Genomic DNA, 144,179 nt, shown 5'->3' with positions numbered 1-144,179 from the left:
ATGGGACCGTCCAATCTGGGATGACATGAAGCACCGCCACCAACTGAGCCTCCGGATCAGGAACAGCCAAATCCTCTTCTGTTGGGAGTTTGACCGACGGATTATGTAGCTCATCCAGAAAGACGTTGGGTGGAACCGGTTTACGTTGGGAACCCAAGCGACTCAAAGCGTCCCCCACTTCGTTCTTCCGCCGGTCCACATGATCGACCTGATAACCTTTGAAGTGACCTGCAACAATATCCACCTCTCGACGATATGCTGCCATGAGTGGGTCTTTGGAATCCCAAGTACCAGACACTTGTTGAGCCACCAGGTCTGAGTCACCGAAGCACTTAACTCGGCTTAGGTTCATCTCCTTAGCCATCCGAAGACCATGGAGTAAAGCCTCATATTCAGATGCATTGTTAGTGCAAGGGAACATTAAACGGAGAACATAACAAAACTTATCACCTTGTGGGGAAGTTAATACGACTCCAGCCCCCGAGCCCTCCAATTGCCTGGACCCATCAAAGTGAATAGTCCAATAAGTATGATCCGGCTTCTCTTCTGGTGCCTGTAACTCTGTCCAGTCATTGATGAAACCCACCAATGCTTGGGACTTGATCACCGTCCGAGGCATATACTTTAATCCGTGAGGCCCAAGCTCAATAGCCCACTTGGCAATCCGGTCAGTCGCTTCCCTGTTCTGGATTATATCCCCCAAAGGAGCAGAGCTGACCACAGTGATTGGATGACCCTGGAAATATTGCTTAAGCTTCCGGCTCTCCATAAAAACTCCATACACCAGCTTCTGCCAATGCGGGTACCTTTGCTTGGACTCAATAAGTACCTCACTGGTATAATAAACTGGCCGTTGAACCGGATACTCTTTTCCAGCCTCCTTTCGCTCCACCACAATAGCCACGCTAACAGCCCGGGCATTAGCGGCCACATATAACAACAGGGGCTCTTTATCAACAGGAGCAGCAAGGACCGGCGGATTAGCAAGCTGCCGCTTTAAGTCCTCAAATGCTTCATTGGCGGCGTCACTCCAGATGAAGTCATCCGTCTTCTTCAGCATCTGATATAAAGGGATGGCCTTCTCACCAAGGCGACTGATAAACCGGCTCAAGGCGGCAATCCGGCCTGCTAGGCGTTGAACATCATTGATACACTTCGGTTTAGCCAAAGAAGTTATAGCCTTTATTTTCTCCGGATTAGCTCTAATGCCCCTGTTAGACACAAGGAAGCCCAAGAGCTTGCCTGCCGGTACACCAAAGACACACTTGGCCGGATTAAGCATCATTTTATAAACCCGGAGGTTATCAAAGGTCTCCTTTAAGTCATCAATCAACGTCTCCTCCTTTCTGGATTTCACCACAATATCATCCACATAGGCATGAACATTGCGGCCGATCTGATCATGAAGACAATTCTGCACACAACGCTGATAAGTCGCCTGGGCACTTTTGAGTCCAAAAGGCATAGATACATAGCAGAAGGCTCCAAAGGGAGTTATGAAAGCTGTCTTCTCCTGGTCCTTAACTGCCATTTTGATCTGATGGTAACCAGAATAAGCATCCAGAAAACTCAAACGCTCGCAACTCGCCGTAGCATCAATGATTTGATCAATATGAGGGAGGGCAAAAGGATCTGCTGGACAAGCCTTGTTCAAATCTGTGTAGTCCACACACATACGCCAAGTGCCGTTCTTCTTGAGTACCAGCACTGGATTAGCCAACCACTCAGGATGAAACACTTCAATGATAAACCCAGCCGCCAAGAGCCTGGCTACCTCCTCAGCAATAGCCTTGCGTCTTTCTTCATTGAACCGGTGAAGAAACTACTTGACCGGTTTAAACTTGGGATCAACATTAAGTGTGTGCTCAGCGAGTTCCGTCGGTACACCTGGCATGTCAGAAGGCTTCCACGCAAAGATGTCCCGGTTCTCACGGATGAACTCGATGAGCGCGCTTTCCTATTTTGGATCCAAGTTAGCGCTGGTGCTAAACTGCTTGGATGAATCGCCAGGAACAAAATCAACAAGCTTAGTCTCATCAGCCGATTTAAACTTCAAGGCCGGATCATGCTCTGTAGTTGGTTTCTTCAACGAAGTCATATCTGCCGGATCAACATTGTCCTTGTAGAACTTCAACTCTTCTGTTGCACAAACCGACTCAGCATAAGCCGCATCACCTTCTTCACATTCCTAAGCGATCTTGCGGCTTCCGTGTACTGTGATGGTTCCCTTGTGACCCGGCATCTTGAGCTGTAGATAAACATAACAGGGCCTTGCCATGAATTTGGCATAAGCCGGTCGTCCAAATAGGGCATGATACGGGCTCTTAATCTTTACCACTTCAAAGGTTAGTGTTTCTGACCTCGAGTCATGCTCATCTCCAAAAGCCACCTCCAGAGCTATCTTACCAACAGGATATGCCGATTTACCAAGCACCACACCATGGAAGACCGTGTTGGACGGTTTAAGATTTTTATCTGTTAACCCCATGCGACGGAAGGTTTCATACTAAAGGATATTGATACTACTCCCCCCATCCATGAGTACCCAACCTGAGGCGCCACCACCAATGCCAGATGACCCGGATTATCAACCCGAGATGGATGATCTTCTCGGCTCCACACAATAGGTTGTTCAGACCAGCGTAAGTAACGGGGTACCGCCGGTTCAACGGAGTTCACTGCCCTTTTGTGCAACTTCTGGTCGCGTTTGCACAGGCTCGTGGTGAAGACATGGTACTGTCCACTGTTCAACTGCTTCGGGTTGCTCTGGTAACCCGACTGCTGCTGCTGCTGCTGCTGCTGATTCCCCTGATGATTATAACCACCTTGGTTGCCTTGACTGCCTTGATTTCCATGTCCACCTTGATTACCGTGAAATCCTAAACCGGAACTGCCTCCACCGTAACCCGGCCCATGAGATCCGGGGCCTGAACCGCCGCCCGGTCCATGATCATATCGAAAAAAATCTGAATTTTTGAACTCTTGCATAATATAACAATCCTTCCAGAGGTGTGTGGCCGGCTTATCCCGCCACCCGTGCTTCGGGCAAGGCTGATTTAACAGGTGAGACAGGCGCTCCGGATTGGGACTTGGTACTCCACCACGCGGGGGCGGTTTACCCTTACGACGCTGGCCTTTGTCCTGCGCGTTGGTATTAGCCACAAAATCTAAACTGTTATCCGCTTTACGCTTACCGTTGTTTCCATGACCCGCCGGGTTATGCTGCTGCCCTTTGGTGCTACCGCTCTTCTTTCCCTTTCATGTCTTGTCATCGTCAGATTCAGGGTCCTTGGTACTATCAGAGTCAGCATACTTCACCAAGGCTGCCATAAGAGTCCCCATGTCATTGCAGTGACGTTTGAGCCATCCCAACTTCAACTTCAAAGGTGTAAACCGGCAATTGCCCTCCAACGTTAAAACTGTTGTATCAGCGTTGATGCGGTCTGATGGATGCAAAATTTCCGAAACCCGGCACACCCAATGGGTTGTTGACTCTCCTTCTTCCTGGACACAGGCAGCTAAGTCCATAATTGACATGGGCTGCTTGCACGTATCCTTGAAATTCTGGATAAACCGAGCTCTCAACTCGGCCCACGACCCAATGGAGTTAGCCGGCAGGTTTGTCAACCAAGTACGGGCCATTCCTTCCAACATCATGGTGAAGTACTTAGCGCACGCCGCATCATCCACATCCAGCATCTCCATTGCCATCTCATAGCTTTCGACCCATGACTCGGGGGATAAATTGGCAATGTAATTCGGCACCTTACGTGGGCCCTTGAAATCCTTGGGCAGCCGTACATTGTGCAGAACCGGAACAAGACACTGCACTCCCAAAGAACTGGAGGTAACACCTGGCTCCACTGAAGTTGTTGGACGAACCGGGGTGAGCTGGAGGGCCGCGTACTGAGCCGCCAACTCGGCTTCTCGACGCGCTCTTCCTTGGTCCACCACGTTCTGAGCATCAGCGCCACCACCCGCTGGGTTATGGCCACGGGGCGGATTACGGTCTCGCGCACTACTTGATACGGCCGGTTCATCAAGGCGCCTGCTGTAACTCCGGCTTGGGCAGGGAGTGGAATGAATCCTCTCACGGCTGTATGAATAAGCCTGCTGCTGGGTCAAGGCCGTTTGAAGGAGCTCCCTAGCCCGTCGTGTCTCAACTGCTACTGGAGACTCACCTTCAATCGGGAGAGCTGCCAATCGTGAAGTGGCGGCAACAATGTTATCCAACGGGTTAGAGTAATGACCCGGTGGTGTTGGGATGTGCTGTGACAAGACATTGTTCTGACGAGGTGGGTCGGTCGGGCGTGGCTGAACCGGCGCTCCCGTGCCTGGTGCCTCCGCCCGGTTTACCGCTGGCAGATTACTGGTTCCTGCTCCTGGGGTATTAAAGAGGTTCCTAGCCTCATAAACCGTAGGCAGGTGAGACTGGTACCTTCTCCTGATGACATCGTTTGACGCGCTCTGATCCAACATAAGCCGGTAAGCCTGTGCCTCCAACTCGGCTCGCTCTGCGGTCATCCTGGTATTCTTAGCTGCCAGATCTGCCTTGGCCTGAGTTATTTGATCCTTCACCTTGGCGATTTCCGCATTATGCTCCTCCTGATTTGCCAGATTAACTTTTGCTAGCAACGCTGCCAAAGCATCAAACAAGTCGGACAACACTTGAGCGGGCGGTCGCACAGGGCCTCCTGCCCCGGCTACTGTTGCCGCTACTGATCCGGAAATCATCGCTGCTGCTGTCGAAGAGTGCAGCGCAGGCTGTGTACCGGCCATGAAGATCGCCACCCGACTCGGCGGATCAAAGGGGTCCGGAATACTGTCGCCATCGGAACAGCCCCCAATCCGGCCATCTTGTAACTGGTACAATGGCTCGGTCTCTCCGGTCGATGACTCGTCACCAGAATAAACGACGGTCTCATCACCAGATGCCGGCCTAACCTCAGATTCCGCTCCATGGATGACTCCCATGAAGGCACGCTTCATGGCAGGCCGAATCCGGGCGGGTCTCGCATGCTGAGCCGTTTCAATGATGTCGGTGCAGGTGTCCGGCTGAGGGCCCGGTTCGCCGATCTTGCCAATGAAAACGTGGATGCCGCCGAAGGGGACCCGGTACCCGTACACGATTGAGCCGGCCTCGGGGCCCCAGCCTGCGTCGTCGATGTAGAGCTTGCCACGACGACTCTTAGTCATCCAACCCATAGCGTATCCCTTGAGCCCTTCGTAGCTGCCCTCTAAGAACTTGAAACCATCGTGCAATAGCCCCACGGTGGGCGCCAACTGTCGTGGTTTCGTCACGGCAGATGTCCTAGTGAAAGGACTTAGTCGTGGAGCCATCGCAACGGGTTAGCTTAAAGGGGTTAAAGCGGACAAAGGACGCAGAGAATTTATACTGGTTCGGCCCCTTGCGGTGAAGGTAAAGGCCTAATCCAGTTGTTGTGGAATTGCTAGGGTTTCGATGACCAGGGAGCGAATTCGCTATGCCTGGCTCTCGAGTTGTTGTTTGTCGTCCTTGAACCGCCGCCGGGTCGTCCCCTTATATACATGGGTTGACACCCGTCGGTTTACAGGATCCCGAAGCCGGCTCATAAACGTGTCCGGCCCGGTCTCTACTCTTCCTATCTTACAACACAAGTTACATATCACTGTCGGTTTATGTCTACAGGCCTTAATCCGCCTTTGGGCCCTGGGCCTTCATAAAGCGCCACCGTCTTCGTCTTCATGGGCGTCAAATATAGATAACTTGTTATGGGGATAACCCGGCCTCTCCTGGCCGGTTTATACCCAGTAGTAATATCTCCAACAATGAGTCTATGTATAATTATGTTGGAACTCTATTTTATTCGCCGTATTTTCTTCGTTATTTCGTTCTCTTTCGGGTTTTGTTGCTGGCTTTTCCCCAATTTATTTTTGGATGTTTCTCATCTCGGTTGCGTTGTCTTGGGGAAAATCCACAATAGGATGCCGCGGGGAGGCAGCAGTAGCGACGTTCGTGAGGGAACTCCTGTTCGTCGTTCCACACGACAGGCAGGACACTCTCCCGAGCCGTACGTTCCGCCACCGCCTCCACCACCAAATCCGCCCTCCACCGAGCAAATTCTGTGTATGTTTGAGGAAAGACGGAACAATGATCTGATCGAAATATTAAGAAGTGTGCAAGCTATGGTTGGACAGAATGGAAATCAGAACGGTCATTACTCCAAGCTGTCAGGTTTTCAGAGGACCAAGCCCCCCAGTTCCAGTCAGGTTGTTGATCCCTTGGATGCAGACGATTGGTTGCGTACCATTGAGAAAAAGCTTGAGATTGCTCGTACTCAAGAAAATGATAAAGTTCCATTTGCAACTCATTATCTTGAAGGCGCTGCTGCCATATGGTGGGAAAATGCAAAAGCCATGTGGCCTGCTGATGAAGAAATCACCTGGTCAAAATTCAAGGATCAGTTTCGGAAATATCATATCCCTACTGGAATTATGAAGACTAAGCAACGAGAATTTCTCGCACTCATCCAAGGAAATCAGTCTGTGGGTGAATATTTGCAAAAATTCAATCATCTGGCCCGTTACTCCCTTTATGACGTGGCCACTGAAGAAAGAAAGATTGACAGATTTCTTGGTGGATTAAATCCGCAACTCCGGTGTACTCTCAGTATGTTTGATTTCCCAAATTTCCAAACTCTGGTAAACAAGGCTTTCATTGCTGAAAGGGAGCACAAGCTTGTATCAGATAATAGGCATGTTAACAACGACCACAAGCGCAACTTTGAGGTAAAGAAGGATGGACAACCAGTGCAAAAGGCTCGTACCTGGCAGCAGACTCAGGTGGAATACAAGCCCAATTGGCAACAGAATGTTAACAGGACCACCACTCAAGTCAAGAATGTCGTGACCAACCCAGTGCACGAGGAGCGCCAGCGCAACAATTCTTTCTTTAGTTGTGGGCAAAACGGACATTATGCCAGACAGTGCCCCAAGAACAGCAAGGCGAATGCCCTATTCAGGCCACAAGTCAACTTTATGGAGTCATGCCCGAACCAGCAAAACTTTACTGGGCACGTGCATCACCTCTCCGCTGATGAAGCCCAAGAGAACCCCGAAGTCGTCATTGGTATGTTTTCTGTTAATAACATACCTGCAGTAATTTTATTTGACTCTAGGGCTTCCCACTCTTTTATTTCTCAGAGTTTTGTTGCCCAAAACAAATTTCCTTGTTCGCTTTTGGGCAAAAATATGCTTGTACAAACCCTGGGATCCTTAATCAAGAGCAATCTGGTCTGACGTAATCTAGAAATCAATATCAACGGAGTCGGTTTTCCAACTTCTTTGATAATTATTGAGTCCGCCAAGTTGGATGTTATATTGGGTATGAATTGGTTGACCCAATATCAAGTTTGCATAAAGTGCGCGACCCAAGAAGTCACTTTGACCAGTCAGAACGAGCAGACTACAAAATTCTATGCTCGCAAAAGTATACCCAAGAAAGAAATGGTCTTCACCGCGGTGACTGGTGAATTGGAATTAATTCCTGTGGTCAGTGAGTTTCTGGATGTATTTCTAGAAGAGTTGCCAGGCATGCCACCAGATCGAGAGCTTGAGTTTGCAATAGATCTTGTGCCCGGAACCGCACCGTTCTACAAGAAGTATTACCGGATGCCCTCATCAGAATTAGTGGAGCTAAAGAAACAGCTTGATGAACTGCTCCAGAAAGGATATATCCGTCCCATCTCTTCACCATGGGGATCACCTATTATTTTCGTGGACAAAAAGGATGGTAGCCTCCGCATGTGTGTGGATTACCGTCAGCTGAATGAGGTCACCATCAAAAATAAATATCCGCTACCAAGGATTGATGATCTGTTTGATCAGCTCAGTGGGGCCAAGGTATTCTCTAAGATTGATTTACGGACGGGATATCATCAACTCAAGATTAAAAAGGAAGATATTCCTAAGACCGCATTCACTACTCGGTACGGTCTTTATGAATATACAATTATGTCCTTTGGTCTCACCAATGCCCCTTCCTTTTTCATGAATATGATGAACAAAGTATTCATGGACTTCCTCGATAAGTTCGTGGTAGTCTTCATCGATGACATACTCATTTACTCCAATAGTGAAGAAGATCACAAGGATCACCTCCAAGCAGTGCTACAACGACTCCGCGACCATCCGCTGTACGCCAAATTCAGTAAATGCGAGTTTTGGCTCAAGCAAGTTGGGTTTCTCGGACATGTACTATCCGCCGAAGGTATAGTCGTGGACCCGAGCAAAGTAAAGGATATGCTCGATTGGTTGCCACCCACGACAGTAACACAGATCCGTAGTTTCCTTGGATTAGCCGGATATTATCTTCGTTTCATTGAAGGATTTTCCAAGATTGCTAAGCCCATGACGGAGCTGCTCAAAAAGGATAAGAAGTTTGAATGGACTGAGGACTGTGAGAAAAGTTTCAATGAGCTAAAGATACGGCTGACGACCGCACCTGTATTGACTCTTCCAGATATCTACTGCAGTTTTGATGTGTACTGTGACGCCTCCAAACAAGGACTTGGATGCATACTTATGCAAGACGGCAAGGTAGTAGCATATGCATCGCGACGGCTACGACCGCACGAGGGAAATTATCCTACTCATGATTTGGAATTGGCCACGGTGGTTCATGCTCTAAAAATTTGGAGGCATTACCTCATCGGGAAGAGGTGCCAAATTTTTACCGATCATAAAAGTCTCAAGTATATATTTACTCAGCCGGATTTAAAATCTCCGTCAACGAAGATGGCTTGAGTTGGTCAAGGATTATGATCTTGGAATAAATTACCACCCGGGTAAGGCCAACGTGGTTGCCGATGCACTCAGTCGAAAGCCTGTCAGCCTAAATGTCATATTGAAATCCTTGCCTCCTGAACTTCAAGAGGAGATCGCTCAGCTCAACCTGGTCATAGTCGATGCTGGCCTCGCTAATATTTTGGAAGTTACCCCCACACTTGAGGAAGAAATCCGCAAGGCCCAGCCAGCTGACATCGATCTACAGAAACGTGTCAAGAGCACGATGGCAGGACAGACTCCAGATTTCTCAAAGGATAAATTCGGTACCCTCCGGTTCCGTGGAAGGATTTGTGTACCCAATCAGTCAGACTTCAAGAAGAAAATCCTGTCGGAAGCACACGAATCCTCATATTCTATCCACCCTGGAGGTACGAAAATGTTTGAAGACCTTTGACAAATATTCTGGTGGGATGGAATGAAGAAAGAGATTGCCTATTTTGTGGCCTGTTGCGACATATGCAACAAGGTGAAGGCAGAGCATCAGAAGCCAGCCGGACTTCTCCAACCACTGCCAGTTTCGCAATGGAAATGGGATGACATCCGCATGGATTTCATCACCGGACTACCTAAGACTCAGCGAGGCAATGATGCAATATGGGTCATAGTGGACACCTTAACCAAGGTTGCTCACTTTATCCCGATCAGAACCACATATCGAGCGGATCAACTTGCACAGCTGTATGTATCCAGAATAGTCAGTCTGCATGGAGTACCCCGAACCATCACTTCCGACCGAGGTTCACTCTTTACCTCCGCTTTTTGGTCACATCTCCATCAAGCCTTGGGGACAGCACTGAAATACAGTACCGCTTATCATCCTCAGACAGATGGACAGACAGAGCGGGTAAACCAAATACTCAAAGATATGCTACGAGCCTGCGTCTTGGCCGAAGGGCCTAAATGGGAAGACTGCTTGCCGTATGCCGAGTTTTCTTATAACAACAGTTTCCAGACCAGTCTAAAAATGTCACCATATGAAGCCTTGTATGGCCGTAAGTGCCGCACTCCTTTAAATTGGTCTCAAACTGGAGATAGCCGTATCTTCGGAATAGATCTCATGATGGAAGCTGAGAAACAAGTTAAGGAGATCAGAGACAGATTGCAATTGGCCAAATCTCGACAGAAGAGTTATTATGATGCAAAGCACCGACAAATCAGTTTTGAACCCAGAGAACACGTATACCTCCGAGTCACTCCTATGAAAGGAGTCAAGAGATTCCAGATTCGTGGAAAGCTGGCACCCAGATTTATTGGCCTATTTCTAGTTATGTCTCGGGTGGGTACTGTTGCATATCAGTTGGAACTACCCCCTGAATTGTTGGACGTGCACAACGTGTTTCATGTTTCACAGTTGAGGCAATGCATATCGCCGCCTGAGAAAAAGACTGCTATGACTGAGATAAAGTTGGCAAGGGATTTAACATATGAAGAGAGACCGGTTAGAATTTTGGATCAGATGGAAAGAGTCACTCGCAGTAAAGTAAGGAAGTTTTACAAAGTTCAGTGGGAGCATCACACGGAGTCAGAATCAACGTGGGAACGGGAAGAATTTCTAAGGGCACATTATCCAGAATGGTTTTCCCAAGCAACCGAATCTTGAGGACGAGATTCATTCTAAGTGGGGGAGGTTTGTGACAGCCTGGTTTTTGCCCTTTTCTTTTTGCTTGATTTTCATTTGGATTTATTTTGAAATTTGGAGTTTTTGAATCTTTTCATATGGACTTAAACACTTGGGTACCCTTGGCTTTCACCCAAGTGCCTCATTTCCCTCTCTAATCATCATTCCTTCTCTGGTTCACCCCAAAATAATATTTGGAATAATTTTCTTTAATGAAAAATATTCATTTTCCTCTCCAAAACCCTAACTAGCTCAATGTGCTCCAAAGCAACCCCAATTTTTCTTGCCCACAAAAATCTGACAAAATTCACAAATATTCTTTGAACCCTAGGGCACCTTCCTGAGCAAAAAATATTGCACCACTTTTTGGAATATTTTTGCTACAGAAAATATTTTCTGTTCTGGACAGAAATGGTGGTTTCTACAGCAACTACCATTTTACTTGCTCCAATGAGGCTGATCTTTCTTGTGCATCATCACCTTAGTAGATGATTGCTAGCCTCCAAAGCCCAGCTCCCAACTCCCAGCCATTTGACCTCAGTAACCTCTCAAAGTTACTGATTAGAAACTTACTTGGCTTGTGAAATCTTTTCTACTGCATCTGGATCCAAACCAAAGCGTGGTAATCTTCAAAACTACCACGAACAACAAGCCAGACATGAACTTTGGACGTAGGTCGACCTGAGGGCAGAGTTCACGCGGTGACCACGCATGTACACGATGCCAGCCTGCGTGTCGACGCGCTCTGAGTGCCGCCGAGCGCTCTATTTCGCACGTGCTCGCTTCCCCGACTACCATAGCGCGCCAAACCTCGCCACCATCTTCGTCCCAACCCCCTTAACTCCCCCTGGCACTCGCCGACGCCGGAGCTCGCCGTAGCAAGCACGGGCGCGGTTCGGCCAACGTAACAGTGCGGTGCGCACTGTGCTCGTCGCCACCCCAGTGCCCCTGTGCTCGTCCCCGTTCGCCCACAGTCCCCGCATGAGTTGCGTCGCCTTCTCCCCTCTCACTGACGCCGCTCGTCGCCGCGCGCCGTGTCCAGGTGTCCACCGGCGGAGCCCGAACCCCCCTCGATGCTCGCCTATAAATGGAGCCCTCCCCAGCCTCCTCGAGCATCATCCTCCACTCCCACACACTCCACAAACTTGTAGATAGCCGTAGCCCGGCCGGGCAGGCCGCGGGCCACCGTCCCCGAGATCGATCTCGCCGGCGATCCCCTCGGGTTGTCGCGGTAGCTCCAGCCCCTCCCTGGCCTGGGCGACCCTTCCAAAGCCTCCGCCACTCTTCGGTGAAGCCGTTCCGTCCACTTGGAGCCCCCGGAGTTGCCTCTGTTCGCCGTCGTCTTCGTCTCCGGCGACCTCCGCTCTCTGCCTCCGCTTGCGAGGTCGATTCCGACGCCGTCCAACCACCCTAGCTACGCTACGGGTACGGCCAGGTGCGCCTCCATCCCCTCTCTCGATCCCTCCCTCTTGTTTTGGCCAAGGAGCCCTCGCCGCCTGCGTGAGCTCCGGCGAAGCCGCGACCCCCTCTGTTTCCTCCTCCCTCTCCCCCTCGCCTAACTAGCGGGGCCCTCTAGCCAGCCACTCAGTACGCGCGCGAAGCGGTACGAGTGGTGGCGCCCCGAGGCTTTACGCCTTCGACGTCACCCCCTAGTTTGTTTTATTTAAATTCAAATATATATATATTTTCCAGAGAGCTTCAAACAGCTATAACTCTTTAACCATAAGTCCAAATGAATTGATTCTTTTTGCATTGTGTTCTTTGCAAAGAAATCTAACAGCTCACCAAAAATGAGATTTTTCTGTGCTGTCTAGATTTTCTGGTGATTTTCAGAAGGGTTCTTGATATTTTCTTCTTGTGTTTAAAATTATTTTCAGATGGTGAGGCTTGTCTTGAGGATCACCAAAAGGCTTGTGAACCTCATCTGCACTAAGGCAAGCCACATCAACATTTTCATGGTGCCATTTCAATATTTATGATTTTCTTACTTGAATGAAAGATTTAATTCATGCATTTAAATAACTATTATGTTATTTATTCTGTTAAGTGATTGTTTTAGTAAATATGCTTGATTTATAGAATGTTTGAAACTAACTTAGTTGGTAAAGAAACTAGGATTCATTTGTGGTGATGAAAGAATAATATTGGTATGCATATGAGTAATTACTTGAAGTTATTTTCTTACATGAGTAAAATAATAAAATTTGCTAGAAGATATTCTGTTTAATGTGAGGTTTATCCTAACCAGAAAAGTGGCATGGGTTGTTGATGTTTATGCTTAGTGTGAATATAGTTGACTCAGTCATTTCCGTTAATATGTGATGCATATGTAGTGTTGCATTTTCATGGCATGCGATGACACCGGTCATTTTTACCTTAAGTTGAACCTGAATATAACTCAACTTGAATATATCGTTGGCCGGGTCATGGTGCCGCTGAATCGAGTTTTTCCCAGTGCAACCACATTTGCCTTTATGGGAAGGCCTTGATTCGGTCCGTTGTCATGCCTCTGGTCGGTGCCTCCAACTAGGGAAGGTTATGGGCATGCTTACCCTGGCCCGGTAAGCAGACATAACTTTGTGTGCCCATTGTTGAGATTATGGTACCTGGTCCCCTTGTGGGATCGTTTTGGCCGCGACGGTGGTCGTTGTGTCTTTGGTAGACACGGGGCAACCCAGGACTAGCCCGTTGGGGATTGAGTCGGAGTGGCCGGGAGAGTGTCATGGAAATGGAGGGGTTTCGTCGGAATGCCGTTGGTCCACCCGAATGGGAGTGCGAGGCCATGGGTTCCGTGGTGTGGGTACAGTGCGCTACCTCTGCAGAGTGTAATAATCTATCGATAGCCGAGTCCACGGTTACGGACACGCTCGTAGTAGGTCACACCATGGGTCAACGTTTAAAAAATTTTGCACACTAAGTTATGAACTTTGCACTGTTGTGATGGTGGGAAAGCCATCGAGATGTTCGAGACCAAGTATTGGTCGTGGTTGTGATCGCCGTAAGGATCACGAGATGCCCCTAGTCAAGACCACGATGGTGGTACGTTTGTGATCCAAGAACAATCAAGGTTGGTGAGCCAGTCCCGAGGGACTTTTATCACAAGAGCACGATCACAGCATGTTGAAACATTATTGCATTATTAATTGGTTAATTATCATGATATTATTTGTCATTATGATTATGCCTGTTGTGATCTTGCAAGTACATTCCATGTACTGACCTGGCATGTCATGCCAGATTTCAGGGAAGTCTCGTTGGAAAGGAGTGCTGCTCGAGTCTAGATCGTGTCCACATCGGTGTCCCTGTGCTATGGAGTTTCCGCTACGACGTTGTTGCGCTGCCGCGTAGTTGTTATGATCGAGGCCCCTTTATGTTCACTAAATAATGTACATATTGTTCAGCCGCACCGTGTGTGCCGCTTGGCCTCGACACCTGTTGTAATATAAACTATGATCCGCTAGCATCAATAAAGCGGTTATTTTCTGTACCAAGATGTTGTGTGTTTCCAGAAGACATGGTCTCTGGGCTGGCAATGCATGGTAAACCGGTCGCTCTGAGACGGGGTGCCACAATCAAAGGCATCATCATAATAGTTGTGGAGAGAAAGTCTTTACTTTTTCTTCGCTTGTGTCCTTTGCTTATTGCACCGTAACCATGGATAATCTTCATCGTTTAACAGGGTGCTTGGGTCAGCCTTGACTTTGAAGGGAGGAATTTCATGAAACTTTTCATAATCTTCAGACATGTCTGTCTTGCCCTCCACTCCCACGATGTCCCTTTTTCCTGAAAGAACTATGTGGCGCTTTGGCTCATCGTATAATGTATTCGCTTCCTTATCTTTTCTTTTTCTCGGTTTGGTAGACATGTTCTTCACATAGAAAACCTGCGCCACATCATTGGCTAGGACGAACGGTTCGTCTGTGTACCCAAGGTTGTTCAGATCCACTGTTGTCATTCCGTACTGTGGGTCTACCTGTACCCCGCCTCCTGACAGATTGACCCATTTGCACTTAAACAAAGGGACCTTAAAATCATGTCCGTAGTCAAGTTCCCATATGTCCACTATGTAACCATAATATGTGTCCTTTCCCCTCTTGGTTGCTGCATCAAAGCAGACACCGCTGTTTTGGTTGGTGCTCTTTTGATCTTGGGCGATCGTGTAAAATGTATTCCCATTTATCTCGTATCCTTTGTAAGTCAATACAATCGAAGTTGGTCCCCTGGACAACGAGTACAGCTCATCATAAACAGTGTTATCACCTCTGAGACGTGTTTCCAACCAACTGCTGAAAGTCCTGATGTGTTCACATGTAATCCAGTCGTCACACTGCTCCGGGTGTTTGGAGCCCAGACTATTCTTGTGTTCATCGACATACGGGGTCACCAAGGTAGAGTTCTGTAGAACTGTGTAGTGTGCTTGAGACCAAGAATGCCCGTTCCTGCATATTATTGAGTCCCCTCCAAGCATGCCTTTTCCAGCCAGTCTCCCCTCATACCGCGATATAGGGAGACCTATCTTCTTAAGGCCAGGAATGAAGTCAACACAAAACCTAATGACATCCTCTGTTTGATGGCCCATGGAGATGCTTCCTTCTGGCCTAGCGCGGTTACAGACATATTTATTTAGGACTCCCATGAACCTCTCAAAGGGGAACATATTGTGTAGAAATACGGGGCCCGCAATGACAATCTCGTCGACTAGATGAACTAGGACGTGCGTCATGATATTGAAGAAGGATGGTGGGAACACCAGCTCGAAACTGACAAGACATTGCGCCACATCACTCCTTAGCCTTGGTATGATTTCTGGATCGATCACCTTCTGAGAGATTGCATTGAGGAATGCACATAGCTTCACAATGGCTAATCGGATGTTTTCCGGTAGAATCCCCCTCAATGCAACCGGAAGCAGTTGCGTCATAATCACGTGGCAGTCATGAGACTTTAGGTTCTGGAACTTTTTCTCTGGCATATTTATTATTCCCTTTATATTCGACGAGAAGCCAGACGGGACCTTCATACTGAGCAGGCATTCAAAGAAGATTTCCTTCTCTTCTTTGGTAAGAGCGTAGCTGGCAGGGCCTTCATACTGCTTTGGAGGCATGCCGTCTTTTTCGTGCAAACGTTGCAGGTCCTCCCATGCCTCCGGTGTATCTTTTGTCTTCCCATACACGTCCAAGAAGCCTAGCAGGTTCACGCAAAGGTTCTTCGTCACGTGCATCACATCGATTGAAGAGCGGACCTCTAGGTCTTTCCAGTAGGGTAGGTCCCAAAATATAGATTTTTTCTTCCACATGGGTGCGCGTCCCTCAGCGTCATTCGGAACAGATAGTCCGCCGGGACCCTTTCCAAAGATTACGTGTAAATCATTGACCATAGCAAGTACGTGATCACCGGTACGCATGGCGGGCTTCTTCCGGTGATCTACCTCGCCTTTGAAATGCTTACCTTTCTTTCGACATTGATGGTTGGTCCGAAGAAATCGACGATGGACCAGGTACACATTCTTCCTGCATTTGTCCAGGTATATACTTTCGGTGTCAGCTGAACAGTGCGTGCATGCGTGGTATTCCTTGTTTGTCTGTCCTGAAAGGTTACTGAGAGCGGGCCAATCGTTGATGGTTACAAACATCAACGCGTGCAGGTTAAATTCCTCCTATTTGTGCTCATCCCACACACGTACACCATTTCCATTCCACAGCTGTAAAAGTCTTCAACTAATGGCCTTAGGTACACATCAATGTCGTTGCCGGGTTGCTTAGGGCCTTGGATGAGAACTGGCATCATAATGAACTTCCGCTTCATGCACATCCAAGGAGGAAGGTTATACATACATAGAGTCATGGGCCAGGTGCTGTGATTGCTGCTCTGATCCCCGAAAGGATTAATGCCATCCACGCTTAAACCAAACCATACGTTCCTCGGGTCACCTGCAAACTCAGCCCAGTACTTTCTCTCGATTTTTCTCCACTGCGACCCGCTAGCGGGTGCTCTCAACTTCCCGTCTTTCTTACGGTCCTCTCTGTGCCATCACATCAACTTGGCATGCTCTTCGTTTCTGAACAGACGTTTCAACCATGGTATTATAGGAGCATACCACATCACCTTCGCAGGAACCCTCTTCCCGGGGAGTTCGCCGTCAACATCACCAGGGTCATCTCGTCTGATCTTATACCGCAATGCACTGCATACCGGGCATGCATTCAAATCCTCGTATGCACCGCGGTAGAGGATGCAGTCATTAGGGCATGCATGTATCTTCTGCACCTCTAATCCTAGAGGGCATACGGCCTTCTTTGCTGCGTACGTACTGTCGGGCAATTCATTATCGTTTGGAAGCTTCTTCTTCAATATTTTCAGTAGCTTTTCAAATCCTTTGTCAGGCACAACATTCTCTGCCTTCCACTGCATCAATTCCAGTACGGTACCGAGCTTTGTGTTGCCATCTTCGCAATTGGGGTACAACCCTTTTTTGTGATCCTCTAACATGCGATCGAACTTCAGCTTCTCTTTTTGACTTTCGCATTGTGTCCTTGCATCAACAATGACCCGGCGGAGATCATCATCATCGGGCACATCGTCTGGTTCCTCTTGATCTTCAGCAACTTCCCCCGTTGTAGCATCACCGTATTCAGGGGGCACATAGTTTTCATCGTTCTCTTCTTCTTCGCTGTCTTCCATCATAACCCCTATTTCTCCGTACTTCGTCCAAACATTATAGTGTGGCATGAAACCCTTATAAAGCAGGTGGGTGTGAAGGATTTTCCGGTCAGAGTAAGACTTCGTATTCCCACAATTAGGGCATGGACAACACATAAAACCATTCTGCTTGTTTGCCTCAGCCACTTCGAGAAAATTATGCAGGCCCTTAATGTACTCGGAGGTGTGTCTGTCACCGGACATCCATTGCCGGTTCATCTGCGTGCATTATATATAATTATGTGTGTCAAAAGTAAGAAAATTAGACAAGTATCTATCTAAAGTAAGAATTTTTTCTTTCAGAAAGAAGATAAGAACAAGAGGCTCACCACGGTGGTGAAGACGGGGACGGGACGTGACGGACCGCTAAACCTAGACAAATCTGGGGGAAAATGGAGCTCGGAGGTCGAGTTTTGAGAGGAGAAAGCTTAACTAGTGTGGCTCGGGCATTTCATCGAACACCTCATGTGCATAGGAGGTGAGCTAGAGCACCACAAAGCTCTTCCCTCGTCGGCTAGAAAAAACAGAGCAGTGTGGAGTGCTCTGCTCGCCGGCGAGGGGGTATATATAGCCACCTCATTGGTCCCGGTTCTAGGCACGAACCGGGACCAATGGCTGTGGGCCAAGAGCGAGGACCATTGGTCCCGGTTTGTGCCTAGAACCGGGACAAATGGGTCCACACGAACCGGGAGAAATGCCTCCCGAGGCCCGGCCGGCCTCCTGGGCGCACGAACCGGGACGTATGCCCCATGGGTCCCGGTTCGTGACAGAACCGGGACTAATGGGCTGGCCAGGCCCCAACCAAAGCCCTGTTTTCTACTAGTATTAATATAACTCTAGCAAAATATTTTAAAAGCCCGTGATAACGCACGTGCATTCTACTAGTATACACATATTATGACACACACAGAAATATAAATTTTTTTGTCTCCAGACGATATTGATCTCAGTAGTCAATATCAAAACACAGCGCATGGGTATGTAGTTTTTTTTCTTTCGTTGCAACGAACGGGCAGTTTTCCTAGTTTTTTCATCATCAGATCCTTTCGTAGGTCAGCTAATATTTCGTCCGTCAACTGCACCAGATTCTTGCCCGTCGTTTGGGCGTAGAGTGTGAAAAAAGAAAAGAGTCGAACTCCAGAGCTCCCGCTTTGTCACTATGACCATAACCAGTTGAGCTAGCTCTCAATTGTGATGAAAATAAGAGTTAGCAACTACTTAATGCAGACAAACTTATGGAGCCTCTATCCCGCACATGAGCCGATGTTGGGCCTGGTCTGCAGCAAAAATTAATTATTCCCGCGGGAACGACAAAGCCAACTGAGTTGGCTTACGATTGTGCTAGAAAAATAGGCAAGTTTCCAAATTAATTAGTCCCGCATCTCTTTTTTACATCAAATCCCACCAATTTATATACATAGTGAGTTGTACCAGAATCAGCAAGCAGCAATCAGAGGATCATATATGTATTCAGATTTAAGGAAGAGGAACACGCATGGCCTGCGCACATACACACAAGCAAAAAAGAGTTCAGGCTGGGGACGCGTGCGTATGAGGAGCAATTGAATTGTGGAGCTTATAAAATGAACAAGCATGGAATTATAAGCACACAAGTTTGCTGCTGAATATGATTTTCAATTATTAAAAATCTGTACAACATCAGAACACTTCTTACCTACAGATTTGGCTAATTATTGTGATTTTATATTATCATATGAAATGTTATTTTATCTGATGAACAGTAATAGCATTCCTTGCCTAAAATCATAGTTCGGGAATCTATCTATTTGCTATCTCATTTTCCCTTAGTTGAAGAGACAATCGATCACCCCCTCTCTATTATATATATTTTTTCATGCATGTCATTACATGAATGTTTCAGTTATATATTTGATAATTTACGTACAAACCTATTTTTATATATATATGAACTTTGCATATTCTACATCAGGTATGAGGGAATATTTGACCCGCAAAAAAAAGTATGAGGAAATATTTACATTTCTAAAGGGTCGGTTCATTGTTGTAAAATTTCCAATAAAGTGATTGTCAAATTTTATTTTGTATTCAGTAGTGGCTTAAGCTATCTTTTTTTTTTTGGCATGGGTGGCTTAAACTATCTCATAAAGCTATTGTAGATGTGCCTTGGTACTCCTACAATACTCAGACATTTTTTCGAGATTGCTACCCAGTAGACACATTTACGAACCACCCTCGGACAAAAAGAAAACTGAAATAATAGAAATTTAAACATTTCTTACAACATGAGGCAACCTCCATCGTTCAATATCCAATCAAGATGAGCAACACCAGCTAACATGAACTTCTTTAGAGAGTCATCGAAAGATCGCGCGGTAGAGAAATAGAATCGTTCTAAGATGATACATAACACAAAGAGACATATATGTAGGGTGGAGGAAGGAGTAATTCAACAGTAAAAAAGGTCGGCAATGTCGCCTGATGTACGTGATAGTCAAAAATATATGTGATACACACAATTGATATCGAACCATAGAATATGTATCCTAAAGATATGTCATACAAAATTGGTATTGTGCAATAAAATATGCATGTCTCATTGCAACGCACGGGCATTTGTGCTAGTTAAAACTAATGAATTAAAGCTAGCTAGCGGACGTGCCAATGGGCCGGCCCATTCCTAGCGATGCGAGGGTCCAGTCGCGCTCCCACCTCGTCGGATCCCTCCCTATTGGGTTCGTACAAATATTGGGTTCGTACAAAAAGAGTAAAACCTCTCCCGGATTATTTATATTTGTCTCAAACACAAAGAAGATCGGAACAAAGATTAAGAAAACATGATCTTGGCAAATTCTTGCCGCCGCATCCTCAGCATCGGAGCCCGTGGCCGTCCCGGCTACTTGCTACCGCAACCACTCCACCTAGGAATAGGATCCTTGCTCCGCCGCATCACCAAACCCGCTGCCGTTTGTCGATCGCCCGCGCTCCGTCGATGCTACTGCACCTCCCAGCCCGTCGACCCCCGGCCCCGTTCGTACCACAGTCCGCTCAAGATCGCCTCCGCGGCAGTTCTACTCTCCGGCGTCACGGGCCTCACGGCATTAGCCTACTACCGCCCGTACCTCGACATCGAGGTCGTGCCCTACACTAATCGGACTCATGTGGTCGTCCTCTCCCCCCAGTCGGAGCGCGAGCTCTGTGTTCGCCGCTTCGACGAGGACATGAACAAGTACGCCGCCGAGACCCGGATCGTTGACCCGCTCCACCCCGACACTGTCCGCGTCCGACGCATCCTCGAGAAACTCATCCGCGCCGCTCACCGCAACCTCGGCATAGACAACAACCACGACACTGTGATGCTCTCCTCTCAGAAGGATGCGCAGGATCTGGATGACGAGACCCGAAGAAAGCAGCAGGGTAAGAAATCAGGCCGTCCGCAGCCGCACGCCGGACATCTCCGTGGGCTCAAGTGGGAGGTCATCCTTGTCAAAGATAATCAGGCCAATGCAGGCTGCGTGCCCGGCAAGATAATGGTCACCACCGGATTGCTCGATGTTCTCAAGACTGACGCTGAGATTGCCGTTGTTCTTGGCCACGAGGTGAGGTAGCTAGGTTTAATACTGGATTAATGAGTTCATGTCAGGCAATTCAAACTCTGATCGATCCCTCATTCTTTTTTTCCAGGTTGGGCACATCATTGCAAGGCACAGTGCGGACATCCACGAGTGGTTTCCCAATCTCTTATGCGGGCCTTTCTTTTCAATGTATGTTCACCTTTTGCATTTTCACGTGTTCTGATTTACTCTCTCCGTTCCTAAATATTTGTTTTTTTAGAGATTTCAAATGGACTACCACATATGGATGTATATAAACATATTTTAGAGTGTAGATTCACTCATTTTGCTTCGTATGTAGTCACTTGATGAAATTCATAGAAAGACAAATATTTAGAAACGGAGGGAGTAATTAATTACCTATATTCTGCCTTCCTATGATACATAATGAATAATATATTAATAGAGAAAATTTATACATGACACTTGTAAGGAGGCTTATTCTACATGTTATATGATACACATTAATTATTTCTAAGTCGATCTGATAAAATGTCATTTGTCAGTCCACAAAGTTGCACATCATGAAATCTAATTCAGCAAGGGGAAAAAAGGTGCGTCGGAGTTTAAACCCTAGCAGTGTGTTTAATTGCATATTTCTAGATGTAAAGTTGCATATAATTTTTATATATTGCGCAGCTATCTATTTTATGTTAAATGTAGAATCAACGTCATGTTCCCATCGACAAAGGTAATTTTAGAAAGACTTGGAATTCTCGGTCGACAAGATCCCTCCGCTCACAAGAAGTTACCGGAATGACACAAAGATCAAACTAAAATAAAATATCCAATGTTGACGGAGACTAGACTAATTGATAGCAGTACATTTAAAATATGCATTTTTAGCACCGTGTGCCATGCCGGAGGAGCTTGCTTCTCATGCTATCAATATTATAAAGGGCCTCCTGCACTAGCTTTGACGTTAAACTCTTGCTAGTGTATTATGTTATCTCTTCAGTTATTAATATTATTAAGTTGGTTCCATCCTTGTGAGTTGGTTTAATTCAGCAAGTCATAGATTTGGTTCGTCTTTGACAATTTTGCTTACGTCTCTAGGATCGAGATAGAGGCAGATCATATTGGAATCATGCTGCTCGGTGCTGCAGGTTTCCATCCATCCATAGCCCTTGTGGTCCTCTGGAAGCTAGCAAAGATGCTTGCTTTAACAAAAGAGGAATCTTTAGTGTCTTCATATCCTTCACATTTTAAAAGATCACAATATTTGTCGCGACACAACGTCATGCAAAAGGCAATGGAATTATACAAAGACACTACTTGTGATCAAGGCAATGCCAAGCAAGCGGACGACAATGAATGTCTTTCTTTTCGGGAATCTTTGAGAAACCAGTGCAACATTGTATCAACAAGATTGGTACGAGCTTTTGGAGGGAGATCGACAAATTAGAATGCATGGTTAGACCGAAGCAAATCAGGAAATGTTATCTGAAGTCCTGCAAGCTGGTTGTAGTTGCTTGCGAAGTATGAATATCGCTCTCACGAAGAGCTGAAGCAACAGTCGTTTGCCTATTTTAGAAGTTTATAGTGTTGTTTTTGCAAGTTATTCTTCGATTCCAAGCAAGAGTGCAATGACGATGAAATGGTGTGGAGTGTTTGTGAGCAAAATACTAGAGTGCGCAATAATTGAAGTAAAGAATAAGAGAGCAAGAGAGTATTAAGGAAGCTACAATAAGGATAAAGGCATTCTAGAGAGTTCGCCGATATTTCTTTACGTGAGGGCCAAGCCAATAATAAACCCCTCCATTCACAAATATAAGATGTTCTAACTTTTTTTATTCAGATGTATATAGAGAAATTTTAGTGTGCTATTGACTCATTTGAGTCTGTATGTAGTTCATATTAAAATATCCAAACCATCTTATATTTATGAATAGAGGGAGTATATGCTAATTGCATAGTTATGTGTCGCACACAACCACCATCACTCCTGCATACACTGGTAGAAAAAAGCCCTTTAGTCCCGGTTCGCAACAGCCTTTAGTCCCGGCTGTGCAACCGGGACTAAATATGCGCGACTAAAGACCCCCCCCTTTAGTCGCGCCTCTTACGGACCGCGACTAAAGGCTTTAGTCCCGGTTCTTGTGGCTGACCGGGACTAAAGGCCCGTCCACGTGGGCGCCAGTGGTCCGTCGGGGCGGAGGACCTTTAGTCCCGGTTCTCGTGGCCAACCGGGACTAAAGGCCTCCTCCGCAGGTTTAGGGTTTTAGCCCCCCTAAACCTGGTTTCTTTTTAGTTTGGAGTGTTTTATTTCTTTTATATTTTATTTTGTGTTTTATTTTAATTTTGATAAAGTTTCAGTACACATATTCTACGCTACTATATATATGCATATGAAATTTCAAACAAGAAGAATTCAAGAGGAATATATAATATATATTCAATCTCGGGTGACCATATACAACTTCGAACAAGTTTCCATACACAATTAGGATGGATGACCATATACAACTTTGAACAAGTTTCAATCTCGGGTATGCATATAAATTTCTTCGTCCTCGGTATAGTGTTCTCCTTTAGGATTGATGACTTCCCTCATGAAAAATCCTGCTAATTCTTCTTGAATTGGTCGGAAGCGAGCTTCTGGACTAAGCCTCCTCCGCAAGTTATCCGTCGCGTTCCGCACGCTATCCGATGCCTTCCGCTCAGAGGTGTGTCTCCGGATGTTCTCACAAACATAGTATCCACATAGATTGGTCCCCGGTGGCTGCTTATCCACATTAACTAACCTTCTGAAATCTAGCTCATGTTTGAATTCACCGACAATTTCTTCTGAGAACCGTCTCCAAACTCTACAGGGCAAAGAAAATTAAATGAACAAGGGAGTTATTAGTTACTTGATATTAGGAAATGAACGAAAGAGACCGATCGATATAGAGCTCAAATGATTGAAAATAATTACTTTTGCAGCATTTTTCTCATGTCGGCCCAACGCTTTGGATCCGAATCCATAGAGTCCATGATTAGAACTCTGGAGGTGTGAAGTTCAATATTTAGCAGAATCTAGTGGAACCTGCGGACACGTTACATGCACAGTCATGCATAACTCATCGATTAGACATACCATGCATGGAGTAAACAAAAGAGAATGGGCACAAGAGAGAAACACTCACCCAAAATGGTAAGGAAATAGAATATGACTTTTGAGTTGATGCTTTCTAAGAAACTTGTACAAGTCTTTCTCCACGTCTTCGGGGTGATGTTGTAACACATGTCCATTAACGATATGTGGGTCAATGAACCCAACATCATGGATGTTTCTTATTTTGCATTCCCAAATCTTCAATCTGCATAATAGCGTACGCAACAATATAGTTAGGACAATATATATATAGTGCAGGCAATGAAGAACGAGATGAGGTAGAAATAAATCACTTACAGAACGTAGCAACTCAGCATAGATTTGTCGAGGTCGCGCAGATTGAACAGCTGGAACAATTCACTCATATGAACTTCTACAGAGTACCGTTTGGTGTGATGCTCATCTGTAACATCCGCATAAACATATTCTTTGTCGGCCCATGTTATGAATTGCTTGTACCAACGTAGCAGATTTCGCATTTGTGGTGGTAGACACTTTTCCCGCGCAGGCTCGACGAGAGGCCCATTCCGCACATATTGTAATGCTATCTCACATACTGGCGCATCCTCAAGGCCTAAGAAGGCACGAAGAGTCAAACCCATCTCGGACGCTTGTTTCATGGCACTCGCTACAGTCAATCCAAGTGCTGCCACAGCTGCTATGATCTCGGGGTCCTCTTCCGGACCGGCTTTCACTATGAGCGGGGGGATCGATTGTTTCTTCTACATCCCGAGCTGGTCAACTTGTTTCCCGCTTTTTTTACTTTCTTCTTTCTCCTCCTTCAATATTTTTGCTTGCCTACAAAGTTCATGTCCATAGTCGTCAGGCATATTCAGCTCGGCTTGGGACGGTGTCGTCAAAAAATCCTTAGCCCACTTCTTTTGCTTCTCAGTGAATACTTGCTTGGGCTCAGGCTCTTTTTTCGCCTTCATATCCGCCTTCCATTTCTCATAATCAGCAGACGCGGCCAATTTGGTTTCAGCTTCACTAAGTTCCCCAGGCCTTGGGAGGAGAGGCTTCAGTGATGGCTCCGGTACCCTTGTGGTCTTAGGTACATAAGGGTTCGGGTTAATAGTCCAGGAGCGGGTTTCCTTGCTGTCCGCCTGCTTCTGCTTCTTCGCCGGAGGTGGATTGGGGGGCGTCGTACCCGCCGGAGGAGGATTGGGGGGCGTCGTACCCGCCGGAGGTTATGGATCGGGGGAAGGCGTCGAATGGCGTGAAGGAGGTGTAGGTGAACCACCACGACCACCACCACCGCCACCACCGCCACCACCACCACCACCATCGGAGGGGGGTGGACTTGCTAGCCTTGGCGCCTCGCCTGGAAACACTATGTACTTCTTTTTCCATAGAATGAACTGGCGCTTGACATCTCCAAGTCTTCTCTCCCCTTCGGGTGTAGGTTTGTCAATCTCCAGGTCCTCAAACCCTTGGACTATGTCTTCCACCGTGACACGAGCATAGCCATATGCAATGGGGTTGTTGTGGTGGAGTGCTCCAGGTGTACAGGGTAAAGCACTGCCGCTAGCTACCTTCGTGGAAACGTTCCCCACGGGATAATGCAGATCACATTCTTTCATCTCCTTTACATCATCCACGGGGTAGTGAGGCTCTGGTGCACGAATCTCGATCATCGGTGCACTAGCACCAGGCGGGGCATCCGTGGAAGCCACGCTGCTTCTCCGCTGCTGGCTTCCGCGATCCGCTTCATGATCTTCATGCGGCCCTGCAGCCGAGTTTTCTTTTACTAGTTCATGCACGGTCTGCTTCAACTCATGGAGTTCCGATGCAAACTTCGTCATAAGATCTGCATCCCGGTCCGTCTTTCTCTTACGGCTTCTGTAACAGTATGGGTCATTGTCCTGAGAAAACCCTACTTTCCACGGAACTTTGCCTTTGCCTCGTACACGTCCTCCGTGTTCATCATTCCCGAGGGCTGTTGTCAGTGCGTCTTTCTCTCTGTTGAACTTGATCAAGCCCTCTTGAGCTTGGGTCATTGCGTCAATAAGGGCTTGGGTGGGAGCAAACTGTCTCTGCCGGTGAACACACACCCCTGTCTCCGGGTCTAGCGATCCCCCATGCCCGTACCACCAGCTTTTGGCCCTTGGGTCCCATCCCTCTGTACCTAGAGGGATTCCTCGCACCCTCAGGTCCTCCTCCATCTTCTGCCACCTAGGCTCCGAAAGGCGGTATCCTCCTAGCCCCATAATATGATGGAACTTTTTCTTACTCGCATTATCCTTACTTTTTTTCGATATTTCCTTGAAATGCTCCGATTGCTTTTGCCTCACAAATTCTGGCCAATCATCTTTCAGTTTCTCATGTTGTCCATTGAAATCCGGAGTCTTGCCCTTGTTGACATAGTCACGGGTTAAATTTTTCTTGAAGTTCCGGAATGCTTCGCCCATCTTCTGAAGAGCGAACTCTTTAACTAGCCTCCTCCTCTGACGTCCACCCGGAACCTCGTTACCGAATTCATCGACTTTGTTGTATTCCGGAGGTAGAATGAAATGTTCCATAAGCTTTCTCCAGCAATCCTTTTTCGTTCTCTTGTCGACAAAACTGAAACCAGGACGTGCCTTCTTTGGCTCCTTCCATTCCTGGACGGTGATCGGGACGTTGTCTCTAACAACGACTCCGCATTGGTTGATAAACTTTGAGGTGTGCTGTAGGGGCTTGCCGGTTTCACTGACAAACTCAATGGCATATGTTTCTCCTGTTTTCATCGCCTTGGATTTGCCACGCTTTGTCGTACTCGATCCGGAGGGCTAAAAAAAGAAAGAGAGTCGCGCGCGTTAATACATATGTATTCACATTTCAGTAAGTTTGTATCACGAGAGGCTCAATGTATATATATACCTCGCCGGAGGTGGTTGCTACTTGCAATTCGAGATCGTCGTTTGTTGACGGTTGACCTCCGTCGACAATGTCCGTTCCTTCACCTTCTTGATCATCGACAATCTCTGTTCCACCGTCAAGGTTCAGAAAAGAAGAGACTACATCCTCTTGTTGCTCATATTCTGAGCCCGGCACATAAGGAATCTCGTTGTTGATGATGCCCATTAAATAACGTTCAGCCTCCGGATCCCTAAGCGGCTCGGCTCTATCGTCCGCCATATGTCACTCCTGCATGTAGTAAAAATTCTTTAAGTATAAAGAAATTAAAAAATAAGATTAAGGGGACATAGAGGAGGAGGAATTAAAAAATAAGATTATTGAGCACTGCCAAGTATTTTGTTTTGTTTTCTTTGTTTTTCTTTTTGGTTTTCATTTGGTTTCTTTCTTCTTCCTTTTTTCTTCTTTTTTTCATCTTCTTCCTTTCTTCTTCCTCTTTCTTCTTTGTTTCTTCTTCTTCCTTTTTCTTTTTTCTTTCTTTCTTCTTCTTCCTTTCTTCTTCTTTTTTCTTCTTCCTTTTTCTTTCTTCTTTCTTTTGGTTTTCATTTGGTTTTCATTTGGTTTTCATTTTTTTCTTCTTCCTTTTTCTTTCTTCTTTTTTTCTTCTTCCTTTTTCTTCCTCTTTCTTTCTTCTTCCTTTTTCTTTCTTCTTTTTTTCTTCTTCCTTTTTCTTTCTTCTTTTTTTCTTCTTCCTTTTTCTTTCTTCTTTCTTTCTTCTTTCTTTTTTTCTTCTTCCTTTTTTTCTTCTTCCTTTTTCTTCTTTCTTTCTTCTTCCTTTTTTTCTTCTTCCTTTTTTTCTTCTTTCTTTTGGTTTTCATTTGGTTTTCTTTCTTCTTTCTATTTGGTTTTCATTTGGTTTCTTTTGTTTTGTTTTCTTTTTTTTTCTTCTTCCTTTTTCTTTCTTCTTCCTTTTTTCTTCTTCCTTTTTCTTTCTTCTTTCTTTTCTTCTTTTTTCATTTGGTTTCTTTCCTTTTTCTTTCTTCTTTCTTTTGGTTTTCATTTGGTTTTCATTTTTTTCTTCTTCCTTTTTCTTTCTTCTTTTTTTCTTCTTCCTTTTTCTTCTGTTTTCTTTTGTTTTCTTTTGTTTTTCTTCTGTTTTTTTCTTCTTTTTTCCTTTTTCCTTTTTTCTTCTGTTTTTTTCTTCTGTTTGTTTTTCTTGTGTTTTCTTTTGTTTTCTTTTTTCTTTCTTCTTCCTTTTTCTTTTGTTTTCTTTTTTTCTTCCTTTTTCTTTTTTTCTTCCTTTTTCTTGTTTTTCTTCTGTTTTTCTTTTGTTTTCTTCTTCCTTCTTTCTTCTTCTTCCTTTTTCCTTTTTCTTTCTTCTTCTTCTTCCTTTTTCTTCTTCGTTCTTCTTCTTCTGCCGGCGCGCGGAGGACGGCAGGCAGGGGCAGCGGGCGGCGGGCGGCGGGCAAGGGCAGGGGCTGCGGCGGGCAAGGGCAGGGCACGGGCGGCGGCGGCGCTCACTGGGGACGGGGGCGGCGGCGTGCAGGGCTTCGGCGTCGGCGTCGGCGTCGGGGCAGGGCTTCGGCGTCGGCGTCGGCGTCGGGGCAGGGCTTCGGCGTCGAGAGAGGAGAATGGGAAGTGGCGGAAACTGCTAAGTGCAGTATATATAGACGTACCTTTAGTCCCGGTTGGGGAGGCGGACCGCGACTAAAGGTACCCTTTAGTCGCGGTTGGCCACACCAACCTGGCGCCGCTTTCGTTCCCGCGCAGAAAGACCCTTTAGTCGCGGTTGGGGACAACAACCGCGACTAAAGGGTACCCTTTAGTCGCGGTCCGCCTCCCCAACCGGGACTAAAGGCATTGTGCTGCTACCACTGCCGCTCCCCTCGCTAGTTTAGTCCCACCTCGCTAGTTGAGAGGGGCGCGCAGTGGTTTATAAGCCCCACTGCCGCTCCCCTCTTGAGCTCCTCTCCATTGCAGGCTTACGGGCCTAATTGTCACTGCTATGCCTGATGGGTCTACTGGGCCTTCTGCGGGCCTGAATCCTGGCCCATCGATGGGTTTCTAGTCGTATTCAGGCCGTGGTGGCCCAGTAGGTGGCATATTTTTTATTTTTTGCCTGTTTTTTGTTTTCTTTTTTGCTTTATTTATTTTGTTTTGTTTCTACTTACAACAAAAAACTTATTTATTTTATTTTATTTTGTTTCTAATTACTTATTTATTTTACTTTATGATAATTATTTTTGCTATTAAAGTTTCTAACAAAAAAAAGTTCTTTATGAAAATTCTTTTAGCTTTCAATGATTTTGAACAGAAAATACTTCGATAATTTTAGTTGAATCAATTTTATTTATGTTATTAATTTTTTTTATTTTGTTTGTACTTATATATTTTATTAAAGTTTATATTATGTTGTTTCTAATTCATTTTAAAATCTTGAAAATACAATTATATATCAGAAAAATCAGAAAATAAAACTAATTCATTTTAAATTCTTAAAAATACAAATAATATATAAAAAAATCAGAAAAATAAAACTAATTCATTTTAAAATCTTAAAAATACAAATTATATATCAAAAAAATCAGAAAAATAAAACTAATTCATTTTAAAATCTTAAAAATACTATTATATATCAAAAAAATTAGAAAAATAAAACTAATTCATTTTAAAATCCCTTGAAGGTTTGACAAAAGGTTTGATACATCATTCAGTTCATCGACCAAATACAAAGTTTGGTACAATAAATTATTACACATCAATTCTTCCCTTGTGTCCCTGCTTGCTTACGATTGTGCCGTATCCATGGAGCATCCTCATCATTTAACTTAATGCTTGGGTCAGTGTTCACTTTGAAGGGCGGAATTTCACCAAACATATTATAATCTTCTGACATGTTTGTCTTGTCCTCCACTCCCACGATGTTTCTTTTCCCTGAAAGAACAATGTGGCGCTTTGGATCATCGCATGATGTACTGATCGTTTTCTTATCTTTCCGTTTCCTCGGTTTGCTACTCATGTCCTTCAAATAAAAAACCTGAGCGACATCTTTGGCAAGGACGAATGGTTCGTCAAGGTAACCAAGATTGTTGAAATCCACCATTGTCATTCCGTATTGCTCGTCCACCTTTACCCCACCTCCTGTTAGCTTGAACCATTTGCACCGGAACAAAGGGACCTTAAAGGAGGGTCCATAGTCAAGTTCCCATATCTCCTCTATGTAACCATAATATGTGACCTTTCGCCCATTCTCGGTTGCTGCATCAAAGCGGACACCACTGTTTTGGTTGGTGCTCTTTTTATCTTGGGCGATGGTGTAAAATGTATTCCCATTTATCTCGTACCCTTGGAAAATCGTTATAGTCGAAGATGGTTTCTTGGCCAACATGTACAGCTGATCTCCAACATCATTGTCATTCATTAAATGTTTTCGCAACCAACTGCCGAAAGTCTCCATGTGGGCCTTTCTAATCCAGGATTCAGGCTTCCCCGGGTTGTCCGAGCGTAAAATATTCTTGTGTTGCTCGAAGTACGGAGCCACAAAGCTGGAATTTTGCAGAACTGTGTGGTGTGCTTCAGTCATAGAATGACCGTCCATACATATCGTGGATTTCCTTCCGATCTTGCCTTTTCCACTTAGTCTCCCCTCGTGCCGCGATTGAGGAATACCAATCGGCTTAAGGTCAGGAACATAGTCAATACAGAACTCAATTACCTCCTCATTTCCATAGCCCTTGACGATGCTTCCTTCTGGACTAGCACGGTTACAAACATATTTCTTTAATACTCCCATGAACCTCTCAAAGGGGAACATATTGTGTAGAAATACCGGACCGAGAATGGAAATCTCTTCGACTAGGTGGAGCAGGAGGTGCGTCATAATATCGAAGAAGGATGGTGGGAACACCAACTCGAAACTGACAAGGCATTGGACCACATCGTTCTGTAACCGTGGTAGATCTTCTGGATTGATTACCTTCTGAGAGATTGCATTGAGGAACGCACATAGCTTCACAATGGCTACTCGAACATTTTCCGGTAGGAGCCCCCTCAAAGCAATCGGAAGCAATTGCGTCATAATCATGTGGCAGTCGTGAGACTTCAGGTTTTGGAACTTTTTCTCCGCCATGTTTATTATTCCCTTTATATTCGACGAGAAGCCAGACGGGACCTTCATACTGCTCAGGCATTCAAAAAAATGACCTTCTCTTCTTTGGTAAGAGCGTAGCTGGCACGACCTTGAAACCATTCCGGATGCCGGTCATCTGGGTCTTTCAAAAGTTGCTGGTCCTGCCGTGCTTCCTTTGTATCATTTGTCTTCCCATACACGCCCAAGAAGCTTAGCAGGTTCACGCAAATATTCTTCGTAACATGCATCACGTCGATTGCAGAGCGGACATCTAGGACTTTCCAATATTCTAGCTCCCAAAATATAGATTTCTTCTTCCACATGGGTGCGTGCCCGTCAACTCCCCGCGGAACTGATTGTCCGCCAGGACCCTTTCCAAAGATGACTTTCAAATCCTTGACCATATCAAATATCTCAGCACCAGTACGTTCCGCAGGCTTCGGCCGGTGATCTGCCTTGCCGTTGAAATGCTTGCCTTTCTTTCTTACGTTATGATTTCGGGGAAGAAATCGACGATGACCCAGGTACACGTTCTTCTTACAATTAACCAAACGTACACTTTCAGTCTCATGTAAGCAGTGCGTGCATGCATTGTATCCCTTATTTGTCTGTCCCGAAAGGTTACTGAGAGCAGGCCAATCATTGATGGTTACAAAAAGCAACGCTCGTAGGTCAAATTCCTCTCCTTTGTGCTCATCCCAGACACGTACACCAGGTCTGGCCCACAACTGTAAAAGTTCATCAACTAATGGCCTTAGGTACACATCGATGTCGTTCCCGGGTTGCTTTGGACCTTGGATGAGCACTGGCATCATAATGAACTTCCGCTTCATGCACAACCAAGGAGGAAGGTTGTAGATGCATAGAGTCACGGGCCAGGTGCTATGGCTGGAGCTCTGCTCGCCAAAAGGATTCATGCCATCAGTACTTAGACCAAATCTTATGTTCCTTGCGTCAGCTGCAAAATCTTTGAACACTCTGTCGATCTTTCTCCATTGCGTTCCATCAGCGGGGTGTCTCAACTCCCCGTCGGACTTACGGTCCTCTTTGTGCCATCGCAACGACTTGGCATGCTTTTTGTTCATGAACAGACGTTTCACCGTGGTATTATAGGAGCATACCACATCACCTTGGCGGGAACCCTCTTCCTGGGTTTCTCGCCCTCAACATCGTCACCAGGGTCATCGCCTCTGATCTTATAACGCAATGCAGTGCATACAGGGCATTCATTCAAATTCTCGTATTCACCACGGTAGAGGATGCAGTCGTTAATGCATGCATGTATCTTCAGAACCTCTAAACCTAGAGGGCAGACAACCTTCTTTGCTTCATACGTACTGGCGGGCAACTCGTTATTCTTCGGAAACATATTCTTCAACATTTTCAGCAAATTTTCAAATGATGAGTCACCTACACCTTCCTGTGCCTTCCATTTTAGCAAATCCAGTGTGCAGCCCAGCTTTTTCAGACTATTATCGCATCCTGGATACAACGACTTTTTGTGATCCTCTAACATGCGATCCAAATTCTCCCTATCCTTGTCAGTTTCGCAGCGTCTCCGTGCATCAGCAATGGTCCGACCAAGATCATCAGCGGGCTCATCATGTGCCTCTTCTTCACCTTCACCTAACCCTTCTCCACCTTCAGCATCATCCTCCATGAAAGTATCACCGAAATGATCATGATAGTTGTCATCGATATCATCCCCTTCTTCATCTTCTTCCATTCTAACCCCTCTTTCTCCATGCTTGGTCCAACAATTATAGCTTGGCATGAAACCGTGCCGAAGCAGGTGCATGTGAACGTCTCTTGAGGAGGAGTAACCCTTCTGATTCTTACAGACAGCACATGGACAGATAATAAAACCTTGCTGCTTGTTCGCATTTGCCACTATGAGGAAATCTTTCAAACCCGTAGTGAACTCGTCGGAGAGTCGGGGACCGTACATCCATTGCCGATTCATCTGCATTATTATTATATAAAGTATATAATTAACCATCATGCATTTGTTAAACTAACTAGCTAGAAATAATACAAATTAAACAATGAACTACACACATGCATATTTTATCAATGACACATGAAAGGTTCAAGTTGCTAACCGCGATCGCGGAGGAAAAATAAATGAGAAAGCTCAAGTGTGGCTCGGACACTTCATATCATGTTTGTTTCAGGCTCTCGGGCATTTCATCGAACACCTTGTGTGCATTGGAGGAGCCAAAAGCAAACCCACCACCCCCTTCTGAAAATTGTGAAGTGAGCTGAGTGAAGTGAAGTGAGCTGAGTCCTATATATAGGGATGGGCCTTTAGTCCCGGTTGGCCTGGCCAACCGTGACTAAAGGCCTTTGGGGACCTTTAGTCCCGGTTGGCCAGGCCAACCGAGACTAAAGCCCCTCCCGTCCGCCAGCTGGATGGGCCTTTAGTCCCGGTTGGCCTGGCCAACCGCGACTAAAGGCCTTCGGGGACCTTTAGTCCCGGTTGGCCAGGCCAACCGGGACTAAAGCCCCTCCCGTCCGCCAGCTGTCGACCGAGCGCGCTGGGCCCAGATAGTTGGTCGCGGGTCTCCTCCCGAACCACGACTAAAGGCCCCTTTTGTCGCGGTTCGATTGTTTTGGGGACTAATGGGGGCGTATGGAAGCCTCTTTTTCTACTAGTGATAGTTGTCGCCAGAGTAGAATAATAATTAAGAGTCTCCTATGTGGATGTGACATAAAGCTTATGTCACCTTCTCATACCTCTAACCTTACTTTACGGCGGCAGGGCATGTACAATGGTGGCATATGGATACATATGCCCCATGACAAAAAGTAGGTTAAGGTATTTATACTGATATTTTCTTTCCAATGCAAGCTACTACTAGTGGGCATCATCAAATAATTAAAAGTAGACTCTCATTAAACATGCATCCACACTCTTCAATTCAACTTTTTCAGCTTTATGCATCGGATCATACTTTTTCTCCCCAAGCACCCGCCTCCTGTAGAGGATCCCGTTGCTCCATCCAAACCTACATTTCCTGACATCCGATCCTACATGGCATATGTGGCATCACCCTGGGGCTATGCATTGTACATGCCCTTAACATCCTTCACATATGATTGGGATAAATACTATGCAATCGACGTTTGCAAAACATAGCAAGAAAATCATCACAACAATACCACATAGATCAAATATTTTCAACATTCCAATCATATAATAAACTAGGGTTCTCCCATATCACTGAAAACTAGGAAAAGATGAATGATTCAGATATTCGCTTTGGCACATGGGAGCGCGCGCTCTTGCCACCGGAAAAAAATATTTCAAAGTGTGAAAAAATTCCAAACAAAAATTTGGCGCATACATCTCGACATTATATGTGTGCACGTCAAGTTTCAGAGAAAACCAACATTTTTTGTGGCTTGTGTAAAAAGACAAAAGATGTCTTGTGAAAAGCACTTTTTGACACCGGATTTTGTCTTTTTCACACGTGACACATAACTTGTCGGTTTTCGCAAAACGACTTTCTGAGCATGTACAATATCGAGATGTATGCGCCAAATTTTGGTTTGCAATATTTTGACATTTTAAAATACATTTTAAACACATTTTAAAAACCAGGAGCGCGCGCTCCCGTGTGCCAAAACGCCACTCTTGATTTGTGCTCACTAATAAATTATAAATCATTTTAAATTAGAATGAGCTTTTATATACCTTGGGATCCGGGTGGAACCCCGGAAGTGCTGCCTAATTTAATGGCTTTAAAGAAAGTGTTGCCTAGGAGACAACCTCAGAAGTTTTAGAGTGTCATTTACTTCTGTTGTGTGTGCTTTCAAAAAGTTTAAAAACAAAAAAATATAGATGGGAACCTAATTTTTTTTCAACAAGAGAAGCGATTGGAAAGGTATGCATTGGACAAGTGAGGGTCGACCTTGAACACTTGTGTTCATCATCACAGAAACAATGTAGATTTTTTCATGGAAGTTTCTCACAAAATAAATATCCCTTTGTAAAAATCCATTGTATTATAAAAATAATGTGCCAAGATTTACCTTTCCGATGTTTAAATCGCATGTTTGGTGTGTGCAGTCCAAAAATAGAAACTTTGGTTGTAGTGTTTGAATTTACATATTTTAATGGAACGTAAAAAATTCTATTTTTTTACAAAGTACTTATATACTAATTTTTTATTACTTCCTAATTTTTCAGAATTTTTGGGGTTACAGAATTATATTTACAATCCGCATCTTTATAGATTGTCCTATTTTCACAGATTGCTGTTATAGTTTCTTTATCTGCTTATGTTTGAAGTCTTGTTGAGCCCCATTGATTTGGGATCCATAGAATTGTTATAGCATACAATGGGTAATGTTTGATAATAATTATAAATAATGTTACAGCAAGACATGATGGGATTTGATGTTATATGTACTAACCCCGCTAATAAAAAGTTCGGTTAAGTTTTATGTCAACGAAGTGTTCAAAGAACGAGGAGGTACCGATATGAGAAGAGTAAGGAGAGGAAAGAGTGCAATCTTGGGGATGCCCAAGGCATCCCATCTTTCTTCCTCGCCAATTATTGGTATGTATCGGTTTTTGTTTTATTGACATAATATGCGTAAATTCTTGGAGCGTTTTCTTTTAGTGATGCACCATGTCGGTATGGGATAGTCCTTGGTTGATTTATAGAATGCTCATTGCACTTCACATATATCTTTTGAGTACTACTTTATAGAATGCTTCATGTGCTTCACTTATATCATTTGAAGTTTGGATGCTTGTTTCTCTACATTTGGAAAACCGTTATTTGTAGAGTGCTGTCTTCCTTCACTTATATTTGTTAGAGCTTGTACAAGTATTTCTTAGAAAAAAAATTAAACTATCATGATTCACTTATATCTATTTAGAGAGTTAACATGAATTGGTCATTCACATGGTTAGTCATAAAATACTGCATGAAATTTGTAGATCACTAATATGATATGTGTTGATTCTCTGCAATCATTTTGCAATATTGAGGTGGTAATATGGGGGCATGCTAGTAAAATAATTAAAGTTGAGTATTAATGATGGTGACTATGGGAAGTATGTCTTTACGCAAGTAAATCCTCATGCACGTAAAGTGGTGGCCGCTAACATTAGCAGTGAGGTCGGAGCATATTTTATCATTGATTGATCCTTTGTTTTGTTCGGATCAGGGGCAAGGACGCTTAACTAGCTCCCAGACATTGTTGACTCAAATTGTTGAAGCTCTTCTTGCATAGCTTGAATCCATTCTGGTTCCATGAAGGCTTCATCAACTTCCTTGGGTTCGGATATAGAGACGAATGCAAAGTGCCCACAGAAGTTGGCTAGTTTCATAGCTCTTGATTGAGTCAGTAGACTAGGTGCATTGATGATATCAATTATCTTCTCAATCTGAACTACGTTAGCCACACGAGGATGAACACGGCAAATACTTTGCTGTTGCGGATCTGCCTTCATCTTCAGCATTGTCTTCAGGCTCAGCATTGTTGAGTAGGAGCAGGAATGACGAATTCCTCTTCTGCTTGTTCCTCGAAGGGTATGATTTCTCTAGTACCCATTAGCTTAATAGAATCACTAGGAGAAGCTTCATCTAAAACATTTGGCAGGTGCTCTCTTTGTGAGCCGTTAGTCTCATCGAACCGCACATTTACAATTTCAACCACTTTATAGTGAAAGAGGTTGAAGACTTTGTAGGTGTGCGAGTCCTTTCCGTAACCAAGCATAAAACCTTCATGTGCTTTCGGTGCAAATTTGGAAGTGTGATGTGGATCCTTGATCCAGCACCTAGCACCGAAGACTTTGAAATAACTTACGTTTGGCTTCTTACCAGTGAGTAGTTCATAAGATGTATTCTTGAATAATTTATGAAGATAAACTCTGTTGATGATATGGCATGCAGTATCAATGGCTTCAGGCCAGAATTTTCGTGGAGTCTTGTACTCATCAAGCATCGTACGAGCCATCTCAATAAGAGTCATGTTCTTGCGCTCGACGACACCATTCTGCTGAGGAGTGTATGGAACAGAGAGCTCATAAGTGATGCCCAGTGTATCAAGAAAAGTGCCGAGGCCTGTGTTCTTGAATTCTATGCCATTGTCACTCCTGATGTGTTTGATCTTGATGCCATAGTTAGTCATGGCTTGATTTTCAAATCGTCTGAAGACATCCTACACTCCAGTCTTGTAGAGAATTATGTGCACCCAAGTATATCTAGAATAAGGGAAAAGTATACTTTTGTCCCTCAATTCTTTTGAAAGTGAAGAATTGGTCCCTCAACTCCAAAACCAGCAAAACTTGGTCCCTGAACTTCTCAAACCGGATAAGTTTAGTCCCTAATACCGCTTTGGATGGTTTCTGTCACAGTTTTGTGTGGGACCCACTTGTCAGCTGTTGGAAAAAGAAATAAGAGGAGCACTAAAACTATATTGCGGGTGTGGGGATCAAACCAGTGTTTCCACGCTGACCCTAGCCAGCTAAACCCACACCAATATATACTTAGGGAGTGGATTGACACTTTATTAGTACATAGTATTAGCATGTAGTATTTTACTGGCATGCCGGTGTGCATCAGTGCATGCATGCATGGTGAGCTTGTGTTGTATGTGGTGTGCCTGCGAAGTCCGTGCGCGTGCCATGGACCGCTGTCAGCGCTCACCGCCAACTACAACGGCTTCCGTTCAGCCAGTCGGCACGAGGCAGCTAACAGCAACCGTCGGCCAGGCACACGGCAGGAGGGCCTCGTTCTTTGTCCAACCAACACGAGATCGCCAGGGTGCACTTTGAGCTCCTGGCTCACTTTCAGTAGCGTTGCACTTGCATCACCTTCGGCGCCGGGTGCAGCATGGACACATCATCCACGGTGTCCATCGCTACTGCACGCGGGTCGGAGGTCACACACATGCACCTCGTGCTGACGCAGAAGCTCAAACTGGACCGGTTGGCGTCATTCTTGGAGCGGCTGGAACTCGTGGACGAGCACTGCGACCAGGCCTGGATGTTCCTCTACGGATGGTGTAGAAGGGCTACTCCATGACCTAAGGTATATATTGTGCGGATCTCCAAATAAAACAATTAGTTATCTGTAAGATTTTAAGATTAGCTTGAGGGTGCAGTTAATGTGAGGTCTGCAGCTCGAATATTCTTTGATCTTTTTGTTTATTTTATATATTGTACGTTCTTATTTACTCAACTCTCTCAAATTTTGGCCAAAACCCAGGCGACATGTCAAGTTTTGGTCAAAAACCGTGTCCACGTCAGACAAGAATCATAAAAAGTGGTATGGGGGATGAAAGTTATCCGGTTTGAGAAGTTGAGGGACCATGATTTGCCGGTTTTGAAGTTGAGGGACCATTTCTATACTTTCAAGAGAATTGAGGGACGCAAAATATACTTTTCCCATAGAATAATCATCAACAATTACGAAGCCATAAAGATGTGCAGTGGTAGTAAGAGTAGAGTAGTGAGTAGGGCCAAATAAGTCCATGTGTAGCAGCTCGAAGGGACGCGAAGTCATCATGATTGTCTTTGAGGGATGGTTTGCCCTAGTCATCTTCCCGGCTTCGCAAGCACCACATAGATGGTCCTTCTTGAACTTGACGCCCTCGATGCAATGATATGCTTCTTCTTCTTCACAAGAGTGTTCAAGTTCCTCATGCCCGCATGTCCTAGCCTTCGATGCCAAATTCAGCACTCTGAAGCTTTTGCTAGAAGACATACGACAAGCTGTGGTCCTGCGGAGAAATCTACCATATACAGATCACCTCTTCGATAACCTTCAAAGACTAGAGATTTGTCAGAAGCCATTAGAACAAGACATCAATATTTTCCAAATATCACAATCATGTCAAGATCACAAAGCATTGAGACAAACATTAAGTTGTATCCAAGGGATTCAACAAGCATCACTTTATCCATGTGTTGATCCTTTGAGATAGAAACTCTACCTAGGCCCAGTACCTTGCTTTTACCAGTGTCAGCAAATGTGATATGGCTTTTTCTAGATGGTCGAAGAGTAGAATCCATGAGAAGACTTCGATCACTAGTCATGTGGTTAGTGCATCCACTGTCCATGATCCATTCAGTAGCTTTCGGAGTGGTACCCTACAGTGCAGTTAGCAGGATAGGCTTCACAAAGAGTATTGTGAAGGAGAAACATTGGACGGCATAAGCTATTATGAAATGTAAGATTCTTTGATGGTAAGATAGGTTGTTCATCAAGAAATCCATGGATGAAGTAAATGGCAAGGCCATTTTGGCATTTTATCTTGCATCCAACAAGATGTTTTAGGTCCCCAGCATTGTCTTCAGAAGTCAATGATTTTCAGCTGGAGAAGTCAATGATTTTCACCCTGCAAGAGAAGTTAATTCTTCTTAACCACCCACATCTGATGGGGTGGCATAGAAGCAATGATTCTAAGTGCAGCATTAGAGAACTTTGGCTTTGAAGCCCTAGCAAATATTTTTGCAGGAGGTGTACAATACTAAAAAGAATATGCAGAAAAGTTCTTAGATTTGTGAGCATAGAGATTTGAGGAGACACGGTCAAATTCATGAGTCTAAGTATAGTTTCCCTGCAAAACATTGGCGTTAGAGTGACCATATGAGGTCCTCTATCTATATGAAGCCTTTGGGCCATATGAAGCCTTTGGTCTAGGGTTTGTATTCTTCCCTGGTGGTGTCATGAATACATTCACGGGAAGCTTCTCAAGACGACTTTTAGGAACCCATACCTTCTTCATAGGTGACCCATTCCTGCAGTTAGTTCCAATAAACCAGGCAAACACTTCTTCGTTATGATTCTTGAATAGTTTATAGTTTCAGTCAAATGACTCATCAATGATAACAGGGTTAGCACAAGTGAAGCCAGATAAGGTGGATGGGTCCACTGAAGGGCCCTGTGCAGCAACCCATGTAGTTTTGGGGTACTACTCAGGCTTCCAGTAAGAGCCATCAACATTCATTTTCCTCTCGAACCCAAAACCCTATTTCCTAGGGTTTCGCTTCAGAACCTGCCTCTTGAGGACATTGATACGTCTCCAACGTATCTATAATTTATGAAGTATTCATGCCATGTTTACAACAATTCCATATGATTGTGGTATGATTTGATTAGAACTAACCCGGATTGACACTGTCTTCAGCAGAACTACCGTGGTGTTGTTTTTGTGCAAAAATAAAAGTTCTCGGAATGGGCTGAAAATTTACGGAGAATATTTTTGGAAATATAAAAATTACTGGAGAAAAAAGATATCGGAGAGGAGTCCCGAGGCAACCACAAGGGTGGGGGGCGCCCCCCCTAGGGCACGCCCCTGTCTTGTGGGCCCCTCGTGGGCCCCCTTGACTTGTCCTCAACGCCAACACCTCCTATAAATCCCAAAAACCTCAGAAGAAAACCTAGATCGGAAGTTCCGCCGCCGCAAGCCTATGTAGCCACGAAAAATCAATCTAGGCCCTCTCCGGCACCCTACTGGAGGGGGCCATCATCACCGGAGGCCATGGAGGAGGATCCTGGAGGGGGCCATCATCGCCATGGTTGCCAAGGACCAGAGGGAGAACCTCTTCCCATCTAGGGGGAGGCCATGGAGGAGGAAGCACAAGGGGGAGAACCTCTCCCCCTCTCTCTCGGTGGCGCCGGAGTGCCATCGGGGGAACCATCGCCCCGGTGATCATCTTCATCAACATCACCATCTTCATCACCATCCTCATCTCTTTTACGCGGTCCACTCTCCCGCACCCCGCTGCAATCCCCTACTTGAACATGGTGCTTTATGCCACATATTATGATCCAAGGATGTGTTGCCATCCTATGATGTTTTGAGTAGATTTCTTTTGTCTTTTGGGTTGATTGATGATCTAGATTGGTTTGAGTTGTATGTTTTATTTTGGTGTTGTCCTATGGTGCCTTTCGTGCTTATGCCACACATGAAGGATTCCCACTATAGGGTATTGCAATACGTTCATGATTCGCTTATAGTGGGTTGCTAGAGTGACAGAAGCTTAAACCCGAGTAAGGGGGTTGTTGCGTATGGGATAAAGGGGACTTGATGCGTTAATGCTATGGTTGGGTTTTACCTTAATGATCTTTAGTAGTTGTGGATGCTTGCTAGAGTTCCAATCATAAGTTCATATGATCAAAGAGGAGAAAGTATGTTAGCTTATGCCTCTCCCTCATATAAAATTGCAATGACGACCACTGATCTTGCCTAGGATAATTCCGCACACCGATCCATCATTATTCCACACTCGCTATCTATAATATATAGTAATGTATTCTAAATTTATGATAACAACACCTATTTTTATATTTTAGTTCTCCGATATCATGCAAAGTTATCCTCTTCATACCCACAACGTAGTTTTATTTCTCATTTCTAGATGGAAGCAAACGTTCGGTGTACGTAGAGTCGTATCAGTGGCAGATAGGACTTGAGAGAATATTGATATTACCTTTAGCTCCTTGTGGGTTCGACACTCCATACTTATCACTTCCACCTTTTGAAATTGCTATGATGATTCTTGCACTTGGGGATTATCAAGCTCTTTTCTGGCGCCGTTGCCGGGGAGCAATAGCGTGGGTTTGATATTCTCGTGTGTGCTTGTTTGCTTTCTTCACTAAGTAGATTTTGTTTTGTCTTTTTGTTTTCTTTAGTTGTGGGTGAAACCAAAAAAAATTAAAAGAATTAAAATACAAAAAAGGGGAATTACTTGCCTCTTATGACTAAAAACATTTTCAAAAAGAGAAGTGATTGGAAGGTTATGCATTGGAGAAGTGAGGGTCGACTTTGAACACTTGTGTTCATGCTCATGGAAACAATGTAGAAATTTTCATGGAAGTTTCTCAAAAATAATTATCCCCTTGTATTTATCCATTGTATTATAAAAATAATGTGCCAAGTTTTGGTTTTAGGATGATTAGATTGCTTGTTTGCTTTGTGCGGTGCAAAAACAGAAACTTTGGCTGTAGTGCTTGAATTTTAATTTTTTACTGGAATGTCAAAAGTTTATTAAATTTTTACACAGTACTGGTATGTAAATTTTTTAGTTTGTCCTATTATTTTAGAATTTTTGGAGTTACATAAGTATACGAAGTTTCCAGATTGCTACAGACTGTCCTGTTTTGGACAGATTCTGTTTTCTATGTGTTGTTCGCTTATTTTGATGAATCCATGGGTTGTATCGGGGGGTATGAACCATGGTGAAGTTGGAATACAGTATATATAATGATAATATGAAATTGGAATGAGTTTACAACAGTACCTAAAGGTAGTAATTTGCTTTATTATACTAACAGATCTCACAAGGTTTAGTTAAGTTTTCTGTGGATGAAGTGTTCGAAGAACGAGGAGTTACCGATATGAGAATAATAAGGAGGGGAAAGAGTTCAAGCTCGGGGATGCCCAAGGCACCCCAAGAAAATATTTCAAGGATACTCAAGCATCTAAGCTTGGGGATGCCCCGGTTGGCATCCCATCTTTCTTCTTCAACAATTATCGGTATACCTCTGTTTTTGTTTTGTTCACATGATATGCGTCTTTTGTGTTTATTTATTTTTTATTTTCCTATATGCTCCATGCTAGTGTGAGATAGCCCTTAATTGATTTTTAGAGTTCTCTTTTTCTTCACTTAAATCTTTTGAGTATGTCTTTATAGAATGCTCTTTGTGCTTCACTTAAATCTTTTGAGTACGACTTCATAGAATGCTTCGTGTGCTTCACTTATATATTTTGAGCTTGGATGTTGGTAAATCTAAGTTAATTGTAGAATGCTCTATGAACTTCACTTATATCTTTTAGAGTATGAATAAGACTATCATCGAAATTGGGCTTGGAAGAGTATCATTAAAATAGCATGCCTAGCTAGGGGCGTTAAACAATAGCGCTTGTTGGGAACCAACCCAATATTAATTTTATGTTTTTGGTTTCTGGTTATGTTTTTCATTAAATGCACATTATTACCTCTGTAGTAATTTTGTTTTGGTGTTTTAATTAGTGTTTGGGCCAAGTAAGACCTTTGGGATGGCTTACGGTGATAGTTAATTTGATCTTGCTGAAAAACAGAAACTTTTGCGCCCAGTAAAATAATTTTCAAAAATCACAGAAGCGTTCTTTTGATCTGAATTTTTTACACAAGATTATATACAAATTGCCTAGGTTGTCCTAATTTTTCAGAATTTTTGGAGTAGCAAAAGTATGGTTGTTGTTTAGATCATTACAGACTGTTCTGTTTCTGGCAGATTCTGTTTTCAATGCAGTTTGCTTGTTTTCTAGTTTCTATGGCTTATATTGCTTAATATAAATTGTAGAAATGATATGGTACAGTAGTCATTGTGTGAGAACAATTATTTATCTTATCCTGACAGTACCGAAGTGAATGATTTACTCTTTATCATACTAACCCATCTCATGAAGTTCCGTTAAGTTTTGTGTGATTGAAGTTTTCAAGTTTTTGGTGAGATATCGATATGAGGAGAATAAGGAGTGGAAAGACCCTAAGCTTGGGGATGCCCAAGGCAGCCCAAGGTAATACTCAAGAAAGACTCAAGCGCCTAAGCTTGGGGATGCCCCGAAAGGCTTCCCCTCTTTCGTCTTCAAAACCATCGGTATACCTTACTCGGAACTATATTTTTATTCGTCACATGATATGTGTTTTGCTTGGAGCGTATTTTCATTTTACTTGCTGTTTGAATAAAATCATTGGATCTGAAATGTTGAATGAGATAGAGAGTCCTCCCATGGCTAGTTAATTATTTGATTACTCATTGTTCTTCACTTATATCTTTTTCGAGTAGCTTATCATTTACTCACGTGCTTCACTTATATCCTATGAGTAAATGGTTGAATGAATTGAATATCATAGATCTGAAATTATATATGCTTCATATGCTTATCCCATGAGGAGTAATGACTTCACTTATAAGGAGTATAGGTGTAAAATTTATTGAAAGTTAGCAAACTCAACATTGGTCACTTGGACAATTCATGAAAGAATATTGAAGGAAGAGAGATTTCACATATAAATATACTATCTTGGACATCTTCTATGATTGTGAGCCCCATTAATTATTTTCAAACTTGAGAAAATTAGTTGAAGTTGGACAAGGAAGACAACATAATGAGTTATGTTTGAGTATATTTGCATAGAAGTTATATTGTTATGGATCCTCTAACATGTGGTGCTTGCTTGGGACCTTTTGCTAGCCAAAAATTTTTGTACTAAGTAGAGATACTACTTGTGCATCCAAAACCCTTAAACCCAGTTTCATGCCATGAGTGTCCACCATATCTACCTATGGATTGAATGATCCTTCAAGTAAGTCGTCATCGGTGCAAAAGCAATAAAAATTGCTCCTAAATATGTATGATCTTTTATTGTAAGGGAAAATAAGTGTTGTACGAACTTGTGGTGGTAAAGAAATAAAAGCGATGGACTGCATAATAAAGGTTGCTATCACAAAGTGCAATACAACGTGACGTTCCTTTGCATTAAGGGTTTGCACATCCAACATTAAAAAGCGCATGACAACCTCTGCTTCCTCTGCGAAGGGCCTATCTTTTACTTTCATGTATTTACTTTTTTTTTGCAAGAGTCAATAGTATCCCTTCCTATTTCAACCTCGATTATTCTTTAGTTGGCAAGCATCATGTGATGGGGAAATATCCAAGCATATATGGCCATTCAAATATATTTGATCATGAATTATTATTGTTGACAATTATCTATATGATAAATAAGTTGGGAGGCGAAACATTAAGCCCCTATCTTCCTCTGTGTTTGATGAATGCTATTTGTTCAAAAGATATGCTTTGAGTGTTAGCAATATGGAAGGCTCTATGATAGTTGGGTATGTGGGATTTGCTAAATCACAGCTCTTACATAGAACCTTCCTGAAAATAAGACGAATTGCAATTGTTTGGTGACTAAAAGCATAGTTTGCTAGTTTTCAAGAAACTTTATGGTCTATACTTTAACTTGTGAATAGCTTGCTACTTGATCATGAGAATTTTTATGAGATGAGCTACTGTTTATGATATATATGATGCTAGAAAAAGTGTTTGGAACTATCATTGATCAAACTTGTGCACTTGCTAGCATTCACACTTCATAAATTATTTCTTTTATCATTTACCTACTCGAGGACGAGCAGGAATTAAGCTTGGGGATGCTGATACGTCTCCGACGTATCCATAATTTATGAAGTATTTATGCCATGTTTACAACAATTCCATATGATTTTGGTATGATTTGATTAGAACTAACCCGGACTGACGTTGTTTTCAGCAGAACTATAGTGGTGCTGTTTTTGTGCAGAAATAAATGTTCTCGGAATGGGCTGAAAATTTACGGAGAATATTTTTGGAAAATATAAAAAATACTGGAGCAAAAAGATATCGGAGAGGAGTCCCGAGGCAACCACAAGGGTTGGGGCGCCCCCCTAGGGCGCGCCCCTTGTCTTGTGGGCCCCTCGTGGGCCCCCTTGACTTGTCCTCGACGCCAACACCTCCTATAAATCCCAAAAACCTCAGAAGAAAACCTAGATCAGGAGTTCCGCCACCGCAAGCCTCTGTAGCCACGAAAAATCAATCTAGGCCCTCTCCGGCACCCTACCGGAGGGGGCCATTGAGGGAGTCCTGGACTAAGGGGTCCTCGGGCGTCCGGCCTGTTGGACATGGGCCGGACTAATGGGCTATGAAGATACAAGACCGGAGACTCTCTCCCGTGTCCGGATGGGACTCTTCTTGGCGTGGAAGGCAAGCTTGGCGACCAAATATGAAGATTCTTTTCTCTGTAACCGACTTTGTACAACCCTAGTCCCCTCTGGTGTCTATATAAACCGGAGGGCTTAGTCTGGAAACAGAGACAGTCATATAGGCTAGACTTCTAGGGTTTTAGCCATTATGATCTCGTGGTAGATCAACTCTTGTAATACTCATATTCATCAAGACGAATCAAGCAGGAAGTAGGGTATTACCTCCATAGAGAGGGCCCAAACCTGGGTAAACATTGTGTCCCCCGTCTCCTGTTACCATCAATCCTAGACGCACAGTTCGGGACCCCCTACCCGAGATAAGCCGGTTTTGACACCGACATTGGTGCTTTCATTGAGAGTTCCACTGTGCTCTCCTCAAGAGGTTTGATGTCTCCTTCAATCATCCACAACAATGCTGTCCAAGGAGTGGTCTTCCTCCCCGGACAGATCTTCGTCTTCGGCGGCTTCGCACTGCGGGCCAACTCGCTTGGCCATCTGGAGCAGATCAACAGCTACGCCCCTGGCCATCAGGTCAGATTCGGGAGCTTGAACTATGTCGCGGACATCCGTGGAGACTTGATCTTCGACGGATTTGAGACCACGGCAGCCGCTCCCTACCCCTACGATGAACATGATTTAAATCTATCATCGAGCCATACCCAGGAAGTTGCACCTGTAACCGCTCTGGCCTTAGATCCGGAGCAGATCACGCCATCCGAGGACGGGAAGCTCAACCCCGCCACGGAGGCCGCAGTCTCCGCGGCGTTGGAGCCGCACACATACCTATCCTTGGGTGATGTCCGCGTCATCGGAACCTCGGACTCGTTTCCGGCTATAAGTTCCGAACCATGTGCGTCCACATACGTCAAGCAGGATCGGTCGTCGATCACCGAATTCAGCGCCAAGGACATCTTCAGGCACTCGCCTTTAGGCGGTGTGCTGAACTCATTAAAAAATCTGTCCCTAGCGGGGGACTCACAACCGAATTGTATCCGGTTCAAACTGGAGGCTGATGACGGGGAATTTCGCTTCCCACCCGCCACCCACTACATAGCCACTGTCGAGGACTTAACCGACATGCTCGATTACGGCTCCGAAGACATCGACGGTATGGACGACGATGCAGATGAGGAGCACGGCCAAAACCCGCCGTTCACCGGACGCTGGACGGCCACATCCTCGTACGACGTATACATGGTGGATACACCTAAAGAGAATAACAACGAGGACAAGGAAAAACCAGTCGAGGATGAGCCTCCTAAGACACAACCAAAGCGCTGCATCAGCGGCGCTGCTCTAAATCCCGCCGCAACAAAGACAGCAACACCAACACAGGAGACGATCATACTCCGGACGGTGCCGAAGACAGAGAAGATCCTGACGAACAAACGGCCGAACAGGACGGTCGGGAAGATGGGCAAGTTAGCCCTGATGAACATGCCATAAACGACAATTCGGAGGGCAGCACTTATCTTCCACCCTCCGAGGATGAGACGAGCCATGGCAAAGAGGATTTTATCGTGCCTGAAGAACCTCTCGAGCAAGAGCGCTTCAAGCACCAACTAATAGCCACTTCAAAGAGCCTGAAAAAGAAGCAGTAGCAGCTTCAAGCTGACCAAGATCTGCTCAACGACAGATGGACTGATGTCCTAGCAGCCGAAGAATACGGCCTTAAGCGCGCAGCCAAAAGTTACCCGTAGTGCAAATTGCTACCTCAGTTCGATGACGAGGTGCCGAAGCCCATACCATCATCGCGCAATGCGGCTGACCGACCACCACGCGGTCGGGATAAAGCGGCACCTCAAGCAGAACACCAGCCCGCCCCACCTCGCCGTAAAGGCAGAGATAAAGTAGCTCGGTGAGGGAGTATTGGATTAGTGGGTCCTCAGACAGCCGGACAATATCCTTTGGCTGGACTGTTGGACTATGAAGATACAAGATTGAAGACTTCGTCCCGTGTCCGGATGGGACTCTCCTTGGCGTGGAGGGCAAGCTTGGCAATACGGATATGTAGATCTCCTCCCTTGTAACCGACTCTGTGTAACCCTAGCCCCCTCCGGTGTCTATATAAACCGGAGGGTTTAGTCCGTAGGACAACAACAATCATACCATAGGCTAGCTTCTAGGGTTTAGCCTCTATGATCTCGTGGTAGATCAACTCTTGTAATACTCATATCATCAAGATCAATCAAGCAGGAAGTAGGGTATTACCTCCATCGAGAGGGCCCGAACCTGGGTAAACATTGTGTCCCCCGCCTCGTTGTAGACTTCTATGGCTAAGTGAGAGTGATAAAGCCTTATAGTCCGATTGCCTAGTTCGTTGTGCTGAACACCTCCCTCGAAGGACCCAAAATTGGGGTAAAGAGTGCTCAGGTTTATCCCGAACACCCCATTACTAGTTACATGGGGGCAGAAGCCGACGACTGGCCAACTCTCAGATTTTATAAACGGCCGCACAGAAGGTAATATTTTAAATTCACAAGCGTTGCATAGCGCAAATGAACTCGTTTCATATTACAGGATCACATGAGTACATTCATTCGAATATTACATCCTTAGTACATTCCTCTGCCGCAAGGCGAGAACCCTTCAGGACACTGTTATAATACATTTCGGGGTGGCGATGCTCCTTGCCTTCCGGCGGCCCCTCCTTCACCAGCTTCTCGGCGTCCAGCTTCGCCCAGTGCACCTTTGCCCGGGAAAAAGCCCTGCGCGCACCCTCGATGCAGACGGACCACTTTATGACTTCAAGCCGTGGGCAGGCATTCACAAGCCGCCTCACCAGGCCGAAGTAGCTATCAGGCAGGGGATCGCCAGGCCACATCCGGACTATAAGACCCTTCATGGCCTGTTCGGCTGCCTTGTGAAGCTCGACCAGTTGCTTCTGCTGGTCGCTCAATGGCATGGGGTGTTCGGTCCCGGTATACTGAGACCAGAACAACTTCTCCGTCGAGCTCCCCTCCTCGGCCGGTAGAACTCCGCGGCATCTGACACACTGCGGGGTAGATCTGCGAACGCTCCTGGAGAGCTCCAAACTCGGGTTAGTAAATGGAAATTTTCTTTCACATGCTTGCTTTGCATAATGAATGCCTTACCCGCCGCTATCTTCTTAACCGCCTCAATTTCCTGGAGGGCCTTTTGGGTGTCAGGACCCCGATTCTAAGTCACACCGATCTAGCCTGTAACACCTCATATCACTTTGCGGCCTCACGCACGGTATTCCCACGGGTGTCGCCTTACCATGGCCCGGGACCATTTGCGCCTTTTGGCTCACGTATATGATAGTGTCGCTAGCATCCATATGACAGAGAACCTGGGCCGACATGGCTAGTCGTGAACCCAAAGCGGCACTAACGTATGGGGATAGGCATACATGAATCAACATCGAACGTATCGGTCAGCAGCGTGTGAATCCGGGCTGTAGCACTGGGCTAACAGGACTCCGAGAACCCGGGCTGTAGCAGGCTAGGAAGGACTCCGGATGTTACCACGTGACAATTCCCCGAAGGGACAGACACAGGAACGAAGTGAATCACATGCCGGCCAGTCAGGTGCCCGGAGCAGTAGTGCTGGGCTAGCAGGACTCCGGTGAACCGGGCTTTAGCGGACTACTATGGCTCATGGAAGCACAAGACTACATTTCCCCATAAGAGAGGCTACCAAGGATAAACAACTAGGTTGTCGGATCCCACACATACCAAGCATTTCAATCATACACGCAATATGCTTGATATGTGTAAATACAACATGGCATCACAACATAACTCTACAACTCAAGTACTTATCCATTAGGCTCCGAAGAGCCAGATATTACAAACATGGGTCTCTCGACCCAGCATTCAGAGCATACAAGTCAAACACATGCGGAAGCTTAACATGTCTGAGTACACACAACTATAAATGAAAAAGGTTGAGAAGCCTGACTATCTACTAGATCCTGCCGAGGGCACAAGATCATAGCTGAGGTAACAAGCTAAACGTCGAAGTCCACGCGGAACTACTAGGGAGACTGAAGTCTCTCTGCAAAAACATAAATTAAGCAAACGTGAGTACGAATGTACCCAGCAAGACTTACATCAGAACTATCTACATATGCATCGGTATCAACAAAGGGGATGGTGGAGTTTAACTGCAGCAAGCCAGCTTTGACTCGGTGGCTATCCTAAACTACGACTGCAACTAACTCTTTTGAGGTGGCGCACATGAGTCCACATATTCACCATATCAATACTCCACTATGGATCCGCTCTTGTCTCCCTACGAGAACGCCATCCATAGCACTCACGCTTATCTTGCGCATTTTAGAGTATCCACTTTCACTTGTCTATCAACTGTTATAGGCAACCCAGAAGTCCTTTACCACGGACACGGCTATTCGAATAGATCATATTAACCCTGCAGGGGTGTACTTCGTCACACACGCGCTCACCACTTACCGCCGTTTACACAACATGTACTCGGCAACCTTCAAGCGGAAGCCCGGCGAGGGTGTCGGCCACAACCTACCTAAACACTCAAGTCTCTAGTCCAGGTTTATCGCCTATTCAGGTTCCATCCGCAGGGAGTCCGGCCGAGGTTTCCACATACGGCCCCGAATGATGTGTACAGGGTTCCGAGACACCAAACGGGCGCCCGGCATGCCCGGCCACGTGCCTACCGCATCAGAGCCCACCCCTCGGGTCAGCATTGCCCACGGCCTCCAGCATACTACAAACACCAGAAACTACTTGCAACTCCTGGACAGAGGACAAGGGTGATTAAGAAGCCGAGAGGGTCCATTGGTTTCGGGCCTAATGCGTGGTAGTAACTGTATCATGGATCACAAACACAGAACTCAGTTCCTGAGGACGGCTTCAATGAGACAACCCACCATGTACTCCTACATGGCCTCTCACCGCTACCTTTACCAAATCGTGTTCACACACTTAGCTCACACACAGTAGGACATGTTCATCACCATTCCAATTCATCCCCGATGAATCAGACCTGACACAACTCTAAGCATAGCAGGCATGACAAACAATCATGAATGAGTAGGCACATCAGGGCTCAAACAACTCCTACTCATGCTAGTGGGTTTCATCTATTTACTGTGGCAATGACAGGTCATGCAGAGGATAAAGGGGTTCAGCTACCGCAACAAGTAACAGATGAACCGTTGTTGTCCTAATGCAGTAAAAGAGAGCAGGAGCGAGAGAGTGGGATTGTATCGGAATGAACAAGGGGGTTTGCTTGCCTGGCACTTCTGAAGATAGCATTGAGTCTTCATTAGTGTCAACGATCACAACGCCGGAACATCGTCTACCGAGAGGGGACAAATACCGGCAACAGAGAAGAAATACAATCAATGCAATGCACAATATGATGCATGATCATGACATGGCAATATGAATGTGTTTTGGGCTAATGCAAGCTAGAACAGATTGAGATGAGTCCATTTGAACCAAAGATTCAAATGCAAACCCATTTTATAGAGTCATATAAGTGCATTATCTTGTTTCATCTAAACAGCATGGTTAGGTTGCTCTAACATGCATGAAACCAGTACAAATGGATAGATTGGATTTTTCTGATCATTTTTCATATATAATTTGTTTCATTTGGAGTTATGGTTGAATTTCTATGAATTTTTGAAGTTGTAGTATTTTCTGGAATTTCCTGTATAAGAATAATTCCAGTAATTAAATTACTGCGTCAGCACTACGTCAGGATGACGTCAGCAAGTCAACAGCGGCTGGTCCAGGTCAAACCTGACCAGTGGGACCTGCCTGTCAGTGACTAACCTAACTAATCCAGATTAATTAGCGCTAAACTAATACTAATCTAGTTTAGTTAAGAGCATGGGCCCACACGTCAGTGACTCAGGGGGAGTCAAACTGGGGTTAAACTAGGTCAAACGAGGTCAAACCCGCTGGCGACTCGACGAGGGCACGGACGAGGATTCACTCGATTCAATGCGGTGCCTCACTATGTTTACCTCAAGCTCAAGATGCCCAGACCACGCGATGTCATAACAGTCAATGGAAACAAGGAACACTCCCTCTGCACCAAGGAGCACACTGCTGCCTTAGCAGCAGAAGTACAGAGCGGCCTTTTCAAGCAGAACCTTAATTCAGCGGCCACACTCCTGGACACTGTCAAGAGAGTCCGGACTATTTTGCAGCAGGATAGCTCGGCTCATCAAGAGCTCGACTAGCAATTTGGCCTCCGTCCCAGTCCCGATCAAGTGGTGGCATTCGCACCGCGCGTACATAATTACGCACTCAAAATACCATGGGCATAGACGGAGGCATAACTAGCTTGTGATCCATAATACGGCTCGACCGCTCCCGGACACATATACTTTCACTATTTCTTCTTTTTCCTTTTCAGGCTTCTTACCCACAGGCCTTCCCTGATGGCTCGATCGCAGGTCCTTTCGAAGGACAAATACACCAAGTCGGCAGTCAGCTTGGACGTAGAGGTGAATTTCTAGGTGGTTTCTTTAATGACCACTCTACCTGTTTTCAGGGCCCACACGCAGCTCTCCCTTGGTTGTGGCATGTTAAATAGCATGTTTCTTATCGCACTATTTGTATCAATATGCTTTGACGTATTAATCAAATCATAATGGAAACAGTTTGCGGCCCAATTTTTAGGGCCCCTGCTCATTACCTTTGCTCCTTTTCTGTTTCCCTTTTTCTATTAATAACCTTATCAGATAGCACCCGTACACTGTGGTATGTTTTAATTTGCCAGGGGCTTCATAGCGCCCCACATTGCGGCAACAAAGTCCAAACACTTTTTACAGTATAGTTCGGCACCCCGAATTTAGCACTATATGCATTGGCTCCGAATCATGTCTTTGGTCAATAGTTGGGTTGCCCGGCTCCTGTGCTTGCTACCTTACGTTCCGCTATACCGGCTAAGGTAGTAAAGGGAGAACTACTGCGATTGTGCCTTGGTTTACCCAAAGGAGCACCTCAGTAGAGAAAGCCGAAAACTAACTGTCATGATGCGGCGAGAGCTGGTCAGCTCTTCGGAGGTCTCAAATCCTTAGAGATTTTTTCCGCATTACGCGAGGGATTGGTACTTGTCCGATCAGGTGTTTAGAGCTTCCTAGTTCGAATACCAGGGGCTGCTGTCGGTGTCAAAACCGGCGGATCTCGGGTAGGGGGTCCCGAACTGTGCGTCTAAGGCGGATGGTAACATGAGGCGGGGGACACGATGTTTACCCAGGTTCGGGCCCTCTTGATGGAGGTAATACCCTACTTCCTACTTGATTGATCTTGATGATATGAGTATTACAAGAGTTGATCTACCACGAGATCGTAGAGGCTAAACCCTAGAAGCTAGCCTATGGTATGATTGTCGTTGTCCTACGGACTAAACCCTCCGGTTTATATAGACACCGGAGGGGGCTAGGGTTACATAGAGTCGGTTACAAGGGAGGAGATCTACATATCCGTATTGCCAAGCTTGCCTTCCACGCCAAGGAGAGTCCCACCCGGACACGGGACGATGTCTTCAATCTTGTATCTTCCTAGTCCAACAGTCCGGCCAAAGGATATAGTCCAGCTGTCTGAGGACCCCCTAGTCTAGGACTCCCTCAGTAGCCCCTGAACCAGGCTTCAATGATGATGAGTCCGGCGCGCAGATTTTCTTCGGCATTGCAAGGCGGGTTCTTCCTCCGAATACTCCATTAGAAGATTTTGAACACAAGGATAGTGTCCGGCTCTGCAAAACAATTTCCACATACCACCGTAGAGAGAATAATATTTCCACAAATCTAATCTGCTGACAGCTTTTCTAAACGTGACGTTCTGCCGTGATCTGGTCATGACGAACCATTTTTCCGAGCCTGCCACTGGACGTGTTGCGAGGCGGTTTTGTTGGCATGTCTTGTCGAAGCAGAGATCGTGTCCCTCCTTTCACGGGATTCTCATCAATACGGGTGTGGGTAACCCAATCGTGCCTGCTGGTATGACTCTTCGATTTTAGGCAAGTTCCAGACGGTCGTGCGGAGGGCGCTTGATATTTACCCTCTTTATAAAGGGGTCAAGGCCTGTCCTTTTCTTATTGCGCTCGATCTTTCCCTTCTCCCACCTCGAATTCCAGTACCCAAGGCGGAGGCCAAGCGCTTCGGACCTTCAATCATGTCCGGATCCAACCTTCAAGGCTGGTGGATGGCCTCCTCTGTCACAGAGGAGGACATCAAGAAGCTAAGAGAAGCCAGGTATCTGACCGCCGAAATCTCGCACAGGCTGCCTGCTCAAGGGCAGGTCATCCCCACTCCCGAACCCAACGAGAGTGTCGTATTTATTTCCCACTTCCTCCGAGGGCTAGGCTTTAGTCTTGATCCCTTTGTTAGAGGGCTTATGTTCTACTACGGGCTCGACTTCCATGATTTGGCTCCGGATTCCATCCTTCACATCTCATCGTTCATCATCGTGTGTGAAGCCTTCCTCCGCATCACCCCACACTTCGGCTTATGGCTAAAGACCTTCAATGTGGAGCCCAAGATGATTGAGGGGCGACACGTAGAGTGCGGAGGCGCTATAATAAACAAAGGCGCCGATGCTCCATGGCCAAAGGGTTCCTTCCCGGAGACATCCAAGTTATGGCAGCGGGAGTGGGTTTACATCACCGCTCCCCGAAGCGCTAAGTGGGTAGCTGCCCCCGCCTTCCGTCCGGCCCCCCGCCACAATTGGCGTCATGGGTCAACAAAGGGCTGGACTGGGGGCCAGCTAATGATGTGCCGACATTGCAGAGCCGCATCCGAGATCTCTTCAAGGGAGATGTCAGCCTTGTCAAGGTAATGCAAGTCATGCTAGTTCGTCGGATCCTGCCATGCCAACGTCGACCTCTCCGTATGTGGGAGTTCAACCCGGAAGGACCGCGAACTATTCAGCAATTCTTCGGCGCGACGCTCGAAGAGATGTATGGATTGTTCTTCGGATCACGAATAAAGTGTCCGGACACACCGAGGATGCAGGTCTGAACTACAATCGTCCAGACACACAAGTAAGTAATTCTGCGGCCGAAGATGTTGTCTTTTAATTTATCACAACATAATTCTGAAAAGTCACCTTTTGACCAGGACTGGATAAAAAAGGCGAAGATGATCAGGTGTTCGGCCCCCCTTCTCGAAGGCTCACCGGATCCTGTACTAGCCAGGATGCTTGAGCTTGCGCCTTATCAAGTGCTATCAAGGAAAGATAAAGGGAGGAACAAAGAAGCCGAAAGCGATCCTCACTCATTATTCATCCAAACCGGGGGAATTAGTGCCTCCGCGATGGAGGATAACTGGGGAGAAGAATCTAAAATTCCCTCTCCCACAAGGAAGGAAGAGGGCCGCCTCTGAAGACTTGGAAACAATGGTTTTCAAACGAGGGAAGAAACCTTTGTCAGGGGGCCCTACCCCGGAGGGCATCCTTACCGCACAGTGCCTGCAAGGGGACCAGCCCTCCACCGAGCTGTAAGTAAACAAAAGTACTTTATAGTAAATACACCCTGCTTCATTTCTGAGAACAATAACCGAGACGTATGCCTTGTAGTTTGGATCGTAGCCCTTCTCGACAGAGTTCATCTTCGGGGGATCTTCTTCCGGAGATGATGGAGAGCGAAACGCCTCCCCGTGCCTCCCCGCCTTGTGAGGCGGATGACCCTGAGGTGTCCTCACGGAGGATTTCTCCTGATCCGCCAAGGCCAGAAGGTAACCCTTCAGCCACCCGAAGTTCGGAGTATTAGGCTCCTAAGGAGAGCCACAAAAAGAGTCCTAGACTGTCCGCCGCACGACCGGACGCACTGATGAGTCTTCTGGAGCAAGCGGCTATCTCAGAGGCGCATTGTACTCTAATGGGTACGGTGTTTGAGAGAATTTCATCCGCCGAAAGTGGGTTGCATGAAGCCTTTATGAGCCTGCTAAGAGGCTTTGAGGTACGCAAAGTAATATATATTTTTTGACGGTACCGCACACGCTAGGTGTGCCCTATGCAGATAGTAGCCCCTGAGACTCTGGTTGCTGTCGAAAAAGGCGGCAAACAGAGGATCATAGTCCCAGTTAATAACCGTGCTGCTTTCATGTGCAGACGGCTGAGGGTCCGGTGGCTAGCCGGACTGGTGAGTTTGCCGAACTGAAGCGGCAACTTGATGCGGCAGATGCCGACATCGTTCTTGTAAACAAGCAGCTTGACGAGGCACAGGGTATGTATTCTCCGGTGATCAACATATATTAAGAGGAGCATGATGCTAGTATTTGTAATATGCTGTGACTGCAGATGGAGCTGCCGCCATGGAGACCCTTCGGGCGGAACTTGCCCGAGCCAAGGAACAAGCCAAGAAGAGTGATGCGGCCGCCCTAAAGGCGGTCGAAGAGCTAAGAGCCGAACAGGCTGCGCATTGCCAGAGCAAATAGAAAATAGCCAAGATGGCTGTTGAGTTGAAAGATGCCGCCGACCATTATGAGCTGTTGAAAAGCAAAGCCAAACGAAGACGGCGAACCTGGAGAAAGCCATGGTAGCAGCCAAGGAAGCCCGCTCTAACATCAGAGCGGCGAAGGAGGAGCTACGTCAAGCCGGAGATATCGCGGCTAGGAAGCCCTTCTTGTTGCAGACGAAGTTCGGAGATCCTAAGTATGCCCTTCTGGATCAATTATGGAGTTCTGCAGATGCATACTTGGATTGGCAGCGAGTGCTGCTGATGCGACCGAGTTTTTCAAAGATCAAAAAGATCACGAAGTGGAAAAGCTGTTCTGGTCGCAGTTCAATGTTCCAGTGCGTCAGCTGCTGTTAAATGAGCAAATGGCTGAGTGGGCCGAGCTCCATAGGTTGTCCGGGCTTGCCATGAGGTCTGTTGTGGATCATCTTTGGCCGGAAGGACCAAGGCCGAATAGTTATTTTGGCTTAGTGCAACGATTCCTTGGTGCTGTGCCGCATATCGATGCTGTGAAGAGGTCGGCATGTATAGAGGGTGCGCGGATGACTCTTGCCCGTGTCAAGACATACTGGGCAGAGATGGAGGCCACCGCTATTGCAACCCAGAGTTTGGCCGTAGGCTGAGTATCGGCCGAGCACTATTTTGAAAAAATCCTAGAAGGCGCTCGTTTAATAGAGGCCCAGTTCTCGAAGAGTATCATGTTCTAGTGACATGTATCCCAATTGTAAGTACAATGTTATTTGAATTATAAAGGCTGTGTTTATACTTTTGCCTGAAAGTATTATTATGCCTCCTGTGCGGTTGTTTATGTATATATATAACCTGGAAGTTTACAGTCGTCGGCTTCAGCCCCTACGCATATAATGCGGGGGTGTTCGCAAAAGCGCGTGTTCACACTTGATCCAACATCTTGGTCCATTAAGGAGGTGGTAGCGCGGCGAACGAGGCAATCGGACTATATTGCTTTAACACTTTCACTTAACCATAGGAGTTTGACAGTGGGGCTACTATATAGCCCCTGGTATTTCCGCATCTATCCGAATACGGTTCGCGTACGTACATGACTGGGAAAACCGGTCCTTCGTTAATGCGGAGGAATCCCGAAGATTCCGATGAGTCATCGAGTGGTTGACCAGTCTTGCGCTTTATCATGACAGTCAGTTTTCAGCTTTCTCTACTGAGGTGCTTGTCCAGATGAACCAGGGCACAATCGCAGTAGTTCTCCCGGTGCCACCTTAGCCGATAGAGCGGAACGTAAGGTAGCAAAACAGGGGAGCCAGGCAAACCCAACATTTGACCAAAGACATGATTCGGAGCTGATGCATATAAGGCCAAACTCGCGAGGCCGAACACTCCCTAAGGTATTCGGTCTTTACAACATATACCGGGCTGAGTAACGCCCTTGAACCCTGAATTTCCAGGTACGTGCATTAGTCTGACGTGGCGAAATGCCAATAACGCCAGCATCCCTCTCGGTTGTGTTGAGTATCCGGAGGGTGTGAAGAAACAAGAGACAGTAAGAAAGGTTTACACAGGGTCTTAATCTAAAAAGAAACCTTTGAGCGGGGCCCTGCTGCACGTCTGCGCCTGTGTCTCCATTGTGCCGTATCCTGGAAGGATGTAGCACGATTATCATCTGTTAAAAGAGAAGAACTTAGATGAAATTTGTCGTGCGAAAAATTGGTTATTCTTAATAAACCATTAAAATTCAAAATAAGGTCGAGCCGAACTGTAGACTTTGTTTTTTTACATGCGGGAAGCCCCTAGCACCGTCTACGGGGGTATATTCATCAACCCCATCTTAGGTTTATCTAAGCTGTTACAGCTAGTGGTGCGCCGGACTCGTCTACCCGTGTCCGCGGTCTTGACGAACGATCGTTTATGCTAGTTGGAGAGGCCATTTAGTGTCCGGCTACTAAAGCTGTCGCACATTCTTCCGCGTGTAAGGAATGCTCAGTGTTTCCGCTAACTATGATGATGCCGCGTGGACCGGGCATCTTGAGCTTAAGATAAGCATAATGCGGTACTACATTAAAACGAGGGAAGGCCGTTCTTCCTAGTAGTGCTTGATAGCCGCTTCGGAATGGAACGATGTCGAAGGTTAACTTTTCACTTCGGAAGTTGTCGGGGGAACCGAATACAACCTCTAGTACGAGAGAGCCCGTGCAGTGGGCCTCTGGGCCTAGTATTACTCCTTTAAAGGTAGTATTGCTTTGGCTAATTCTCGTTGGGTCTATCCCCATTTTGCGGACTGTGTCCTGACATATCAGATTAAGACTACTGCCGCCGTCCATAAGGACTCGGGTGAGATGGTATCCGTTGATTATTGGGTCGAGCACCAAGGCAGCCGATCCTCCTTGCCGGACATTGGTCGGGCTATCCCTGCGATCAAAAGTGATCGGGCAGGCCGACCAAGGGTTGAACTTGGGGGTGACGGGCTCTACGCCGCATACGTCTTGGAGTGCGTGTTTGCTCGTCCTCTTCGTCACGTGAATCATGTTCACTATTTTGACCTCTGGTGGGAACTTTTTCTGTCCCCCAGTGTTTTGCTGGCGAGGCTCATCCTCGTCTTCACTTGGTGTCTCCCTCCCCTTGTGTTCGGCGTTTAGCTTACCGGCCTGCTTGAAGACCCAGCATTCTCTGTGGGTGTGATTTGCAGGTTTATCGGAGGTGCCGTGAATCTGACATAATTTGTCTAGAATCTTGTTTAGGCTTGACGGTCCATCTCTGTTGCCTTTGAAAGGCTTTTTCTGTTGACCGGGTCGAGAGCCCCTAAATTCGGCGTTTACCGCCGTGTTGTCTGGGTTGTCTTCGTTATTTCGACACTTGCTTTTACTGCATCGTGGTTTTCCATTGCCATCCCTGACTTCAGATGTGCCTGGGTTGCTGGTGCTACTACGGGCCAGCCAGCTATCTTTGCCCGCGCAAAAGCGGGTCATAAGGCTTGTTAGGGCTGCCATTGTTCTCGGTTTTTCTTGGCCGAGGTGTCTGGCGAGCCATTCATTTCGGACGCTGTGTTTGAAAGCTGCTAAGGCTTCGGCGTCTGGGCAGTCGATGATTTGTTTCTTCTTAGTGAGAAATCTGTTCCAAAGCTTTCGGGCTGACTCTCCGGGCTGTTGAATTATATGACTTAAATCGTCTGCATCCGGAGGTCGGACATAGGTCCCTTGAAAGTTAGCCCTGAAAGCATCCTCAAGCTCCTCCCAACTTCCAATTGAATTTTTGGGGAGGCTCTTCAGCCAGTGTCGAGATGGTCCTTTCAGCTTGAGGGGCAAGTACTTGATGGCGTGGAGATCGTCTCCGCGAGCCATATGGATATGGAGGATGAAGTCCTCAATCTAGACCCCAGGGTCTGTCGTTCCGTTGTACGCCTCTATGTTCACGGGTTTGAATCCCTCTGGAAATTCGTGATCCAACACCTCATCGGTGAAACATAGGGGGTGCGCGGCACCCCTGTATTTGGATTGTCATGGCGTTCTGACGGTTGTAGTGTTCGGTTTTGGTTACGCGCTGGAGCGCGCTTCCTAGATCCGTAGATGGATCTAGTCACGCCGGCCTTATGATGCAAGTCCTCGCGTGGATCATGTGCTGACTTATGTGCGGCCTCGTTAGCCGCCCTATCGCAGCCACGAGGTGGTCGATCAGACCGGTCGGCCATTTTATTTTTCGGCTATGTAGGCTCTAAGGCCTCATCATCGAATTCAGGCAACGGCTTGCGCTTTGGATAGCTCTTTGTGTGGCGACTACCACCATACTTTTCTTCAGTGCCGAGCACTTTGTTCCATCTACTGTTGAGTGTATTCTGCGCGGCCTTAAGCCTTTGTTTCTGCTTCTTCAGACTCCTCGCGGTGGCAATAAGCCTTCTACAGAGGTTCTCTTGTTCCAAGTGCCTTTCCGGATGATGTGTGCATCGTCGTCCGGACTGTTTTCCTCTCCGGAGAGAGGTTGATGAGCTTTATCCTAGGCGTCGCCGTGATCGGACAGCGGCCCTGTACTATATATGTTCGCCGTCCGCTGGTTCATCCTGCTCTGTCGCTGGGTCCGTGTGGTCGTTGTTACCTCTGGAGTCGACCGGGGTGTTATTTCTTCTTGCGCTGTTATCACTGTGTTTGCCGAGGCGGGATTTGGAGCGGCGCCTACGCCGTTGCTTTGGTTGCTTCTCGAGGGAACTATCCCTCCCTGCATCCTTCCGTTCCTCGTCATTGTTCTCTTTAGGTGTATCCACCATATATATATCGTGTGATGAAGTGGCTGTCCAGCGCCCTGTGGGCGGTGGTTCCTATTCCTCTCCTGCATCGTCGTCCATACCGTCGATGTCTTCGGAGTCGAAATCGAGCATGTCAGTTAAATTGTCGACAGTGGCTATTAAGTGGGTGGTGGGTGGGGAACGAATTTCTTCGTCGTCCGCTTCCCGTTCGGGCCGGACATAGTTCGGCCAAGGGCCTCCTGACAAGGAGAGAGACCTTAATGAATTTAGCACATCGCCAAAAGGCGAGTGCTGAAAGATATCCGCGGAGGTAAACTCCATGATCGGCGCCCAATCAAATTCGATATGCATGGACGCAGGCGATTCGGGGCCTGTGGCCGGGGGTGAATCCGAGGATCCGGCGACACAGGTCTCATAGGAGGTGAAGTCAGTATTCGGCTCTATCGCCACTGAGTGTGTGGCCTCCGAGGCAGGGTCCATCCACCCGTCCTCGGATGGCGCAATCGACTCCGGATCTAGGGCCGGAGTAGGAATAGGTGTGATCTCCCGAACACTGTCCGGTGGCAGAGCTAAGTCGTGCTCGTCGTGACTGTGCAGCGCACCTGACATGGGCTCGAATCCGTGAAAGATCAACTCTCCGCGGATGTCGGCAGTGTAGTTTAAATTTCCAAACCTGACCTGACGGCCAGGGGCGTAGCTCTCGATCTGCTCTAGATGGCCAAGCAAGTTGGCCCGCAGTATGAGGCCGCCGAATATGAAGATCTGTCCGGGGAGGAAAACCTCACCCTAGATCACATCGTTGGCGATGATCGAAGGAGCCATCAAGCCTTTATCGTGACGGCACAGTGGAACTCTCAATGAAAGCACCAATGTCGGTGTCAAAACCGGCGGATCTCGGGTAGGGGGTCCCGAACTGTGCGTCTAAGGCGGATGGTAACAGGATGTCGGTGTAATGGGCCACGGGTAGGCTAACCCGATACCCAGAACCTCTCAAGACATTGGGGCTGGCTGCGCCCCTCAAGGCACCCAGACGAAGTGCCGCCTTCTGGTAGCCGGCTGGAGGAATGGCCGGCTGCCCGTAGACGGCCGAGTTCCAGAGGCCGGCATCAAGACAAGACGACTCCTAGTGGGCGGCCTCTAGAGAAGCTGGCCCCTAGCAGTCGGCCCGAGGTGCCAACGAAGCCTACGCCCTCATCAAGGAAGACAAGACAGGGAGTGGCTACAGTGTAGCCCATCCCTCCCGAATCCAGGGATGGGCGTGGCCACAGTGCGACGTACCGGAGGAGATCTCCGCCCGGCGCCGCACTATTGCCACTCCACCCATGACATCATCATAAGCGGGCAGAGCCCTGCTCCCACGACGACCTGTCGGTACGGCCCAAGGATGACGGGCCCCACCAACCAGCGAGAGCCCGGAAGACGGCTAGAGCCCCATCAGTCGGATCCGAGGGAGGTCGGCCTCCAGAAGTCGGCCCGCCTCTTCCTCGGGACCCACGCGCCATTAACCAGAGGAGACGCAGAGTGGCTACAGTAATCGTCTGCCAGGCGGCGGGGCTGTAGCCATGCTCCCCTGACCGAGCCTGCGTCATTAGCATCACGGCTACAATGATCAGCAGTCGACAAGACCCGTGAGCGGCGGAGGCGGCCTGTCGGCCCCATACCAGACCAGTCGGCATGGCCCACCAGGCGGCGGGCCCCAGCAATCAGCGGAGAAGCCGGCAACCAAAGAGACTGACAGCCGGGCCCAACACCCGGCCGGATTACTATTGTACCCCTGGGGGGTAGACCTATATAAACCCCTAGGGCACCCATGCAAAGGGTTCCCAACCTGTTAGAACTAGATCGACCCATAGAGAAAGGAGAGAGCTAGCCTTGCTCTCTTCCACCTCTAGCAAACAGCTCAAGGAGCACCATTGTACCACTTGTGCCCTAGTGATCATGCGGAGACCCCGCAGAGCAGGTGTCGGAGTAATTGACCACGGGTACCCCAAAGACGGCGAGACAATAATTCAAGACATCGGGTCTAGTAAAGCCCCTCAGTCTGACTGTCTGGTCGCTCCGGCTGGCTCCCCGTCCGACTGCTCCACACGGCCGGTTGCCGGCTGCCGACGGCAGCTCGACCCAACACCGACAAGACCCCGACGAGACGGCCATACCGCGGACGAGATAGCTGTACCGCGACGCCATCATGTACAGTGTCACTTGTCCCTGGGCACTATTTATGAAGTGACCCAGGAGACAAGCATGACACCACACCATGACAATAATTGACCACATAGCTTAGGAAGTAAGCTAGCCATGCCTATATAAAGGGACGCATCCATCCATCCAGGGGATGGACTCACACTCCCACACACTCACGCATGCATGCTCATGCACTGCGGCCATGCACACACTTGTGCTCATATGCATATATAAAGCCAGATGCCTATGGCACTGAGCTCAGATACAGCTCCAGGAGCAACTCTGTACCAGATATACTACAGATACTCAGACATGCAGGAGTAGGGGTATTATCTCTCCGGAGAGCCCCGAACCTGGGTAAACTAGCGCGTGCTACTCGCATACCCGCTCCCGGTCCTATCAGTAGCAGTCTTACCCTCACACGAAGCCCTTGTGGCATCTGTCGCCTCACACCCCCCCGTGAGAATACCACGACAGTTGGCGCCCACCGTGGGGTGGTACTACTACTATGCTACCATGCTGCTGCTGGTTTCGCAGTCCGGGTGGGACCATCTTCACCATCAGCGCCGCGGTGTCGCGCCATCTCTCCGGTAGCGCTCGGGGGCTCGACTTCGACCCGCCCCCGGAGTGGCCGTGCAGGACGGCACGTCCTTGTCGTCGGCCTCGCCGCCTTCGTCATCATCACCGTTGCAACGCCGATCATTTGTCCGCGCACGCGCCGCGCGTGCAGTGCCTCGCTTCAGTCGGCCGCATCCGTGCGCGCGCCGTGCCGCGTCGCTCGCGTCTGCTCCCCTCCGCGTTGTGCCTTGCTCCGGCCGAAGCGCGCGTTTGCCACTCCATATCTCATCTATGCAAGCAAGCTAGATACAAGTCAAACCGAGTCATACACAGCCTATGCATTGGCCAGATGCAAGACGAATTTTCCTTTGCCCAGAAACAAGCCATACACTGCTCGTACTTGTCCCAAATAATGGCCATACTCTTCTCAGATGTGGGTCGGGCACGACCTGTACACTACCCAGACCATGCCCAGACGATGGTGTGTTTCGGTACCACGCTGCATCTCCGACCGTCCCCGCGCCTGGGTGCTCCGGCCTGCCCCGCGTCTGCCGCGCCTCGCCCCTCTCCACTCACGCTGCCCGCTAGCTCCGGCAAGTGCCGCGCCGGCGAGCCACTCCCAGCGCTCTTCGCTGCTCCAACACCACCACAGGACCAGCGACGGCACCAACCAGCCGCGGCTTCCCGCACCAAAGACATTTTGAAACGTCGCGGAACATATGAGATGTTCCAAGAGCTGAAATTGGGATTTTAGGCTCGTGCCCACGTCAAGAGGTGTGAAACCTCCGACAAGTTTCTTAAGCCTGCAAACTAAGGGAGAAAAGCTCAATCGTTGAGCATGTGCTCGGATTGTCTGAGTACTACAATCGCTTGAATCGAGTGGGAGTTGTCTTCCAGATGAGATAGTGATGGTTCTCCAAAGTCACTGCCACCAAGCTACTAGAGCTTCGTGATGAACTATAACATATCAGGGATAGATATGATGATCCTTGAGCAATTCGCGATGTTTGACACTTCGAAAGTAGAAATCAAGTAGGAGCATCAATTGTTGACGGTTCGTAAAACCACTAGTTTCAATAAGGGCAAGGGCAAGAAGGGATACTTCATGAAACGGCAAATCAGTTGCTGCTCTAGTGAAGAAACCCAAGGTAGAACCCAAAGCCGAGACTAAGTGCTTCTGTAATGAGGGGAACGGTCACTGAAGCAGAACTACCCTAGATACTTGGTAGATGAGAAGGCTGGTAAGGTCGACAGAAGTATATTGGATATACATTATATTAATGTGTACTTTACTTGTACTCCTAGTAGCACCAGGGTATTAGATACCGGTTCGGTTGCTAAGTGTTGGTAACTCGAAATAAAAAGCTACGGAATAAATGGAGACTAACTAAAGGTGAGATGATGATATGTGTTGGAAGTGTTTCCAAGGTTGATGTGATCAAGCATCGCATGCTCCCTCTACCATCGAGATTGGTGTTAAACCTAAATAATTGTTATTTGGTGTTTGCATTGAGCATAGACATGATTGGATTATGTTTATCGCAATACGGTTATTCATTTAAGGAGAATAATGGTTACTCTGTTTATTTGAATAATACCTTCAATGGTCTTGCACCTAAAATGAATGGTTTATTGAATCTCGATCGTAGTGATACACATGTTCATGCCAAAAGATATAAAATAGTAATGATAGTACCACATACTTGTGGCACTGCCATTTGAGTCATATTGGTATAAAACGCATGAAGAAGCCCCATGTTGATGGATCTTTGGACTCACTCGTTTTTGAAAAGATTGAGACATGCGAACCATGTCTATTGGTAGATATGCATGAAGAAACTCCATACAGATGGATCGTTTGGACTCACTTGATTTTGAATCACTTGGGACATGCAAATCATACCACATGGGCAAGATGAATTGAAGGCCTCATTTTCAGTAAGATGGAACAAGAAAGCAACTTGTTGGAAGTAATACATTTTGATGTGCGCAGTCCAATGAGTGCTGAGGCATGCAGTGGATATCGTTATGTTCTTACTTCACAGATGATTTGAGTAGATGGTGAATATATTTACTTGATGAAACACAAGTCTGAATTATTGAAAGGTTCAAGTAATTTCAGAGTGAAGTTGAAGATCGTCGTGACAAGAGGATAAAATGTCTGTGATATGATCATAGAGATGAATATCTGAGTTACGAGTTTGGCACACAAATAAGACATTGTGGAAATTGTTTCACAACTAATACCGCCTGGAACACCATAGTGTGATGGTGTGTCCGAACATCATAAATGCACCCTATTGGATATGGTGCATACCATGATGTCTCTTATCGAATTAGCACTATCGTTTATGGGTTAGGCATTAGAGACAACCACATACACTTTAATAGGGCACCACGTAATTCCGTTGAGATGACACCGTATGAAATATGGTTTAGAGAAACCTAAGCTGTCGTTTATTAAAAGTTTGGGGCTGCGACGCTTATGTGAAAAAGTTTCAGGCTGATAAGCTCGAACCCAAAGCGGATAAATGCATCTTCATAGAATACCCAAAACAGTTGGGTATACCTCCTATTTCAGATCTGCAAGCAAAAGTGATTGTTTCTAGAAACGGGTCCTTTCTCGATGAAAAGTTTCTCTCGAAAGAATTGAGTGGGAGGATGGTGGAGACTTGATGAGGTTATTGAACCGTCACTTCAACTAGTGTGTAGCAGGGCACAAGAAGTTGTTCCTGTGGCACCTACACCAATTGAAGTGGAAGCTTATGATAGTGATCATGAAACTTCAGATCAAGTCACTACCAAACCTCGTAGGACAACAAGGATGTGTACTACATCAGAGAGGTACGTAATCCTGTCTTGGAAGTCATGTTGCTAGACAACAATGAACCTATGAGCTATGGAGAAGCGATGGTGGGCCCAGATTCCGACAAATGGCTCGAGGCCATAAAATCCGAGAGAGGATCCATGTATAAAAACAAAGTATAGACTTTGGAAGAACTACTTGATGGTCGTAAGGCTGTTGGGTGCAGATGGATTTTAAAAGGAAGACGGACAATGATGGTAAGTGTCACCATTAAGAAAGCTCGACTTGTCGTTAAGATGTTTTCCGACAAGTTCAAGGAGTTGACTAAGATGAGATTTTCTCACTCGTAGCGATGCTAAGAGTCTGTTGGAATTATATTAGCAGTTACTGCATTATTTATGAAATCTTGCAGATAGGATGTCAAAAACATTGTTTCCTCAACGATTTTCTTGAGGAAAGGTTGTATGTGATACAACCAGAAGGTTTTGTCAATCCTGAAAGATGCTAACAAGTATGCAAAGCTCCAGCAATCCTTCTAAGGACTGGAGTAAGCATCCTGGATCATGTTCGTTCCAAAAATCACGTTCCCGAAGGTTTCATTCCATTTGGACTCCGTTTGATATTCTTTTTCTGCGAAACTCTGAAATAGGCAAAAAACAGCAATTCTGGGCTGGGCCTCCGGTTAATAGGTTAGTCCCAAAAATAATATAAAAGTGAATAATAAAGCCCAATAATGTCCAAAACAGAAGATAATATAGCATGGAGCAATAAAAAATTATAGATACGTTGGAGACGTATCAAAGAACTCCCCCCAAAGCTCGATGGTGGGGAGGACGCCGAGGAAGCCTTCGCACAAGGTGACGAAGGCGGACAGCAGCACCACCGTGTTCGGGGTGAGGTGGTGCGGCTGAAGACCGTAGAATTCGAGGAAGGACCAGAAGAAGCTGCTCGCCGGCAGGCCAAGGCCGCGCAGGCAATGCAAGCGGAAGACGACCCGCTCGCCCTCCTCCGGCACCGGCGAGATCTCCCTCTTAGGCGCGAGGCGGACCTTCACGTAATCTTTGCCGGGCAGCCGCCGCGTCTGGCGGAGGAAGTCGATGTGGTCGTCGTGAACTTCGGAGCCGTCCCATGCTCCGGAGCGCGCCATGGGGGGCGTGGGATTGGAGGATGAGCTCATCGGAGACGAACCACCGCAGCGCTCAGCGTGGCTTGGAGGCGCTACGGCAAGAGAAAGAAGGAGGAGGAAAGAATGGGGAGGAGGGATGCGTGTGCTCCGCCGCTCCCCCTCCTCCCCCTACTTATAGGCCTACGGGCTGCGAAGCCGAGGGGGCGATCGTGGGATTTACGGTGCCCACGACCCCACGCCCCCACGTTTATCGCGCGAGTTATTGTGCGCAGTAACTCCGCGGGAAACTCAACCGCCCACCTCGGCCGCAGCGGATCCGCTCGTGTGCCGAGGCGTGGCAGTGGCGGGCCCCGCCAGCAGGCGTGTCCCATCACGAGCATGGGTTGGCAGACTGGCCCGGCCGCTCGGCGCCACATGACATGCCCACAACGGGCGGCGGCCTAGAGGCTTAGCTAGCACGCCACTTGGTTCCCGCCGACGCGTTCGAAGTTTGGATAAGTCAGGCTAGACGAGGCCGACTCCAGCCAGTCGGCCCGGCGGAAGTCGGACGAAGCTTCACCTTAAGCACTCAGAGAAAGAAACTGCGGAGGTTCCTCGGCTGCTCAGCCGCGGCACCTCACCAGCTTCGGGGACTACTGTCGGAGTAATGGGCCACGGGTAGGCTAACCCGAAACCCAGAATCTCTCAAGACATCAGGGCTGGCTGCGCCCTTCAAGGCACAAAGACGAAGTGCCGCCTTCTCGTAGCCGGCTGGAGGAATGGCCGGCTGCCCGTAGACGGCCGAGTTCCAGAGGCCGGCATCAAGACAAGCCGACTCCTAGTGGGCGGCCTCCAGAGAAGCCGACCCCTAGCAGTTGGCCCGAGGCCGACTCCAACCAGTCGGCCCGGCGGAAGTCGGACGAAGCTTCACCTTAAGCACCCGGAGAAAGAAACTGCTGAGGTTCCTCGGCTGCTCAGCTGCGGCGCCTCACCAGCTTCGGGGACTACTGTCGGAGTAATGGGCCACGGGTAGGCTAACCCGAAACCCAGAACCTCTCAAGACATCGGGGCTAGCCGCGCCCCTCAAGGCACCAAGACGAAGTGCCGCCTTCTGGTAGCCGGCTGGAGGAATGGACGGCTGCCCGTAGACGGCCGAGTTCCAGAGGCCGGCATCAAGACAAGCCGACTCCTAGTGGGCGGCCTCCAGAGAAGCCGACCCCTAGCAGTCGGCCCGAGGCGCCAACGAAGCCTGCGCCCTCATCAAGGAAGACAAGACAGGGAGTGGCTATAGTGTAGCCCATCCCTCCCGAATCCAGTGATGGGCGTGGCCACAGTGCGCCGTACCGACGGAGATCTCCGCCCGACGCCGCACTATTGCCACTCCACCCATGACATCATCATAAGCGGGCAGAGCCCTGCTCCCAGGACGACCTGTCGTTACGGCCCAAGGACGACGGGCCCCACCAACCAACGAGAGCCCGGAAGACGGCTAGAGCCCCATCAGTCGGATTCGAGGGAGGTCGGCCTCCAGCAGTCGGCCCGCCTCTTCCTCGGGACCCACGCGCCATTAACCAGACGAGACGCAGAGTGGCTACAGTAATCGCCCGCCAGGCGGCGGGGCTGTAGCCACGCTCCCCTGACCGAGCCTGCATCATTAGCATCACGACTACAGTGATCAGCAGCCGACAAGACCCGTGAGCGGCGGAGGCGGCCTGTCGGCCCTGTACCAGACCAGTCGGCCGGGCCCACCAGGTGGCGGGCCCCAGCAGTCGGCGGAGAAGCTGGCAAGCAAAGAGACTGATAGCCGGGCCCAACACCCGGCCGGATTACTATTGTACCCCTGGGGGGTAGACCTATATAAACCCCCCAGGGAACCCATGAAAGGGTTCCCAACCTGTTAGAACTAGATCGACCCACAGAGAAAGGAGAGAGCTAGCCTTGCTCTCTTCCACCTCTAGCAAACAGCTCAAGGAGCACCATTGTACCACTTGTGCCCTAGTGATCATGCGGATACCCCGTAGAGCAGGACTAGGGGTGTTATCTCCTAGGAGAGCCCCGAACCTGGGTAAAGTGCGCCGGCGTTCGTGTCTACGCCTTATCCCGCTTCCAGGCACCGGCGACATTCTACTCGCTCCCACCATGATAAGCCATCCATTGGTATAAGTCGCACCCAACCCCCAACACAGGAGGCGGGGGACACGATGTTTACCCAGGTTCGGGCCCTCTTGATGGAGGTAATACCCTACTTCCTGCTTGATTGATCTTGATGATATGAGTATTACAAGAGTTGATCTACCACGAGATCGTAGAGTCTAAACCCTAGAAGCTAGCCCATGGTATGATTGTCGTTGTCCTATGGACTAAACCCTCCGGTTTATATAGACACCGGAGGGGGTTAGGGTTACATAGAGTCGGTTACAAGGGAGGAGATCTACATATCCGTATTGCCAAGCTTGCCTTCCACGCCAAGGAGAGTCCCACCCGGACACGGGACAAAGTCTTCAAACTTGTATCTTCCTAGTCCAACAGTCCGGCCAAAGGATATAGTCCGGCTGTCCGAGGACCCCCTAGTCAAGGACTCCCTCAGCTGTGCCTAAATTTTTATTGTCAAACTCCTATGGCTAAGTGAGGGTGTTCAAGCCGAATAGTCTGATTGCCTGGTTCGTTGCGCTAAACACCTCCTTCAAGGACCAAACAATTGGGTCAAGAGTGTTTAGATTCCATCCCGAACACCCCCGTACTACCTTCGTGGGGGCAGAAGCTGACGACTGGCCAACTCTCAGATTTCATACAATACGGCCGCGCAGGAGGTGATAATTTTCAAACAAAACATTATATCACATAACAACTTTGTTTCATCATACAAGGCAGAGACAACATGAATATATTCATTCAAAGATAATGTCTTGCGCACATTGCGTCGCCACAATACGAGACCCCTCCAGGACGTCTCTGAAATACCGCTCGGGTGTGCGGTGCTCCTTGCCGTCTGGCGGCCCCCCGGTCGCAAGCTTGACGGCGTCCATCTTGGCCCACCACACCTTGACGCGGGCGAAGGCCATGCGCGCGCCCTCGATGCAGACCGACTGCTTGACGACGTCCAGCCGAGGATAGGCATTCACCAGCTGCTTCACGAGGCCGAAGTAGTTGCTGGGCATAGCTTTGGCAGGCCACGGCCGGATTATCAAATCCTTGATGGCCAGTTCGGCCACCCTGTGCAGCTCGACCAGCTGTTTTAGCTGATCGCTGAAGGGCACCGGATGTTCTGGCGCAAGATATTGCGACTAGAACAGCTTCTCCGTCGAGCTCCCTTCTTCGGCTCGGAAGAACTCCGCAGCGTCGGACACAATGCCTGGCAGATCAACAAACGCCCCTAGAGAACTCCGAATCCGGGTTAGTAAGAAATACTTCTTCTCCACATACTTGCTTTGGATATTAAACGCCTTACCCGCCGTGATCTTCTTGGCCTCCCGAATCTCCTGGAGGGCGCCTTGGGCTTCAACCCGGGCCTCTTCCGCGCTCTGGCGAGCCTTGGCGAGTTCGGTCTCTCGAGCCAAAACATCGCACTCCAAGGTCTCGCATTTTTTCACATCGTCCTGGAGCTCTTGCTGGACCTCATTCAGCCTGGCGTTGAGCTTCTTACGGGCGGCTTGCTCTTTGGTAGCTTTCTCCTCGGCTTCGGCCAGGGCATTTTTAAGGGCCTCGACCTTGGTCGTCGCTCCTACACATATCTTTACACTATGGTCAAAACACATCATTTATTCTTTCCTAATATATAGCAAATCATTACATACCTTGCTAGTCCTCTAGCTGCTTCCTCGCTTGGCCGAGCTCCTCCTCGGCCTGCTCCAGTCTCTGCTTTAGTCCGGAGACTTCGGCAGTGTGTGAGGTCGCGGCCAGCAGTGACGCCTGCTTATTCACATAAGACACATTTTATTAGTTTCCTGCAAAATTTAATTGATTCTCTGTCCGGCTTTTCTTTTCGAACACCGGACAGTGTCTCAGGGGCTACTGTCTATATTGGGACTTTTCTCTTTTGTGTCACTTACCTCAAAAACTGTCAGCAGGCCACTGCAGGCTTCGGTCAGTCCGCCCTTGACGGATTAGACCTTCTCAATCACCGTACCCATAAGGATACGGTGTTCCTCCACAATGGAAGCGCCTCGCAGCACTTCCAGCAGATTATCCGGTGCCTCTGGTTGGACAGAGGTCACCGGCGGGATAGGCACACATTCCTCTCTCGAAGGAGGTTGCTCGCCGGATTCCGGAGCCGCATAGGTCTCCGGAACCATACTCGGTTGGGGGCCGAACTGAACACGGCCCCCATCGTCAGACTCCATGGGGATCTGCACCCCGATGTGTCCGGCGGCCGAGGTTTCACCCTCTGGCGCCACTTTGACGGCCTCCTGAACCTCTCCCTAGACGGGGAAGGTCCTTCGGGACAACACCTCGTCGTCGCCCTTGGCCGTGGGAGAATGAGTGGCCGGCGGCGACTCGCTGGCCATCGCCTTCAAGTGCAGCGAACCTCCTGATGAGGATCGCTGGGAGCTGTCGTGGGCCGGACTGCAATTACACGATTAACCATATTAATACCATAAAGAGGAGAGGCCGGATACAGGGGTGCATTTGAGCTTTTTACTTACGATGCGGCCAGGGGCTTGCTTCGGGGGGGTCGCTCCGGGCTGCTGTCGACCTCCCATGCGGAGTTATCCGCAAGGGGGCCTTTCCCCCTCTTGGACGCCTCCGCCTCCAGATTTGTGGAGGCCTTCCTCTTCTTCCTCCCATCAAAGGGAGAGTTGCTTTCCTCCTCCTCCTCGTTGTCGTCTTCGGACATCACGTCTGAAACGCCCTTGCGGCGAGGGACACCTTTGGCCCCCTTGGCCTTCTTCTCTGGCGGCTGATAGGGCGCCGAGACTAGCATCTTCGCTAGGAGCGGGATGAGTGGTTCTTTGGGCAGCGGAGCCGAACATTGAATCCGCTCCACTCTCTCTGTCCATACCTGAAAGAATGGATTAGTAAATTTTAGTTATCCTCCTTGGACAAGCAAGTAGAGGGTATGGCTGGAGACGTAAAGGACTTACTGCATTGGCGGGATGGGCAAGATCGTGCCCGCGGTCCGAGTCTATGGCCGGCGCCTTCTCGTTGCCCTTGAAGAGCAACTTCCAGGCATCTTCGTGAGTGGTTCCGAAGAGCCTCACCAAGGTTTGGTGCTTCTCCAGATCGAATTCCCATAAAGGGGAGGTTCGGCTTTGGCAGGGGAGGATTTGGCGAACTAGTATCACCTGGATCACGTCGACGAGCTTGATGTTTTTGTCCACCATGCTTTGGATGCGCGTTTGCAGCGCTATCAGCTCATCTGACGAACCCCAATTTGGGCCCTTCTCCATCCAGGAGGTAAGTCGCATTGGAGCTCTGGACTTGAATTCGGGAGTCGCGGCCCAGGTGGCGTCGCGGGGCTCTGTGATGTAGAACCACAACTTCTGCCACTCTTTGAAAGTCTCCACAAACGTGCCTTTGGGCCATGTGATGTTGGGCATTTTGCTCACCATGGCTCCTCCGCACTCTGCGTGTTGTCCATCCACCACTTTCGGCTTCACGTTGAAGATCTTGAGCCACAGTCCAAAGTGGGGTTGGATGCGGACGAAGGCCTCACACACGACAATGAATGCCGAGATATTGAGGAAGGAGTTCGGGGCTAGATTGTGGAAATCTAGCCGGTAATAGAACATCAGTCCACGGACGAAGGGGTGGAGTGGAAACCCTAACCCGCGGACGAAATGAGGGATGAATACCACCCTCTCGTCGGGCTTTGGAGTAGGGACGACTTGCCCCTGGGCTGGAAGCCGGTGGGTGATCTCTTTCGCCAGATACCCGGCCGCCCGGAGCTCGGTGATGTCCTTCTCCTTGACGAAGGAGGCCATCCACTTGCCTTGAGCACCTGATCCAGTCATGGTGGAGTGCTTGCCTGAGGCTGAAAAGATGAGAACTTGGGCGCTGGAGCTCGAGAATGAAAGGGCGGAGGAAGAGAGAACGCATGGGTGAAGAAAGGGAAACCTTATCCCCTTATAAAGGCAGTGAATATTGAACGCCTCCCCACTCACCTTAAAACTCGCCTATTCCCAAGTGCTGTGTAAACGGCATGGATGGATTACCCATGCCCGTATTGATGAGAATCCCGCAATAAGGGGACACGATCTCTGCTTTGACAGTACGTGCCAATGGAAACTGCATCTCGAAACACGGAATGGCAGACGAAAACGGTTTGAAATAAAGACCGGACAAGCGTGATGTCACGTTACAAAAAGTTGTCAGCAGATGGGACTCGTGAAATACTATACTCTCTACGGCTGTTTGTGTGGTACTTGTGTTGCAGATCCGGACACGTTCGTTGCGTCCGAAGACTATCCTGGAGTATTCGGAAAAAGGGAACCCGCCTTGCAATGCCGAAGACAATCTGCGCGCCGGACACCTCGTCATTGAAGCTTGGTTCAGGGGCTACTGAGGGAGTCCTGGACAAAGGAGTCCTCGGGCGTCTGGCCTGTTGGACATGGGCCGGACTAATGGGCTATGAAGATACAAGACCGGAGACTCTCTCCCGTGTCCGGATGGGACTCTCCTTGTCGTGGAAGGCAAGCTTGGCGGCCAAATAGGAAGATTCTTTTCTCTGTAACCGACTTTGTACAACCCTAGTCGCCTCCGGTGTCTATATAAACATGAGGGCTTAGTCCGGAAACAAAGACAGTCATATAGGCTAGACTTCTAGGGTTTTAGCCATTACGATCTCGTGGTAGATCAACTCTTGTAATACTCATATTCATCAAGATCAATCAAGCAGGAAGTAGGGTATCACATCCATAGAGAGGGCCCGAACCTGGGTAAACATTGTGTCCCTCGTCTCCTGTTACCATCAATCCTAGACGCACAGTTCGGGACCCCCTACCCGAGATCCGCAGGTTTTGACACCGACAGCCATCATCACAGGAGGCCATGGAGGAGGATACCGGAGGGGGCCATCACCGCCATGGAGGCCAAGGACCAAAGGGAGAACCTCTCCCCATCTAGGGGGAGGCCATGGAGGAGGAAGCACAAGGCGGAGAACCTCTCCCCCTCTCTCTCGGTGGCGCCGGAGTGCCATCGGGGAAACCATCGCCGCGGTGATCGTCTTCATCAACATCAACATCTTCATCACCATCCTCATCTCTTTTACGCGGTCCACTCTCCCGCACCCCGCTGCAATCCCCTACTTGAACATGGTGCTTTATGCCACATATTATGATCCAAGGATGTGTTGCCATCCTATGATGTTTTGAGTAGATTTCTTTTGTCTTTTGGGTTGATTGATGATCTAGATTGGTTTGAGTTGTATGTTTTATTTTGGTGTTGTCCTATGGTGCCTTTCGTGCTTATGCCACACATGAAGGATTCCCACTATAGGGTATTGCAATACGTTCATGATTCGCTTATAGTGGGTTGCTAGAGTGACAGAAGCTTAAACCCGAGTAAGGGGGTTGTTGCGTATGGGATAAAGGGGACTTGATGTGTTAATGCTATGGTTGGGTTTTACCTTAATGATCTTTAGTAGTTGCGGATGCTTGCTAGAGTTCCAATCATAAGTGCATATGATCCAAGAAGAGAAAGTATGTTAGATTATGCCTCTCCCTCATATAAAATTGGAATGACGACCACCAATCTTGTTAACAATTGCCTAGGATAATTCCGCACACCAACCCATCATTATTCCACACTCGCTATCTATAAGATATAGTAATATATTCTAACTTTATGATAACATCACCTATTTTTATATTTTAGTTCTCCGATATCATGCAAAGTTATCCTCTGCATACCCACAACGTAGTTTTATTTCTGGTTTCTAGATGGAAGCAAAGGTTCGGTGTACGTAGAGTCGTATCAGTGGCAGATAGGACTTGAGAGAATATTGATCTTACCTTTAGCTCCTTGTGGATTCGACACTCCATACTTATCACTTCCACCTTTGGAAATTGCTACGATGATTCCCTGCACTTGGGGATTATGAGACATCACATAAAGTCTGATGCCCTTTGAGGCTTTTGTACATGCCTGTTTCAAGCAATGTCTTCAACCTGGCATTCTAATCAGCAATAGTAGTCACTACAAAAAAAAGACACTTCTGTGATGATACGTGTTTGTCGCAGTAGGTCAAGTTTTCTGTCATGCATGTACATCCATGACGATTTTATGACAGAATCAAGATAGTCATACCTGTGCTATCGTAGAAGTGTTCCATGACATTACCAAAATTATCGTCACGGAAGTTTCCACTTCCATGATGATAAATCGCGCGTCATAGAAGTGCTTTCATCAAGGGTGACCGACACGTGGCATCCACCGTAACGGGTTGCCGTTAAGCTATCGGGTCCGGTTTTGGATCCGATAACCCATTAACAGCTAGGACCACTGAGGATTTTCCACGTGTAAGATTGTCATTGGCCGGAGGAAACACGTGTTGGCTCACCGTTGGGACAGATGTCATCCATTCATTGGACAGGAGGCGCCTATGATACGTCGACACGTGGCACGACCCAACAAAGGCCCATATAGGTTACAAAGGCCGGCCCAGTCAAAGGCCCGTAGTACTTACCCAAGTACTAGTGGGCCAGCCCAATAATGGCCTGCTTAATAAGGCCCATTTACGGCCCGAAGCCAAATCTGGCCCGTTAGTTGTTCGCCGAATATTTGGGCCCAATTACGGCCCAGTGACTTTCGGCCTATTAGAGGCCCGATGTAGACATGGGCCCATTTCAGCCCGGTGTGTCTTTCGGCCTGGGAATGGCCCGTGCTGCCCATGGGCCATATATGGTCCGATGCGACATTCGTCCCACTAACGGCCCGTTATAAAGGTGGCAACAGTTCAGCCCAACGTGACCTTGGGCCTGTTAAAGGCCTGTCGTACAATTCGGCCCGTTGATGCTTGTACTAAGCTTTCGGCCTCTTAAAGGCGCATGATATCAGTGGGCAACTAAGGCCCGAAATATGTTTCGGCCTGGTAACGGCCCGTCATATAACTGGGCCAAAAAAGGCCCGGTCAGCCTTTCAGCCTGCTGAAGGACCGTCGACGACTAGTGAAAATTGAGGCCCAACATGAATTTCGGCCTGCTAAAGGCCCATGGTTTCTTCTGGGCCGTAACAGGCCACCATAATATTCAGCCTGTTAGTGTCCCAATGCTACATGGGCCAAACTAAGCGCTGGGTCCACAAAAGGCCCAACTAAAATTTGTGCCGAATATAGGCCGGAGTAAGTTGTGGGCCTGGCACAAAGTGTGAAGGCCCCAATGGCCATTCGGGCCCAAGAAAGATGCAGGCCGGCCCAATTGTGGCCCGCTAAAAACCAGGCCCGTTAGAGGCGAATGTTTCGGCCCGGTCGACTACATCAGATTTTTTTCAGATAGCGAATGATGGTAGTAACTAGTAGGAATTAAGAACAAACCTACTCTATACAATAAAGAAATTATGGCATAGTAACTTAGAATAAACCTACACTATACAATAAAGGATTATGGTATATTACATCCACTGGGCATCGAAGTTCACCACCAGTGATCATAAAGCGCAACGAAGAAGCAGATTACAAAAACTGGGCACCATTGCAGCGTAACAAAATAATACTGAACCGAGACCACTTCCAAGACAATTCAAGAAAGGTTAGCCTTGCGCGGGAACTGCTGCGCAAGCTGCTGAGCAAGGCTGTGAGACCGCCCTAGCATCTCGGTCATAACTTCCAGGTGTAGCTGTTTAGCAATGAGGTTCTCATTGGTGTTCTCCGCAATCTTTCTTAGAGATATGACTTCAAGTCGAAGTTGAGTTGCAGAATGCCTTTCTGCTAGAACTTGGGACTGAAGAAGTCGAACTGATTCAGACAGCGAATTCTGTGAGCTTGCCTGACTGCTAGTCTCAAGTAACTTGAACACTTCATCAAGACAAGACTTTTGGGTTGTCTCGCTATCTTCAAGATGTTTTGCCTTCTTTGCTGCAATATATGTTGGGTTTATGTCACAGCCTTCAATAGACTTGTGCATGCCATCGGGCATATCACCCTGAAACAAGCAGAGAGATGGCAGGTTTTGCACGTGTATAAACAAAGATGATAACTGTGCTGTCAATTCCATCCAATTTCAAATTATAAAATAAAGAGTAAGTTCAAAATATCAATAGCATAATTTGGCATTGTTCATAATGCGGGGAGCTTCACCATACTACTGGATTACCATGTCAACATAACAAGCATAGATGAAGGGCAAAGACAATCATTGTATCTATTTTGGCTAATGTGCATGGCATGTTGTTCATATCATCAGCCACATCAGTAAGATACAACAGGAGATGATAAGGTGCAAACGTGGGCTGCTTCACCACACACTGGATTATAGATCCACAAAAACAAGCATACATATAGGGAGTATTGAGTAATGTGCATGGTATGAATAAGGAATTTGGTTTTACAAGTAAAACTTGGAACTTATGGTTGTTGCGAACATGCATTTTGATAGAAACAACAAACTAAACAGCAGTAAACGATAGGGAGTATGAGAAAATTAAACACCAGTTGAGGATAAATGCTTTAGAAGGACCGACTTACATTAACAGTTAACACCGCCTTTATAATGCCCTTCTCCATGTCAAGGGAAGGATAACTCAAGAATTTCAGCACAGAGTCTTCTTCATAAGCATTGCCTGTACTCTACATTTTGTAGAGAGTAATTATAGATATGATAATACTGGAAGGGATAGAGGATAATGAAGATAAGATGCAGATTGATGCTACATAATCAACTACCAATCCCTGGAAGTACAAGCGTTACAGGACAAAATGTATTGACAAGAGCAATGGGCTACACTTCTGCACTGGCATTGTCTGTGTATTCAACTTTTTGGTAAGATTAAATATAGATCTGATATTTTTTAGTAAATGGTGGGCGAGGGAGATAAGATGCAGAATGCTACACAATGAACCAACCCCTCTTCCCATAATACAATAGTGTTTTGAACACTGGTGTACTATACAAAACGTTCTTATATTATGGGACGGAGGGAGTAGCTGTTAATGTAAGTAAAGTGATAGACGACGTTCAGTCCTTACAAGAGGACTGCAGAGCTAAACCTCTTCAAAAGCATTGGGTTGATTCCAAATTTATGTAAGAGCCCATACGGATCTTATAATGTCCACCAAATGCATGATAATGAGGCTAACATGTGCAGTGATGCTACATAATCAAACAGCTATGAAAGTAAGTATGGTCATACAGGGCAAGAGGTACTCACAAGAGCAATGCAGTGTTCAGTATAGTTGCGAGATTCTGTGGTCCCTTGAGAATGAATGTTCTTCTGCTAACAGTTTTCATACAAGTGAGATGTTAAGCCAAATGCAGAAATGTAGTTCAAATTGTGATGTGATATCATAGACAGTACCTTACGCTGCAGACGAGACCAATGTGTAACAAGATTATTCTAGTCACTGTTTGATAAATGTAGCACCGGAGACTTTACAGAAATTTTGTTTAGAGGCTTGCCATCGAAGTGCGCTTGCCTCAAGTAGGAACGATACTTCATCAACGAGTGCTGGAAAAGCGCAACCAACCCTTGCTCGTCTTGACAATCCAGTTTGGTCCTCGCCTATTTAAAAGAATGAAATCTTGTGTCTTCTGTCAGTAGAAACATATGCAGTAATTACCATGAATAACATTAGTACATTACTTACGCGTAAGTTGCGGAGGAAGACTGGAAATTGTTCTGTGTCTGCGGTATAATCTTTCCATGAAGGAAAGATGCGCACAAAGTTCCTGACAACAATATCAGCTTCATCTTCTAAACTGGGAAGAAATGGAAGAGGGGTCCTATGTGTTGCAATTGGGGCTCTCTCTGGTTCGAAAAGGGATTTGGCAACTATTTTTGGTGTACTCTTTGCTAGAATGGGGGTTTTGCGTCGTAGAGCTGGTGCTGTGTTGTCGTTGTACAAAAGTAGGGGCTCTCCTTTTGACCCCTTTACTTGTGCACGGGCGGTCAGAGCCGCGCCCACGACCACACTGGGCGGGGCAGGGAAGGGGAGCCGGAGCACAAGGCGATCAAAGCAACGCCAAGACCAAGAGACACAAAGAGCAAAAGGGCGAGGCGGACTCCCCCGGCAAGACCCTTGCCGAGGCGACCTCCACGGCCCCGGCAAGGGCCTTGCCGGGGCAACTTTCCCAACGCCAGCGGGGCGCGCCACCCTTGAGCCCAAGGATTTCCAACAACCACATTGGGACCAGGGCTCGGGAGGCACCTCTGTGATGTCATGCAGATCTTCGTCAAGATCATAAACACACGAGATCGGATGAGGACCAGAAGACGACGAACCTCGGCGGGATTCTAGCCGAGGAAATCCACGAGACCCCCGGCGAGCGCCTCGCCGGGTGAGGGAGTCCTGGATTAGGGGTTCCTCGGACAGCCGGACTATATCCTTTGGCCGGACTGTTGGACTATGAAGATACAAGATTGAAGACTCCGTCCCGTGTCCAGATAGGACTCTCCTTGGCATGGAAGGGAAGCTTGGCAATACGGATATGTAGATCTCCTCCCTTGTAACCGACTCTGTGTAACCCTAGCCCCACCGGTGTCTATATAAACCGGAGGGTTTAGTCCGTAGGACGACAACAATCATACCATAGGCTAGCTTCTAGGGTTTTGCCTCTACGATCTCGTGGTAGATCAACTCTTGTAATACTCATATCATCAAGATCAATCAAACAGGAAGTAGGGTATTACCTCCATTGAGAGGGCCCGAACCTGGGTAAACATCGTGTCCCCCGCCTCCTGTTACCATCCGCCTTAGACGCACAGTTCGGGACCCCCTACCCGAGATCCGCCGGTTTTGACACCGACATTGGTGCTTTTATTGAGAGTTCCACTGTGCTGTCGCGATAAAGGCTTGATGGCTCCTTCGATCATCGCCAACGATGCGATCCAGGGTGAGGTTTTCCTCCCCGGACAGATCTTCGTATTCGGCGGCTTCGTACTGCGGGCCAACTCGCTTGGCCATCTGGAGCAGATCGAGAGCTACGCCCCTGGCCGTCAGGGTAGGTTTGGAAATTTAAACTACACTGCCGACATCCGCGGAGACTTGATCTTTGATGGATTGGAGCCCATGTCAGGTGCGCCGCACAGTCAAGACGAGCACGACTTAGCTTTGCCGCCGGACGGTGTTCGGGAGATCACACCTATTCCTACTCTGACCCTAGATCCGGAGTCGATTACGCCATCCGAGGACGGGTGGATGGACCCCTCCTCGGAGGCCACACACTCAGTGTAGATATTGCCGAATACTAACTTCACCTCCTATGAGACCTGTGTCGCCGGATCCTCGGATTCATCCCCGGCCACAGGCCCCGAACCGCCTGCGTCCATGCCTATCGAATCTAATTGGGCGCTGATCATGGAGTTTACCTCTGCGGATATCTTTCAGCACTCGCTTTTTGGCGATGTGCTAAATTCATTAAGGGCTCTCTCCTTGTCAGGAGACCCTTGGCCGAACTATGTCCGGCTAGAATGGGATGCAGACGACGAAGGAATTCGCTGCCCACCCACCACCCACTTAGTAGCCACTGTCGACGATTTAACCGACATGCTCGATTTCGACTCCGAAAACATCGACGGTATGGACGACGATGCAGGAGAGGAACAGGAACCACCGCCCACAGGGTGCTGGACAGCCACTTCATCACACGATATATACATGGTGGATACACCTAAAGAGAACAATGACGAGGAACAGAAGGATGCAGCGAAGGATAGCTCCCTCGAGAAGCAACCAAAGCGACACCGTAGGCGCTGCTCCAAATCCCGCCTCGGCAAAAACAGCGATAACAGCGCAAGAAAAAATAATACCCCGGTCGACTCCAGAGGAAACGACGACCACACGGACCCAGCGATAGAGCAGGATGAACCAGCGGATGGCAAACATTGTACGGAGCCGTTGTCCGATCACGGCGACGCCGAGGATAAAGCTCATCAACCCCTCTCCGGAGAGGAAAACAGTCCGGACGACGATGGACACATCATCCCGGAAAGGCACTTGGAACAAGAGAACCTCCATAGAAGGCTTATTGCCACCGCGAGGAGTCTGAAGAAGCAGAAGCAAAGGCTTAAGGCCGCGCAGAATACGCTCAACAGTAGAAGGAACAAAGTGCTCGACACTGAAGAAAAGTATGCTGGTAGTCGCCACACAAAGAGCTATCCAAAGCACAAGCTGTTGCCTGAATTCGATGATGAGGCCTTAGAGCCTACACAGCCAAAAAATAAAATGGCCGGCCGGTCGAATCGACCACCTCGTGGCCGCGATAGGGCGGCTAACGAGGCCGCACATAAGTCAGCACACGATCCACGCGAGGACTTGCATCAAAAGGCCAGCGTGACCAGATCTATCTACGGATCTAGGAAGCACGCTCCAGCGCATAATCAAAACCGAACACTACAACCGTCAGAACGCCATGACACATCCAAATACAGGGGTGCCGCGCACCCCCTAATTTTCACCGATGAGGTGCTGGATCATGACTTTCTAGAGGGATTCAAACCCGTGAACATAGAGGCATACGACAGAACGACAGACCCTGGGGTCTGGATTGAGGACTTCATCCTCCATATCCATATGGCTCGCGGAGACGATCTCCACACCATCAAGTACTTGCCCCTCAAGCTGAAAGGATCAGCTCGACACTGGCTGAAGAGCCTCTCCGAAAATTCAATTGGAAGTTGGGAGGAGGTTGAGGATGCTTTTAGGGCTAACTTTCAAGGGACCTATGTCCGACCTCCGGATGCAGACGATTTAAGTCATATAATTCAACAGCCCGGAGAGTCAGCCCGAAAGCTTTGGAACAGATTTCTCACTCAGAAGAACCAAATCGTCGACTGCCCGGGCGCCGAAGCCTTAGCAGCTTTCAAACACTGCGTCCGAGATGAATGGCTTGCCAGACACCTCGGCCAAGAAAAACCGAGGACAATGGCAGCCCTAACAAGCCTTATGACCCGCATTTGCGCGGACGAAGATAGCTGGCTGGCCCATAGTAGCACTAGCGACCCAGGCACATCTGAAGTCAGGGATGGCAATGGAAAACCACGACGCAGTAAAAGCAAGCGCCGAAATAACAAAGACAGCCCAGACAACACGGCTGTAAACGCTGGATTTAGGGGCTCTCGACCCAGTCAACGAAGAAAGCCTTTCAAAGGCAACAGAGATGGACCGTCCAGCCTCAACAAGATTCTAGACAAATTATGTCAGATTCACGGCACCTCCGATAAAACTGCAAATCACACCCACAGAGAATGTTTTGTCTTCAAGCAGGCCGGTAAGCTAAACGCCGAACACAAGGGGAGGGAGACACCAAGTGAAGACGAGGATGAGCCTCGTTAGCAAAACACCGGGGGACAGAAAAAGTTCCCACCAAAGGTCAAAACAGTGAACATGATTCACATGACGAAGAGGAGGAGCAAACACGCACTCCGAGACGTATGCGCCGAAGAGCCCGTCACCCCCAAGTTCAACCCTTGGTCGACCTGCCCGATCACTTTTGATCGCAGGGATAGCCCGACCAATGTCCGGCACGGAGGATCGGTTGGCTTGGTGCTCGACCCAATAATCAACGGATACCATCTCACCCGAGTCCTCATGGACGGCGGCAGTAGTCTTAATCTAATATATCAGGACACAGTCCGCAAAATGGGGATAGACCCAACGAGAATTAGCCAAAGCAATACTACCTTTCAAGGAGTAATACCAGGCCCAGAGGCCCGCTGTACGGGCTCTCTAGTACTAGAGGTTGTATTCGGTTCTTGTGACAACTTCCGAAGTGAAAAGTTAACCTTTGACATCGCTCTATTCCGAAGCGGCTATCAAGCACCAGGGGCGAATCTACGTTGAGGGTCGTGGGGGCGAATGCCCCCACTTGACTTTTTGGCCCACTTATACACGGCCTGGGATATAGAACATTGCCCCCGCTCAGGCCAGGAGATTTGCCCCCACTGGCCCACTTCTTGTTGTTGTATTAAAGCCCATATATCCATGTGAGAGAAGGCAGCAACGGAGCAGCCCATCTGAGAGAATACAACACGCACATGCGCAGATGCGTTCGGTGCTCCTCTCTCAAAGAAAAGAAGAAAATGTGCACGTACGCACGTCCGGACAAATCTACTTCTCTCCTGACCGCCGAGCCGAAACCGCCGCCGCCGCCTGGCTCTAAACTGCATAGCCCCATGCGCCGCCGGCCGCCCCTCCGATGATAAGCCTCGATCTGCACCGTGCACGCCGTCCGTCTGGCTGGCCGGCCGCGTCGCCGTGCCTAAGGGGAAAAACAAGCGCGCCACTTATCAAGCCCTAGGTTCAGTTCTGATCTATTCCTTTCTAATTTTTCTACTCCCTCCGTTCCTAAATATTTGTCTTTTTAGATATTTCAAATGGACTATCACATACGGATGTATATAGACATATTTAAGAGTGTGAATTCACTCATTTTGCTCCATATGTAGTCATTTATTGAAATCTCTAGAAAGACAAATATTTAAAAACGAAAGGAGTATTATCAGTCTATCATGGTTCCACGTTTAAAGGTACAAACTGGTAGTTAGGTTGATTGAACCTAGCTTCATGTAACAATTTTGTAGAAATAAGTTTAAGCATGTGGCTGTCGGAGTAGAATAAAATATATATACTGTATTAATATTGTGCCTTCATGTACGTCAATGTATTTATTGTTTAACTATTTGACATCGACAGGAAAGCTAACGGAGAGATTCTTTACAAAATCCACAACTAGCAGTATGCCTGAAATAATCGATCTGAATTAACAAGCTTACTCGGTAATGTGCTCAGGCTTATAGTTTTGTCTGTCAATGTTTACATTCTCTCTAGATTTAAACATGATTTTGTTTTTCCTGCAGCTTGAAGGGTATAGAAGTCAAGGACCTACCAAGAAAAGGAACAACATATTCATATTTCTCAAGTTTGTCTTCCTTAAGTGGTTAGTTTACTTTCATTTGGCAATGAACTTGTCATAGTTACGTGTGTGATGACATTTTCTTATATAAGCAAGTATACGATTTTGCTTCTTACACACTATATGTATGCTTGTGTGGTTGGTTTTCAAATCATCTACCTATTAGTTCGTATATATGTTTTTGAAAAAAAAATCGTATACCTCTTTGCCCCCTCTCGGTTTTTATCCTGGCTCCGCCCCTGTCAAGCACTACTTGGAAGAACGGCCTTCGCTCGTTTTAGTGCAGTACCGCATTATGCTTATCTTAAGCTCAAGATGCCCGGTCCACGCGGCATCATCATAGTTAGCGGAAACACTGAGCGTTCCATACGCGCGGAAGAATGTGCGGCAGCTTTAGCAGCCGAACACTAAATGGCCTCTCCAACTAGCATAAACGATCGGTCGTCAAGACCGCGGACACGGCTAGACGAGTCCGGCGCACCACTAGCTGTAACAGCTTAGATAAACCTGAGATGGGGTTGATGAATATACCCCCGTAGACGGTGCTAGGGGCTCCCCGCATGTAAAAAAACAAACTCTACAGTTCGGCTTGACCTTATTTTGAATTTTATTGGTTTATTAAGAATAACCAATTTTTCGTACGACAAATTTCATCTAAGTTCATCTCTTTTAACAGATGATAATCGTGCTACACCCTTCCAGGATACGGCACAACGGAGACACAGGCGCATACGTGCAGCAGGGCCCCGCTCAAACGTTTCTTTTTAGATTAAGACCCTGTGTAAACCTTTCTTACTGTCTCTTGTTGCTTCACACCCTCCGGATACTCAACACAACCGAGAGGGATGCTGGCGTTATTGGCATTTCGCCATGTCAGACTAATGCACGTACATGGAAATTCAGGGTTCAAGGGCGTTACTCAGCCCGGTATATGTTGTAAAGACCGAATACCTTAGGGAGTGTTCGGCATCGCGAGTTTGGCCTTATATGCATCAGCTCCGAATCATGTCTTTGGTCAAATGTTGGGTTCGCCCGGCTCCCGTGTTTTGCTACCTTACGTTCCGCTCTATCAGCTAAGGTGGCACCGGGAGAACTACTGCGATTGTGCCCTGGTTCATCTGGACGAGCACCTCAGTAGAGAAAGCCGAAAACTGACTGTCATGATAAAGCGCGAGGCTGGTCAACCACTCGATGACTCATCAGAATCTTCGGGATTCCTCCGCATTAATGAAGGACCGGTTTTCCCGGTCATGTACGTACGCGCACCGTATTCGGATAGACGCGGAAGTACCAGGGGCTACATAGTAGCCCCACTGTCAAACTGCTATGGTTAAGTGAAAGTGTTAAAGCAATATAGTCTGATTGCCTCGTTCGCCGCGCTACCACCGCCTTAATGGACCAAGACGTTGGATCAAGTGTGAATACACGCTTTTGCGAACACCCCCGCATTATATGCGTGGGGGCTGAAGCCGACGACTGCAAACTTTTAGGTTATATATATATACACACACACACACAAACGACCACACAGGAGGCATAATAATACTTTCAGGCAAAAGTATAAACCCAACCTTTATAATTCAAATAACATTGTTCTTACAATTGGGATACATGTCACTAGAACAAGATACTCTTCGAGCACTGAGCCTTTATTAAACGAGCGCCTTCTAGGACTTCCTCAAAATAGTGCTCGGCCGATACCCGGCCTACGGCCGAACTCTGGGTTGCAATAGCGGTGGCCTCCATCTCTGCCCAGTATGTCTTGACACGGGCAAGAGCGATCCGCGCACCCTCTATGCACGCCGACCTCTTCACAGCGTCGATACGCGGCACAGCACCAAGGAATCGTTGCACTAAGCCAAAATAACTATTCGGCCTTGGTCCTTCCGGCCAAAGATGATCCACAACAGACCTCATGGCAAGCCCGGACAAGCTATGGAGCTCGGCCCACTCGGCCATTTGCTCATTTAACAGCAGCGGACGCACTGGACATTGAACTGCGACCAGAACAGCTTTTCCACTTCGTGATCTTTTTGATCTTTGAAAAACTCGGTCGCATCAGCAGCACTCGCTGCCAAATCCAAGTACTCGTCTGCAGAACTCCATAATTGATGCAGAAGGGCATACTTAGGATCTCCGAACTTCATCCACAACAAAAAGGGCCTCCCAGCCGCGATATCTCCGGCTTGACGTAGCTCCTCCTTCGCCGCTCTGATTTTAGAGCGGGCTTCCTTGGCTGCTACCATTGCTTTCTCTAGGTCCGCCGTCTTCATTTGGCTTTCCTTTTCAAGAAGCTCATAACGGTCGGCGGCATCTTTCAACTCAACAGCCATGTTGGCTATTTTCTCTTTGCTCTGGCAATGTGCAGCCTGTTCGGCTCTTAGCTCTTCAACCGCATTTAGGGCGGCCGCATCACTCTTCCTGGCTTGTTCCTTGGCTTGGGCAAGTTCTGCCCGAAGGGTCTCCACTGCGGTAGCTCCATCTGCAGTCACAGCATATTACAGATACTAGCATCACACTCCTCTTAATATATGTTGATCACTGGAGAATACATACCCTGTGCCTCGTCAAGCCGCTTGTTTACAAGCACGATGTCGACATCAGCCGCATCAAGTTGCCGCTTCAGTTCGGCAAACTCACCAGTCCGGCTAGCCACCGGACCCTCAGCCGCCTCCACATGAAAGCAGCACGGTTATTAACTGGGACTATGATCCTTTGTTTGCCGCCTTTTTCGACAGCAACCAGAGTCTCAGGGGCTACTATCTGCATAGGGCACACCTAGCGTGTGCGGTACCGTCAAAAAATATATATTACTTTGCGTACCTCAAAGCCTCTCAGCAGGCTCATAAAAGCATCATGCAACCCGCTTTCGGCGGATGAAATCCTCTCAACCACCGTACCCATTAGCGTACGATGCGCCTCTGAGATAGGCGCTTGCTCCAGAAGATTCATCAGTGCGTCTGGTCGCGCGCCGGACAGTCCCGGATTCTTTTTGTGGCTCTCCTTAGGAGCCGAATATTCCGGACTTCGGGTGGCCGAAGGGTTACCTTCTGGCCTTGGCGGATCAGGAGAAATCCTCCGTGATGACACCTCAGGGTCGTCCGCCTCACAAGGCGGGGAGGCACGGGGAGGCGTTTCGCTCTCCATCATCTCCGGAAGAAGATCCCCCGAAGACGAACTCTGTCGAGAAGGGCTACAATCCGACCTACAAGACATACGTCTCGGCTATTGTTCTCAGAAATGAAGCAGGGTATATTTACTATAAAGTACCTTTGTTTACTTACAGCTCGGTGGAGGGCTGGTACCCTTGCGGGCACTGTGCGGTAAGGATTCCCTCCGGGGTAGGGCCCCCTGACAAAGGTTTCTTCCCTCGTTTGAAAACCATTGTTTCCAAGTCTTTAGAGGCGGCCCTCTTCCTTCCTTGGGGAGAGGGAATTTTAGATTCTTCTCCTCGGGTATCCTCCTTCGCGGAGGCACTTATTCCCCCGGTTTGGATGAATAATGAGTGAGGCTCGCTTTCGGCTTGTTTGTTCCTCCCTTTTATCTTCCCCTGATGGCGCTTGATAAGGCGCAAGCTCAAGCATCCTGGCTAGTACAGGATCCGGCGAGCCTTCGGGAAGGGGGGCCGAACACCTGATCATCTTCGCCTTTTTTATCCAGTCCTGGTCAAAAGGCGACTTTTCAGAATGATGTTGTGATAAATTAAAAGACAACGTGTTCGGCCGCGGAATTACTTACTTGGGTGTCTGGACGATTGCAGTTCAGACCCGCATCCTCGGTGGTGTCCGGACACTTTATTCGTGATCCGAAGAACAATCCATACATCTCTTCGAGCTTCGCGCCGATGAATTGCTGAATAGTTCGCGGTCCTTCCGGGTTGAACTCCCACATACGGAGAGGTCGACGTTGGCATGACAGGACCCGACGAACTAGCATGCTTGCATTACCTTGACAAGGCTGACATCTCCCTTGAAGAGATCTCGGATGCGGCTCTGCAATGTCGGCACATCATTAGCTGGCCCCCAGTCCAGCCCTTTGTTGACCCATGACGCCAATTGTGGCGGGGGCCCGGACGGAAGGCGGGGGCAGCTACCCACTTAGTGCTTCAGGGAGCGGTGATGTAAAACCACTCACGCTGCCATAACTTGGATGTCTCCGGGAAGAAACCCTTTGGCCATGGAGCATCGGCGCCTTTGTTTATTATGGCGCCTCCGCACTCTGCGTGTCGCCCCTCAATCATCTTCGGCTTCACATTGAAGGTCTTGAGCCATAAGCCGAAGTGTGGGGTGATGCGAAGGAAGGCTTCACACACGACGATGAATGACGAGATGTGAAGGATGGAATCTGGAGCCAGATCATGGAAATCGAGCCCGTAGTAGAACATAAGGCCTCTAACAAAGGGATCAAGACTAAAGCCTAGCCCTCGGAGGAAGTGGGAAATAAATACGACACTCTCGTTGGGTTCGGGAGTGGGGATGACCTGCCCTTGAGCAGGCAGCCTGTGCGAGATTTCAGCGGTCAGATACCTGGCTTCTCTTAGCTTCTTAATGTCCTCCTCTGTGACAGAGAAGGCCATCCACCGGCCTTGAAGGTTGGATCCGGACATGATTGAAGGTCCGAAGCGCTTAGCCTGAGCCTTGAGTGTTGGAATTCAAGGTGGGGGGAAGGGAAGGATCGAGCGCGAGAAGAAAAGGACAGGCCTTGGCCCCTTTATAAATAGGGTGAATATCAAATGTCCCCCGCGTGGCCGTTTGGAACTTCCCTAAAATCAAGGAGTCATACCAGCAGGCACGATTGGGTTACCCACACCCGTATTGATGAGAATCCCATGAAAACAGGGACACGGTCTCTGCTTCGACAGGACGTGAGAATATAACTGCCTCGCAACACGTGCGGTGGCAGGCTCAGAAAAACGGTTCGTCATGACCAGACCACGGCAGAACATCACGTTATGAAAAGCTGTCAGCAGATTAGATTTGTGGAAATATTATTCTCTCTACGGTTGTATGTGGAATTTGTATTGCAGGGCCGGACACTATCCTCGTGTTCAAAATCTTCTATGGAGTATTCGGAGGAAGAACCCGCCTTGCAATGCCGAAGACAATCTGCGCGCCGGACTCATCGTCATTGAAGCCTGGTTCAGGGGCTACTGAGGGAGTCCTGGATTAGGGGGTCCTCGGACAGCTGGACTATATCCTTTGGCCGGACTGTTGGACTAGGAAGATACAAGATTGAAGACATCGTCCCGTGTCCGGGTGGGACTCTCCTTGGCGTGGAAGGCAAGCTTGGCAATACGGATATGTAGATCTCCTCCCTTGTAACCGACTCTGTGTAACCCTAGCCTCCTCCGGTGTCTATATAAACCGGAGGGTTTAGTCCGTAGGACGACAAAAATCATACCATAGGCTAGCTTCTAGGGTTTAGCCTCTACGATCTCGTGGTAGATCAACTCTTGTAATACTCATATCATCAAGATCAATCAAGCAGGAAGTAGGGTATTACCTCCATCAAGAGGGCCCGAACCCGGGTAAACATCGTGTCCCCCGCCTCCTGTTACCATCCGCCTTAGACGCACAGTTCGGGACCCCCTACCCGAGATCCGCCGGTTTTGACACCGACACCGGGGACGACCGCGACGCCACGGCAAGACCCTTGCTGGGCCACCGGCAAGGCCCTTGCCGAGGGCATCAGCGGGACAACCGCCAGGACACCACCGCCGTCCCCATGCAGCTGCTAGCTCAACCAGCTGGGCAGGCACCTGCATGGCGACGAGCGGCCTCTACACCGACTTAGCAAGCACCTGCGTGGTGACATGCAGATCTTCACCAAGGCTCCACCACCGCGCCAGCCCAGCAGCCAGCCAATGTGGCGCCACGACGCCTTGTCAGCTCAGACGCGTGTCCAAGCCAGGCGAGGCGGCGACAGCTGGGACGTCTTTCCTTGCCGTCCCCAATAAAGCGAGAGGGGCACGTCGGCAGCGCATTAAATGCGTTTGTCTGACGGTGCCAGAGGATAGACTCATCCACGGTACACCTTTCCACCTCCTGTGTGCCACTGTGGCAACCCCTTTTTGTCTATAAAAGGAGGCCCGAGGCGACCAGGAGAAGGATTCAGATCCTTTGGGAAAATCACGCCCCGTAGCTAGCTAAAGAACACAAGAACACTCAAATACATCCACTAAAGCAGGACTAGGGTATTACGCGTCTCCGCGGCCCGAACCTAGGTAAGTGATCCATGTGCTTCCTGTCAGACCCGCGCTTTGCACAACCCCGCGCCCGCCAACCGTAGAAGGGATCCCAGTGATTCCGTAGGTGTCGATTTCCCCCGACATCTTTGGCGCGCCAGGTAGGGGCGCAGTTGTGAAAATCCGGTCTAGCGGTTAGCCTAGCAGTTCTTCATCGCCATGGGTCCCAAGAAGAAGACGATCACGGTGATCGGTTCATCTGGAGCCGGACGGCCCGTACCGGTGTGCGCGAGCAGTGGGCCGGTCGCGGACAGAACCCGAGGCACGGCCCGCGAGCACCAACATTGCTCTGGCAGTCAGAACTGTGCGAGCGGCGTCGTGCGTGCGCAAGACGACGGGCCGCACGTCGCCGAACCCAAGGACGGAGCTGGGCCCCCCGCAGGCGGCGCGGGGCCCTCCAGGGGTGGCGCCATGCCACCTACGGGTGGCGCTGCAACCTCCAAGACGCCTACACCGGCGCCCACGACACCCTCTTCCCAGGGTGCGCGCGGCTAGCAGCGTCACCACGCTGGTGACCCCGGACGCCACTGTGGGAAGAGCCCTGTGCATCATTCGCGGGACAAAGGGGGTCAGCATGCCCGCCGAAGTGCTGGCGAAAATGGCGCACAGCCGCCAGGCCATGATAGAGCTCCTTATAACATGGTTAGAAGTCAGAGCGCGTCACGGTCCGCGCAGCTTTTGCCACCACCCATGCTAGCAGAAGCTTTGGTGCGCGCGCAGCTGCTCCTCGACTTCCCTCCTGATGCAGAAAAGCTCGACGAGTGGAGAGCCACTATCCGGAGCCTCGTCGGTGTCGCCAACAAAGATGAACCACGACTAGTGGGGCCCTCGGGCCGACGCTCCGTCGAGCCACCACATGCCGACGGCGAAAGGACTGGAGGTGCTGCAGCCACGGTGCACTCTCCTCCTCCGCGCCAGCCACCGCGGGTGTGGATCCGTCGTGATGACGCTTGTGATAACATTTCCATAGCGTTGTCCGACCCATGGACCCACCACGACCAGCGCCAAGTTCTTCGGGAGCGAGCCCATTGTCACATCCCTAGCTTCTGGCAATGCACTCGGCTAGCTTCATGTGTGCATCATGTTTAATATTTGAAAGAAACTTGAAATGGGGATGTTCAAACCCTAGCATTAAATCAACTCAACTAGGATGGATTAAAATCTTTTCAATAAACCCAAAATGTCCCTAAGAAAAGTTCATGATTTTTGGTTAAGGTGGAAACCTCTGCCAAAAATGATGAATATATTCTTAGATCATTTTTGGATTTTTGAATTAAATCATATTTTATTTGACTTTGGGCATTTAAATACTATAAATATTTAAGTTCTCAAATGATTCTGAAACTAAATGTGGGTCACTGGAATAATCCAGAGAGAGTCCACAAATTATTTCAGGAGTTTCCAAAATGGGTTAGTATTGTTACCAATTCAAAACAGAGGAAAAGAAATAGAAAACAGAAACAAATGAGAGAGAGAGAGGAAAGGACTGACCTGCCCTACCTGGCCCGTCCCTGTAGCAGCCCAGCTGGGCAAAGCCGGCCCAGCCCACCACCGCAACCCCCTCTGTCGCCTTCCTCCTCGCGCCAGTAGGCAGGGGCGCGTGCCCGGCGCGCGCAGCCACACGCCGGCCACCTCCTCCCTGCCTGGCTGCCTCCTCCTCCCCCCGGATGTCTCTCGCAGCGCCACGCAGCCCCCTGGTCCCTCTCACTCACTCCCGACCTATTTTCCCTTCTCTACTCTCTCGCCCTCTCTTCCCGAGTGGAGCTCGTCGACGCCGCTCGCCATTGCCGTGGCCACCGAGCCCCCCTCGCCTAGCTAGGATGCCCAGCAGCTCCACCACCTCGCGCTACGCCTCTCCACCGAAAGAAGCCACTCCGGACGCCCTGCAACGACTGCATCGTCATCGTCTTCGAGCTTCGGCCGTCGGCAACCCCACCGTCGATTCGACGCCGTCTGTGCCTCCCCGAGCTCGCCAAGAAGCTCTTCGTGACCGCGGTGAGCCCCCGGTCATTTCCCCTAACCCTGCCCCCGTTTGGTTGCCGTAGCACCGTTCCCCATGAGCACCGAAGCCGCCGTCCGCCATTGCCGCTGCACGCATAGCCTCCGTGCTCCCCTGGCCTCACCGTGCTGCTCTTAGTGCTCCCCGTGCCTAGCAGGTGCTGCCCAGCCCCTCCATTTGCTCACTGATACACCATAGCGACGCGTCCGTGCACCACCGAACACCACCGCCGCCAAAGCTCGTCGCCGGCATGAATTCCAGTGACCCCGCGACCTCTCACTTGGTCCTTTGGATGCGCAAGATCAAGGGCTATCCCCTGGTGCCCTCAGCGTGCCAAGCTGACGCCTCTAGCGCAAGTCCGGCGTGCCCCGCCGTGTTCTGTGGTCGCCGCCGGCTGGACTCCGGTGGCTGGTGACATGGCACCGTCATCAGCGCCTAACTAACCCCCCTAGAGTCACTGACAGTGGGCCCCGCTGAGCTAATTATTTTTAGTTAGGATTTAATAAGCCACATAATTAGCACTGTTACACTCACAGGTAGGTCCCACCAGTCAGATTTGACTTTGGTCAATGCTGACGTCACCCTGACGCAATGCTGACGCAGTAATTTAATTACTGGAATTATTCTTATACAGGAAATTCCAGAAAATCCCACAAACTTAAAAAAATCATAGAAAATAATCTATAACTCAGAATGAAATAAATTATATATGAAAAATGATCAGAAAAATCCAAGGAATGTGAATATGGCATTTTCATGCATTTTTGAACAACTTAACCTCACTGTTTAGTCCAAAACATGATAATGCACTATTTGAATTCATAGTTTGAATTCGGATTTGAACCTTGAGTTCAAATCAACCCAAACCTTTCTGTTGCTAGTTGCATTAGGCCAAATCACATCATATTGCCATGTCATAATCATGCATCATAATTGTTGCATTGCATTGATTGTGTTCTTCCTTGTTTGCCGGTGGTTGTCCCCTCTCGATAGACGTGGTTCCGACGATGAGTTCGATGACACCGATGAAGAACTATAGTATCTTCAGAAGTGCCAGGCAAGCAAAACCCCCTTGTTCATTCTGATACAATCCCACTCTCTCGCTCTTGGTCTCTTTTACTGCATTAGGACAACAACGATTCATCTGTTACTTGCTGCGGTAGCTGAACCCCTTTATCCTCTGCATGACCTGTCATTGCCACAGTAAATAGATGAAACCCACTAGCATGAGTAGGAGTTGTTTGAGCCCTGATGTGCCTACTCATTCATGCTTGTTTGTCATGCCTGCTATTGCTTAGAGTTGTGTTAGGTCTGATTCATCGGGAATGAATTGGAAAGTTGTGAACATGTCCTACTGTGTGAGAGCTAAGTGTGTGAACACGATTTGGTAAAGGTAGCGGTGAGAGGCCATGTAGGAGTACATGGTGGGTTGTCTCATTGAAGCCGTCCTCAGGAACTGAGTTTTGTGTTTGTGATCCATGAACAGTTACTACCACACATTGGGTTCCGGTAATTCGACCCCTCTCGGCTTATTAACCGCCTCGATCTCTGTCCAGGAGTTGCAACTAGTTTCTGCTGTTTGTAGGTTGTGTTAGTAGTCTACCAAGTGGTACCCGGTACAGGTGGGCTTGGGACAGACTAGGCACCGTGGCACGGTGTACCAAGCGTAGATCCATCCGTCGAGGTGGGGTTGGGAACCCTGCACACATTGTTTGGGGCCGTGAGCGACACCCCGGCCGGATCTCCTTGCGGATGGAACCCGAATAGGCGATAAACCTGGACGAGAGACTTGTGTGGTTAGTCAGGTCATGGCCGACTCCCTCGCCAGGCTTCCGCTTGAAGGTTGCCGAGGTACACGACGTGTACATGGTGGTAAGTGGCGAGAGCGTGTGTGACGAAGTACACCCCTGCAGGGTTAATACGATCTATTAGAATAGCCGTGTTTGCGGTAAAGGACTTCTGGGTTGCCTGTACAGTTCATAGACAAGTGAAAGTGGATACTCTAAAATCCGCAAGATAAGCGTGAGTGCTATGGATGGCGTTCTCGTAGGGAGACGGGAGCGGATCCATAGTGGTGTATTGATATGGTGAATATGTGGACTCGTGTGCGCCACCTCAAAAGAGTTACTTGAGATCGTAGCTTAGGATAGCCACCGAGTCAAAGCTGGCTTGCTGTAGTTAAACTCCACCACCCCATTTTGATACTGATGCATATGTAGATAGTTCTGATGTAAGTCTTGCTGGGTACAATTGTACTCATGTTTGCCCATTTTATGTTTTGCAGAGAGACGTCAGTCTCGCTAGTAGTTCCATATGGACTTCGACGTTTAGCTTGTTACCTCAGCTACGATCTTGTGCCCTCGGCAGGATCTTGTAGATAGTCAGGCTTCTCAGCCTTTTTCATTTGTAGATGTCTGTACTCAGACATGTTAAGCTTCCACATGTGCTTTGACTTGTATGCTCTGAATGTTGGGTCATGAGACCCATGTTTATAATATCTGGCTCTTCGGAGCCTAATGAATAAATACTCTGAGTCATAGAGTCTTGTTGTGATGCCATGTTGTATTTACACATATCGACCATATTGCGTGTATGATTGAAATGCTTGGTATGTGTGGGATCCGACAACCTAGTTGTTTATCCTTGGTAGCCTCTCTTATGGGGAAATGTAGTCTTGTGCTTCCATGAGCCATAGTAGTCCGCTACAGCCCGGTTCACCGGAGTCCTGCTAGCCCAGCACTACTGCTCCGGACACCTGACTGGCCGGCATGTGATTCACTTCGTTCCTGTGTCTGTCCCTTCGGGGAAATGTCACGCGGTGACATCCGGAGTCCTGCCTAGCCTGCTACAGCCCGGGTTCCCGGAGTCCTGTTAGCCCAGTGCTACAGCCCGGATTCACACGCTGCTGACCGACACGTTCGATGTTGATTCATGTATGCCTGTCCCCATACGTTAGTGCCGCTTTGGGTTCACGACTAGCCATGTCGGCCCGGGTTCTCTGTCATATGGATGCTAGCGACACTATCATATACGTGAGCCAAAAGGCGCAAATGGTCCCGGGCCATGGTAAGGCGACACCCGTGGGAATACCGTGCGTGAGGCCGCAAAATGATATGAGGTGTTACAGGCTAGATCGGTGTGACTTAGAATCGGGGTCCTGACAGCTTTGGTATCAGAGCCTGACTGCCTGTAGGATTACCAAGCCAAACTGGTCGAAGTTGAGTCTAGAAATGCTTTAGTTATGTAAGGGAATTGATTGTGGGATGGAACGTAAGGCTCTTTTTACTCCTTTACCTTATGTCCTCTGATCTGAGTCACCCTCTTCTCTTCTACGGGGATTAAGAACTAGGCTTCTCACCTTTCTATCAGGATCACGTGTTACTAATCCGTAGACTCATAGGATTTTTGGATTCAAGCCCCTGTTTAGTTTCTACTACTTTCAGTATGTTGTCAGTTGAACAAAAACCTTGATATGATGTTGTTAAGTGACTATGCAAATCCTTGTGAATGTCTCAAATCTTTTTCTGAGCATTTACAGCCGTTATGCTGTCCGAGTCATCCCAGGTTTCTAAACCATCTGATGCATTTGCAAAATCCTTTCCCTCTGGTTTTGTTGTTCTTTTAGGCCAGGTTAATCACACTAATTGCTGAGTTGAGGTATTCTATTGCCTTGACATATGTGTTGGAGCTAGTATTATGACCCTAGGCATCCTAGAGAACCACCTAGTAATCTAGCAATGCTTTATATTCCTAGTGTGATGATTCTGGCCATCATTCTCGAAAGCATCCCGTGATGCCATTTAGTAGTAGGTATTCTACTCCTTGGTTTTGAACCCGAGATTCACCCTACTTCATGTTGTTAGTATTTGCTAGTTCCTTTAAGATATTAGTAACCTTTGCGATAGTCTTCAAGGTTCGTGGTATATCATTTTTCCAAATACCATGAACTGCTTATGGCAGAAGTTCTCTTGAACCAAAAGATCACAACCAGAGTGCTCTTGACGAGTTCTCCATCCAAATTGTGAATCTGCCAGTCTTTCTTCTTCTGCATGGGTTATCCGGAAGAAATATGTTGAACTTGTTTGACATGCTAAACCATGCATCCACAACTCAGAAAATCATATGTTCCTTTGAGTTGTCCCTCTTTAGTTGTATTTTGACCCTCGTCTATCAATTGATAGTCAGGGGTAGTTGTGCATTCGTGTTATCGATGCTTATTATTCTTGTGGTCCGTCAAGCCATTCTTTTCAGAATGACTAGGAGAAACAAACTCCAGCACCTTGTCCATTTCGAGGATTGGGTCAAAGTAGTTGTATTCCGCAGGTCAAAATGCCAATCCAGCTTTTGATTCTGTTCCACCCTAAAGTATTGCCTTCTTTATGTCAAGAATGTCATGAGAATTGCACCAACTCTTATGAATTCTTGTTGCAGTGATGCTCCTCGCCATCATCACTCATTTCTTGGTCCCGTGTTTTTGCAACCGAAATGCCGACAAGTGAACTATGATGTGTGAATTTATACTCCTAGCATTGCTTGGTAGTAAATGGACAATATTCTCATTCTTAGCATGTTGGCTATTGAATCATCATTCTAAGGTTGATCGTGCTACCTAGTCCTTATTTCCGGTGCACTCTTTGATCAATGAGTTAGGATTATTCAATCCCTTGCTTATTTGATCATATCGTCTTGCTCTGAAAGGCGAGATTGTTCTCGAGCCTAGTAACATATCGGTGGTACGTGATTTTCCGAATATCTTCTCGGAAGTATCACCAGGCTGTCACCTGACCGCTATGTTGAATTTGTGATCAAGTTGGTTTCCTGTAAACCACCCCTTCTCCAAGAATCCGTGTTGGATACCCCTGAGCTAGTTGGTCAAGCTAAACAACAACTTGGAGAGTTGGAAGATAAAAGCTTGCCTGGCTTAGTTCATTTTAAGGGATATCTTTTTGTGAGTGTGTTGAAGAAAGATGATATCTTCATTGATTGACCCTCGTGATCAGTTGTTGGATCTATTATCTTACCAATCTTTGATTTGAGTATGGGCTATCGTCAAGTCAAATCAGAACCAACGATGTCCGTAATGTTGTCTTACTTGTGGTTGATCCCTCGAGCATACACCATTATATCTTTTAGGTCTGACCAATGCTATCGCCGTGTTCACACGATGGTGGAAGTCCAGTGATATGGAAATTCTGATGAGTTGCTGTTGAGCCCATCAGCAGCATCTTGTTTTCCCATGATTCGTGTTAAACATTAAGCTAGTGTTGGAAACTTTGTAAACAATGCCTTCATGTTCCGTTCATGAAGCATATGTTGGATGAAAGAAGTGACTTACTCTAATTCATGTGCATTAGATGCAAGTTGCCGTCGTGGATTTGAGAAAGTCAATGTTGCTTCCTTTGGAATCATCCCAAGCCATTCATGCATATGTGCGAAGTATCCTGTGGTTTGGAGACTTGCAACCTTCATTCCATATGTTCCCTAGCACCCTAAGCCACTGATTGACTTGTTCAAGGAAAAGAAGTCTAGCGCGCGTAAAGACTTCGAAATCCTTGATGATGGATCCTAACCTGAACCCGATAGTGTTTTATTGTAAGACTACTATGTGGTCATTCTTGTCTTGGACAACATGTTCACATGTATGTAGCAGAACCAGCTCATATTTTGGAGCTTGCTATCGTAGTTCACTCCCCAAGAATCTCGAAACGTCATCTCGTCAATTTGTGTTGCAAACTTTCATTTTTCTTTCTAGACTCGATGAGTCTGGAATATCCTGACACCAACCGGATCTGAATCTCAGGCAGATATGATGGTTGGAACATTCCCAGTATTTGCATTTTGTTCCTAGCTTGCACCGCCTTGTGCCAATTTCCCATGGGCTGCCCTTCTCAGCCATTGCTACTCAGGATCTTCTTCAAAAGTGGTCCTACCATGGGTCCCATCCATTTCTGATGATAAGCAAAATCATCCATGGTGTTGTCTTCAACAAGGTAGTCCACATCATTCATTCTGGTATGAGTATGCCATTCTTTCGAATTCGTTCACACGATCGTTTGTGATTGCCTTAGGCTGGTATAAAGAGTTTCAACGATCTTTGTATCAAAAGTAATTCTTTTTGCCAATTAAGGGAAGAATTCTACGAGTCACCTTTCCTAAGGTGCCCCATTATGGAGTCATGGCAATTAACTCCTCGCTGCTTTGGAACCCATGCACCATATTATCTAAGCGTGGGATTGTTGCCTACCAAATCAAACCTCATCGTTTGTTCTTCCATCCCTCTCGATGTGTTTTGTGTCTCAACTTGAGATGTTTCAACATCTCATTCCGTGAGTTGATCATAAGTTGCTCGATCTTTAAGAAGATCGGTTCCTATAGAGTTTCTTCTATCATCATCGTGTTGGATAAAGATCTCGAAGGCAAAGACGTCAAGATCAATATGATGCACCGAATCAACATCTTTAGAAATGCGATGGATCGTGAAGAGTGTGTCAGTTCCGTGTTCCCTCTGTCTTCTTACCTCACGACTTGAATCTCGGGACGAGATTCTTGTTTAGTGGGGGTGAGTTGTCACATCCCTAGCTTCTGGCAATGCACTAGGCTAGCTTCATGTGTGCATCATGTTTAATATTTGAAAGAAACTTGAAATGGGGATGTTCAAACCCTAGCATTAAATCAACTCAACTAGGATGGATTAAAATCTTTTCAATAAACCCAAAATGTCCCTAAGAAAAGTTCATGATTTCTGGTTAAGGTGGAAACCTCTGCCAAAAATGATGAATATATTCTTAGATCATTTTTGGATTTTTGAATTAAATCATATTTTATTTGACTTTGGGCATTTAAATACTATAAATATTTAAGTGCTCAAATGATTCTGAAACTAAATGTGGGTCACTGGAATAATCCAGAGAGAGTCCACAAATTATTTCACGAGTTTACGAAATGGGTTAGTATTGTTACCAATTCAAAACAGAGGAAAAGAAATAGAAAACAGAAACAAATGAGAGAGAGAGAGAGAGGAAAGGACTGACCTGCCCTACCTGGCCCGTCCCTGTAGCAGCCCAGCTGGGCAAAGCCGGCCCAGCCCACCACCGCAACCCCCTCTGTTGCCTTCCTCCTCGCGCCAGTAGGCAGGGGCGTGTGCCCGGCACGCGCAGCCACACGCCGACCACCTCCTCCCTGCCTGGCTGCCTCCTCCTCCCCCCGGATGTCTCTCGCAGCGCCACACAGCCCCCTGGTCCCTCTCACTCACTCCCGACCTCTTTTCCCTTCTCTGCTCTCTCTCCCTCTCTGCCCGAGTGGAGCTCGTCGACGCCGCTCGCCGTTGCCGTGGCCACCGAGCCCCCCTCGCCTAGCTAGGATGCCCAGCAGCTCCGCCACCTCGGGCTACGCCTCTCCACCGAAAGAAGCCACTCCGGACGCCCTGCAACGACTGCATCGTCTTCGAGCTTCGGCCGCCGGCAACCCCACCGTCGATTCGACGCCGTCCGTGCCTCCCCGAGCTCGCCGAGAAGCTCTTCGTGACCGCGGTGAGCCCCCGGTCATTTCCCCTAACCCTGCCCCCGTTTGGTTGCCGTAGCACCGTTCCCCATGAGCACCGAAGCCGCCGTCCGCCATTGCCGCTGCACGCATAGCCTCCGTGCTCCCCTGGCCTCACCGTGCTGCTCTTAGTGCTCCCCGTGCCTAGCAGGTGCTGCCCAGCCCCTCCATTTGCTCACTGATACACCGTAGCGACGCGCCCGTGCACCACCGAACACCACCGCCGCCAAAGCTCGTCGCCGGCATGAATTCCGGTGACCCCGCGACCTCTCACTTGGTCCTTTGGATGCGCAAGATCAAGGGCTATCCCCTGGTGCCCTCAGCGTGCCAAGCTGACGCCTCTAGCGCAAGTCCGGCGTGCCCCGCCGTGTTCTGTGGTCGCCGCCGGCTGGACTCTGGTGGCTGGTGACGTGGCACCATCATCAGCGCCTAACTAACCCCCCCTAGAGTCACTGACAGTGGGCCCCACCGAGCTAATTATTTTTAGTTAGGATTTAATAAGCCACATAATTAGCACTGTTACACTCACAGGTAGGTCCCACCAGTCAGATTTGACTTTGGTCAATGCTGACGTCACCCTGACGCAATGCTGACGCAGTAATTTAATTACTGGAATTATTCTTATACAGGAAATTCCAGAAAATCCCACAAACTTAAAAAAATCATAGAAAATAATCTATAACTCAGAATGGAATAAATTATATATGAAAAATGATTAGAAACATCCAAGGAATCTGAATATGGCATTTTCATGCATTTTTGAACAACTTAACCTCACTGTTTAGTCCAAAACATGATAATGCACTATTTGAATTCATAGTTTGAATTTGAATTTGAACCTCGAGTTCAAATCAACCCAAACCTTTCTGTTACTAGTTGCATTAGGCCAAATCACATCATATTGCCAGGTCATAATCATGCATCATAATTGTTGCATTCCATTGATTGTGTTCTTCCTTGTTTGCCGGTGGTTGTCTCCTCTCGATAGACGTAGTTCCGACGATGAGTTCGATGACACCGATGAAGAACTATAGTATCTTCAGAAGTGCCAGGCAAGCAAAACCCCCTTGTTCATTCCGATACAATCCCACTCTCTCGCTCCTGGTCTCTTTTACTGCATTAGGACAACAACGATTCATCTGTTACTTGCTGCGGTAGCTGAACCCCTTTATCCTCTGCATGACCTGTCATTGCCACAGTAAATAGATGAAACCCACTAGCATGAGTAGGAGTTGTTTGAGCCCTGATGTGCCTACTCATTCATGCTTGTTTGTCATGCCTGCTATTGCTTAGAGTTGTGTTAGGTCTGATTCATCGGGAATGAATTGGAAAGTTGTGAACATGTCCTACTGTGTGAGAGCTAAGTGTGTGAACACGATTTGGTAAAGGTAGCGGTGAGAGGCCATGTAGGAGTACATGGTGGGTTGTCTCATTGAAGCCGTCCTCAGGAACTGAGTTCTGTGTTTGCGATCCATGAACAGTTACTACCACACATTGGGTTCCAGTAACTCGACCCCTCTCGGCTTATTAATCGCCTCGATCTCTGTCCAGGAGTTGCAACTAGTTTCTGCTGTTTGTAGGTTGTGTTAGTAGTCTACCAAGTGGTACCCGGTACAGGTGGGCTTGGGACAGACTAGGCATCGTGGCACGGTGTACCAAGCGTAGATCCATCCGTCGAGGTGGGCTTGGGAACCCTGCGCACTTCGTTTGGGGCCGTGAGCGACACCCCGGCCGGATCTCCTTGCGGATGGAACCCGAATAGGCGATAAACCTGGACGAGAGACTTGTGTGGTTAGTCAGGTCGTGGCCGACTCCCTCGCCAGGCTTCCGCTTGAAGGTTGCCGAGGTACACGACGTGTACATGGTGGTAAGTGGCGAGAGCGTGTGTGACGAAGTACACCCCTGCAGGGTTAATATGATCTATTCGAATAGCCGTGTCCACGGTAAAGGACTTCTGGGTTGCCTGTACAGTTCATAGACAAGTGAAAGTGGATACTCTAAAATGCGCAAGATAAGCGTGAGTGCTATGGATGGCGTTCTCGTAGGGAGACGGGAGCGGATCCATAGTGGTGTATTGATATGGTGAATATGTGGACTCGTGTGCGCCACCTCAAAAGAGTTACTTGCAATTGTAGCTTAGGATAGCCACCGAGTCAAAGCTGGCTTGCTGCAGTTAAACTCCACCTCCCCCTTTTGATACTGATGCATATGTAGATAGTTTTGATGTAAGTCTTGATGGGTACAATTTTACTCATGTTTGCCCATTTTATGTTTTGCAGAGAGACGTCAGTCTCGCTAGTACTTCCGTATGGACTTCGACGTTTAGCTTGTTACCTCAGCTACGATCTTGTGCCCTCGGCAGGATCTTGTAGATAGTCAGGCTTCTCAGCCTTTTTCATTTGTAGATGTCTGTACTCAGACATGTTAAGCTTCCGCATGTGCTTTGACTTGTCTGCTCTGAATGTTGGGTCATGAGACCCATGTTTGTAATATCTGGCTCTTCGGAGCCTAATGAATAAATACTCTGAGTCGTAGAGTCTTGTTGTGATGCCATGTTGTATTTACACATATCGAGCATATTGCGTGTATGATTGAAATGCTTGGTATGTGTGGGATCCGACAACCTAGTTGTTTATCCTTGGTAGCCTCTCTTATGGGGAAATGTAGTCTTGTGCTTCCATGAGCCATAGTAGTCCGCTACAGCTCGGTTCACCGGAGTCCTGCTAGCCCAGCACTACTGCTCCGGACACCTGACTGGCCGGCATGTGATTCACTTCGTTCCTGTGTCTGTCCCTTCGGGGAAATGTCACGCGGTGACATCCGGAGTCCTGCCTAGCCTGCTACAGCCCGGGTTCCCGGAGTCCTGTTAGCCCAGTGCTACAGCCCGGATTCACACGCTGCTGACCGACATGTTCGATGTTGATTCATGTATGCCTGTCCCCATACGTTAGTGCCGCTTTGGGTTCACGACTAGCCATGTCGGCCCGGGTTCTCTGTCATATGGATGCTAGCGACACTATAATATACGTGATCCAAAAGGCGCAAACGGTCCCGGGCCATGGTAAGGCGACACCCGTGGGAATACCGTGCGTGAGGCCGCAAAATGATATGAGGTGTTACAGGCTAGATCGGTGTGACTTAGAATCGTGGTCCTGACACCCATGAAGACGCTCGAACCACCATCGAGCGCCGGCGCGATACGCGCCACCAGTCGGATAGGCGGGTGGGGCCCGCTATGGACCACCCAGCACCGGGAGGCTCTGGCGGCCTACCTTACGAGGTGGGTTGCCCGGCCTTTACCTGTCGGCGTTCTGGGAACGGGGGTTCCCAGACTTGCTTGCGTGCGGCCCACGGCGTGGCTAAGCCAGCAGGCCATACGGCCCATCTTCATCGACAAGGCATCCAAGACCCTCGCGAGGGGCCGAGCCTCGCAAGGCGGACGATGCAAGACCTCCTCAGGAGTGGCCTAGTCAGGCAGCCTCACGAGGAGCGGAGGTATCAAGGCGGGCCAAACCTCACGAGGTTCTCGCGACGTGAGCCATGACAATCGACACCAGGCGGGCGCCAGCGCGTGCAGCGTCCTCGTTTCCTCGTCCTCGTTTCCTCGTTCATGAGGAGCCACTCCTTCAATGCATGCCTTCAGCTGCACCAATTCTGCTTCATCTACAGAACCAGGTGACATCTTCCAAGCTCGTTTAGCTGGGAGCGCCCCATGGGCTGCATTATTCCCAGACCGCATGGGTCCGTCCCTGTGGCATGTATTCCTTTTGCTTTTGTCTTTAGCTTACCTTGCTGGGGGCGCCCCTTGGGCTGCATTATCCTCAAGCCGCTCGGGCTGGACCCAGTGGCATCTACCTTCCTGCATTTACCCAAGCTGATCTGCTTTCCATGCTTAACCTGCCTACGGCTATCGCCTGCTCGATCATCGCCTCCCACGGGGCCTCCTCACAGGCACGGCGCTGGTGCATGGGTCCGTCCCTGCCACGTCGACAAATCTAAGCGCCCGAGCTCTGGCTCGCGGCACGCCCCGCGCACGTCACCTCACCAGGCCCTCGGTGCCTTCACTTCATCCAGAGCAACCAGCGGCAGGCTGGCAGCTGTAACGGCAAACCGTGTTTCTTCTTGTGCCTGTTCACAGGGATCCCATGGGAAGAGTAGCAGGCGGCACCGCGAGTCTCCTTTTCTCCCGTGCAATTCGCTTGCGCGTTAAAAGGGGGGCTCCTGAGCATCGCGACTCAAGAGCTCTTACTGGCTCTCCAGCCCTCACGCCCTGGCCTTGACCACGGCGTCGCGACCTGGCATACCAGCGGAGGCTGAGCTCGCTCGAGGGCCGGGAGCTGAGGACGTAGAGCTCAGGAGAGCACGGGGGGAGGGAAACTCGTATGGGCCGACCTAGCTATGCCGCACGAGTTGGCGCGCAGGCCTAGCGCACCATCAGGAATCGCCGCGAAGTCAACGAGATAAGTCCCGCTCTCGGATCGGCTGAATTTTGGGGCCTAACGGTCACCCTCGCCTTGCCTCAACCCCGTTGCGGCCACGTCAACTCCCTTTCTCGGCTTACCATGGCTACTTGAGCGCTAAGGGGGACGTCCTGAGCATCGCGCCTCAGGGGCTCTTACTGGACCTCGGGCCGCACACCTCCTGGCCTTGACCATGGCACGCGACCTGGCATACCAGCGACGGCTGTAGCCTGCCTGGGGACCGGGACCTATTAGCGTAGAGCAACAAGCTATCGCGAGGAAAGAAAGGGGGGACCGAGCCCTAACGGGACATGCGTTCACCAAATTCTCATAATAGGGAAGATAAGCACAAAAGACATTACAGACCCTGACATGCCCCCATGGGGCACTTCATGACTCTTCGCAGGGAACAAAAGCTAAAACTAAGGGGAATCCTATATACACCCTCCCACGGCGGACGCCATCATCAACAGTGGGCCATGGGAGGCCGGCGCCAACCCCATCTAGATCAGCGGCGACGACGGCCGGATGCCGCAGCTCTACTCTTGGCACGGCGAGAGCTCGGGGGCACGTAGCTGTCATCGCTCATCTCCGGAGTCTCATAGAGCTCAGGAGAGCTGCTGGAATCCCAAGGGCTGCTGCTGCTGGAGTGGCCGCGAGCGGAGCGCGCTTCAGCCGGACACTCCTCTCCGGAGCAGCATTCCAGGCGGCGGCCCTCCGCATCGAAGACCTTGAAGAAGAACGTGGAGGCACCGTCGAACTCAAAGTGGATCGCGAGGGCGCCTCTCGCATGGCAGACCTGTGCGATCTCGCCCCAGCCGCGGGTCATGAAGATCTTGCCGGTGGGGACTGCTTCAATATCTGCTCTAGTCGCCGGAGCGCTGCAGTCGGCGTGCTGCAACTAGAGCTCGAGAGGCCCCCTCGGCGGCATCACGTCGGAGAAGGACTGGGGGAAGAGGATCCAAGAGCTTGGAGGCATCGGCGCCCACAGCACCAGCTCTCGCGAGGAGTCTGCGGCATGGATTCCGGGGGCGACGACGCGCGTCGCCGTGGCGCGGCGACCCCGGGCGCGGCGTGGGCGACGCTGCTCGTCGCTCCGTCCTCCTGAGCCCTCCGCTCGGGCATACAAGGGTAGCGGATACCCCGGAGGAGGCCGCTCGCACCAAGGCCTCGTCACCACCTGAATCGTCGTTTCATCACGGCGGTGGACCGACCTCTTCTTCGGCGGAAGTGGCCCCGGGTCATCCCGGGGGGCCTTCCCCTTTTCTTCAGCAGAGAACCTTCTGATAGGTGCCATTGATGTTAGCAGTGGAGCGAGGAGGAAGAAGCAAGCAAGCAAGGAAGAGATGGGTGACGGGGGCTCCGCCCCTCCCCATTTATAGCAAGAGAAAGCCAACCGGCGCCTCCCACGATCGCAGGTAATCATGGTTTTCCTTGCATGTCGCAAGGACTTGTCAAGTCGAGCAGTTGCCGAGGCAGCGTGGGGAAGCGGAGACGCCCACGACAAATCAACCGCCACGCGTCAACCGAGGCCGCAGGCTTTTGGGGCCCGCGGTGCTCCATACTTGACCCTTGGCTTCGCCGTGAAGCCAGGCCCGAGCGCACCTTGGGCCCTGGGGCTACTGTCGGCGTTCTGGGAACGGGGGTCCCCAGACTTGCCTGCCTGCGGCCCACGACGTGGCTAAGCCAGCAGGCCGTACGGTCCATCTACATCGACAAGGCATCCAAGACCCTCGTGAGGGGCCGAGCCTCGCTAGTCGGACGATGCAAGACCTCCTTAGGAGTGGCCTAGTCAGGCAGGCTCACGAGGAGCGGAGATATCAAGGCGGGGCAAACCTGACGAGGCTCTCGTGACGTGAGCCATGACGATCGACACCAGGCAGCCGCCAGGCGGGCGCCAGCGCGCGCAACATCCTCGTTTCCTCTTTGGTACTAAGGAAGCAGGCACAGGCAAGGAGTACCGAGGCATTAGGCAAAGGTTGCCATATCGGTGCAACGAGACCGAGACCGGAAGGACGGCAAGACGGAGGTCATCATAGAGCCCAAGACGGCGTCACCACCAGAGCCCTTTGTAGGCGAAAACCACTTTTGTCAGGATAGCTTGTACTAGCTGTCCCCCTTCAAATTTGCCCGCCGTTGTTGGCTCCCTTCCCGCTCAATATTTGGGAAGAGGACCAGGGCCTATATAAGTAGAGCTAGCCACGACAGTAGGGACATCTCATCTTAGCTTGATCTGATCTAATCGAGAGCCTACCCTAGCCACAAGAACACCTCAACCTCAGGAGGCTGTTCTCCCCTCTGTACTGGTCATCATCAGCCCAAGAGGCAATCACCACCTCCACACTGGAGTAGGGTATTACACCACAACGGTGGCCCGAACCAGTATAAATCTCGTGTCTTTCTGTGTTGTGAGTTCGTCGAGTTCGTCTGCGAGGTCTTAGCGAGCTAGGGCGTAGATCGGTAGGAGGGAAAGACTTCGCGTGCACCCCTGTGTTCGAACCTTGAGGGTTTGCCGGAACGCCACATCCCACATTTGGCACGCCAGGTAGGGGTCCGCCGTAGCCTCCCTCTAGTCGATTAGTCGACCTGTCGCTCCGTCGCCTCCATGGCGGACGCTCGCCGTGCTCGAGCTGAGCGTCGGGCTGCCCTCACCGCCCGCGTTGCTCAGACGGCTCCCGTCGGCGGGCCACCTCGTCGTTCTCCATCTCCCGCCGCCAACGCTGCCACCGGCCCGGCGGGGAACGAGCAGCAGGCGTCCTTGCTGCATCCTTTGGTATGGTACGACGGCCGCACCGCCACTCCATCGCTGACCCCGGCCGGTTCTTCATCTCACGCACGCCGCGCTCCCATGGAGGCGCGGGCCGCACTCCTCGCCGCAAACGAACTCCTGCGCTACCGCCCAGTCGACGACCTCTACGAGGAGTGGCTCGACCGCGTCGCCGAGCTCGTCCGTGCCGCAGGGGGCTCCCCGGCGCCGTCCCTCTCTCTACCTTACCCTCAGCCAGCCACGGTCGACGAGGCCCATGGCGCGCCTCCACCACCTCTGCCCCAAGGCGGTGCCTTGGCACCGAGGCGCGCGGTGCCGCGGCGTGATCCACCACGCCCGGTGCCCGCGCGCGAAGAGAGAAGCTGCCAAGAAGTCCCACGGCCACGAGAAGCTGCACCCGCACTCCCCGCGCCACCTCGTCAAGACCGCGCACCGCCCGTGGTGGCGCCGCGCGGACCTCGTCAATACCAAGTCCCCCCTCCGAAGCGGGCCCCATTAACCACGGCTGGCTGTCGGGCCTTCACCCCAGAGCTACGCAGCGTCGCCTGGCCAGGCAAGTTCAAGCCGGATCTGCCTCCTCGCTATGACGGCACCGCCGACCCCGCGGAGTTCCTGCAGCTCTACGAGCTGAGCATCGAAGCAGCCAACGGCGATGAGAAAGTCATGGCGAACTGGTTTCCCATGGCTCTCAAGGATGGAGCCCGCTCCTGGCTCCTGAACCTGCAGCACATCTCGGTTTCCTCCTGGGACGAGATGCGCGACCGCTTCGTCGCCAACTTCCAGGGCACTCGCGACCGTCTGCCGGCCGCGGGAGACCTGTGCCGCATCAAGCAACAACCAAGAGAGACCCTCCAGAAGTACATCCAGCGCTTCAACAACACTCGCCTCAAGATCCCCAAGGTCACGGACGAGGCCATCATCTCCGCATTCTCTGACGGCGTCCGCGACATCAAGATGAAGGAAGAGCTCGCTATCCATGAGGAGATGTGCACATCTCAGGAGCTGTTCAACCTGGCGACCAAGTGTGCAAGAGCTGAGGAGGGGCGCCTCTCCCTCCTCGAGCTGCCAGCTGCGGGCATAGAGGAGAAGAAGGCCAAGGCCAAGGACGTGAAGCGCAAGGAAGTAGCAGTGCTAGCAGCGGAGCCCGACACCAAGCGGGGCAGAGATTAGCCCGAGTCATCCAAGAACAGCTGACCGTTCTGCGCCTTCCACAACCTGAACACCCACAACACGAGTGACTGTCAAGAGCTCAGAGCCATACGAGAAGGACGCTTCAGTCGACGCCCCGAGCGTAGCGACCAGGGCTATGGCCGTGGAGGGGGACGTGGAGGCGGACGCTGGTACGACTGTGGCCCGCGCCAGGAATGGCACGACAGGCCTCACGAGGACCGCTGGCAGGACCATCCTTGCGAGGGGGCCTGGAGGGACAAGCCTCGTGAGGATCGCCCCCAAAGCAACGCCGGTCTTCCCCCACTGCCGCCACCAAGAAGGAACGACGACCACCATCAGGACGAGGGGGCTGGGGGCTTCCAGGAGCCGCATGCAATCGCCTGCATCTTGGGCGGCGCCCAGGCCCCAGCCTCTCAGCGCATCTTCATACAGTTCGCTCGCGAGGTGAACACGGTGCTCCCCAAGCTCGAGGCCACGCGCCTGCTCAAGTGGTCCCAATGCGCCATCACTTTCAACTCGGCAGATCAGCTCAAGTGTGCGGCCACCGCTGGCGCCCTCCCGATGCTGTGCTCTCCAGTCATCAGCAATGTGTAGCTTACCAAGACCCTCATCGACAACGGTGCAGGGCTGAACGTCCTGTCCGTCGACACGTTCGACAACCTCCAAGTGCCATATGAGCAGCTCCAGCCTACCAAGCCTTTTTCAGGAGTGACCGACGGTTCCACCACACTGATAGGGCAGGTCCGCCTACCTGTCACCTTTGGAGAGTGCAAGAACTACCGCACCAAGCTCATCGACTTCGACGTCGCGCACATCTGCCTGCCGTACAATGCCATCCTCTGGTATCCGGCCCTGGCCAAGTTCATGGCAGTCACCCATCACGGCTACAACGTCCTCAAGATGCCAGGAAGCAGAGGAATCATCACGGTCCCATGTGAAGAAAGAGATGCGGTGTGCTCCCTTGAGAGCGCTTCCCAAGCTGCAGCAATCAGCGACCCCGACAGCAGAAGTGGGGGCCCTCCGGAGGCCATCCCCAAGAAGAAGCAGCCGCGCCGTGCAGGTCCTCAGGAGGATGGCGTTGCGGCAGGAGCCTCATCAGGATCAGCATCCATCCCAGGGGCGCCTCCCTCCATCACATAGGAAGGCGCGCCCGGCGCCCTCCTCGGGCAGGGCTTGGGGGCTCTTTTCTGTAGGGCCTCAGACCTTGCCAACCTCACGAGGGAGGCGCTTGGGCACCACTTGGAGGCGTGTTTCGCGGCACGTTTCCCTCAGGAGAACACAGGGCAAGGAGTTCCCACCACTCAGGAGTTCATCGCCAAGACCACTCAGGAACTGCAAGACGCAAGAACACAGGGCAAGGAGTTCCCACCACTCACAAGGCGCAGCTCCCCATCCAGGTGAGGATGCCGGGCTGCAAGTTTGCGTCGACGTCCCAGGGCTCAATAGGGTCGCATCTCAGGAGCGTTTCTAGCCTTCGCGTGTGGGCCGTTGCGAGGGCCCGCCACACAACTACGTTCGCATGCCCTTCGGCTTGCCGAGCATGGCGTCAGCCTATCAGCGCAACATGCGGCGTATCCTGGCGGCTCAGGAGGCCAGGTACCACGCCGTCCTGGAAGAAATGGAGACGGTCTTCAGGGAACCTCCCGAGCCCCCAGAGCCTCCCGAGGCTCAGGGCTCTGGTGGTTTGTGAGGAGCCACTCCTTCAACGCACGCCTTCAGCTGCACCAACTCTACTTCGTCTACAGAACCAGGTGACATCTTCCAAGCTCGTTTAGCTATGAGCGCCCCATGGGCTGCATTATTCCCAGGCCGCATGGGTCCATTCCTGTGGCATGTATCCCTTTTGCTTTTGTCTTTAGCTTACCTTGCTGGGGGCGCCCCTCGGGCTACATTATCCCCAAGCCGCTCGGGCTAGACCCAGTGGCATGTACCTTCATGCATTTACCCAAGTTGATCTGCTTTCCATGCTTAACCTGCCTACGGCTATCGCCTGCTCGATCATCGCCTCCCACGGGGCCTCCTCACAGGCACGGCGCTGGTGCATGGGTCCGTCCCTGCCACGTCGACAAATCTGAGTGGCCGATCTCTGGCTCGCGGCACGCCCCACGCACGTCACCTCACCAGGCCCTCGGTGCCTTCACTTCATCCAGAGCAACCGGCGGCAGGCTGGCAGCTGTAACGGCAAACCGTGTTTCTTCTTGTGCCTGTTCACAGGGATCCCATGGGAAGGATAGCAGGCGGCACCGCGAGTCTCCTTTTCTCCCATGCAATTCGCCTGTGCATTAAAAGGGGGGCTCCTGAGCATCGCGACTCAAGAGCTCTTACTGGCTCTCCAGCCCTCACCCCTGGCCTTGACCACGGCATCGCGACCTGGCATACCAGCGGGGGCTGAGCTCGCTCGAGGGCCGGGACCTGAGGACGTAGAGCTCAGGAGAGCACGGGAGGAGGGAAACTCGTATGGGCCGGCCTAGCTATGCCGCACGAGTTGGCGCGCAGGCCTAGCGCACCATCAGGAATCGCCTCGAAGTCAACGAGATAAGTCTCGCTCTCGGATCGGCTGAATTTTGGGGCCTAACGGTCACCCTCGCCTTGCCGCAACCCCGTTGCGGCCACGTCAACTCCCTTTCTCGCCTTACCATGGCTGCTTGAGCGCTACGGGGGACCTCCTGAGCATCGCGCCTCAGGGGCTCTTACTGGACCTCGGGCCGCACACCTCCTGGCCTTGACCATGGCACGCGACCTGGCATACCAGCGACGGCTGTAGCCTGCCTGGGGACCGGGACCTGTCAGCGTAGAGCAACAAGCTATCGCGAGGAAAGAAAGGGGGACCGAGCCCTAACGGGACATGCGTTCACCAAATTCTCATACCAGGGAAGATAAGCACAAAAGACATTACAGACCCTGACATGCCCCCATGGGGCACTTCATGACTCTTCGCAGGGAACAAAAGCTAAAACTAAGGGGAATCCTATCTACACCCTCCCACGACGGACGACATCATCAATAGTGGGCCATGGGAGGCCGGCGCCAACCCCATCCAGATCAGCGGCGACGACGGCCGGACGCCGCAGCTCTGCTCCGGGCGCGGCGAGAGCTCGGGGGCACGTAGTTGTCATGGCTCGTCTCCGGAGTCTCATAGAGCTCAGCAGAGCTGCTGGACTCCCAAGGGCTGCTGCTGCTGGAGTGGCCGCGAGCGGAGCGCGCTTCAGCCTGACGCTCCTCTCCGGAGCAGCATTCCAGGCAGCGGCCCTCCGCATCGAAGACCTTGAAGAAGAACGTGGAGGCACCGTCGAACTCAAAGTGGATTGCGAGGGCGCCCCTCGCACGGCAGACCCGTGCGATCTCGCCCCAGCCGCGGGTCATGAATATCTTGCCGGTGGGGACCGCTTCAATCTCTGCTCTAGTCGCCGGAGCGCTGCAGTCGGCGTGCTGCAACCAAAGCTCGAGAGGCCCCCTCGGCGGCATCACGTCGGAGAAGAACCGCGGGAAGCGGATCCAAGAGCTTGGAGGCATCGGCGCCCACAGCACCAGCTCACGCGAGGAGTCCGCGGCGTAGATTCCGGGGGCGACGGCGCCCGTCGCCGTGGTGCGGCAACCCTGGGCGTGGCGTGGGCGACGCTGCTCGTCGCTCCGTCCTCCTGAGCCCTTGGCTCGGGCATACAAGGGTAGCGGATACCCCGGAGGAGGCCGCTCGCACCAAGGCCTCATCACCACCTGCATTGCCGTTTCATCACGGCGGTGTACCGACCTCTTCTTCGGCGGAAGTGGCCCCAGGTCATCCTGGGGGGGCCTTCCCCTTTTCTTCAGTAGAGAACCTTCTGATAGGTGCCATTGATGTTAGCAGTGGAGCGAGGAGGAAGAAGCAAGCAAGCAAGGAAAAGATGTGCGACGGGGGCTCCGCCCCTCCCCATTTATAGCAAGAGAAGGCCAACCGGCGCCTCCCACGATCGCATGTAATGATGGTTTTCCTTGCACCGGCAAGGAAAGGCCCCCGGGAGAGTCTGAAGCCATCGGGACAGGGCCCGTGCCACCAAATGAAGTGGTGCAGAAGAAGAAGATGATGCAGCAACCGGTTTACTTTGTCAGCTCCCTCTTGCAGGGGGCTAGGTCAAGGTATTCCGGTGTGCAGAAATTGCTCTTCGGCCTCCTTATGGCCTCGAGGAAGCTGCGTCATTACTTCCAAGCACACGAAATCACTGTCGTCACCCGCCTCCCGTTGCAACGGATACTGCATAACCCAGACGCAACTGGGAGGATCGTGGAGTGGGCCTTGGAGCTGTCGAGCTTCGGTTTGAAGTTGGAAAGTACTTCGACAATCCAGAGCAGAGTCCTGGCAGAGTTCATTGCGGAGTGGACCCCAACGCCTGACGAAGAGATCCAGGAGACCACTCTCCCCGGCAAGGAAGCAAGTCGCAACTGCATCATGTACTTTGACAGGGCTGCAAGGTGCCGGTGCTGGTGTCCTACTTGTCGCACCCACCGGAGAGCACCTCAAGTATGTAATCCAGATGCACTTTCCTAGGGAGATGTCCACAAACAACACTGCTGAATACGAGGGGTTGCTTGCCGGTCTCAGGATCGCGGCGGACCTCGGAATTAAGAACTCATCGTCACGGGTGATTCACAGCTTATCGTCAGGCAAGTCAACAAAGATTATTAGAGCCCGTTGATGGAGGCCTACGTAGATGAGGTGAGTAAGTTGGAAGAGCGCTTTGACGGTATACAAGCGGAACACGTTCCCCGAGTGGAGAACGACATCGCCGATTACCTGTCGAAGTGCGCTGCGTTCAAACTACCTGTGGAAACAGGTACTTTTGTGCTTCGGTTAACTCAACCATCCGTTGAACCATCAACAGAGCAGAGCAAGCGGAGGAAATCAGGCCCGGCAAGTACTTTCCTGCCGAGCCCCCTGGGGCCACCAGCAAGGATGTTGCCGTGGGTACTGAACCTGCCGAGGGACAACTGACACCGGCAGGGCGTCAAGCCCTGGCCGTAGAGACGGCCGCTCCCATGGCAAAAGAAATGCCTTTAGTCCTTGCCGTCGAGCCCCAGGCTCCGGCATGGGCACAACATACCGTCCGATTCCTCCAAACAGGGGAACAGGAAGAAGCGGAGAAAGTAGTTTGTCGGTCTGCTATGTCTCAGTTCGTCGATGACGTCCTGTACAGGAAAAGGCCGAACAGTGTGAAATTGAAGTGCATTCCCCGGGAGGAAGGACTGAAGCTGTTGGCAGAGATACACGGAGGCATATGTGGCACCCACATCGGGTCAAGGGCCCTTGCCGGCAAGGCGTTCCGGCAAGGTTTCTTCTGGCCCACTGCCCTCCAGGATGCAACGGCACTAGTAACCAAGTGTGAAGCGTGTCAGTTCCATTCAAAGAAGCTTCATCAACCAGCTCAAGCCCTTCAAACAATTCCTCTCTCCTGGCCGTTTTCGGTCTAGGGGCTCGACATACTGGGCCCTTTCCCCCGCGCTGTCAGGGGCTTTGAGTACTTGTACGTTGCAATTGACAAGTTCACAAAGTGGCCGGAGGTGGATGCAGTGAGGAAGGTGACCGCAAAGTCAGCCATCAAGTTCTTCAAGGGGCTAGTCTGCCGTTTTGGTGTGCCAAACAGGGTCATCACCGACAATGGCACGCAGTTCACAAGCCACACCTTCATGCAATACGTCCAAGACTTCGGCAGCAAGGTCTGCTTCGCTTCCGTGGCACACCCGCGGAGCAACGGCCAGGCGGAGAGGGCAAATGCTGAAGTACTGCGAGGCCTGAGGACCAAGACTTTTGACAGGATGCACCAGAGCGGAAGGCGCTGGATTGATGAGTTGTCGGCGGTTCTTTGGTCAATCAGAACGACACCAAATTGAGCCACCGGCCAGACACCCTTCTCCCTCGTTTACGGGGCAGAAGTAGTTCTCCCCACGGAACCAACATACGGGTCACCCCGAGTGCTCGCTTATGACGAGCTTGAGCAAGAGCAGTTGCGGCAAGATGACGCTACGCTCCTCGAGGAAGATCGTCTTCGGGCGGCTGTGCGAGCAGCGTGCTACTAGCAAGCCTTGCGCCGCTACCATAGCCGCAAGGTTCATGCCCGAAGCTTTGAGGAAGGCGACCTTGTTCTTTGGTGCGTTCAGTCGGCCAAGAATTCCAACAAGTTGACGCTAAAGTGGGAAGGCCCTTATCGGGTAATACGAGTCACCAGGCCCGGCGCTATCCGCCTGGAGACCGAAGATGGTATTCCAGTGAGCAACTCCTGGAACATCGAATATCTTTGCAACTTTTACCCATAAGGCGCGGTTGCCGGGCCTCCCGGCAAGCCACATTTTGTACAAGCCTTGCCGATGAGGCATGTAACCCTTTCTACAAAGCCAGGCGCAGACCCTAAGCATAAATAAATGAAGCGCTGGCGCCCTAAGTTTTAGCATGCATGCTAGGTTAAGTCTCTCCCTCGGTTAGGGTTGATAGTGCTTAGCGCCGACTAACCCCTAGCATAAGGTCAAGTGCGCGTTTCTCTGTTCCTTTCCATCCTCTTTGGTTCGCAGGGTACAAGGACGTTTTCTGCTGAACTGTTTGGAAGAAAGAGAACGGGCCGGCGCTCCGGCCTCGGCAAGCCAAGGTTGCCGGGGGCTGCAGATACAAGGATCCAACCACGGCAAGCCAAGGCTACCGGGGGTTGCAGATTCAGATAAGTCTTTTATCCTCTATTGTGCATTTCCGTATGATGTTGGGACGTATGAAACCTTGTTTTGCTCCTAGACCACCGTGCTCCCCCTTTTTCCTACACCCAAGTCCTTGGGTCGGAGCCGGGTCGTAGTCGCGGTGGCAAGGAAATAAACGAAGGGCCTAACTCTACTTCGCCCCTGCCTCCGCCGAGAGCATGAGAATGGTCGACTGAAGTAAGGGGACGGCAAGGCCTGTTGCCGGGCGACAATGTTTATCTTAAAAATAACAAGGATTCGTTCCTTGGCATGGGCCTCGCTCACGCACAAAGAACCCGGCAAGCACCCTTTTTCATTAAAAACATCCCATACAGGTACAGTTCATACGGAATAAAAAACATGAGCAAGGGGACTACAAGTCTTAAAATTAACAAGTGCCCGCGGGCTTACAAGCTAAAAAGAGATAAGATGCCTGTAATCCCTTTCTTGTCCCTCTCCTCAGAAGGTGGAACAAGATAACAGGAGGGCAAAAAGAGCGCCTAGGCAAGGTGCAAGGAGCAGAAGGCACCAAGAGAACATCCCGGTGCCGGGAGGGAAGCTGGAAGATGAGGTAGTGGGCCGGCAATACGCGACGAAGGTGTCAGTGCCCGCGAACTCCGACTTGACGGCCGCCACCCGCGTTCTTCGCCTTCTCCCACCCTCCTACGCCAGCTGCCCAAGGAGTCGACGGGGAGCGCACCGATGGAGAGCTTGACGAGGAAGGCCCTCGGCAGGGCGCGTGGCCGAGGGAGGGGCGACGCGGTCAGTCAGAGTCGAGATCAGCATCCCGCCGCTCCACGCCCTCGTCGTTGCTGGCGTTGTCCTCCTCGTCACTCCCGCTTGAGGAGGAATCTTCATCGTCGGAGGAGCTCTCCACGCAGCAATTTAGGCGAGTTCCAAGATCTCCAAAGACCTTGACAGAGAGCAGGCCGTTCTCCATTAACTTGAAGTAGAGAACGAGCCCCGCCGTCAGGCTGTGGACATGAGCAAACGTCTTCCATCCGCGACGGAGGTACATGACGTGGGGAGCGGGGAAGTCGACGTTGACCCGCGTGCTGCCGTTCCCGCAGCCCCTCATGTGCATCCTGAGGGTCTGGGGCGGATCGAGCTCCATCTCCCGAGCAAATGGGGTAGGGAGACGAAGACGACGACGTGGTGGCCGGGCGCAGCCTGATGAAGAACTCGCGAGGCTGGTCCCCAACGTGGCCCTCCATTGGGAGAGGCATCACTGGCGGAGGCAAGGCCGGTGCGCCGCCTCGTCCCCCTCTTCCCTGAGCGCCACGGCGACCTCGGCCTCGCCCCCTCCCCCTTCCTCTCATGGCCGGCTCCGCCACCGTGAGCTCTTGGGGAGGAGGAACACGCTGTCGAGCAGCGGCCCTCGCCGCCACTGTCGAAGGGCCGGCGCCTCCCCTCACCATGACAGATGGAGGAAAGAAGCCGAAGTGAATGGAGGCGGATGGTGAAAAGATGTGGGATACCACCCCTTCCCCTTCTTATAAAGGGGCGGGGTCGGGGCTCGGTCGCCCCACCCGACCAATCCGGCCATCGGTGCCGCAGGGGATCGAGACTGACCCGCTGCCCCAATCAGCGAGGCCCGGTTTCCCGCCTCCACCGCCTGCCACCTGCATGGGGGACACATGGCAAGCAAGCATAATCGAGGGGATGGGTGAGGCGACCGTTCCCCACCGCGTGATCGTGGGGTGCGGACGCCTTGAAGACCATGACCCGGGTCCAATCAGTAAATGAGCCGCGCCTCTGCATCTCCCTCTTTTTATGGGGAAGGCGCGAGCCGCCTCTTTACCATGATGTGACGCATGCGTGCGGAGACCGCCCCACGCATGACCCCCACGCCACACAGGACCCTCCACGTTGCGCGTTCAACGCGGGTCGTGGGGAAGCGCAGCGGACGGAAAAATTACTACGGTAGAAAGATCTGCCCCACCTGCCCGCAGACCGTTCTGGGCCTAGCCCAACAACGCGTTGCGCTTATGTGTGGCCCAGGCCTGGGGGCTCCTGTCGGTGTACAAAAGTAGGGGCTCTCCTTTTGACCCCTTTACTTATGCACGGGCAGTCAGAGCCGCGCCCACGACCACACTGAGCGAGGCAGGGAAGGGGAGCCGGAGCACAAGGCGATCAAAGCAATGCGAAGACCAAGAGACACGAAGAGCAAAAGGGCGAGGCAGACTCCCCCGGCAAGACCCTTGCCGGGGCGGCCTCCGCGGCGCCGGCAAGATCCTTGCCTGGGCAACTTGCCCAATGCCAGCGGGGCGCGCGACCCTTGAGCCGAAGGGTTTCCAACAACCACATTGGGACCAGAGCTTGGGAGGCACCTCTGTGATGGCATGCAGATCTTCGTCAAGATCAGAAACACACGAGATCGGATGAGGACCAGAAGACGACGACCCTCGGCGGGATGCTAGCCGAGGAAATCCACGAGACCCCCGACGAGCGCTCATCGGGGACGACCGTGATGCCATGGCAAGACCCTTGCCGGGCCCCCGGCAAGGCCCTTGCCGAGGGCATCAGCGGGACAACCGCCAGGACACCACCGCCGTCCCCATGCAGCTGCTAGCTCAACCAGCTGGGCAGGCACCAGCGTGGAGACGAGCGGCCTCTACACCGACCCAGCAAGCACCTGCATGGTGACATACAGATCTTCACGAAGGCTGCACCATCGCGCCAGCCCAGTAGCTAGCCAACGTGGCGCCACGACGCCTCGTCAGCTCGGATGCATGTCGAAGCCAGGCGAGGCAGCGATAGCTGGGACGTGCTTCCTTGCCGTCCCCGATAAAGCAAGAGGGGCACGTCGGCAGCGCATTAAATGCGTTTGTCCGACGGTGCCAGAGGATAGACTCATCCACTGTACATCTTTCCACCTCCTGTGTGCCACTGTGGCAACCCCTTTTTGTCTATAAAAGGAGGCCCGAGGCGACTAGGAGAAGGATTCGGATCCTTTGGGAAAATCACGCCCCGTAGCTAGCTAAAGAACACAAGAACACTCAAGTACATCCACCAAAGCAGGACTAGGGTATTACGCGTCTCCGCGGCCCAAACCTAGGTAAACAATCCATGTGCTTCCAGTCAGACCCGCTCTTTGCACAACCCCGCGCCCGCCAACCGTAGAAGGGATCCCAGTGATTCCATAGGTGTCGATTTCCCCCGACATATGTCAACCGGCGTCATCATACTGTTTGCTGCAGTTGGGGTCTGCTGAGTTGGGGCATCAAAAATGACCAGTGTAGTAGGGCTAGAGTCTGCTAGAGTTGGGGTGTTTTGTGGGTCAGGTGATATTGCAACTACACCTAATGGGCTATTTGATTTATCAGGTGTCACTACCTTCTCCAAATACTTTGCTCGTGGTCCTCCGTGATCAGCAATCGTCCTCTTCCTTTTGAACGTCTGATACACAAGAACAACATTTGAATGGATAAATATGGTATGATGACAGATGGAATATGTACTGAAAATGGATAGGCAGGGCGTATTCACATACACGATGTGTAAACTAAGCTAATGGCAGTGCAACAAAGTAGAAGCAATGCAAAGCATTAGTTGCAAGATATGTGCGACCAATATAACTTTGGAAAGTTAGAGCAAGCACCTTGATGGGTGAATAAGCTGGGGCATCTGCCTCTGACTCCTCCACTAGAGAGCTACATTGACTTAGGTCTCCCTCTAGCTCAGAATCACCATTAGGATCATATTCTGAGCATAAAACTGTAGGTGGAGAGCGTTTGCATTGCATTGCATCCAGACTTGATTTTAGTCCCTTAATGCCAAGTTTGACAGCAATGGCATTGTTCTGCTTTATTCTTTTAACGCGCGCAAGCTCATAATCATTATGATGATGTTCAGAATATGAGATTCATGAAAACATAAAAAGTAGTCAGATTATCTATGGAATGCATTGTGGATTCAACTCGAAGAGTGTCTCCCTATAAACCCCTATATATGCAAAGTTCACCCCCAACCGTGCTGACCAGACCACACACAGAAATACAAACCTCTTATGTCTCTATAACAGGCAGACACACATTTCAAAACTGAAGTAGGAACATTAGAATCATATCAAATTCGTATTTGAACAAATAAACTAAGGAATTATCAGCGGCATAATGTTTAGCTTCAAGGGTGGAGTGTTGGTAGTGCGACACAAAGCAAGTAGGCATATTGTATTCCATGTAAAAGATCGTAGTCTATGTAAAAGCTGGAAATGACACTTTCTTTCTATACAATGCAGTGCTCGTTGCCCACACACATGATGGAAGAGATCACACAGAGAAATACTATTCACTCATGTCTACGGTTCTAGTATTTTGAAACAGGGTGGTCCACCCTAAAAGAATATTGACAACAAATATGACAAGGCAAGCATAGATGTAGTGAATCAATCATTTACTTGTGAGCTTACTAGGACAGGTATGCAGAATTGTAATAGCAGTAAGAGACTGTCCAAAATCTGAATCAAGAAGTTTGTCTAGCACTTATTCTTTGCAACTAATCGACGTGAATAATTGGATGTCATATCGAATGAGTAAGAAAGACAAGTAAAATTGTCAACAAACCTGGCCTGCAGTAGTAATCTGGGTCAATGTCTCTACGACCAACAATCCAAAATGACTAGTGTCTATTCCTAGGGCCGAAATTTTGAAACCCTGTGAACTTTACAGGTACTAAAGATTACTGAAATACATTTAAACCATTAAGTGTAGGTGGCACTCAGCACACAACAAACCCTAATGACAGTCCTGCCTAATGAGTAATGAATCAATTAGAATATGGGTGATGAGGAGTGGCTGCTCAGTGTTGAGGACGTATATCAGGATAAATCGGGTTGGCTTAGTGGGTGCTGCACGCCTGAGCCCTGAACGGACTGGGAAGGTAGGCACGGCGGCGCGCCCGGGCAGCGGTGACGCTGTTGGGTGAGGGGCTCCTGACCTCTTGTTAGTCCGGCGTCTCCTCCTAGATTCATGTCGTCCGGGGACAGCAAGTCACCGACGAGGCATGCGGATGGGGGCGAGTAGAGATCGGAAGCGCGCAACAGAACAGAGGGGAATCGGGGCCTGGGCCGACCAAAAATCCCAGGGTGGGCCGCGGCCCACCGTGGGCGCCCTGTAGAGATACACACCGGAGCGGCGAACATACATTTTCAAAACTAAATTAGGAACATTAACTGACCAATTAAACGACTCTGTTTTAATAATATAATATTCGTATTTGAACAACTAAGCTTGTTTAGCTTGATGGGTGGAGCAGTGCTATTATGACACAAAGCACGTATGTTGATCGTATAGTGATCATAAAAGGGGAAACCCTAAGCATTTTTTTTGAGCAAAAGAGGGTTTCCCCTGCGATTTCTATTAAAGAAACCACCACGGAACCAACATGATCAATTAAACCCTAAGCATGATCAATTAAACCCTATTATGACTGTGCCATGGCAGATTTAATGCTACAAACCAGGGAAATGCTATTTAGCATCCATTGTTTGCTTCAAACTAAGAACTAAATTCTAAGAGCTGTAAAGAAAGTACAGTAACCAAGTTACGATCTATTTTCTGGTTGAGATAAAAAAACTTGTAGAGATATGAAGTACCACCTCTCTTGCGGCGCCGTGTAGGCATCGGGGTGCGATGGCTGTTGGTGGCGTTGAAGCAGATCTGCGACGGTAGACGGGTGCATCGGGTGATAAGTCCCATTGTGGTGGAAAAGAAGGTCGTGTGAGCGGCCCCGACAAAGAGGACGATGGCGCCGATGAAGCGAGAGGACGCGATGCAAGGCTCTTGGTCCGTCGCTGTGGATGAGAAACGTCCATCTCTAGCAGTGGACGACACAGTCTTGGTAGGCGCTCTGGCATGGTGGAGTGGTGATGGATGGGGTGGAGGATGGCGGCGATGGATGGGGTGGAGGACGACAACGATGGATGGGGTGGCAGACGGAGGAGGCTGGTGTGGGGATGGTGTTCTAGCGCGGACGGTGTATGAATGGGAAAATGGAGGGAGAGGTATGGGGAACCATGTTTTTGGGACGCGCCTGTTTGAAATATGGGAAAGTTATGAACTTAGCCCCCGTTTAAAATTTGGACGTCTGGTCGGTTGGGGATAGGACGGTAATCTCGTATCTCGCAAATATTTGCCCAGATTGATTTCGGGCAAGGAGAGGGTGTTTTGGCGCCCATGGTTGTGTGACACCCAAGTTTTTATTTGGATTTTTCAAAAGATTTTTATTTGACTTGAGGGGAGTGATTTAAATTTTTCTTCAAAAGAACTCTCCCTCTCATATACTTTTCTTTATGGCAAAAGTTTTGTTTGGGTTCACCCAAGATCTGCCTTTGGTCTTGGAGGTTCTTGCTTTTCACTTGGACCCAAGACAAAATGTTTTTCATTTGGGAAAATGACTTTTGAAAATCTCCTTGAAATTTGCACTATGGCTTTTGGAAAAGTCCTTTGCCACTTTCAACAATTCCTTCTTGCCATGGCCTTAGTGCAAATGCTCTCTCCTAACCCTTCCCTCACCTTTGGATCATGTTTTACACCAAATCCAGCAAGTTGAACCTCCCCATGTATTTCTTTCCATTCAAATTCTATTCAAATAAATTTCTGTCTTCTTTTCTAGCACTTGGAGATTTACAAAGGAACTCCACTTTCTGTCTTGATTTTTGGCCCCAAACCTTTTTCCCCTCCTAGTCCTTTGAACCCTCAACCTAGAACCATGAAGATCCACTGGTCTTCAGTTCAAAATTTTCAAACTACACCTGCTGCAAGTTTGGACCAGATTTGACAAATTTGGTGAAATTCATTCAAAACCTTCTCCAAAAATTCCAAGTAAAATCAGGCAGCCTCTGGGTGCTTTGAGTGGTCATCTCACCAAGTTACAGCTCCAGAAAAATTCATCTCATTGCAAAATCTCTCTGTCGAACACCTGCAGTGCATGGTCATTGTCAAGTTCAGAGTTTCAGAGATTCAGTTCAGTGCTCGCTGTCGTTTTCTTCAGAGATGGACGTCGATCTCGCCAGTGCCACCGCGTCGCCTTGCTCCTCGTCCCCGCCCTCTTGTTCCTGCACCGCACGAACGCTTGGCGCCTTGCGGGCATTGGCGACGAGCAGCAGAAGGTGCGCCGCCCCGTGACCGACGCCGGCGGCGGCTTTGCGGGCGCCAGCGGGAGACACTGCGCCGACGACGCCACCCAGCGCCGCCCAAACCACCGGAGCTCGCCGCGTGGCCTTCCACTCCCCCGAACGCGCTGCCGCTCTCGTCGTGAACCGCAGGGCACGGAGCGCGCTCTCTGCCGCCGTTGAGCCCGTGCGGTCACCTCACCGTGGACCGACGCCATTACGCCAAGACCATCTCCGTTTAGCTGTAAAATGACTCCAGTAACCTCCACTGATGCTACCTGGCCGCTCAAACCACCTGCCAATCCACTGCTCCGCCGTAATCGCTCGCTGGAGATTCTCCATTCACGGCTGCCCCGTCGATCTGCCTATAAATAGAGGCCCCGAGCTTCAACTCGAGCACCCACCAGCCCTGCACTCCCCCTAGAGCACGCCTAGCCACTGGAAGAGCCCCGAGGAGGTCTCCTTCCTCGACTCCGGCCGCCGCGACCCGCCACGGGATCCAGCCCGATTCGCCCCCGTGTGTGCTCCTCCGCCTCCATTCTATTGCCAGTAGCTTCACCTTGCATCACTCGTTCTGACCCGCGCCTCAATTCGTAGTTTGCAGCCCTCCACCGGAGTTCCCCATCCTCACCCGAGCCGCCGTCCGCCGGAGATAGTGTCGCCGTCGACGTGGTGCTCCCCGTTGGACGAGTCCACCACCCACCGATGCGGAAGAAGACGCTGAAGCTCTTGGTACCCTCCGTTTCTCCTAACTCGCCGTGGTTCGACGCCGGCGTCCACCGCAGTCTTCGGGCGCCGGCGAGCTTTTCAAACCTGACATGTGGACCCCGCGTATCAGCCTCTGTTCTTTTATTCGCGAACCGTTTTCTGTTGGCGCCTTCGGGCAAAATACGTTTTCTCCTTTGCGCTTGCGCATTCCCAGCCGAAGCGTTTTCTGTTTTCTCAGTTAAAACCCTGGAACTTTTCTGTTTTCATTACAGATAAGTCCCTGGACAGAAACCTTTATAACTTTTTAATAAAAAGGTATTTTTGAGTGATTCTTTTTCTGGCAATCTTCAAATTTTGTCTAGTTTTTTATGGGAGTTATTTGAAAAATATTTGGAAAAGTTTCTGTGTATGTGTTGGTTTTCACGTTAGTACCCGTTTCGTGATTGCCGTAGGTTCCGGAAGAGGTGACGGAGCCGCGAACTTCGCCGAGCTAGACTCCGACTTCTCCGAACCAGGCAAGCATGTTTTGAACATTTGATATGACAGGTGTTTTGCATGTTTGCGTGAAAGTTGTGCGTGGCATATGAGTGTCGGTAAAAACCTCGTTGCTTCTAAGGCAACGACCCGGTTGTTCCAAAGTTGCGATGACCTCTGATGAGAGGTGGCCTAATCATGTGATGACATGAAGGGCAGTAAGGTGGTACTGTTGTAGCATACCAGCCTTGCGTCATCCGACATTTTTTTCGACGTTAACGTGGTTGGAGCTACGTTATCGTTCTTTTCCCGCATGTTCCAAAGTTGCGATGACCTCTGATGAGAGGTGGCCTAATCATGTGGTGACATGAAGGGCAGTAAGGTGGTACTATTGTAGCATACCAGCCTTGCGTCATCCGACTTCCTCCGACGTTAACGTGGTTGGAGCCACGTTACCGTTCTTTCCCCTTCCGTGCTACCACATGCCTCATTGCCAGGATGCGGTTTAGTAAGTTGGTAACCTCTTTACGTGTACACACCAAACAGAGAGGCCGGGATGATGGTACCTTGGCCCAGGATTAAAGCCAGTCATCCGGTCAGGGGGCATGGGTGTTTCCGGTTGGGACCGAGAGGGGGGGCACCCCCTTAGAGCGCGCGTATAGAAATTTGATCCCATGCTACGCGAGGTTGTAGCCTCCCCGTCTCAAGGTTTTTTCTTGAACGTCGCCGAGGGTGATCCCTGGCTTCGGATGGTTGAATTGGGTGTGTACTGGTTAGACGTGTTTCTTCCAAAATACCGTAGACGCAACTAGTCCCCGTGACTACTGAAATCCGTTGGCTGTGGTTAAGTACAAACTCTGCAGAGTCAATTCTTTCCAAATCATCGTATCCATGATCAGTAGTGTAAACATTATATCCATATCTATCCGTGTGAAAATCTTGTCCCCGGTGAAACAAGCTCAAGTGGTAAATTCAGATTTATTGTTATTCCTGTGGATGGACTAACTTTATATTTGTCTCATGCTTGTGATAAATTATGTTCCCGAGCTATTGTATTATTGAGCTACAATATAAGCCCTTTATGTGATGTCGCTCAGACGTCCGACCGCGGCATGCACTGCCTTTATTTTCTGTAATAAGCCCTTTATGTGGTGTCGCCCCGACGCCCGACTGTGGCATTATTATTCCGCATTTTCCTCTCGAGGAGTCTTTCAGACACTCGTTTGGCACCTGCATTATTATTCTGCATTTTCCTCTCGAGGAGTCTTTCAGACACTCGTTTGGCACCTGTATTATTATTCCGCATTTTCCGCTCGAGGAGTCTTTCAGACACTCGTTTGGCACCCGCATTATTATTCTGCATTTTCCTCTCGAGGAGTCTTTCAGACACTCGTTTGGCACCTGTATTATTATTCCGCATTTTCTGCTCGAGGAGTCTTTCAGACACTCGTTTGGCACCCGCATTATTATTCTGCATTTTCCTCTCGAGGAGTCTTTCAGACACTCGTTTGGCACCTGTATTATTATTCCGCATTTTCCGCTCGAGGAGTCTTTCAGACACTCGTTTGGCACCTGTATTACTATTCTACAGTTTCCGCTCGAGGCGTCATTCAGACCCTCGCTTGGCACCCAGTATTTATTATCTCTATGTCTGATCGCACTGGTTAACTTGTTCATATGCTTCATGTTTACATTTGTTATACCTTATGTCCGAACTGTCTTGCGAGTACTTTCATAGTACTCACCTGGCTTGTTGATTTGGCCAGATGTTGACGAAGGCGATCTCTTGGATGAAGAGTTTGATAGCGCGTCCGACGCCTAGAGGAGTCCCAGTCAGTCCTGCGCGATCCCGGTATTGGTCACTTGTATTGTATACACTTCCGCCACCCACAATAAATCTTCTCGAGCCTCACTCCGACGCTCGATGAGTTGTAGTCATCTGGAATCATATCACTCGCTTCGCGGTGATATTTCCACCACCGTTATTATCGTGAGTTAGTAGTTGCCACCCTATCCGCCGTTTTGTTTTAGCGGCGTGCTTGTAATAAATTGTTGGGCAGTCTCTGCTCAACCTTGTATTATATTTAGTACTCCTGGTATTTTTCTTCTGTGACCAAGATATTGTCTACCAGTGAGAAGGAATTCTTCCTCGCTGGTCCGTAAAAGGGATCGGTCTCTCAATAATTATTTTATTGAAAAACCGGTCGTGACAAGCTTGGTATCAGAGCCAGGCTGACTGTAGGAAGCCACTAGGTGCGATCGCTAATCGGTTATTAGCGTCTTTTGTGCTTTTTCAGCATTTTGCAATTGTAGCTATTTTCTGTTGGTCATCATAAATTTATGACATGACTACTCAGAATTTTTGCCTACTTTTGTAGATGGCTGGCAGCAGCTGTGAGAATCGAGTGTTCACCAACGTGCCCGAGGGGTTTGTCAAGCTCCTCGTCTCCATCACCAAGCTCGCGATCGGGCCAGCAGCTCGCCCGGAGTTCACACTATGCGTTCGCCTGGCATCGGGGAGAACGAGATGAAGCCATCGAGATGGTTGTGGAGTATCTCAAGGCTCTGGAGGAGTCTTTCGACAACCTCGTAGATGATCTTGTGGCTGCCCGCATGGACTTAGTCTGGGGCGGTCCTGCCAGCAGGAAGGAGCTTCTCCACACGGCGCCGCCTTTGACATTCGTCTCGTCTTCAGCCTCGTACGCACCGGCCGTTTTGGCCACTGCTCGTCGTCTGCCTACCACTGAGGAGTTCGACCGAGTCATCGCTCCTACTCCAGTCAGAGCCGCACCGCCTGCCGCACACGCTCTACCACCAGTCGCCCCCGCACCATCACCGCAGCGCAGCGTCCCGCGCCAGGAGCCAGCTAGAGAGGAGGAGGTTGATTTTCCTAGACCGCTGAGCCTTGCCATCGGCAAGGGGAAGGAGATCTTCACCATCTCCGACTGAGAGCATCGAGTAGCCGCGTGTTATGCCTGCTTGTATGATGTGTTGTTTTATCTGTACGCTAGTTTGTATTGGTGTGTTTGCTGCCTTCCGGAGTAGTACGCTAGTTTTTAATAACATGTCAGGATTGTGTACGCGCATCCTGAGTGCTGTATCTTGTGTTTGCTTTTCGCATGTAAGATTTATGTTAAGCACTTCTTCTCCATGAAAAATCATTTGTGTTTCTTTGAAAACCTTGAAGCCTTTTGATTTTTGCCTTTGCGAGATTTTTGTGCTACACAATTTTTCTCATGGGTTTTGCAAATAATACCCCAGACTGGAAAAATGTCTCGCCCGTGGACTCGCTCCATGCCCAATCAGCCAGAAGAGGTTTATGGGACACAGACCAGCAACAATTTCACTCAGGGTCAGTCCAGCCAACAGGACAGCGAAGCAGCACTATCTCAAGTATGCCGTCTCTTCGAGCAAAGCCAGCAACAGCACCAAGAGATGATGAACCATGTCATCAACATGGGAAACCACCGTGAACCCTATCAACCCCATTCCAAATTATCTGAGTTACAGAAGACTCGCCCCTCAACTTTTGCTCACACCGACAGACCGCTGGAAGCCGATGATTGGCTTCGTGAGATTGAAAGGAAACTGATTATTGCTCAGTGCTCAGATCATGAGAAGGTGCTTTATGCACCACACTACCTTACTGGAGCAGCCGTAGCATGGTGGGAAAACTTCCTACACATGCATCCCCGGGAACACAACATCACCTGGGAAGAGTTCAAGGAAGGCTTCCGTGGGGCACACATCCCCAGGAGCATCCTAAAGATCAAGAAGAGAGAGTTCGATGACCTGAAGCAAAGAGGCATGTCAGTGACCAATTACAATGGTCAGTTCACCCAGCTGTCTCGTTATGCCTACGACGAGCACATGACAGAAAGCAAGAAGATGGAAAAATTCCTGGACGGCCTGGCACCAGCGTTAAGATGCCAACTGATCGTGCACACCTTTCCGGATTTTAAGACGCTGGTGGACAAGGCCATCACCCTGGAGAATGAGCGCCGTAGTCTGGAAGATATCCGCAAGCGAAAGAGGGACAAGACGACTCTTGCTCGCAGCAACCGAGGCAAGACTGAGGTCCCAAGGACAGACACAAGGAGATCCACGACTACTGAGCCAAGACCCGTCGAACAATTTCATGCCAGAGACAAGGAGTTCGCATACCATCCAGGGGTCACCTGCTATGCTTGTGGTCAACAATGGCATTATGCTAAACAGTGCCCGAAGCCAAGAGACTCGGCACCCAAGCCGAACGATGGTGGAAACAATCCAGCCCCCAAGCGCAACAACTTCAATCCCAGCAAGAACCACAGGAAGGGTCACCTGAACCATGTGACCAGGGAAGAAGCGCAGAATGCCCCAGACATCGTGCTCGGTACGTACCCTGTCAACACAGTACCTGCCACGGTTTTGTTTGATTCTGGAGCTTCCCATTCGTTCGTTTCGACGAGTTTTGTTTCGCAACATGGTTTTACGATACTTCCCTTGGAAAAATCTATGATCATCAAGTCCCCCGGAAATAAGCAAATCGCTCAGGGTTATTGCCAAGGAGTAGTCATTGAGTTCGAAGGACTACAATTCCACGCGAATCTCATCGTGTTGGAAAGCAAAGGACTGGATGTCATTTTAGGGATGGACTGGTTGACCACCAACAAAGGGTTCATCGACTGTTTCAATCGAACAGTGATTCTCACTCACCATCACGGCAAGACTATAAGAGTTTCCGCCCAAGAAAGGCCACGATCACAGCAACCAAAACTGAACAAAATGGACATTGCAGAACTGAGAAAAGTTCCAGTGGTATGCGAGTTTCCTGATGTGTTCCCTGAAGAACTACCAGGCATGCCACCAGACCGAGAGATCGAATTCAGCATCGAACTAGCACCTGGTACCGCTCCCATCTATAAGAAGCCATATAGAATGGCACCCTCAGAATTGGTGGAGTTGAAGAAGCAGATAAAAGAATTATTGGACAAAGGGTTTATACGAGCCAGCTCCTCACCATGGGGTTCGCCCGTGTTATTCGCCAAGAAGAAGGATGGGACACTGAGGCTGTGTATAGACTATCGAGCCCTCAACATGGTCACCATCAAAAAACAAATATCCGATGCCACGGATCAATGATTTGTTTGACCAGCTCGCACAAGCCAAGGTATTTTCAAAGATTGATTTGAGATCGGGATACCATCAACTGAAGGTACGGATGGAAGATATCCCCAAGACAGCTTTCACCTCCAGATATGGGTTATATGAGTTTACAGTGATGCCTTTTGGACTAACGAACGCCCCCGCATATTTCGTCCACCTCATGAACAAAGTATTCATGAAATTCATGGACAAATTTGTGGTGGTATTCATTGACGACATTCTGGTTTACTCGAGGACACCGGAAGAGCATGCTGAACACCTCAGAATTGTTTTGGGAGAATTGAGGAAACATCAATTGTACGCCAAATTTAGCAAGTGCGAATTTTGGCTAAGACAAGTTGGTTTCTTGGGCCATATACTGAACCAAGAAGGCGTGGCCGTAGACCCAGAAAAAGTCAAGGCCATACTAGACTGGAAGCCACCCGCCAATGTTACAGATGTGCGGAGTTTCCTAGGAATGGCCGGATATTACAGGAGATTTATTGAAGGATTCTCCACTGTGGCAAAACCTATGACACAATTACTCAAGAAGGACAAGAAATTCGTATGGACAGAAGCATGTGAGCAGAGCTTCCAAGAACTCAAGAAGAAGCTGACAACCGCACCGGTCTTAACTGTGCCAGACATACACTAGAGCTTTGAAGTGTATTGTGACGCGTCCCGAAAAGGTCTCGGATGTGTGCTAATGCAGGATGGCAAAGTTGTCGCATATGCCTCCAGGCAGCTGCGAAAACATGAGGAAAATTACCCAACACATGACTTGGAGCTAGCAGCAGTTATACATGCACTCAAGGAGTGGAGGCACTTTCTGTTGGGAAATCGCTGTGAAATATATACGGACCATAAGAGCCTCAAATATATTTTCACACAGCCAGAGCTGAATTTACGCCAACGACGCTGGTTGGAACTAGTCAAGGACTATGACGTCGGTATTCACTACCATCCAAGGAAAGCTAATGTAGTGGCCGATGCCCTTAGTCGAAACCCCAGCCCGGACAGTGACGGTCAGCAAAATTTGAGGCCTGAGTTTCAGCAAGAGTTTGCTAGGCTCCACATGATGTTAGTCTCTGAGGGCACCGTATCGAACCTGGAGATACAACCCACCCTGGTGGAACAAATTAAGAAGGCTCAACAGGGACATCCCAGCATCGAAGGCATAAAGAAGAAAATGAATCTTAGTAAGACTTCAGAGTTCGTCACAGACAATGAAGGAACATTATGGTACCGAGACAGACTTTGCGTACCTAACATTGAGGAACTCAAGCAACAGATCTTGACGGAAAGCCACACCGCCCCATACTCGATCCATCCTGGAGGAACCAAAATGTACAAGGACATCCAGGAAAGATTTTGGTGGCACGGTATGAAAAGAGATATAGCCACATTCATCGCTTGTTGCGATTCATGTCAGCGCATCAAGGCCGAGCACCAAAAGCCAGCAGGACTACTCCAGCCTAACAGGATACCAGAGTGGAAATGGGATGAAATAGGAATGGACTTCATTGTCGGATTACCCCGATCACAACGCGGAAATGACGCCATATGGGTCATCACAGACCGGCTAACCAAGGTTGCTCATTTCATTCCCGTGAAGACTACCTACTCCACACAAAGACTGGCAAAAATTTATCTCTCCCGTATAGTTTGCTTGCACGGAGTCCCAAAGACTATAATATCAGACCGAGGCACCCAATTCGTCTCCAAATTTTGGGATCACCTACAACAAGCTCTGGGCACGCAGCTAGCTTTCAGTACAGCATACCACCCTCAGACTGATGGACAAACAGAACGTGTAAACCAAATCCTAGAGGATATGCTAAGGGCCTGTGTGCTCACCTATGGATCCAGTTGGGAAGAAAGTTTGCCGTATGCCGAATTTGCTTACAACAACAGTTACCAAGCCAGCTTGCAAATGGCACCCTTTGAAGCGTTGTACGGACGAAGGTGTCGTACCCCACTGAATTGGTCAGAAACAGGTGACAGCCATATCTTCGGCCCAGATATGCTTAAAGAGGCCGAGGAGAAAGTTAAACAAATCAAGGACAGACTCAAGACAGCACAGAGCCGACAAAAGAGCTACTATGATCAGAAGCATCGAGAGGTCAGCTTTGAACCCGGTGATTCCGTATACCTCCGAGTATCTCCTATGAGGGGTCTGCAATGATTCAAAATTAAGGGGAAGCTAGCCCCAAGATTTATTGGACCATTTTGTGTAAAGGCACGGAGAGGCACGGTAGCCTACCAACTAGACCTCCCCAAGGAGCTGTCAGACGTCCATGACGTGTTCCACGTCTCACAGTTAAGAAAATGTGTGAGCAACCCAGAAAAGCATGTACCTCATGAGGACATTGATATGCAACCAGATCTCACCTACAGAGAAAGACCAGTAAAGATTTTAGAAGAGTCTGAACGGAGGACCCGTCAGAAAACGACCAAGTTTTTCAGGGTTCAGTGGAGCAACCACACTGAGGATGAAGCTACATGGGAAAGGGAGGATTTCCTTCGAGCAGAGTATCCATATTTATTTGAGGATCAGCAGAAATCTCGAGGACGAGATTTTTCCTAAGGGGGTAGGTGTTGTGACACCCAAGTTTTTATTTGGATTTTTCAAAAGATTTTTATTTGACTTGAGGGGAGTGATTTAAATTTTTCTTCAAAAGAACTCTCCCTCTCATATACTTTTCTTTATGGCAAAAGTTTTGTTTGGGTTCACCCAAGATCTGCCTTTGGTCTTGGAGGTTCTTGCTTTTCACTTGGACCCAAGACAAAATGTTTTTCATTTGGTTAAATGACTTTTGAAAATCTCCTTGAAATTTGCACTATGGCTTTTGGAAAAGTCCTTTGCCACTTTCAACAATTCCTTCTTGCCATGGCCTTAGTGCAAATGCTCTCTCCTAACCCTTCCCTCACCTTTGGATCATGTTTTACACCAAATCCAGCAAGTTGAACCTCCCCATGTATTTCTTTCCATTCAAATTCTATTCAAATAAATTTCTGCCTTCTTTTCTAGCACTTGGAGATTTACAAAGGAACTCCACTTTCTGTCTTGATTTTTGGCCCCAAACCTTTTTCCCCTCCTAATCCTTTGAACCCTCAACCTAGAACCATGAAGATCCACTGGTCTTCAGTTCAAAATTTTCAAACTACACCTGCTGCAAGTTTGGACCAGATTTGACAAATTTGGTGAAATTCATTCAAAACCTTCTCCAAAAATTCCAAGTAAAAGCAGGCAGCCTCTGGGTGCTTTGAGTGGTCATCTCACCAAGTTACAGCTCCAGAAAAATTCATCTCATTGCAAAATCTCTCTGTCGAACACCTGCAGTGCATGGTCATTGTCAAGTTCAGAGTTTCAGAGATTCAGTTCAGTGCTCGCTGTCGTTTTCTTCAGAGATGGACGTCAATCTCGCCAGTGCCACCGCGTCGCCTTGCTCCTCGTCCCCGCCCTCTTGTTCCTGCACCGCACGAACGCCTGGCGCCTTGCGAGCGTCGGCGACGAGCAGCAGAAGGTGCGCCGCCCCGTGACCGACGCCGGCGGCGGCTTTGCGGGCGCCAGCGGGAGACACGGCGCCGACGACGCCACCCAGCGCCGCCCAAACCACCGGAGCTCGCCGTGTGGCCTTCCACTCCCCCGAACGCGCTGCCGCTCTCGTCGTGAACCGCAGGGCGCGGAGCGCGCTCTCTGCCGCCGTTGAGCCCGTGCGGTCACCTCACCGTGGACCGACGCCATTACGCCAAGACAATCTCCGTTTAGCTGTAAAATGACTCCAGTAACCTCCACTGATGTTGCCTGGCCGCCCAAACCACCTGCCAATCCACTGCTCCGCCGTAATCGCTCGCCAGAGATTCTCCGTTCACGGCCGCCCCGTCGATCTGCCTATAAATAGAGGCCCCGAGCTTCAACTCGAGCACCCACCAGCCCTGCACTCCCCCTAGAGCACACCTAGCCACTGGAAGAGCCCCGAGGAGGTCTCCTTCCTCGACTCCGGCCGCCGCGACCCGCCACGGGATCCAGCCCGATTCGCCCCCGTGTGTGCTCCTCCGCCTCCGTTCTCTTGCCAGTAGCTTCACCTTGCATCACTCGTTCTGACCCGCGCCTCAATTCGTAGTTTGCAGCCCTCCACCGGAGTTCCCCATCCTCACCCGAGCCGCCGTCCGCCGGAGATAGTGTCGCCGTCGACGTGGTGCTCCCCATTGGACGAGTCCACCACCCACCGACGCGGAAGAAGACGCTAAAGCTCTTGGTACCCTCCGTTTCTCCTAACTCGCCGTGGTTCGACGCCGGCGTCCACCGCAGTCTTTGGGCGCCGGCGAGCTTTTCAAACCTGACATGTGGACCCCGCGTGTCAGCCTCTGTTCTTTTATTCGCGAACCGTTTTCTGTTGGCGCCTTCGGGCAAAATACGTTTTCTCCTTTGCGCTTGCGCATTCCCAGCCGAAGCGTTTTCTGTTTTCTCAGTTAAAACCCTGGAACTTTTCTGTTTCCATTACATATAAGTCCCTGGACAGAAACCTTTATAACTTTTTAATAAAAAGGTATTTTTGAGTGATTCTTTTTCTGATAATCTTAAAATTTTGTCTAGTTTTTTATGGGATTTATTTGAAAAATATTTGGAAAATTTTCTGTGTATGTGTTGGTTTTCACGTTAGTACCCGTTTCGTGATTGCCGTAGGTTCCGGAAGAGGTGACGGAGCCGCGAACTTCGCCGAGCTAGACTCCGACTTCTCCGAACCAGGCAAGAATGTTTTGAACATTTGATATGACAGGTGTTTTGCATGTTTGCGTGAAAGTTGTGCGTGGCATATGAGTGTCGGTAAAAACCTCGTTGCTTCTAAGGCAACGACCCGGTTGTTCCAAAGTTGCGATGACCTCTGATGAGAGGTGGCCTAATCATGTGGTGACATGAAGGGCAGTAAGGTGGTACTGTTGTAGCATACCAGCCTTGCGTCATCCGACTTTTTTTTCGACGTTAACGTGGTTGGAGCTACGTTATCGTTCTTTTCCCGCATGTTCCAAAGTTGCGATGACCTCTGATGAGAGGTGGCCTAATCATGTGGTGACATGAAGGGCAGTAAGGTGGTACTATTGTAGCATACCAGCCTTGCGTCATCCGACTTCCTCCGACGTTAACGTGGTTGGAGCCACGTTACCGTTCTTTCCCCTTCCGTGCTACCACATGCCTCATTGCCAGGATGCGGTTTAGTAAGTTGGTAACCTCTTTCCGTGTACCCACCAAACAGAGAGGCCGGGATGATGGTACCTTGGCCCAGGATTAAAGCCAGTCATCCGGTCAGGGGGCATGGGTGTTTCCGGTTGGGACCGAGAGGGGGGGCACCCCCTTAGAGCGCGCGTATAGAAATTTGATCCCATGCTACGCGAGGTTGTAGCCTCCCCGTCTCAAGGTTTTTTCTTGAACGTCGCCGAGGGTGATCCCTGGCTTCGGATGGTTGAATTGGGTGTGTACTGGTTAGACGTGTTTCTTCCAAAATACCGTAGACGCAACTAGTCCCCGTGACTACTGAAATCCGTTGGCTGTGGTTAAGTACAAACTCTGCAGAGTCAATTCTTTCCAAATCATCGTATCCATGATCAGTAGTGTAAACATTATATCCATATCTATCCGTGTGAAAATCTTGTCCCCGGTGAAACAAGCTCAAGTGGTAAATTCAGATTTATTGTTATTCCTGTGGATGGACTAACTTTATATTTGTCTCATGCTTGTGATAAATTATGTTCCCGAGCTATTGTATTATTGAGCTACAATATAAGCCCTTTATGTGATGTCGCTCAGACGTCCGACTGCAGCATGCACTGCCTTTATTTTCTGTAATAAGCCCTTTATGTGGTGTCGCCCCGACGCCCGACTGTGGCATTATTATTCCGCATTTTCCTCTCGAGGAGTCTTTCAGACACTCGTTTGGCACCTGCATTATTATTCTGCTTTTTCCTCTCGAGGAGTCTTTCAGACACTCGTTTGGCACCTGTATTATTATTCCGCATTTTCCGCTCGAGGAGTCTTTCAGACACTCGTTTGGCACCCGCATTATTATTCTGCATTTTCCTCTCGAGGAGTCTTTCAGACACTCGTTTGGCACCTGTATTATTATTCCGCATTTTCCGCTCGAGGAGTCTTTCAGACACTCGTTTGGCACCTGTATTACTATTCTGCAGTTTCCGCTCGAGGCGTCATTCAGACCCTCGCTTGGCACCCAGTATTTATTATCTCTATGTCTGATCGCACTGGTTAACTTGTTCATATGCTTCATGTTTACATTTGTTATACCTTATGTCCGAACTGTCTTGCGAGTACTTTCATAGTACTCACCTGGCTTGTTGATTTGGCCAGATGTTGACGAAGGCGATCTCTTGGATGAAGAGTTTGATAGCGCGTCCGACGCCTAGAGGAGTCCCAGTCAGTCCTGCGCGATCCCGGTTATTGGTCACTTGTATTGTATACGCTTCCGCCACCCACAATAAATCTTCTCGAGCCTCACTCCGACGCTCGATGAGTTGTAGTCATCTGGAATCATATCACTCGCTTCGCGGTGATATTTCCACCACCGTTATTATCGTGAGTTAGTAGTTGCCACCCTATCCGCCGTTTTGTTTTAGCGGCGTGCTTGTAATAAATTGTTGGGCAGTCTCTGCTCAACCTTGTATTATATTTAGTACTCCTGGTATTTTTCTTCTGTGACCAAGATATTGTCTACCAGTGAGAAGGAATTCTTCCTCGCTGGTCCGTAAAAGGGATCGGTCTCTCAATAATTATTTTATTGAAAAACCGGTCGTGACAGGTTGGCGCCCACGGTGTATGAACGGGGCTGACAGGTAGGGCGGTTGTGTCACGTCTGAGTGAAGTTACAAACACTATTGTAGGATGTTGCTAACGCGACACTACGATCAGAGACCCTTCGAGAAACTGTGTGCGATGCAATAATCGCAAACAGTGCTGTATGAAAACCGTCAGAAATGTATAAAACGTTTGCGATGATGGATGCATCAAACACGGTTCATGTTTTAGTTGCGTGTGCGATGAAGGGCATACGGTTTAGTTCAATTAACTGTTTGCGATGAGGAGGAACAAAAGAAATGGGCAGCCAGATGAAGGCGTGTGCGATTCACAGCATACGGTTCACTCGGATGAACTGTTTGTGATTAGGCAACACAAAAGAAACGGTCAGCCATATCAAGGTGTGTGCGATATACGGCGTGCGGTTCACTCGAATGAACTGTTTGCGTTGAGAGTTGAGACACATGAGAACAGAAACGGTTCAACTTAACAAGATGTGTGTGATACGCGGCAAACAGGTCTGTAATCATAAATGTGTGTGAAGACCGATAATAACACAGACTGTTGCTGCTAATAAGACGTGTGTGTTGTGCGATGGGATTGCATATAGAACAAGAACATACACACACACACACACACACACACTTATAAGGACATGCTTGCATAACCAAATTAAACATCCACTTACAGATGTGGCTACTACAACCATGGCATTTGCACACACCAAAGTAAACTATTACATGCATAATTACATAGGTGGCTACTACACACATGACATTTTCACACACCAATAAAGTAAACTATATATTACATGCAAGATTAACTAGCATAAACGATCATCTGATCATCATCTACTTCTTGTGACGCTTGCTCTGCTTTGTGGCTCGATCCGAGCTCGTCGATTTGGGTAACGAGGCACTTCCTCATGTCAACGATCCGCTTGTGCAGCTCGTAGCATGTGTACATGCTCTTGGCCGCAAACCTGAGGTGAGGTTCATCCAGTCGCCGCATACAGGCCCCATGCTAGGATACGGGACTTGTTCTCTGGGCATCTTGCTTCATATTTTCGTAGTAGGGGTCGATGATGGCCGAGGCGAGTTCGACCAGGGAGTCCTGCTTCGTGCTGCCCCAGACCCTGTAGTGGTCACGGATTTCGGCAAGGTTCTTGCAGGCCAAGCCCGTAACACTGAGCGCTTTTACATCATCTTTGGTTTCCACCGTGGCGAACTTGTAGTCGGTGTTGTTGACAAACCTGTTGAAACAGTCGCAAGGCTCTGTGGCCATGCAGTAGTGGTAGATGAGGACATGATGGCGCACGCACAACTGGGCGACGGCAACCTTCTATTCTATGCCGGGACGACCGGCGGTGTACTGGAGGTCGATGCCGACCACCTTGTACTTGTCTCGAGCAAGCAACTACTCAACGTTGTTGATGTAGTTGTCCACCACGGCTGGGTCGATGGTGTACACCACCGAGATCCGTCTCCCTCGCGTGGGTCTCCACTCTATGCTCGCCGAACTCCATTGGAGCGCCGTCGGACATCCCCTCTCTATGTGTCGTCGTGGGTGTGCTTGTTGTGTTGTGGGGCGCGATTGAAAGGTTGAAGAGACTAAGGTCATAATGGCTGCGGGAATTAAAGGGGAAGCCGGACGGCCAGGATTATCGGCAGGCCCTGATGGCAGTTCTAATTTGCAGCACGTAACTCCATCGTACCGCACGTAACTGCATCGCGTGGCAACGCGCGCGGTGCAACCGCATGCATATATGGGGGCCCCGACGTTATCGTGCGCATGCCCAACCACTAGCAGAGCGCACGCGGAGGGACGCAAGCAGAGCGCTCCGCGGTCGCCTCAAGGAAAAGTTGTCCACAAGCCGAGCGCGCCGACGGACGCGAGCAGAGCGCGCCAACGGACGCGACAGAGCGCGTGGCGGCGCCTAACGGCGAGCACAGCGCACTGCGGTGCCTAACGGCGAGCAGAGCTTGCCGAGGGACGCGAGCAGAGGACGGCAGAGTGATACATGGAAAATAAGACGAACTGTGCAAGTGATGTCGAAGACATCAAGCACGGATCATATTAGAGTTGCGTGTGCGATACGTGGCAGACAGTTGATCCATCAAAGCTGTTTGTGATGGAATAAGCTGTGTGTGTTGCGGGCAAACGCTTGCTGGTGTATAACCTTAAATTTAACCAAAAAGTATTAATGCATGTTACAAAAATTGTATAGCTGGAAACTATGTTCAAATACGACTCCAACGATATAATCTATGGCGACATGCATTCATATTTTATTAGTTAAATCCTACTTATAAACCAGGACAGGGGTATAGTAGGTAATTAAATTGCAAACGTTTTTTTATTAACTGTATGTGTACGTGTCCTCTCGTCCTCCTCTCGCACATCTTGGCATCCCGCTGCCGCAGACGGCTTACAGCGCAAGCTTGCGCAGCGCGCGGGGGCGTTATTTTGGCCAAACGGTGGCGCCAATGAATCGTCGGTGAGCCCGTTCCCACGCAACCTCGCAGGTTCCCGCGCAAGCTTCCCGCCCGACTCGGTGAAATCCCCCAAAATCCCAATGCTTGCAGGCCTGCTATAAAAACCCTCACGGCCGGCGAGTCCTGCGTCGCATTTTCCCCTCCCTCCATGCAGCTTATCTCGTCTGCTTCTCCCACAATCGCCAATGGCACCGGTCTGTTGTCATCGCTCAGCCACTCCGCTATCATTAGAGGACAGCTCCAGCTGGGAGGCTACACCGCGGCGGCGGCGCAGTCCCCGGCGTAGTGTAGTGCGCGTGGCGTCCCTATTGGGTGCGCGCGGAACACCCACCACACGCTCCGCCACCACTGCCCGTCGGCAGTTGTTGCCGGCCGCCGTTGCCGCCACACCACCGTCGAAAGCCAGGGCCATCTCCCGCTCCGCCGTGGCGGCCCGAAGGCGGGAGGTGGCCGTCGTGGCCGGCACCCCGCTGCCGGCCACCGTGGCCATTACCCGCTCTGCCACCGCGGCCCGAAGGCGGGAGGTGGTGGTCGTGGCCGCCACCCCATCATCGGCCACCGTGGCTGCCAGCCCACCGTCGACCGCCAGGATCATCACCCTCTCCGCCAGCACCGCCCGAAGGAGGGAGGCGGAGGTGGAGGCCCGCACGTGCGTCAGCGACCTTGCGCACTACATCGAGTTCCTGCGGGAGGAGGAGCGCCTCGTCGAGCACGCAAAGAGCCTTACCGCAGCCGTTGCTGTAGCACATGCCGATGCAGAGGCGAGGAATCAGGAGATCTACGAGCAGTCCAGCCACTTCGAGAGGGATCGTCTGGAGCAGCAGTGGGCGTTCGAGCTGGCGAGCGTCGCTGAACGTGCAGCAGCGGCAGGCACTATATTAGATTTGTCCAGCTCGTCGGTAGGCTCCTCCTCCTCCTCTGCCTCTTACTGAGCACGCTCGGCAGAGGAGAGGCTGCCGGAAGTAGCACAAAGCCCCTCCGTGGTAGTAGTAGTATTTAGGGGCTATTTTGTTTCGTTCATCTGACTATATATGTGTGGTCGAACTATACAACGTACTTAAAATTAGCTAGTATATATAGTTGAACTAACTATTTCAGTACGTGGTTGGCAACAATTGGGGAGAAGTTTGGTCGGTTCAGCTGTCAAATTGAACTGTTTGTATAAATTAAGAACGACTGCTTAATCTATGAATGAAATCTATGCTTAATTACTGAATTTTAGTTGCAAAAATTACATAGTGCTAATGATTTCTAGCTGCATATTTTGACAAATCGCAGTGTTACAAGGATTGACAAATGGCAACGTTACTAGATCTACAAATGTAAATCTTTCCAGTTTGACAAATGGCAACATACCCAATATGACATATGCAAATCTTACCAAATTGTTTGTACGTGGTTGCACACGGGTCATCCAAAACAACCGTTTGCGTTGAAGGGATGAACATATCCTGCGCTGCTCTCACTTTCCATACGGGTGTTCTATCTAAATCGTTTGCGACCAAGAGCTGCAGAAATCCTGCTCGGCACATTTTCTCTTGGCTTCCTGGGGAAGCTGTCGGTTTGCATACGAGTGTTCTAACTAAAATGTTTGCGATGAGTGTTTTATATTTAAAAAGCAAATTAAACTGCTGCTTGGGCGCCATTAATGGAGAGGATGCGAGCAACGCGGGCGGCCATGGAAGTCAAAGGGCTCGCTTCCCAGTGTTCCTGCGCAGCGTACAACCCGCACGCTTCCCGATGAGCCTGCGCACTCGAGGACAGCTTGCACGCCTCTCGGTCAGCCTGCGTACCGGACGGCGCTCGCACGCCTCCCATTCAGTCAAGGTCAAGCAGCTGCCCGCACGGCACCTCCTACAGCCATTAAAACCACGACACGTGGCGTCAAGTCAATGGTTAACATAATTTTGGATTGACTAGAATTTAAAAACCAGGCATGTCAATGTCTTGCCGGCAATCAACGGTGCCCTGGTGTTTGAAATTCATTCCCATTTCTTGCATGGGACTTAAGCATGCACCCAAGGACACAAATTTGTTTCTTTAACCAATTTATATGCACTAGAGCATGCGCATGTAGTTCAAATTTGAATTATGCACATAAATGCATTGAAAACTCAGTTAATGATAAAAATGTCCAAACGAACCACGAAAAATCACAAAAATTCACACAACACTCCTGTTGTTCTACGTTGACACGAGAAAAAAAAATTGAAAGCAGTAAGAGGCAATGGATATCGTTTCGTCCCCAAAGATGGGACGTTCCCTACCGAAAACCATCACACTTGTTGTGATAAGCTCCGGTTTGTGAGAAGCATATACCCAAACGTGCCCCAAATGGGACAAAATATGTATCACGGCATGTTGATGCCGCTCCATGATAGCATGCCAAGTTTCATGAATTTCAGACGAGTTTTGGATTTACTAGAATTTAAAAACCAGGCATCTCAATGTTTTGCCGACAATCAACGGTGCCCTGGTGTTTGAAATTCATTCCCATTTCTTGCATGGGACCTAAGCATGCACGCAAGGACACATATTTGATTTTTTAACCAATTTATATGCAGTGGAGCATGTGCATGTAGTTCAAATTTGAATTGTGCACATAAATGCATTGAAAACTCAGTTAATGCATAAAACTGTCCAAACGAACCCCAAAAAATCATAAAAATTCACACAACACTCCTGTTGTTCTATGTTGACACGAGAAAAAAACTTGAAAGCAATAAGAGGCAATGGATATCGTTTCGTCCCCAAAGGTGGGACGTTCCCTACCGAAAACCATCATGTGTGTTGTGAGAAGCTCCGGTTTGTGAGAAGCATATACCCAAACCTGCGCCAAATGGGACAAAATTTGTACCACGGCATGTTGATGCCGCTCGATGATAGCATGCCAAGTTTCATGAATTACAGACGAGTTTTGGATTTACTACAATTTAAAAACCGGCAATCAATGGTGCCATGGTGTTTGAAATCCATTCCCATTTCTTGCATGGGACCTAAGCAAGCACCCAGGACAAAGATTTGATTTTTCAACGAATTTATATGCACTGGAGCATGTGCATGTAGTCAAATTTGAATTATGCACATAAATGCATTGAAAACTCATTTAATGCATAAAAATACCAAACGAACCCCGAAAAATCACAAAAATTCACACAACACTCCTGTTGTTCTATGTTGACATGAGAAAAAAAATTGAAAGCAATAAGAGGCAATGGATATCGTTTCGTCGCCAAAGGTGGGACGTTCCCTACCAAAAACCATCATGCTTGTTGTGAGAAGCTCCGGTTTGTGAGAAGCATATACCCAATCCTGCCCCAAATGGGACAATATTGGTACCACGGCATGTTGATGCCGCTCCATGATAGCATGCCAAGTTTCATGAATTTCAGACGAGTTTTGGATTTACAAGAATTTAAAAACCAGGCATGTCAAAGTTTTGCCGGCAATCAACGGTGCCCTAGTGTTTGAAATTCATTCACATTTCTTGCATGGGACCTAAGCATGCACACAAATTTATTTTTTCAACCAATTTATATGCACTAGAGCATGCGCATGTAGTTCAAATTTGAATTATGCACATAAATGCATTGAAAACTCTGTTAATGCATAAAAATGTCCAAACGAACCCCAAAAAATCACAAAAATTCACACAACACTCCTGTTGTTCTATGTTGACACAGGAAAATAACTTGAAAGCAATAAGAGGCAATGGATATCGTTTCGTCCCCAAAGGTGGGATGTTCCCTACCAAAAACCATAATGCTTATTGTGAGAAGCTCAAGTTTGTGAGAAGCATATACCCAAACCTGCCCCAAATGGGACAAACTTTATACCACGGCATGTTGATGCCGCTCCATGATAGCATGCCATGTTTCATGAATTTCAAACGAGTTTTGGATTTACTAGAATTTAAAAACCAGGCATCTAAATGTTTTGCCGGCAAACAACGGTGCCCTGGTGTTTGAAATTCATTCCCATTTCTTGCATGGGACCTAAGCATGCACCCAAGGACACATATTTGATTTTTCAACCAATTTATATGCACTGGAGCATGTGAATGTAATTCAAATTTGAATTGTGCACATAAATGCATTGAAAACTCAGTTAATGCATAAAGATGTCCAAACGAACCCCAAAAAATCACAAAAATTCACACAACACTCCTGTTGTTCTATGTTGACACAGGAAAATAACTTGAAAGCAATAAGAGGCAATGGATATCGTTTCGTCCCCAAAGGTGGGATGTTCCCTACCAAAAACCATAATGCTTATTGTGAGAAGCTCAAGTTTGTGAGAAGCATATACCCAAACCTGCCCCAAATGGGACAAACTTTATACCACGGCATGTTGATGCCGCTCCATGATAGCATGCCATGTTTCATGAATTTCAAACGAGTTTTGGATTTACTAGAATTTAAAAACCAGGCATCTCAATGTTTTGCCGGCAATCAACGGTGTCCTGGTGTTTGAAATTCATTCCCATTTCTTGCATGGGACCTAAGCATGCACCCAAGGACACATATTTGATTTTTCAACCAATTTATATGCAGTGGAGCATGTGCATGTAGTTCAAATTTGAATTGTGCACATAAATGCATTGAAAACTCAGTTAATGCATAAAACTGTCCAAATGAACCCCAAAAAATCATAAAAATTCACACAACACACCTATTGTTCTATGTTGACACGAGAAAAAAACTTGAAAGCAATAAGAGGCAATGGATATCGTTTCGTCCCCAAAGGTGGGACGTTCCCTACCGAAAACCATCATGCTTGTTGTGAGAAGCTCCGGTTTGTGAGAAGCATATACCCAAACCTGCCCCAAATGGGACAAAATTTGTACCACGGCATGTTGATGCCGCTCGATGATAGCATGCCAAGTTTCATGAATTTCAGACGAGTTTTGGATTTACTACAATATAAAAACCAGGCATCTCAATGTTTTCCCGGCAATCAATGGTGCCAGTGTGTTTGAAATCCATTCCTATTTCTTGCATGGTACCTAAGCATGCACCCAGGACAAATATTTGATTTTTCAATGAATTTATATGCACTGGAGCATGTGCATGTAGTTCAAATTTGAATTATGCACATAAATGCATTGAAAACTCACTTAATGCATAAAAATATCCAAACGAACCCCAAAAAATCACAAAAATTGACACAACACTCCTGTTGTTCTATGTTGACATGAGAAAAAAAATTGAAAGCAATAAGAGGCAATGGATATCGTTTCGTCGCCAAAGGTGGGACGTTCCCTACCCAAAACCATCATGCTTGTTGTGAGAAGCTCCGGTTTGGTGAGAAGCATATACCCAATCCTGCCCCAAATGGGACAATATTTTTATCACGGCATGTTGATGCCGCTTCATGATAGCATGCCAAGTTTCATGAATTTCAGACGAGTTTTGGATTTACTAGAATTTAAAAACGAGGCATGTCAATGTTTTGCTGGCAATCAACGATGCCCTGGTGTTTGAAATTCATTCCCATTTCTTCCATGGGACCTAAGAATGCACACAAATTTGTTTTTTCAACCAATTTATATGCACTAGAGCATGCGCATGTAGTTCAAATTTGAATTATGCACATAAATGCATTGAAAACTCAGTTAATGCATAAAAATGTCCAAACGAACCCCGAAAAATCACAAAATTTCACACAACACTCCTGTTGTTCTATGTTGACACGAGAAAAAAAATGTGTAAGCAACAAGAGGCAATGGTATCGTTTCGTGCCCAAAGATGGGACGTTCCCTACCGAAAACCATCACGCTTGTTGTGAGAAGCTCTGGTTTGTGAGAAGCATATACCCAAACCTGCCCCAAATGGGACAAAATTTGTACCACGGCATGTTGATGCCGCTCCATGATAGCATGCCAAGTTTCATGAATTTCAGATGAGTTTTGGATTTACTAGAATTTAAAAACCAGGCATGTCAATGTTTTGCCGGAATCAACGGTGCCCTGGTGTTTGAAATTCATTCCCATTTCTTGCATGGGACCTAAGCATGCACACAAATTTGTTTCTTCAACCAATTTATATGCAGTGGAGCATGTGCATGTAGTTCAAATTTGAATTATGCACATAAATCCATTGAAAACTCAGTTAATGCATAAAAATGTCCAAACGAACCCCGAAAAATCACAAAAATTCACACAACACTCCTGTTGTTCTATGTTGACACGAGAAAAAAACTTGAAAGCAATAAGAGGCAATGGATATCGTTTCGTCCGCAAAGGTGGGACGTTCCCTACCGAAAACCATCATGCTTGTTGTGAGAAGCTCCGGTTTGTGAGAAGCATATACCCAAACTTGCCCCAAATGGGACAAAATTTGTACCACGGCATGTTGATGCCGCTCCATGATAGCATGCCAAGTTTCATGAATTTCAAACGAGTTTTGGATTTGCTAGAATTTAAAACCAGGCATCTCAATGTTTTGCCGGCAATCAACGGTGCCATGGTGTTTGAAATTCATTCCCATTTCTTGCATGGGATCTAAGCATGCACCCAAGGACAAAGATTTGATTTTTCAACGAATTTATATGCAGTGGAGGATGTGCATGGAGTTCAAATTTGAATTATGCACATAAATGCATTGAAAACTCACTTAATGCATAAAAATGTCAAAACGAACCCTGAATAATTCCAATTCTTTTATGATCACTGCAGATAAAAGGTCTAGCAATTCAAACACCATCCATGGCCGCTGTGACCCCATTATGTAATTCAAATCAAGACCAAA

At 49.0% G+C, this 144,179-nt stretch overlaps 1 protein-coding gene across 1 annotated transcript; it reads left to right on the top strand.

Annotated features, from left to right (window-relative positions):
* Positions 1-19,959: 19,959 nt before the first annotated feature.
* LOC120964986 (mitochondrial metalloendopeptidase OMA1-like) lies at positions 19,960-20,730 on the top strand. The gene has a single exon (XM_040390091.1). It carries the CDS (start codon positions 19,960-19,962, stop codon positions 20,728-20,730), a length of 771 nt encoding a protein of 256 aa, XP_040246025.1.
* The last annotated feature ends 123,449 nt before the right edge of the window (positions 20,731-144,179 follow it).

This window comes from Aegilops tauschii, chromosome 5, assembly GCF_002575655.3.
Source record: "Aegilops tauschii subsp. strangulata cultivar AL8/78 chromosome 5, Aet v6.0, whole genome shotgun sequence".
NCBI lineage: Eukaryota > Viridiplantae > Streptophyta > Magnoliopsida > Poales > Poaceae > Aegilops > Aegilops tauschii.
The sequence above is the reverse complement of the archived record's forward strand: the minus strand, read 5'-3'. Positions and strand labels throughout refer to the sequence as shown.

Coding starts and splice junctions, on each gene's coding strand:
- LOC120964986 (XM_040390091.1), top strand. CDS start 19,960: ATGATCTTGGCAAATTCTTGCCGCCGCATCCTCAGCATCGGAGCCCGT.